General features: G+C 41.5%; 4 protein-coding genes across 4 annotated transcripts; 1 reads left to right on the forward strand and 3 right to left on the reverse strand.

Moving 5' to 3' along the window:
* Positions 1–10,630: 10,630 nt before the first annotated feature.
* Positions 10,631–44,119, reverse strand: parvaa (parvin, alpha a). Its single transcript, XM_080737662.1, has 13 exons — positions 43,879–44,119; positions 37,970–38,059; positions 37,668–37,738; positions 37,199–37,301; positions 34,586–34,726; positions 32,572–32,687; positions 32,307–32,365; positions 27,950–27,969; positions 27,765–27,826; positions 27,349–27,417; positions 25,967–26,068; positions 21,298–21,370; positions 10,631–11,901 (listed from the first exon to the last, which is right to left on the reverse strand). Exons 1-13 carry the CDS (start codon positions 44,015–44,017, stop codon positions 11,825–11,827), a joined length of 1,122 nt encoding a protein of 373 aa, XP_080593788.1. The 5' UTR covers positions 44,018–44,119; the 3' UTR covers positions 10,631–11,824.
* Positions 44,120–46,462: 2,343 nt separating this feature from the next.
* On the reverse strand, positions 46,463–107,809 carry mical2b (microtubule associated monooxygenase, calponin and LIM domain containing 2b; the record flags this gene model as incomplete). Its single annotated transcript, XM_080737242.1, has 38 exons — positions 46,463–46,689; positions 47,831–47,904; positions 48,012–48,120; positions 48,838–48,931; positions 50,848–50,940; positions 51,170–51,246; positions 51,691–52,070; positions 52,837–52,991; positions 53,867–54,058; positions 54,776–54,879; positions 55,929–55,979; positions 57,450–57,608; positions 60,956–61,007; positions 63,409–63,536; positions 63,681–63,765; positions 68,074–68,147; positions 68,434–68,620; positions 69,861–69,953; positions 70,580–70,681; positions 71,392–71,595; positions 72,846–72,995; positions 75,567–75,857; positions 76,505–76,672; positions 77,524–77,658; positions 77,991–78,071; positions 78,792–78,871; positions 80,516–80,721; positions 82,122–82,269; positions 84,239–84,329; positions 85,303–85,425; positions 86,497–86,616; positions 87,248–87,505; positions 90,196–90,296; positions 91,363–91,518; positions 94,278–94,379; positions 95,754–95,870; positions 98,997–99,204; positions 107,546–107,809. 38 exons carry the CDS (start codon positions 107,807–107,809, stop codon positions 46,463–46,465), a joined length of 5,439 nt encoding a protein of 1,812 aa, XP_080593368.1.
* A 22,129-nt stretch (positions 107,810–129,938) lies between these two features.
* cyb5r2 (cytochrome b5 reductase 2) lies at positions 129,939–138,948 on the reverse strand. The gene is made up of 9 exons (XM_080736453.1): positions 138,820–138,948; positions 136,435–136,575; positions 135,483–135,555; positions 134,740–134,846; positions 133,430–133,559; positions 133,183–133,266; positions 131,816–131,901; positions 131,376–131,475; positions 129,939–130,339 (listed from the first exon to the last, which is right to left on the reverse strand). The coding sequence occupies exons 1-9, from the start codon at positions 138,832–138,834 to the stop codon at positions 130,167–130,169; spliced, it is 909 nt and encodes a 302-aa protein (XP_080592579.1). The 5' UTR covers positions 138,835–138,948; the 3' UTR covers positions 129,939–130,166.
* A 3,447-nt stretch (positions 138,949–142,395) lies between these two features.
* LOC308294509 (E3 ubiquitin-protein ligase RNF115-like) lies at positions 142,396–143,394 on the forward strand (the record flags this gene model as incomplete). Its single annotated transcript, XM_080737243.1, has 1 exon — positions 142,396–143,394. The coding sequence occupies one exon, from the start codon at positions 142,396–142,398 to the stop codon at positions 143,392–143,394; it is 999 nt and encodes a 332-aa protein (XP_080593369.1).
* Positions 143,395–144,179: the final 785 nt, after the last annotated feature.

Raw genomic sequence — 144,179 nt, forward strand, 5'->3', positions numbered from 1 at the left:
CACGAGCCTAGACAGCTAAATTGTCACTGTTAATGTAACAGCTGACAGTGTGTGTAAATAGAAATATGTGTAAATAGAAATAGAATAGAACTAATGGACCCGTAAGGTTTTTTTTTTTTTTTGTATTTTCTCTCCGCCAGGCGACCGCGTATTTCCCGGTGAACCTGTGCGTAAAGGTGGGGGCCGATGGGCAAGGAGGGTTGCGAGCTTATGAGAAACAACTAAAATAAGACCTTAAAACTAGGGATGGTCCGATCAGGTTTTTTGGAACCGATCACCGAGCACCGATCACAAAAGTTTGATCACCCGATACCGATCAATCACCGATCCGATCAAGTTATTATTTATATATTATTTATATTTTCTAATGTTAATGTTTTAACTTTCATTAATTAATTCACTCATGAATTCATTTATATATTTGCCTTATAGTTATTTACCAGCATTACTATGTATTTATTATCATAGCAGTAACTAATTATTCCTTCAGCACTGTGGAAATCAATACCCCAAAATGGCCTCAAGTGGGCATACTGAACGGCTGGTTGATCGGATTGCACCGATCGGATCGGATCGGTGAATTTACCTTTTGATCTAAACCACCGATTATCGCCGATCACGCTTTGATCGGCCCGATCCGATCCATTGCGATTGATCGGTAACATCTCTACTTAAAACCTGGCGAAAACAGTTGCGTGCAATAGCGGAAGATGGCGATAAAGGAAATCATTAAATGGAAAACATTAAATGAACTTCTGAAAAGCCTACACAGCCTTAAAACATGGCAAAAACAGTTGCGTGCATTAGCGCAAGATTAGATGAGGATAAAGGAAATCATTAAATGGAAAACATTAAATTAACTTCTGAAAAGGCTTCTAAGCCTACACTATAGCCCACTAAAAACTAGTGAACCGTTGCCACACGTAAATAATTGTGGTTGTAAACAATAACACAGACAATATAAATCCTTAGAGTCTAGTTGTGGGAAGAAAAGGATATCATCATGGCCCCAAATAACTTTAAAATATCTTGCAATTGGCGACGAGTCTCTTACTAAATCGGCAAGAGTGCCTCTCATTCTCAATACATAAAGGCTAAGCTATAACCTCTCCATCATCAGCAATAGTCAGTGGTGCGTGTTCCCCACACTCCCAAGCCCCCACCGTTGCGCTTAGGTTCACCGGGAAATACTCGTCGCCTCCGCCAGGGCTGGACAGCCGAAGGCCGGAGATTATGTTTTCACCCATGTCCGTCTGTCCGTCATCTCCGGCACAGCCTGATCGGCGTGAAACTTTGCACAGTACACACACACACACACTCAGTGGCTCATGGCAGAACCTCTGTCGATCACTTTTTTTAAATGCGCCTCATGGTGGCGCTATAACAGGCCACTACACATTTTGGCCAATAACTCCGGAACAGTAGGTCGTACAGACAAGACAAGAAATAGGTCAATAATGTCAAGATTGCTCGCAATTTGCTTCTAAGGTTTTGAAGCCATGGAATAGCCAACCCGGCCTGGCGAAGAGCTGTGCTTCAAGGAAGCACAACTTTTGGATTTAATTTATACACCCTACATGATGGACCTGTACATAAAAAGGTGGATACAATTAGTCTTGTGTAATAAGAGTGTACTAACCGTCGTAAGGGTTCTTTTGTAACTCAAATTTTGCTTCCGGGGGGGTCCCTGGAACTAAATATATTGAGATGAGGGTCTGTGGCCAAATACCAAAATCATTCTGGGGTCCTTCACATGAAAAAGGTTTGAGCACCACTGACATAGAAACATAGGGTTTTTCAAAAAACCTTAGAAGGATTCCACAAATTTGCAAGATTTTTCAACAATAGCAGATTTACAAGCTCGCAGCGCGGCACAGAGCTTGTATATCTGCTATTTTTTCAATAGTTAAAGCACAAAATAACGCATAATAATACATTCCCAGTCTAAATGGGTTAAACATTCATGGGGGGCCCGCAGTGAATCCTTGTACCCATGCAGTGCCCAGAATTTGGTGTGACACCCCTGCTAGAGAAGATGCTTGTACCAACCTTGAGCTCAGTGTGTCTGTTTCTTCTCTGGAGGAGGGTCAACTGCTCAGACCGCCACAGGGGAAGTTATCTTCAAATAGTGTGTCATTTCTGTTTCTTCTCCTGGGACATGGTACAAATAACAGTATATCATTATATGCGACAAATTTACTTAAAGACAAATTAACATTAATAGTATCCTTTGGTGATCACAACTGCATGCTTGGGAATCATTTACAAATATTTCTAATTTACATTGAAAAGCACAATATTGGATCCATAGAAGTTGCTCAAAACAACACCCCTCTATTCACATATTTATTTTTCTAGATGAGCCATTTTGGCATCATATTTTCAATTTAGTTCAAGACACATAGGCTAACTGTATATTGTGCATTATGGAAATGCCCAGTGTGAACTCCTATATATACACACAACTGAGGAGTATGCTTAAACATTATGCTCTCAACATAATTTCAGTGTTCAAATAAGGGGTTGATAAAGTAACTTAAAGCTTAAAACCTTACCTCATTTCGATGTTCAAATAAAGGTTTGATATTTTGACAATTAAAGCTCTGTGACTGTTAGGCTATTACATTTCATTATAAGTTGTGATAAATGTTCCCTTTTTGCATAATCATTCAGTTAGTAAAATACTTTTAGATTTAGCTTTTTGCCTACACTGACATGTGTCTATGTCATTACCAACTTTATTTGGTTAATACATAGTACTGTCTGTAGGCATATTTTGGTCTATAGCCTACAACTTTCCCTAATCCCATTTATTATGATTTGCCCTAACCACAGATTTTGAATGTGTTTAGCAATTATGCCAACTGTGTAATTATTGTAGCAGGCCATCAGTGACAAGTCATGTAGACCCCATTACCACTGGTGTAAAGTAACTAAGTACATTTACTTAAGTACACGTTTGGGGTATTTATACTTTACTGTAGTATTTCCAATAGGCTACTTTAGCTTCTACTCCACTACATCTCGGATCAAAATATTTTCCTACTTTTACTCCACTACAATTATTTGAAAACTTTAGTTACTAGTTATTTTGCAGAATTATAATAGGGTCTATTACAAAATACACACTAACCACTTTAGCCTTATATTATGCCTATAGGCTACTTGAAAATAGCCAATCATGACGCGTTGTGGGCTTGTAGATCTGCTATTTTCAAACATTTTTGTACTTTTACTTTTGGTGCTTTCAGTACATTTTAATACCAATACTTTGGTACTTTTACTCAAATACATTTCTACATTGCAGTATTGATACTTTTACTCAATTACAAAAAAATATATATAATAATAGTAGCCTACTTTTTCCACCACTAATCATTACTAGGCTATAAGGTGTGGATGCTCTGTATAAGGTCTACCGGGCCTACTAGTCCTACACAACACACACTCACAGCCACACACACACACACACACACACACACACAGAATGAAACCCCGCCGATGCAACAAGTCCCCCGATCACTCCCAGCTTTGTTCGGCTCAGATCTGCCTTCTACCACAGGAGGAAAGGAACACGTTTGGGTTTGTTTTAACAAAACGGTGTGTAATTTACGATCACATCACTGACAATTTAATTATATTCGTATTACAAAAAGCGCCCCGGGTAACGCTTATTACAGTTACAAAAACAGGTTGATTTTTTTTTTGGGGGGGGGGTTTAGTGGGGAGGGGGATCGGGATAGTGAAAGCAACATGGTTGGTTCGCTGTTCGCCGGTCAATAACAAGCCTGTTAGAACTGACCAACACATGTGTGTTTTCATTTCTGTCATACAAACATACATAATTTTCATTCAGATATTTAATTTCCCCTTTCAACAACCACTTTTTGTTTAAGATTATAAAATGAAATGCCCGGGGCGCAGCCAGCACAGATCAGACCAGGCTGGCAAAAAAAAACTCCTCGGGAACTTACCTTGAATCCGAGCTCCCTCTTTTTATGAAATAATTCCCCCAGATTCTCCTCAGATCGTATCTATTATGATATGTTGGAAGCTCTCCATCAACTCCTGGGAGGGTTTTTTGTTTTGAACGGATGATCAGACGGGGCCGGGCAGCGTCAGTTCGCCCTCGTAATCTACAGGGATGCGAAATATGCGCGGAATGAGAACAGGAATGGGAGCAGGAATGAAATGAACGCAAAGATTGAGTTAGCGGGGCGGGGTGAGAGAGTGGCGTCACTCTGTGGAATGGGAGGATGGGTGGAAGCGAAAGAAACAGAGAGAGGGGGGAAGGGATGGGGGACAACTGTAATATGGGCTGCGTTTCAACAAAAGAACTGTAGTGTTGTGTGTGTGTGTGTGTGTGTGTGTGTGTGTGTGTGTGTGTGTGTGTGTGTGTGTGTGTGTGTGTGTGTGTGTGTGTGTGTGTGTGCGCCCAAAAGTCCATTCAAAGAAAGAACAGACAGGGAGGGAAGACATTGATGAACTAGCCTACTACAGTCTTGGAAAAAGTAGGCTACTAGACTACTAGTCTTGGAAAAAGTAGGCTACTACTCACATTTCTTACTTAGGTAAAAAGTATCAATACTGCTATATAGGCCTAGAAATACTCTCTTACAAGTAAGTGTCCGAAATTCTAAATGTACTTTTGTACTTAAGTAAAAGTACAAAAAGTACAAAAGTTTTGGTATCAAAATGTAGACCTACTACCAAAAGCTACTCATTATGCTGAGTGACCCATCTATAAATGTATACAAATCATTTATAGCAGATCTACAAGCTCACAATGCGACCCATCAAAATATAATGTTACATGTTTAATAATGATCAAAATCTAAGTAACTAAAAGTTCCAAATAATTGTAGTGGAGTAAAAGTACAATATCTCTGAGATGTAGTGGAGTAGAAGTAAAAGTAGGCCATTGAAGATTGGAAATACTCCAGTAAACTAAAAGTAAATTGTAGGCCTACTTAAGTACAGTAGGCCTACTTGAGTACATGTATTGACTTTACACCATACTATTACTACTTGGCTTTGCCTTTTATTTCACATTAAGAAAAGTTGCTCGCCAAAACAGAAAGTGTGCACACAGGTGAGAATTTAAAATTGCACACAATCTCCTTGAATATAGTACCACTTTATGACATTTTACATACAAAAAACAAAACATAATGTTATTCCTATGAACATGACTTAGAACATATGGGAGGCCACAAAAACAAAGCCCTAGATTGGAGATCTTGTAAACGCCATTGTCTGCCTCTAAAGTCTGCCTCAATAAAGGAGTTGTTGTTTACTAAGCTCTGCCGGCTCATCTCAGGTTTCACCCTCTCTGGTATTGCTGGACTGTCATCTCCCCAGAGGGAGTTGCCGTGACATAAAACAAACAGATATGCCAGGGTCACAACCTGAACCACCTACTGCAACCTGACACCTCAACAAGACCATCCACCAGACTGGCATTCCACACTCTGACTCTGTGTGTGTGCGTGTGTGTGTGTGTGTGTGTGTGTGTGTGTGTGTGTGTGTGTGTGTGTGTGTGTGTGTGTGTGCGTGCGTGCGTGCGTGCGTGCGTGCGTGAGTCTGTGTCTGTCTGTCTGTCTGTCTGCCTGCCTGACAGCACATAGCATACAGAGGTGTATACAGCAAGTGTTTTTATCCAACACATCCTAGAAAGTATTTTGCTGTGAATATTCAGAATCATTCTGAATGATTCGCTATACTGAAATCTCCAGGTACTGTCTGTATAACGTAATAGGTCCAGTAGCCTAAATGCAGATCTGTTGGACCACAGGTACAACTGTAAGCATTATCATAACCATAATGAGTAAGCTTTACTCCTCACATATATAGCTAAATGCAGATGAGAGACACAGATAAATTGCAGCCATTCTTTAAACTGAACTTTCTGACAAAAACCTTTCACCTTTAATATAACCTCTGTCACTGCAACATATTGTTAAACATGTATTTGTAGGTTTGTTAATGAGGATATATCACATGACCATGACAGCAAAGAGCCCTCTTGTGGTCATTAGAGAGCTATTTGAACACAAGGGTGTGGACTGCTGCCAGCTAGGCCTACATACATGTTTAGAAGAAAAGAGAAAAGATGATATTACAACATACATGTTTAGAAGAAAACATGTTTAGAAGAAAAGAGAAAAGATGACATTACAACATACATGTTTAGAAGAAAAGAGAAAAGATGACATTACGTGCATGTGTAGAAGAAAAGATGACATGACATTTCAACAAAGGGGGAACGGGGAACATTTGGAGTCTCAGCACAGCGTGTTACTTTAACCTGTGACTGAAAGTACAATTCAACAATTCAAGCCTCGCATTAAGGAAACTCATTACAACTGCCTTTATTCCCTCATTCTTCACTGGAACCTCTACTAGCGTGTTAACCAATTGTGTGTGTGTGTGTGTGTGTGTGTGTGTGTGTGTGTGTGTGTGTGTGTGTGTGTGTGTGTGTGTGTGTGTGTGTGTGTGCGCGCGTAGAAATGAGATTTGTCTAGAAAACATAATGAAAATATGTTTTATTTTATTTTAAGTAAACACATTTCCCTTCAGTAGGCTACTAGGCACAGCACTCTGAAACTGTATCTGAACTGATTCTAAAATCTGAAATGATTCTATTCTGGGAAAACCTAAGCGGAAACTAGGATGTCTGTATCGAGGTGCCAACTTGGGCCTTGTTTACTTATATCACGTCGCACTTGTTGGTGCGATTAGTGACAATTAGTGCAATTAGTTACGATTGGTTACAATTGAAGCTATTCAACCTGCCAATGTCTGTCCAAAAATAACACATACTGATAATGTTTGTTAAGATGGGTAGCCTACTGTGCATTGGCCCCGGCACCTGCCACGAGGCTGGGCCCAGTTTTAATTGTAGCTGTTTTCGGGGTGCCTTGGTGACACTCTTCCACTCCTCCCCTACGATAGCTCTCTGTTTGTGTGTAAACACACAAATCCTCGCAATGGAGTCTCAATACCATGCACTGCAATGACAAGGCTAGGCTAAAGAGGACTCTGCCTGTTGAGCATGAAGCTTCAGCCATGCATGGCTTCCTCCTCTCCTTTTGTGTGTGTTCTTTAAATGCTCCCTTTTAAGGACAGGAGAGCTGACCAGACTCCTTTTGTACTTTTGACATTTATTCGACACATGGGGGGAGAGAGAGCGAGACAGAGAGAGACACAGAAAGAGAGCGAGAGATAGAGACTAGAGAGGGGTTGAAAAGAGAGAGACACACAGACATGGAAGATGGCACAGGTTAGGAGGTATTGATCAGGCCTCTCAGAGAGAGAATGAATGAGCTGGTCAAAGGATGGTTACACACACAGGTCTGCCTCTCAGCAGAGAAGGACTTGTGATCAAATAATTTGCCTTTCAGGCCAGTAGCCTACTTATAAATGTGAAAGGTACGCACGCAGGGATGGTCACAGTAAATCCCAATTTAGCCACAGGACGGTGTCAAATCATGATCAATCACAGAGAATAATTGATTTTCAAGCTAAAACCAGTTATTGTATGGCGATCACCTCCACCATCATGCAGTGACGTATGAATTAGGGTTAAGAAGTTTAAAAGGAACTCTTGGCTGTTTGATAGTTTCAAAGTGCCACAAGGTAACTCTGGATGAACACAGGCCTTGATATAGTAATTATTTATCCAAGTACGGTAGTATCCTCCCCAGTGGATGTACAAATGTACTGTATGTACAAATATGTAAAATATTTAACTGTCATGTGGTTGAATAGGTTATTTTGTTCAAATGGACAACCCTCATTGTATCGGATGTTCCGTTTATTTATTATTATTATCAATATGTTTCATATATATATATATATATATATATATATATACATATATATATATATATATATATATGCATGTCACATCTACATGTTATGCTAAGCTACGAGATCCCACTGCAGTGAGAATACTTCACACTAGCACACGTACACATGCATACACACAAATAGGCTACACACCACAAATGAACTGAATTTACTCTATTATTCATCCGACATTACCATGTCAACATCCTGTCACTCTCCTGGGAATGGACCATTAAATAATGCCACCACAACGTTGCTAATGTGAAACAAAGGTTTGACATTCATCCTGAAGATTAGAGGCGAAAGTCTCTTGATAGAACGAAAGAATACATTTAGACACCTTTTGGCCAACAAAACCCATGAAACAATAACAATACACTTTGGCACTCTGCTCTCCTTTATAACATTATATCTATACTATAATTTTGCGAATGTCTGAGTGAGTGTCTGTCACAGCGTTTCTCCTCAGTGGCTGGAGCAATTGATCTGAAATCGCATCACCATAAGCATATGAACACACCTGACATAACTGTGAAGCCCGTTTAGTTTCTCCTCAGTGGCTGGAGCAATTGATCTGAAATCGCATCACCATAAGCATATGAACACACCTGACATAACTGTGAAGCCCGTTTGTCACTTTCACAAATCGTATGCTGTATATTAGCATTTTTATGGTGTATCTACTATCTATTCTGCATCTAGCATGAGGCACATCTATTCTGCATCTAGCTTGAGGCAGGCAGGCAGGCGGGTGTGTGTGCAGGCAGGCGGGTGTGTGTGTGTGCAGGCGGGTGGGCGGGCGGGCTGGGGGGGGGGGTGGGGAACAGTATCTCTGTAGCCATTAAACGAAACGGGTTTCTTACATTGATGCTCCTACATCATGCAAGCACCAGTTAAAGTTACTTTCCATCCCTCATATACTGTGTGCACAGTGCACATCCCATAACCCACACACTGCACATCATTTCAGAGCTCATATCTTTGAACGGGTAAGGGCTAGTTTGATAAATTCAAGAAAAACACTGAACTGACCGTTTCAAAAAGACACTTTTGCACTTCTGTGTCCATGTCAAATAAATTACTTGTACAAATAACCTCAGTAGGAACAGACTGTTCATGAATTTGAAGCTAAATTGTTGAAAACCAGAGTGATTGTTGGATAATTCATGAACACAATTCAAAACTAAACCCAGCTTCATGCATGCATGAGTCCTGGGATGTATTTTACCAAAAGTGTTTGCATTATAGCCTCTTGATTTTGGTTAGATTAACTTTGTGAGACAATAGTAGGCTAAGTTGTTATGTATGTGCACAATGTCTGTGAGGTACTATGTGCAATGTGATGTAGATATAGGTTCAAGTAACAGATAGTTATACTTAAAAGAACATGATGAGACAATAACCCACACCATTACAACGGTGATTGAGTAACCATTCCAAACAGAAAGTAAACACCATTCTCAGGAGAAATGAATTAATAAGTAGCAAACAAATTGCATTCCCTGAGTTCAGAAAAGATCTATGGTGCATTTGGCTCGAGCTTGAAAGGTATCCTGGTCTGATTAGCTTTACGGTTATCCTGTAGCTTCTTGATCCAGATTGTAGTTAAGTTAGGCCTAGGATTATTGAATGCTTTAACCAGTGAAAAATAGCAGATATACAAGCTCGCAGCGCGGCACCGAGTGCCGCGCTGCGAGCTTGTAGATCTGCTATTTTTGGAAAAAGTCATGAAAATGTGTGCAAATCTTTGAATATATGTATTTTTAAAGCAAACATTTGTAACTCAAATTTTGCTCCTGGGGGGTCCCTGGAACTAAATATTTTGAGATGGGGGTCCATGGCCAAATAAATATCATTTTGGGGGTCCTTCACATGAAAAGGTTTGAGAACCACTGACATAGTAGTCTCTCAAGAACCCATCCAACTGAGCTCCATTTAAGTGAAAAGGACCTTTTCTTTGACGATGGCTGGCCAGATTGCTGACTCGGTGCCGCGCTGTGAGCTTGTATCTGCTATTTTTCAATAGTTAAAGCATAAAATAACGATACACAATAATGTGTACCCGTTCTAAATGGGTTAAGAGTTATGATAATAGATAAAAAAATAAAAATAAAATGCCTTCCCATCCATGGATGAGACACAGAGACATCAAGTGTTCCATTACTGTGGCGTATGCTATTCAATCAGAGGAATGCGCAGTAGCACTGTCTCCTCACATGACCCCCATGCAGAATGACAATGTAACAATAATGCGATAACAATAATATAACGAGGTAAGAAGTAGAGCAGCTGAATCGTTCCCCGGGCGACCGAATGGAGGGGAAATGATCCTAATGCGATTGGCAGATCCCTGAGGATGTGTTGCCACTGACATGAGATCTGAGTGGTCAAGCCTCACCAGATGCTGTTACTCACACGGAATGGATTTGAGAATGTCTACTTTTCATGCATTTAGACCAGGGGTTCTCAAACCTTTTTAGGCCGGGACCCCCAAAATAATCATATTTGAACCCCCACCCTGACAAGCACTTGGAATTGTAGATATTACGTTTAGCGTTACTCGGTTCCATAGATAAATATTGTGAAAATAGCTGAACTACAAGCTCACAACGCCTCGCCATTTTGTTTGGGTCACTTCCACATAATAACACCTTTCTATACCTATCTATATCTCTCAATTGCCATTAGAAAATGTTTTGAAATTTAAATTGTGCCAGTGTGAATGCATTTCTATTACTTTTCCCATCCTTTGAGAAAGGAAAAAAAAAAGTCACCATCGTTGATTTAACATTTTATTGAAGACATATAGAATGGTTGCAGCAAACCTTTAAAAAGATACATGGTTGTGAAAGCTCAAACAACACATTTTCAGCCAAGTACAAAATGCAACAATATTCAAATCTCAAAAGCACAGAGTATAATATTCAGCTGTATTACATTTGTCTTCTAGATAGGTAAGAATTAAGTACTACAGTATGCTATTCACACAATACCAGAGAATGTACTCTGTATGTACAGTATGTATTATATCAATGCATTTGAGGGTATTACAATTACATAATAATTACTTTTGTCGAATGTGGAAAGCTTTTTTCTTTAACAGGCTTTAATTTTGCACGTCACTGGAGATTGTGTAAAAAACATCTACAAGTTCAGACAAAACTTTTACGTTAAGTTACATGCTATAAATCAGTGGTTCTCAAAGTGGGGCCCGAGGACCCCCAGGGCTCCTTGAAGGGGTTCCAGGGGGTCCCCAGCTAAAGTTGTTAAAATACTTCCAAGTCGGCCAGACGCTCTGGTGTCTAATATAGCATCAAAATCTGTTTAACCCATCAAGTTGATGGGTGCTTAGTTAGTACAGTATGTAGACAGTATGCACATTGAAATAAAGGCACTTGTTGTGAATGACCGGAAACAGAGAGAGAAATTTAAATAATTTACCGTAGGAAACGAGTGAACAAGCATAATAAATGTACAATAAATACAAATATATAATTTTATTGGATAAAAAGATGCAAGGTTAGTCTATCCTCACAACATTAACACAAGGTAAAAAAGAAAAGAAAGAAAAGAAGAACATGATGACTACCAATTAACCAAAAGAATCCTAATTAACGACTTTGGTAACAAAAACTTTAATTGACATAATTGATCATTTAGAGATTATAAATTATGTTTCTGTATACATGATTTCTGCCAAGCAGCATGGAAATGTTTACGGTACAGTGCAATGAGAGCACAACAAACGTAGTAAATACAGTACGGTTCAAATGTACGACACATAAAAAACGGCTTGGCAGTCAAAATAACGAACATTCTGGGATGGATAATAACCCAACAGAATAAGGGTCCTTTTGATGCAAGTAATTAGGTAAAAAACAATGTTAATTTCTTTATATAAAACTGAAGGATACATTTTGTGATTGAAAAGCTTTAGAATTTGGTCCATGGTAACCGTGGCAACATGTGGTGTTTACTCCACGTTCCTGTACCTGGTGAAGAGGTTGTAGAGGACGCGAAGCGTTGACTTTAGGTCACAGTTCACAATATCTGAAAAGGAAAGGACAACAGACTTAAGCCTCATTTATATTTCACCGTATGACGACGTTGCTCGCCAAAATAGGCGTCACCATTTTACTTGAAGCCATGGTGGGCAACAGAGTCTTAAGCCCCGTTTTCACTGAGCAAAACTTCTGGGAGTTTTTAAAAAAATGACAGCAATTTTGAAATTCACGCCATGTGAAAACGGCCACTTATTTTGTGTCCCGGCAGTTTTGGGGGCCGAAATTTGACGGGAAAATACCTAGTAATTTTTGCTTAAAGTACCGTGACAATACAAATTTTCCTCCAGTGAAAACGCATGCCGTGAATTTGCCGTTTTTTTGACAACCAGGTGCATGAAAGGAGCCAGTTAACAGTTTAAAACATTGTATCTGGGATTGAAAACGACCTGAATGTAAAGGAATATATAGAAATAAAGTAGGTCTACAGCTTCACCTTGAATAGGGGATTAATTATTTAGGCTAGAATCGCATTGACAAACACAGCAGAAGTCTATTTCTTTCGTTCTCTGGTCATCCATCGTTTATGGTTGCGTGAAGAAGAAAAAAAAACACAGCTAATAATCTACAAGCCCACAAGTGCAACACGTTGCATCATGCCCACCTTCGCTCTCTAAGGCGGGCTGCATCCTCAACCATCCCTGACACAAAACTCCAGATGGCACTATTAAATATACGCTCCCTAACTAATAAAACAACCTGGCTTAAAGACCTTATAATTTTACGTGATTTGGATTTCATGTTCCTCACAGAAACTTGGACCCATCCTGGAGACTGCTACATCTTTTCTGAACTCCTCCCACCCGAATATAACTTTTTCAGCTCCCCCCGGTCCATTAGGGGGGGGGGCGGTGTAGCAACTGTTTTTAAATCCACTATTCCATGTCGGCTGATCCCACCAGAGGCCACTTATTCGAGTTTTGAATTGCAGCTCATTGAAATTAATTTGTCTACTCCCTTGCTTTGTGCTCTTATTTATCGCCCGCCCAAGAGCAAGGACTTCATTTGTGACTTTGGTGACTTCTTATCAGTTATTATGGTCAAGTATGAAAATGTAATGCTCTGTGGAGATCTAAATATTCATGTCTGCTGTAAATCACGCCCAATGGTGAAGGATTTCCTAAGTCTTCTTGAATCCTTCAACCTCTCTCTTTCCACTACGGGCCCAACCCATGAAAAGGGTCACATACTTGACCTCGTTATGACCTCTGTTGCAACTGTATCTGTGCTCGATGTCTTTGCTATTCCTGCTATTTCTGATCACTTCCCAATTATTTTTAATACCATAACACCCGGTGCTTTGACACAGGCCGCCCCGCCAACCCGCCTCTCCCGTGCCATAACCCCATTAACCGCTTCTCAGTTCTCCATGTTATTTAGTGCCTCACTGGCTAGTGAACCAGCACTGAGTGAAACCAGTGTTGAGGTACTCCTGTCCACATTTAGCACAACATGTAGCGAGATCCTAAACACTGTTGCACCTCTTAGACCTAAACTTACCAAGCCACAAAATGAGCCATGGCTCAATAACTCAACCCGCGCCCTCCGATGCACATGCAGACGTGCCGAACGAAAATGGCGAAAGGACAAACTACATATCTCCTTAGACATACTACGTACGTGCCTCAAAAATTATCAAAGAGCAGTCAAAGTGGCCAAAACTGATTTTCTTTCTAATTTGGTCGCAACAAATAGCAATAAACCTCAAGTCCTTTTTAATATTTTTAACTCTCTGACAAATCCTCGTGACACATCTCCCATAGTCGCATCACCTTTATTATGCACAAATTTCCAGAAATTTTTTATTGACCGTATCGCTGACCTACGGTCAATGCATCCCACTTCAACCCTGGACCCTCCCCCTTTTCCTCGCCCTGATATTCCCACTCTTAGACAATTTGAACCGGTATCCCTATCCACACTCACTGACCTGGTCATGCATCTGAGGCCCACAAATTGCCTAACTGACCCCATACCATCCCGACTCTTTAAGGAAGTTTTTGCTGCCGTTGGCCCAAGTGTGCTATTAATAATCAACGCCTCTCTCCTCTCTGGCTATGTCCCTGTCCCCCTGAAACATGCCGTGGTGAATCCCATTCTTAAAAAGAAAAACCTTGATCCCTCTACTCTGTCTAATTTCAGGCCTATCTCACATCTGCCATTTCTCTCCAAGGTCTTGGAAAAAGTCATTTATATTCAACTTCAATCTTTTTTAATTACTAATGGCATACACGAGAAGTTTCAATCTGGCTTTAAGCCTGGCCACAGTACTGAGTCTGCCCTACTGAGAGTTTTTAATGATTTGCTTTTAACTGCTGATAATGGCTGCTCTTCTGTCCTGGTTCTTTTGGACCTCTCCTCTGCATTTGACACCGTCGACCACAATATTTTAATCTCGCGCCTAGAGCACCATGTAGGCATATCTGGCACTGCCTTGGCCTGGTTCCGGTCGTACCTAACAAGTAGAAGTTTTTCGGTCCAACTAGGTAACTTCTCATCTCCCTCTGCCCCCCTTACCTCTGGGGTCCCCCAAGGCTCTATCCTTGGCCCCATCCTATTTCTCCTATATATGCTACCGCTAGGGTCAATTTTTACGAAACATAATATCGCTTTCCACTGCTATGCTGATGATGTGCAAATCTATCTACCCATCAATATCAACTCCCATAATTCACTTAAACGCCTACATGACTGCCTAGATGACATAAAATCCTGGATGGACACAAACTTTTTAAACTTAAATCAAAATAAGACAGAAGTCATATTCTTCGGTACTGCTCCATCCATCAATACTAATCTGGGTTCCCTTAGCACTAACATCTGTCCCTCCGTCAAAAATCTGGGTGTCACCTTTGACAGTAATTTCACATTTACCAAACACATTAGTTCTATAGTCAAAAGCAGCTTCTTTCAACTACGCCTAATAGCCAAAGTCAAACCATACCTCCCACCAAAACAACTGGAAATGGCAATACATGCATTCATATCCTCTAGATTGGACTATTGTAACTCTCTCCTCTCAGGCATTGATCAGTCTTCACTCCGGCGTCTACAACTAGTACAGAACGCGGCTGCACGCCTTCTTACTGGCACAAGAAAGCATGAGCATATAACTCCAGTTTTAGCAGCACTGCACTGGCTCCCTGTCAATTTTAGAATTGATTTTAAAATTCTTTTATTTACTTATAAATCCCTGAACGGCCTGGCCCCCCTATACCTGTCTGAACTGGTGGATCTATACGTCCCAAATAGAGCACTAAGGTCAGCCAACCAGCTGCTCTTAGAAGTTCCATTTAGGCCCAACGGACTGAGAAGTAGGGGCGACCGCGCCTTTGCCTCAGCCGCCCCGAGGCTCTGGAACAGCCTGCCCATCTCTATTAGAAGTGCAAACTCCATTGAGTCTTTTAAATCCCGGCTTAAAACACACTTTTATTCTCTAGCTTTTATTCACAGTTAAACTCATGTTGGAGTTGCTTATTGTTTCTGATATGTACATTTTGTCTCTATTGTTTTTAATGATTGTTTTTGTTTACAGTTTGATTGATTGTTTTTGTTTACACTATTGTTTTTAAGATTGTTCTTACAGTAATGTTGGTGATGGTTTTGTGTTCTGTTGTACAGCACTTTGGTCAATTTCGATTGTGTAAATGTGCTTTATAAATAAAGGTTGATTTGATTTGATCTGAACCTTCTGAGCTTGCTCATGGTTCAAACTTATTTGTATTCTATAGCCTATTTTTAATTAAACTGTGTGGGTTTTGATACAAGTCCGGTCTGGAGAACGTGATAGGGGATGCGATGTGCTCGTAATGTTGTGATGAAAGCTGGAATCTTTACCAACTCAAAGAGCTGCATCATTAGTTAATAGTTTCTCCTCGTTGCATGATTAAAAGTGTTTTACAGAGCAGCGAGCATCGAGTCTGCATATGGTCATCCATCGTTTACAGTGACGCGTGAAAGAAAAGCTAAATCTACAAGCCCACAAGCCACAAGTGCATGGGGGGAGCGTTTCGCTGATAAGAGCGAGATTTCCCCCAACAGGTTGCATAACGCATGAGCGATCCTTTCTGAACCTTGTGTTGTTGCATGAAGAATATTTTGTTAAATCCATTTGTAACGTTCAGGGTGAGAGAGAGAAGAGACGCACCAAACCGAATTGGGGAGACTGTTTTTTGCAGGTCTTTCAGCCCGCGTGTGTTTTTTGCAGGTCTTTCAGTCCGTGTGTTGCCATGTCTGCTAATTATAAGCGACTCTGGGCTTGATTTCCGTAAAGTTGCTTGTATGTATTGATAGTGGCTGGTTGCGGTTTATTTGTTGTGAGCTTGTAGATTGGCAATTTTCAAGTAGCTGATGCGGCGATGCGTATAGTTTTAAAGTGCTCGTGTGGCTAGATAATATCACTTTTTGGGGCTTATTTTTGTACACCTGGTTGCTTATTTCTCTCGCAAAATCTGGCAACACTGGTTTTCATGCCGTCACAATCGCTTGGTGAAAACGAGCGATACCAGTATTTTTGCTGCCGATGAGGGCATGTGAAAACACCCAAAAAACTAAACTCCCGGCAAGTTATGCTAATTATAATTATTTATTTTGCCGGGAAAATTCCGGAACTGCAATGAAAACATGCCTTTAAGCACACCTGATTAGAGCTTAGCCATGGGTGCGTAGGCAGGGGTCAATTTTAAACATGCACATAATGTAAATAGGAACCGCACACCATCTTCAACGTTTCGGTCAAAGATCTTCTTCAGGCATCTGCTCACCCACTCGAAGCCATGGTGAAATCAGTATTTGCTCCCTGGACAGATCATTTTAGCTTGGTCCCTCAAAGCCTTTTTCCCCCTTTTTTTAAGAGTTTTTGGGGCTGCCTTTATTGATAGTTCACAGTGGAGATATAGACAGGAAACGGGGTGAGAGAGACGGGAAGTGACACGCAGCAAAGGTCGTGTCGGGATCGGGACTCGAACCCGCGGCACGCTGTCAGGCACCAGAGCCTATGTGGCATGCACCTGGACCACTAGGCCAGCGGGCGCCCCTCCTCCAAGCCTTTTATTAGAAATGTTCATGACACCATGTAAGTTACTAGAACGCTACTCGGGGTCCACTCAAGTACCCAACGATGTAAGAACGAGAACAATGCAAGTTGGGGATGCATGCCCCACCCGGTTATGCATACCCGTTCTACCCGTTGTCAGATTACTTGCTGTACCTGTTGGAGTACCCAGTGTGGTATCTATCACCACAGTACTAATAAAGTTACATTACATTACAATCAATGGCTGATTTATAAAAGACTACCTTTTGGAAAAGACTCTGGAACAGTGAAAGCCAAGAACGATGCAAGTTGCTCAACCGTTTATGCAATACCGACTGTACTTGTAGGCCCCTGTCTGAACCAGCCACACACATATGGGCTGTTTTCCTCCATATATAGGCATTCCCATATGACGTCCTGTTAGATATGGGCTTTATATTGATGACATCAGGGATCTCCATATATGGGCATAAAAGGAGTTCTGTTAGAGCGGTTCCCATGACATCACAACATACAGTACATACATGGAGATCCCTGTCTGAACCAGCCACACCACTGAGATGTCACCTGTTTTTGCCCATATGTGGAGATCCCTGCTCTGAGTATCTGACATCACTGTGATGTCACCTGTGATGTCACAGTGATGTGTCAGGGGAACCACAGTGTCAGGCGTTACCCGTCCGGGCAGACGGATACGGTCAAGATGTGACGGTTCTGACAGTAAACTGTTTTTGTTTTTCTGTGCATGCTATATTGGGCTGCTCTTTATTATGACTTATATTTTCCCAAATATGGATATGACTGACATCTGACATCATAGATGTCTTATGTTATAGACCACATGAGACTCACACAATATATGTCCATATATGGGCATTCCAAGCTATGGGCTTAATATTGATGACATCAGGAATCTCCATATATGGGCATACAAGGGACGAGGACAGAATGTGATGTCACAATGCGATGTCACAACAATGTGATGTCGTTGTCATAGGTTAGCTATAGACACATGGGAGATCAGGGATCTCCATATATGGGCATACAAGGGACAAGGACGGAATGTGATGTCACAATGTGATTTCACAACGAGATGTCACAACAGGTCAGCAGCTATAGACATTGAGGCGTTACTCACTCATGGACAGACAAGATGTGACAGTTTTCATAGTTAACTGCGACCTATGGTCGCAATTAAAATTACATTAGAAAGAAAATAATCAACGTTACCACTTACATTCATGTTAATGGACAAATCACCACAGTGGCGAGAGGCAAGGCAATATAGCGAAAATAATCAGCTAAAAAAGTAGTCCAACATGGTTAATATGAATTAAAGATTAGTAGCCTATTGTTTACATGTTGCAAGTTCGTTAGGAAAATCTATAATTCTCATGTTAATCTTTTTGGACAAGAAATGTCAGCCTTGTTTTCCTCCTGGTTGCCATGGAGATGTCTTAGTTGCCCCGTATATTTGCCTGTTTCAAATTGCATTTTATAAAATTGGTATTTTTTATTCTGGCGCACGAATTGAATACAGACACATTCATTACAGTACTTGAATTACTTGAACTACAAGAATTGTATATGGTACTGTGAAATGCACAAAAAGTCTGTATGTCCTTGGGGCTACAAGTGAGTTATACCCAGGACAGTCACATGTACACACAGATACAGACACAGGTTTCGTGCATTCATATAGTGACAATATTTTGTATTGCACTGTGTTTAGAAGGGGCCTTCAGTTTGGAATGCAAGGTACCAGTAGTGTCCTTCATCCACACTTTACATGTTCTACAGAAGACAGAGGGAACCTGAGGACACAGACAGTGCTGTGGTTGCTGTGTTTACAATACTGTGACATTTTAGGAAATGCCAAATATCCCTCATCCAATTCCAAGCCAAGGTGCTGCACTAATGTGAGAATTAAAGGAGTAGTTCACCCCCAAAATGACTTTTTTTCTATTGATTACTGAGACTTGAGTTCAATAATATTTATTGGTTTTTGTCGCATTCCTAAGACGAAAAATGGATTATATCCATCCCCATCCAGTGCCGCATTTGGGTCCCCATTCAGGGCCATGCATTTGGGTCCCCATCCGGAATCAATGGGGGTAAATTGACTATAATCACATTGTTGTCTTAGGAATGCGACAAATACAAAATAATATATTATTAAACTAAAGTCTCCATGGCGTGAGTAATCAATAGAAAAAAGGTCATTTTGGGGGTGAACTACTCCTTTAAGTTAAACTGTATGCTAAATGGTGTACTGGCGGATTTGTCTGTTTCCAGGTTAAGTACAATTAACCAACCACATAAACCCCATCGTTCCTATTCTGGGCATGTCAAAATAGACAAGCAGGTGAACATTTGGCAAAAATTGCTGATCTACAAGCTCACAAAGCCTTGTGAGCTTGTAGAGCGGCTATTTTCAGCCCAGAGATCTGGTGTAGGGAAACAAGTAGGGTGCCAAGTACAGACCCCTGGGGGACCCCGGTCAGCAACATACAAAGTGGTTAAGTTACGCCAGTAATACACTAGTAACAGTGCATGTTTTGCCCAATATAGGCTAAGTGTTGCTGTCTGATTATTCTCTGGCTAACTATACAGATTTTCAGTTACTTCTGTTTTTAACAGTTCTACTGCCAGATCTATTATTTATTTATTGGGGCTGGTGCCAGCAAGCTTACCTTTGCGATGTTATAGAAAAAGATCTATTCATTATTTTCAAACGATTTTTTAAAAATTTGTATTTATTATATGTGTACTTTAGCCAAGCTGGCGGCAGAGGGCAGCCTTATGCAAATAATAGATGTGAATTGGGCCACAGAGAACAGCCAGGAAGTGAATTGGACATCATTGATGTTTACGTGTGGTGGAGATTTGAAAGCAGCATTACGGGAGATGTTTTTACTGTACACACCCACGCGACCCCTCATCAGCTTACAGTCATCAGACAAGGTAAAAGAACGAGCATTCGTATTGGCAACGAGCTGGGTTCAAAATTGGGGCGAACGGGAACGTCCGAAGCGGTAAACGAGTTAAGTGTTCACCATGGATTGACGCTTTACTTTTGGGTTGGGACCTTTTTTTTTTACCCCCTTTTTACTTTGTTTTTGAATAAAATCTAATCCTGATCCTTATCTCAAGTTACACCACACCCGCTTCCACATCAACAACCTGTCATACAGGTAGGACTACGAGGTACCCAGACAATACTAGTTAGTAGATACAAGTAGTATTAGCAGTTTTAGCTAGAGCCTACATGAGGAGTTGGTTTTGGCTTACATTGTTCCTATTATTACTACTTCAAGTCTGAAAAATACCCTTAACCACTTTCAACCTGGCATCCCGATTTTGGTCATGCCATTATAGACAGACAAACCACCATCTTACCATCAAGTACAACATAGAGTTGTTAAATAAACATATTTTTGAAGAAAAGCTGATATGTGCCAAGTGTGCTAATTGTTGTGGGCTCGCCTGAAAGGCGAGAACAGAATGTTATCTCCGTTATTTATTTACCAAGTTCCGCCACGACAGTACAAAGGCAGGGCCCTTAGCCAATGAGGTGCAATTGAGGGGCAGAACATTTGGGAGTGGTGTTAGCTGGAGTATTGGTTGAGCTGCACATGACAGTTAGCACGCTGCAGAATATAGTCACGAGCGAGCCCACACTGTTTCATAGGAACAGTATTTCTAGTTTGAAACATCCTAATCGTTAAGAATCTATGTGTAGCCTAGAAACACTAAACAGATGATAAACTGAAGAAACACGTGCATCCGAGGCATGCTAAGGCAATATGATAATATTATCTGGCTCATGACCTTGGTTGAATGCCAATTTATCTCTTACATACTATTACATAATATATACACACTAAACTAAAAGCTAAATATACTAAAGGGAGAAATGGTACACAAAAAAAAAAAGCAAATCAAACCTTGGTTCGAAGTGAAGCGGTGAACTTTTATTCTATGTGTTCTAGATCTATACATTCTTCCAATTCTGAATGAATGAATGATTTTATCTGGAGGGCCGAATTGTCATGTGAAGCTTGACCAATCCTCAAAGTATGGTCTCATTGGACATTTTTAATCATCCAATCATCAGACCGGGACGGACGATACACACATATTCTGGATGTACGGGACGGATAAAACCTGTTCATTCTGGACTGGAATGTCCATATGTGGACATGTACGGGACAGATACAACCTGTTAATTCTGGACTGGAATGACCATAGTATATGGACATGAATGGGACACACAAAGCCACTCCTTGGAAGCGGCTTTCACCGCTTCAAAAATAAAAAAGAGAAAAGTAAAAGAATATCAATTCTTACCTTCGGGTCTGGGTTTGGGTTTCTCCAGACCACCGTCCTGCATCAACTCAAAAGAGAAGGACACATTGTGGACCTGCAGACAGACAAGGCTGTTAGGCACAATGAATAAGCAGGCAAGCTAATGCATTTAAAATGTTTGCACACAAAAGTACATGAACACACACAGACACACACACACACTTGTGTGTATACACAGATACACACCAACAGGTTCAGGTGAACGTGTACAATCATATGGGTACACAGACAATTCCACCGCGATAAGAGAATGTGGGAACGGGTCGATAAAAACCACAATACGCTCAGGGTCAATTCAATCCATCTACCGCCGCTTCCTATGTGGGCAAACATAGCACCGGTCCGTACTGTAAGGCCATAAGCCTTCAGCAGCTGCACAAACACTCTGGCCCCTCGTTTATCAAAAGCTTTGTTGCACTTTGTACGTATCACTTAAATAAGACCTTACGTCTGAGATTTCTAACCAATGTTTCTGTGTTGACATACAAACAAACACAATGCAAACGAGACATACAGATGGTCACTCGTCTCTGTAAAAGTTTGTAGCTACGCTCCCAAGATAAACCTTTCCTGAAACATTTTGTATTTAATTTTTGGGGTTTTTGTGATTTTATTTTGACATGACAAACGAACACAAAGGATAACAAACTATTTCTACCACTTTTTCGAGTCACGTGTTCAAATACTGGATTCTGATTGGCTAAATTCCGGAGGTTATGAGAGGACAACTGCCGCAAAGTTGTGTGTCCGAGATCAATGCGCCTCAGTGTACATCCGGGGACTTCAGGAGGTAGTCCCCCAACCAACAAATGAAGGTCGCAGCGGTCCTATGTTTACTAACGTGCGTACTATCGTCGCCGATTTATTTGGATCCAATGCAATCCGCCAACTTTAAAGCCCCTTTTTTCTGAACCTATGCCTTTCTGGAAGCGAACAGGCTCTATTTACGGCCGGAACGGTGCTTTTAACTGACGTTAGCTTAGCTGTAAGCTAGACGCATGGATTAGTATGGAGTTGGCGCCATCTGTTGGTGAGTAGAAGATGTTGTTGGTGGAACTATCTGCTGTCTCGCGGAAGTTTTATAGGCAATAATGATTGTAACTTAAGATCCTTGCAAGTTACAACTATGTGTTTTCTTTCATGTATACAGGAAAAAGTGGTAGAAAAGCTATTTACCACTCGGGGTCGGACATTATGCTCTCATAATGTCCTGAGTGAGTGTGTTATCGGACTCGGCTGCGCCTCGTCCGATAACACCCTCACTGCGGACATTATGAGAGCATAATGTCCTCTCACTCGGGGTAAATTGCTTACACAATACACACATTGTACACCAACAGACACATACTGTAGACACGTGAAAATAGGGAGAAAACATGTAAAATAAAAGTAAAAAGACTAATTACAATTACAAAGAGAGATGGCATCTTTGCCATAATAATACAGTTCTTTGTTATACGATAATGTTATAGATGTATAGAAGTTGAAATGTTAATTGAGTACTTAACCCATTTAGAACGGGTACACATTTTGTGTATCATTATTTTATGCTTTAACTATTGAAAAATAGCAGATATACAAGCTCACAGCGCGGCACCGAGTGCCGCGCTGCGAGCTCGTAGATCTGCTATTTTTGAAAAGTCGTGAACATTAGAATTTTGACCCGATTCTATAAGTGTCTTTTGAATCCTTCTAATTCTAGGCCTAAATGGGTTAAAAATTTACTGCCCGTGCAAAAGAAACTAAACAATGCTATGATAACCACATGTGTCAGAAGTCCTCTGTGCACTCCTGTCCCACCACCATGCACTCAGACAATCCGTGCATGAATACCTACTTCTTCTCCATTTTCTTTTACGTAGAACCAGGGCACTGGAAGCCTCAGCATTAGCGCATACCATTGAGAGTATGGTGTTCACACTTTGCATTTGTGGAATGGAACCGACGGCATTTGATCACCCATCATGCTGGCCTTATCTTTTGAACAAGCACAATGCTCACACTATATTGTGAATGCTATATTTTACCTAATGAGCATCTGTGTCAATGCAAATGGAAAATGTACATACAGTAACTATTTGTTTTGCCTGGGATGTCGACATGGAATGAGAATTGCATCTACATTATGACAACTGCGTTAAGTGTTTTGCATCATGTTAGAAAACGATGAGAAGTGAAATAGTGTATTGCCTTAATGGTGAGTTGTTTTGAGGCACTGATACTGATACTACAAAAGTGATTTAGTGACAGAGAGCCAAGACAGAGCGTTAAAGATAAATATGGTAGAAATACCTTGTATTATCTGAACATTATGTCATTATGTGCATGCCATGTGTGCAAGTATTGTTGTGAAGTACTGGAGTGTCGATTGAGAGGCTTTACTACTGTATGTCTAATACAGTACAAATAGAAGAGTGTCACTGAACTAAACATATTCAACCAAGATATCAAACCAGTGGACGAGTGCTGTTTTGCTGCCTTCGTTGTGCCCCCCTACCCCCACCCTATCATCAATAGCCCCCCTAGGCCCTTGTACGCTACTCTCACACACAGAGTAATAGAGTTAAACCCCCTAGCCACTCCAACAGTTCCCTGTGCAATAGGAGATTACAGATGCTGTGAGGCTAGTGCCTGTTCTATCTGGCCAAGTCTGTCTGTGTGTGTGTTTGGGCACACACACACACACACACACACACAGACGCGCGCACGCATTGTGTGCACTGTAGCACTGATGCCCATTCTGCTCTCGCAAGTTGGCAAAGCCCACTGGACAGGACCCAAACACAAGGTTTCTGTGGCGTCCCTGCAGACTGCCTGCTCAGAATACCATAGTACTACAGAGGCCGATGGAGAGAAAGGGATGGCTGTGCACAGAATTGACTCTGGGGACAATGGATGGCATTTATCAGTCCACTCATTGTAGGAGTACTGGCTCTGGAGTGCTTAAGGCTTCTTCCAAGATGGAGTATTGATTTAAGATAGTGTTTCTTACAACTACAAGTACAGAAAACACAGATGGACCAATGTCCCGTTTCTGGTGTGTCCCTACAGGAGAACCATTGTAATGTTATTTAATGAGCCACGGCCCAGTGCAAGAGGACCATTTCTTCATGTGTTCCTTTCTGACCAGTTCAACAACCCACGTTCATCACCACGAAAGCGTGGGGTGGCTCGAAGTAGCTGACAGAGTACAGCATCTTGCAATGGGCCTGGTGTACAAGATACACTACACCTCCAAGATACCCATGTACCTGACAAACTACTTCCTAAAGGTCAAGGATGTTCACAATCACAACACCAGAGGCAGCTCCACTAATCATGTTTTTTCTCCCCATCTTTCTGCTTTTGTAATTGATGTAATTAATCCTATGTAAAGTACTATGTTCTATCCGTCTGTCTTTCAATGTTATATGAGATACATAAAGTGGTTCCTGTGTAAATAAGCCGTAAAGCTTACTAGGACCTCCTTTTAGTTGACCTTGTGCCAGTGATTTGTGATTTGTGTCATGAAACTGTACTTTTTGCTGCTAAAAAAACTCTTCAATCAATCAATCAATCAATCAATCAAAGAATTATGACAGCTGGTCAGGTGCACCTAAAAGCACCTCAACTCAGCTCTCCTGTTCCAAGTTGGGTTTTTAACAGTTATCCAATAATTATAATTATGCAAGGAACTGTATTTACAAAGCATATCAAAGATCAATGTGTTTAGACTTAACCCATTTAGGCCTAGGATTATTGACTGCTTTAACTATTGAAAAATAGCAGATATACAAGCTCACAGCGCGGCACCGAGTGCCGCGCTGCGAGCTTGTAGATCTGCTATTTTTTTTTAAATCATGATTTTTTTTGCAAGTCTTTGAATATATCTACTTAAAAGCGAACATTTGTAACTCAAATATTTGCTTCTGGGTGGTCCCTGGGACAACATATTTTGAGATGGGGGTCCGTGGCCAAATACCTGTAATTTTGGGGGTCCTTGACATGAAAAGGTTTGAGAACAGCATGATTTAGAGGAAGGATTTAGTCGGGTCAAAGATCGGGTCAAAGATATTCTAAGACTTGCACTCATTTTCACGATTTTTCAAAAATAGCAGATCTACAAGCTCGCAGCGCGGCACTCGGTGCCGCGCTGTGAGCTTGTATATCTGCTATTTTTCTTAAGTTAAAGCATACAATAATGGTTAAAGTGGTTAAAATCTAACGCGACTCGGGCGCGTTCCAGGTATTTGAGAGTTAACAGGACAGTGGAGAAATGAAGAGTTCCCCCATATTTATGGGGAAATTGAGCGGGATGAATTATACACCTTTCCCCATTACCCACTCAAGGAAAGTCATGAGAGAGAGAGCGAGAGAGAGAGAGAGAGAGAGAGAGAGAGAGAGAGAATGTAAAACTGACATAGGCTAGTGTTGATGATCTATGCAGGCAAAAAAACTATTTTGACGGTGGGAAATGTTAAATGGGAAACGATAAAAGGTCGAGAGTGGGGAGACTGAAGGAGAGAGAATAAAACGGCAATAGCCATGCAGCTCCTCTTCCCATGATGCCAACACGGAACATTGCCAATTGATTGATGGCGTTACATGTCAGTGGGAAAGGGGCTTTGTATGGAAAAAAAAAGGAAAAAAAACAAAAACAATAAAGTACTACCTTTTGGTCAAAGTTTTCTGGCGTGAGGAAGAAGTTGTAAAGAGGGACGAAGTATCCCTCCAGCAGACCCATCAGTAAGACCAGGTACACTCCATCTGCAAACTTAAAGTGCATCGCAACCAGTCAACTACGCCACTGTTTCCCAAACACTCAGGACCCATTTGTGGTTTGAGTCCCTTCATTTTACGTTTCCTACATTTAGTTTTTAATGTACACCAATTGCGTAGGCTCGTCATAATGTTAACTTCAATGAAAGCTCATTAATATCACCAGTTACATCAAGCAATTAACCCATTTAGGCCTGAACACATTATGACGCAATATTTTATGCTTTAAATATAAAAAAATAGCAGATATACAAGCTCAGATCTGCTTGTAGATCTGCTATTTTAGAAAAATCGTGAAAATCAGAATTTTTACCTGATTCTATACGTGTCTTTTGAATCCTTCTAAGATTTTGGGAAAAAACCTATGTTTCTATGTCAGCAATCTGGCCAGCCATCGTCAAAGAAAAGGTCCTTTTCACTTAAATGGAGCTCAGTTCGTCTGTTCTTGAGACACTATTATGTCAGTGGTTCTCAAACCTTTTCATGTGAAGGACCCCCAAAATGATATTTATTTGGCCACGGACCCCCATTTCAAAATATCTAGTTCCAGGGACCACCCAGAAGCAAAATTTGAGTTACAAACGTTCGCTTTGAAAATACATATATTCAAAGATTTTCACACATTTTCACGACTTTTTCAAAAATAGCAGATCTACAAGCTCGCAGCGCGGCACTCGGTGCCGCGCTGTGAGCTTGTATATCTGCTATTTTTCACTGGTTAAAGCATTCAATAATTCTAGGCCTAAATGGGTCAAGTACTGAAAATCTATATCAGTAGCAAGGTGTTTCTGTACAACATAAGATATGTTCAGGCAGGACCTACTTGGAAAAACGTCGATATTCGATAACGTTGTTGAATACCTAGATATCGATATTAATCACGTTATTAGTCAAAACAATTGCGTTACATAGTTTTTAATGTTTACTGCTTTAGGTCCACTGCCTGCCTAACCCAGATAATGAATAGCATATCCATGCATGCACACTGCACAGTACACATAGACGGGTTAGGTAGGTTTTTATTGAAATAACCACACCTGGTATACAGATGGACTGCTTTTTTGCATGTGCTACGTGCATGCATAGTATGTCTGTTAATTAATTTGACACATACAACAATACCTCATTTCAAGCCGTCTTCGTCGATATGTATACCTTGCACGTTGATACCTCGATATCGATAATTTTTCGATAATAATAGCCTGACTATAAACTTGAATTTATTTGGTTATAAACATGAAATGTGTGTTTGTGTGCATACAGTGTGTCCCCTACCTGTGTGTCCAGTTCAGACACCTCCAGGTTGAGCTTGTTCAGGTGTTTGTTCACAAATGTGATCAGTGTCTGAGGAAACATGAAGGACCGTTCTGTCACAGACAGGCTAGCAAAACACTCACTCAGATGTGCACAGTGACCTGTACACACAATACAATATGTATTAACATTACACAATTACATAGCGCTTACATAAAGAGATATACCACACTCACGCATGCGCGCACACACCCACACACAAACACACACACCCCCCCCCCCCCCCCACACACACACACGTTTGAAATACTATTCTTGTGAAGACATTGAAAATAAAAAATATTTTTTTCCAATTTGATTTACAATTTACAATTTAATTGTTTATTCTACTAGTCTCTAGTAATAATACAGTACAATTACACACACAAACACACTACCTTTTTGACGACGTTCAGCTTGTCTGGTGCATGGTCAAACAAAGTGTCAAAAGCGTCGCGTTCTAGAAAAGGATCACAAAAACAGAACAAACATAAATGGTTTGAAAAACAAAAACGTCACAAAAAACGGAACAAACATAAATGGTTTGAAAAACTAAAATGTCAAAGAAATTCACACAACATACCATGCCTCCCAGAGAATGCCCTAAGAGATGGAGAAGAGATTGGGGAGGGGGAAGAAAGAGAAATAAGAACGGGAGATACAAATACAAAATAAACTCAGCACAAAAAGAAAGGAAACTTGACTTCAGTCCATTTTATCTCCCCTTTAATAATACCAATTTGTATTGTGTTTTATATCATTTTATCGTTGATTCGTCACCTTTACAAGGAGGTACAGTGTGTAAGCATCGGGCATTCGAGGAATGAGCACCACAGGCAAACGTGTGGGTAGCGCCGACCCAAAATGTGTCAACATTCGGTCCATTATATCTCCCCTTTAATTATGCCAAATGGTATTGTGTTTGATATCATTGTTATCGTTGATTTGTCACCTTTACAGATTGTAAGGTTCTGGCATTCGTGGAATGAGCAACACAGCCAAACGTGTGGGTAGCGCCCCTCCAAAAATGGTCAAAATGGCCTGGCAGGCCTGCAATACTGTTCTTTGGGTGTTCACCTTTTTTGCTTGGTTCATTGAATGATTGCACTCTCCCACAGTAATAAGGAAAAGAAAAGACAACATATATTGGCAATTTTTACACTTTGTTCATTTTAAGCTCAGTGTCAGGGAAGCCCAAAACGAGAGTAAATGCCAGCAGAACAATATTGCAATGGAAAGCTTGTCTCAGCAGAATGAGCACCAACAAACAAACATACCTTAACATTAACAATAGACAATACTGTACAGCACACAGCCAAATCCACAGTGTTCATTCATCCATTTGTGACTCTGAAAGAGTTAAATGACCACGGAGGATTGAACTGTGTACGTGTGCCTTGGGCATTCCCATTACACAGACAACAGCCCTACCATGGGTATGATTGTTGTTATTATAGCCGCACACGATGCCACATTACTCTGATATCAACGACAGAAAAGAACACTATTGGGTATTGATACAATGGATGACGATGTGCTGCCACTGACTGTCCACACAGGGTTTCTACTGCATTCTACCGCTGTTACAATGCTGCCACGTAGAAGAACATTATTGTTTAAGGGGTCACTCGGTGTAGAACACAAGGATTACTGCAGTGTCAAAACTCCCCCAGGACCAGATATCACAATGGACAGGCCAGCAAGACATGGGCTTACACACACACACACGCCACACACATCCACACATGCTTGTGCATGTGAAAGCGTGCACACACACTCACACACAGACACACACTAATCTGTGATGGCAGTGGTAGGCAGGTCTGGGCAATGGTCCTGGTGTTATGGTAATAACCACATTTCCACTGTGACCAAGTGTGAGTGTGTGTGTGTGTGTGTGTGTGTGTGTGTGTGTGTGTGTGTGTGTGTGTGTGTGTGTGTGTGTGTTATTAACAGAATATTCTACCATGACAAAATGTGTGTTTGTGTATGTGTATGTTGGCCTGTCGTTATCACCCCAGCTGCTGCTGTCAGCCTGCAGGACTGCCTGGGAGTGGGAAAGGTGCTGCGTGTGTGTGTGTGTGTGCGTGCGTGCGTGCGTGCGTGCGTGCGTGCGTGCGTGCGTGCGTGCGTGCGTGCGTGCGTGCGTGCGTGCGCGTGCGTGCGTGCGTTAAAAAGATGAATGCCTCAGCTAACAGTGATATCATATCTCTTCTATAATTACAATTGCACGTCTATGCAACCAACCATTAAAGAAATAATAATAGTATTTTAGGGTGAGGGTCTGGTATATACCATTTGAGATTAAGCAAAGACAAGAAAAAAGAAGACACTTGCTTGCCATTGCCAATTCTCACATAAAAATCGAACCTCTGTTCGAAGTGGAGCTGTGTGTGTGTGTGTGTGTGTGTGTGTGTGTGTGTGTGTGTGTATTGCAGTTGAAAACAGCGCCCCTCCCTTAACATGTGTGGTCATAAAAGGTACTACCACATTCTTGAGGCTACATACGGACCCACATACATACCCACATACATAGACGGACGGATACACACACGGCCATGTATAGGGAGCTCCACACAGCTCCAAAAAGTAACATTACTTGCACTGTAGTTACAAGATGATTAGCTACATGTTTTTTTGTTTGTTTTGTTTTTTACGTTATAAGTTGTTATGAACTTCTTACTGAATAGGTGCTTGTCTACCTGTTTTCTTAGATTTGCCTGCTATTTCTTTCCATTAGATGTATTGATGTTGATGTATTGATGTATTCCTCGCTGTTGTAAAACGCACTGGATTAAGAGCGTCTGCTAAATGCTTAAATTGTAAATTGTACACCACTGGGCTGCTGGGCATGACCTTTGCAGGGGTTAAAGTCAAAATAAAATTTATTTTCAGACCATGACCCTGATCTTCCTCTGATCTGCCTTCACTGAATGTGTGTGTGTGCCAGCCAATCCATGCTTCATTTTATAGAAGTATCTTCTGAAGTTCTAACTTTGTCATTCACGCCATGGACTGATCCATAGCCCCTATGGAATCCTCAAGACTGAAATCAGTCCCCAGGACTGAGAACTTTAACCCCTGCCTTTGGCATTCACAGGATGCTTGGATGACAATATTGTCTTTGCAACAGACAGTAATTATTAAAAACAATAACAATTTTAAAAAATAATATTAGATTTATATTTGTTTTATTATTCGAATATTTGATCTAACCAGACCACAAATTACAACTAGAAATACTGTTCCTTCGAAACAGTGTGGGCTCGATTCCAACCCAACAAATAGGATACTTTAAGGTACTGTAAGGTACAGTACCTTACAGTATTGTACTGTACCTTACTATACTGTACTGCACCTTACTGTACTGTACTGTACTGTACTGTAACTTACTGTACTTTACTGTACTCTACTGTACTGTACTTTACTGTATTCTACTGTAACTTACTGTACTTTACTGTACTCTACTGTACCTTACTGTACTGTACTCTACTGTACCTTACTGTACTGTACTGTATCTTACTGTACTATACTATACTGTACTCTACTGTACCGTACTGTACCTTACTGTACTGTACTCTACTGTACCTTACTATACTGTACTTTACTGTACTCTACTGTACTTTACTGTACTCCACTGTACCTTACTGTACTTTATTCTACTTTACTGTACTTTATTGTACTTTACTGTACTCTACTGTACCTTACTGTACTGTATTGTACTTTACTGTACCTTACTGTACTGTACTCTACTGTACCTTTCTGTACTGTACCTTTCTGTACCTTACTGTACTTTACTGTACTCTACTGAACCTTACTGTACTTTTACTGTACTCTACTGAACCTTACTGTACTGTACATATTCTATGTGTTCTAGATCTACATTTTTGATTCTGTGTTTGGGAACCAGCAACTGTCAAATGGACTCCAACTGTAGTGGAGTATATTGAGTGCATATACTGTAGGCTAACAATCCCAGATCACATCTGTCCTCCACTATGTCTATAACCAAGGCGTTCTTCTATGTGGCCACTCCAGACTGAGGAGTGGAGCATGGCTTTTATTGTGTTTGTGGATCTGACTTGGAAATGCATTGGTTTTGATATCTCCCTGACAACCAACAACAACCACTAATATGGCTGACTGTCCCTGCGGGCTCTAGGATATATGGCTATGGGATTTACATCCCATCGCCCGGACTTGATTCTTGATCACAGCTGTGTAATCAGTAGAGTGGAGAGGGACATTTATTTATAGTTTTAACTATAACTATAGTTTTATACATCACACAGCTTAGACATTTGGATCAAATCAGAGAGCAGACCTGTGTGAACGCAATGATATAGATAGCATATCTGAAGTGTGAACACTGCAGCCACAGCGCCTTAACATAAACATGGGTCTATTATCCTTCTCTCCACTCTACTAAACCCATTGGAAATGCATTGGGTGCTTAAAGTTAAACATTTTTATTTTTTTATATTTATACTACAAAACATTTCAAAACCAAAAGTACAAGCACACGTGTCCTCAGTAAGCTGAACACATAAAAATTTGAATGGTGTTGAAAGGTGTAAGCGTTTAAGAGATGAAGCGCGCCAAAGTTTTGAGGATACTGACTAGTATAGTATAGAAATAAATAATGAAGATAACATACGTGTGCTCGCCTTCCAGGCGAGCCCACAATTAATTGTAGCTATTTCATGAAGGGTTTTACATGATTATTATGACTACATAATTTGTTTGCTTGAGAACTGGTCATTTTAGGTTGTTTTTTAATGTCCGCGGAATCAAGAATTGTTCTTCGCAGAATACCGCAGAATCAAGACCGTTCTCCACGGTATCAGAACCTTTTCTCCGCGGATTCCTGGGGGGACTAATTATCACTCGTACACATGATTCTGTTTTGTATCAATTATTGACTCTCATCCATTACTTACTCTGTGTTGCCTGTGATTTCCTCTTGAATCTGTCTAGACTGAAGGATCCCCTCTCTTTTCTGGAAGCCAGTGAGGAGGATTAATGTACAACAGTATTCTTATTTCATTGTGCTGAATGCTTGAAACAGGACACTAACAAATGAACAGCATGTCTATAACAGAGCACAGAAATTCAAAGCTGAATTAGCAGCAAAGGGGAACAATCACACACACACACACACACACACACACGAACACGCACACGCACACACAGAGTAACACCCACCTGGACCACCACAACTTGAATGGACACATGATCTGGCAATCTGATTGGCGCTCTGAAGTGTTGCGACAGCGCCACCAGCAGGTGAAGGATGGCAACTATACTCTTAGCGTGGACAGCTAGCAAGGGGAAGACAGACAGGAATAGAGAAACAAAATAAACAATGAATATAAAATAAACATTTCAAGCTAGCTATGAATAGATACCTTCCAATTTCTAACAGAGATGATGAATTACTGTACATAGGGCTGTCACGATTATGACATTTTACATGACGATTAATTGTCACTCAAATAATTGCGATTAACGATTTAATTGTGTTTTTGTCGTTGACAATTACATTCCTGTTTGGCTTTTAGGCTTTGCAATCATGACACATAACTTAAATATACAAAGAAATTACTGACATATTAAATTGACAATTTTATACTTAAAAACATTGATAGTGGAAATAGCCGATCTACAAGCTCACAACGCGTTGCATTGTAACGCGTTGTGAGCTTGTAGATCTGCTATTTCCACGTTTTTTTTTAAAGTGTTTGTAACTATATTAACATTTCTCAACATGGAAACGATTATGACGATTATGCAAAATAATTGCGATTAACCACGAGTCCACTGAGCTGGTTAGTGGAGAACACAAAATGTCAGTTCACTTATAAAATGGATGTGTATTATATAAAGCCAGATATACCACTGTCTAATCGAACACACTGAAGGACATGTCTTTTGTTTGCAAACAATTTAGCCTCAAATGGAAGGATAAAATTAAGTGGCAAAGCAGGCCTTTGATTGTGCGCCGTATCAGAAGTACGTTCCAGAAAGCAAGCTAAAAGCCTTCTAAAATACTTTCAGATGTTCACTGGATCATGGGACGCATTTAGGTCGCATCAGATGAAGTGGTTTTTATAAGGTTTTTTAACAGAGGATGATAACAGGCATAAACAAAGGGGAAAGCTATTTGCTATTTTCAATGTGTTTTACGCTGCTTTAGACAGGAACAAAATAAGCTTTTTACTTGAGGGAACATACATATTTCAAAATATCTTTACTTTTGCTGCATCCAGGGTATCTGTACATAGATATGGACAAATATAAGACTTTTTAATGATCCACTGGAACCTTGGCTGCATCTGTCCTTATAATAGTACAACATTTCTAGTGGTCGCCCCTTGAGGGAAGACCATTTGGTTGTAGCTCTGCAGTATTTTCCTTCTTTCTCTCTTTTTCTTACTTTTTTTCCGTCTTTTTCTTCTCTTACTGTACTTACTGTACTCTGTACTCTGTTCTTGTTTTTTCTTTTTATCTTTTTCATACTTCTCTGTAACTTTGTAAATAACCTTAATACCTTATACTGCTGTGCTGCCTCTGGGCAACAAATTTTCCCCCTTGGGATAATAAAGGTATCTATCTATCTATCTAACATGCTATGAGCTGCAGAATTGTCTTCCAAATGCCAGAGCGTTGATGATTCAGATTAAAAAAAGAATCGTATTTCACACGACAGCTGACCAGCAACAGCTGGTTCACTCAACACATGCAGTAAAAAGTGGATCCATATTGTGAGTTTTTGGGCTCTTATTTGTTTTTTGCGACCGAAGGTCGCAGTTTAGTTTGAGAAACGGCATCATGTCCATCCGTGTATGCTTTTTTACGGTCTATGGGTTTGCCGCTCTGACATCACGTTCTGACATCACTGTGATGTCACTAACAGAATCCCACATGGGCCACATACCACACTAACAGAATCCATATATGGGCGTCCTGTGATGGGGGGAACCAAATCCCTTTTATGCCCATATATGGAGATCGCTCATATCTTTGCCACATCACTGTGACTCTGTGCCACATCACTGTAACTCTGTGTCATACTGTAATTATGGAGATCCCTGTGATGCCAGGCCAGGGGAAGGAAAATTCCTTTTATGCCCATATATGGAGACCCCTCAAGACATGGTGCGAGGTCGCTTGTCGCCCTGAGGCGTCTTACTAGTCAGTATTGTAACTGGTGTCTTACAGTCAACATTCCAGCGGATGCTCCTGGTGGAGAGCTTGAGTGAGTCGTTGATGCGTTCCAGGACAGTCTGGAGCTTCTGCTTCTGGGCGATCTCTGATTGGGTAACCTCTGCCACGTTGAGCTTATCTCCTTCCAGCTTTTCTGCAACACACACACATGCACACCGAACTGTCAATTTCTAGACCAAACTGAAACTAAAGGGAAGAAAGCTTAACCCATTTAGGCCTAGAATTATCGAATGCTTTAACTATTGAAAAATAGCAGATATACAAGCTCACAGTGCGACACCGAGTGCCGCGCTGCGAGCTTGTAGATCTGCTATTTTTTGAAAAAGTTGTGAAAATGTGTGCAAATCTTTGAATATATGTATTTTTAAAGCAAACGTTTGTAACTCAAATCTTTCTTCTGGGGGTGGTCCCTGGAACTAGATATTTTGAGATGGGGGTCCGTGGCCAAATAAATATCAGTTTGGGGGTCCTTCACATGAAAACGTTTGAGAGCCACTGACATAGTTGTCTCTCAAGAACAGACTAACCGAGCTCCAGTTACAGGTAAGTGAAAAGGACCTTTTCTTTGACGATGGCTGGCCAGATTGCTGACATAGAAACATAGGTTTTTCAAAAAACCTTAGAAGGATTCAAAAGACACTTATAGAATCGGGTCAAAATTCAAATTTTCACAATTTTTCAAAAATAGCAGATATACAAGCTCACAGCGCGGCACTCGGTGCCGTGCTGTGAGCTTATATATCTGCTATTTTTCAATAGCTAAAGCATAAAATAATGAAACACAATAATGTGTACCCGTTCTAAATGGGTAAGTAGGGTTGAGGGTAAAGAGAGCAACACACAAACATACACATACACAAGTAAGTATCCAAGTACATTTACACAGTAGTACTGTACAATTCTGAGGTTATTTCTTACATTACTTGAGTAGTTCCAATTTTCAATACTTCTTCTACTTCTACTACATCTCAGAGGCAAATATTACTACTTTGACTTCATTACAATTATTTGAAAACTTTAGTTACTTTGTAGATTTTGATTTAAAAACATACATTAACCACTTCAGCCCTATATCAATTTTGTCTGTTTAAAAAATAGCTGATCTACAATTGATCTTGTAGATCTGCTATTTTATTTGTTTACATTTCATACATTTGAAAACTTGTGAAATGGCAATGGGACATTCTGCATAATGAGTATTTTCAACTTTTTACAACAAGGGTTCATATTTTAGATTGTAACGAGAGAAAAGAAATGAGTGTTAAAATGTTTTCATTTACTTCTTTCTATTTACTGCACACAAGTGGCTAAATATGTCTTTTTACAAACAATAAGCTGTTGATTTCTTTATTACTATTTACAGTAACACTACTAGCCCCCATAAGTCACACCAGCCCAATAAAGGTTGTGGTGCAACTTGGGAATGGGCTTATTCTGTCTAAAAAGACATATTTAGCCACACGCATGCCCCCATCCACTGAAATCAAAATCCTTAAAATCGCTAAAACGATTTCCCTAATTACAATCTAAAATATGAACCCTTGTTGTCCTTTAAGTACATGTTGACACCTAAACGTTTATACTTTTACTCAAGTCAATTTTGAATTCCGGAATTTTACTTAGAACAGAGTATTTCCACATTGCAGTATTGATACTTTTAGTAGTAAAACATATGAGTATTTTCCACCACTGGCGCGCACACGCACACACGCACAAGCGCGCGCGCACACACACACACACACACACACACACACACACACACACACACACACACACACACACACACACACACACACACACACACACACACACACACACACACACACACACACACACACACACACACACACACACACACACACACACACACACGCACACACACACAGTATAGATCGCACAACTGCTAAGACAGGAAACTGTGGGCAGAGAAAGAACACAGGTCTCCAGCTGTGATTATGTGGTGGACAGACAGACAGACTATCCAGTCAGCTACGCGACCGCGGTTTTCCTGGTGACCCTGAGCGCAACAGTGTGGGCCGATGGGGCCGATGGGCAAGGAGGGCAAGGATATGAGAAACAACTAAAATAAGACCTTAAAACCTGGCGAAAACAGTTTAAGTAACTTCTGAAAGGGCTACTAGGCCTTAAAACGTGGCGAAAACAGTCGTGTGCATGCATTATAGCGCAAGATTAGATGACGATAAAGGAAATCATTAAATGGAAAACATTAAATTAACTTCTGAAAAGGATTCTAAGCCTACACTAGCCTACTAGTAAAACTAGTGGAACCGCGATCTTGCCACATGTGAATAATTGCGGTTGTAAACAATAACACTAGGGGGGCTAGGGGGAAGAAGGGGTTATCATCAGGGCCCCAAATAACTTTTAAATGTCTTGCAATTGGCGACAAGTCTCTTCGGCTCAGTCTCGATACATAAAGCTATATTTATAACCTCTCCATCATCGGCAATAGTCAGCGGTGTGTTCCCCACACTCCCGCGCCCCCACCGTTGCGCTCAGGGTCACCGGGAAAACCGCGGTCGCGTCGGCTACTGTTGAGCCCCATGCTGTATAACTTCCTGAAGTCTACTTCAGCTCAGCTCACCAAAGAGCTTCTGCAGGACCTGTCCATCAAACAGGTCCTCAGCCAGGTCCTTCACAATGATCCTCTCCCCCACCAGCACATCGTTGATCCAGTCGATCAACACCTGGATGGGCACAACAAGAAAGCAGACTTTTAAAGGCCAGTCCATCCATACTCTCTCCTAGGGGTGGGTGATATGGAAAAATACAATATTGCGATATTTTTTCCCAGCTGTATCACGATTCTTTCTCATGTTGGTTTTTATGGTTATTTAGGGACACAGCTAGGGACACTAGTTACGCACAGAACTTCTCACACAGTTCTGTTGGTGTCTGTTACTGTGTTCGATATACAGGTTTTGAAGTGTGTGGGTACACGCACGCACGGACGCACGCACGCACACACACACTTCAGGATCCTGTTAGTATGTATGAGAGATGTTCATAATGACATATTATAATATTAGATGAACAGCCAAACAAGACATTACTTTCATAAGCTCTTGTAGTTTGCGATCATTCTTGGAGTTAGGGTCCACCATGGTGCGCACTTCATTCTCCTCTGGCGGGGACAGCAAAAAACAAAACATCAGTGTTGTAACATTTTGTTGAAGCTAATAAATAGTAAGAGAGGAGCAGTGGCTAATTATTTCAGTATCATTGGGGATCTTTATTACGCAAATGTATAGATTACATTTGACGAACCATTAAACCTGTAACCTGTACACAGGTCATAGTCGAGACCTCACATAGACAGTCATGTTCAACAGGTGCTGTTAGTAATAACACTTACCAAGCATGGTGTCTTCAGGGTCCAGCTCATAGTGGGAGGGACTGAGAGGAAGATTGATGGCATTCATGCCTTCCTCCTGAAGCTCAGATACTAAGAGAGGGAGGGAATGCACACGTTACATTAGATAAGCTCTGTAGCAGCATGCACACACAACAAACATGTATGGACTCAGGTAGAGTTCTCTCAACGTGCCTGAAAATTAATGCCCGGCCCTAACTCGGCCCTACTAGTAAGCATACATTTTAGGCCATACCCTGCCCGAAAACATTGGGTCGGGTATGGAGATTTGAGAACTCTATCACAGGGTAAAAGTAATAAAATAATTTTAAAAACATTCATTTCATTTCATTGAGCCCGAGGCCCTACCCGGCCCGATTAATTAGCATACATATTAGGCCCTACTCTACCCTAATGTCGGGTTTAGGTATGGTCGGTTCGGGCAGAATTTGAGAACTCTAGACTCAGGTAAAGCACATAAAAAGAATGGATGGATGGACACAGGTAAAGCAGTCAGTGATGTGACTGTTAGCGGCGTGAAGGGTTAGGGTTAGGTGAACAGTCAATCTCACACTTTTGCATTTACAATCCAGTTTCATGAACAGGCCAAGGCGTAGACCGGACATTGAGAACAAGGCTGCCGAATCTGGCTTTTTATAATGCCACTTATAACTTAATAGGCCAATCATCTTGAGACCTGGTGCCTTCATGTGCACACAGTTAATGGAACACAACAAGAAAGCTTGCTAGAAAGCTTGCTGGAAACCATTTTCCAGAGTAGTAGTTTGGATGCCTCTCTATCCTTAAAACACATTTATCCAAGCTTCTATTGGGCTGTCTTTATGTCAGCCCAGAAAAGACTACTGTTGCTTCCTGCCTGCCATCAAGCTTTGTAGAGTCCCAGCATGACATTCCTCTCTGTGAGTCAGATACCTGAGGAGATGTGATCATTAGAAATCTGTGTGTGTGTGTGTGTGTGTGTGTGTGTGTGTGTGTGTGTGTGTGTGTGTGTGTGTGTGTGTGTGTGTGTGTGTGTGTGTGTGTGTGTGTGTGTGTGTGTGTGTGTGAGTCTATGTTGGGAGCACACACACAGCACATTTCTCTGCCCTCCCAGGGTAACATCCCCTTAATCAACACCATCCACACACTAGGGATGGGACGATACGTGATATTATCGTTTATCGTGACAAAAAACACTCACGATAATCGTATTGTGGAGATTTAATTTATGTCGTCCTCCTTCATGCGCTGGAAACAATTCACCTTTTATTTGCAGAGCTGCATATCCGGTACCACTTTCTTAAACCCTCTATAATTGGTAAAAGGTACTTAAAATATACTTTTTCACTCTCTATCAAATGTCTTTGCCCAAAAATAGCCGATCTACAAGCTCACACCTCGCGACGCGATGCGATCTGATATTTTTTGGCTAATGTTCCGCCCCAGGAAAATGGATTTTGATTATCGTGATAATATTGTAAATCACGATTTCATTGGTCACAATAATCGTGATATGAAATTTTCATATCATTCCATCCCTACCACACACACACGGTTACAACACCCCCATCACTTCAAGGTTCCATACTAAGTTATTACTGGTAACTAAGTTTGACTTTTAACCAATTAACAAATAAATAAATCATTTAAGAAATAACCGATCTACAAGCTCACAAACTCAAATGAAAACAACAAGTGACATCTTCCCTACAGATAAGTGAGCACATCCAAAATGGAACGGTTTATACTTTTTAAGCCCCTGTGGGGGTATGCATGCTGAAAAGAATCGTGACACCGCGTCGCGGGTTCAAATCCCGATCCTGACAATCTTTGCTGAGAGTTACTCCCCGTCTCTCTCTCTCCCTATTTTCCGTCTGTGTATTATCAATAAAGGCAGAAACATCCACAAATGAATCTATAAAGTAAATGAAATAAAAAAGACTTCTGATTAACCACTTAACACTATTTTATACTTTGTTGTACAATGGTGGAATCATGACTAAAAGTTGTGAAAATAGCCTATATACAGATCTGTAGATCTGCTATTTCGACTACGTAAAAAGATAATAACTGTTCATTAATTGTAATTGTGGCTTAAAAAGTTTAATAATCATGATATTGATTTGCACTCATATCGCACAGCCCTAGCTGTTAGCATTCAAACATTTTGGTAGATGGATTTAAGACAAGGCTATCTCTAATAACTGTCTGTCAGTTACATAATATAATAGTTTTCTGGACATTCTTGCCAGTAAATATAAGCTCATTAACGAGGAAAGAGAAGACAACTTAGTTAGTGCCTCTTCTAAGGGACTCTGACTCTTGCATAACTACGCTCACACTCCTCCTGCCTTGCAAACTTCTTTTGCAAGGCAGAAAGAAGAGACCCCAAGATAAATTGTTTATCCTGGAGCAAGCTTTTAAATCAGTATACCACGAGAGAACCAACACACTGTGGCCGTACAGGCAGTGTTGATATCGTCGACTTAAACTATGACGAAAAATGTTTGTCGACTGAATTCTTTTCACTGACGAAAACTAAATAAAAACTAAATAAAAACTAGCTAAAAACGAAATATATTGACAATTTCGTCAACAAAATAAAAACTAGACTAAAACGTTAGGGAAGGACAAGTGGAGAAGAGAGTCATTTTATGTTTGGTTGCTCTCAGGTGTTGCGTGCTGAAAATAGCAGATCTACAAGCTCACAACACGTCGCAGACACAACCAAGTCAGTCATTACGATGCCATCAAGGCCTGCCAAAATACATTTCAGTTGACTAAATCACCTGTTGATTCAATCGCCTAAAATCCAATGATATTTAGTCTACTAAAATTAGACTAAAACGAATACTTTTCAGGTGACTAAATTATGACTAAAACTAAATTACATTTTATTCAAAAGACTATGACTATAACAAAATCAAAATTTGCTGTCAAAAACAACACTGCGTACAGGCTTGTGCTGTGTCCTACCTGGAGGGCAGAGTGATCCACAGCCCATCTCTGTCTCTCTTCATCCCCCAGCCTCCAGCCTGGTCCCCTGGCTAACTGCACCAGCCTTCTGTCCTACCACTCATCCTCACAAGAGCATAGAACGCAACTGAACTAGCCTGTCACAAATATGGCCTTCCACAACAAATGACACGCAACAACAAAGGTTTCTTCTACCACAGATAACAAAATAATGTGATATCTGTGTTTATGCATGATCTGTCCTGAGTATATTCACAGCTAATCGAGTCCTGTTACAACTATTGCTACATCCGCACGCAGTGGCTGGTGTTGTGAACATTGTGATGCACTAGTCTTTATTAGCCAAATGGCTTCGGCTACTGAGCTCATATTCTTTCATTCCCTCCTTTTCTTCCCCTTCAGATGACCTTCTCCCTCTCTCCCCTACCATCTTTATTTCACTGTTCCAATCTCTCTCTCTCTCTCTCTCTCTCTATTTCACTGTTCCAATCTCTCTCTCTCTCTCTCTCTCTCTCTCTCTCTCTCTCTCTCTCTCTCTCTCTCTCTCTCTCTCTCTCTCTCTCTCTCTCTCTCTCTCTCTCTCTCTCTCTCTCTCTCTCTCTCTCTCTCTCTCTCTCTCTCTCTCTCTCTCTCTTCCAATCTCTCTCTCTCTCTCTCTCTCTCTTTATTTCACTGTTCCAATCTCTCTCTCTCTTTATTTCACTGTTCCAATCTCTCTCTCTCTCTCTTTATTTCACTGCTGCTCTCTCTCTCTCTCTCTCTTTATTTCACTGCTGCTCTCTCTCTCTCTCTCTTTATTTCACTGCTCCTCTCTCTCTCTCTCTCTTGTAACCGTTAGTCTTGTTCCAAGGTCATTGGCCTCACTCTCTCTCCTCTCCTGTACAGGACAGGGGTGTCTCACCAAATTCTGGGCCCTGGGTACAAGGATTCACTGCGGGCCCGCCCAAGAATGTTCTTCATAGGGGGGAGCTGGTTTAACCCATTTAGACTGGGAATGCATTATTTTGTGCTTTAACTATTGAAAAATAGCAGATATACAAGCTCGCAAGCTTGTAGATCTGCTATTTTTGAAAAATCGTTAAAGTCTTTGAATATGTCAGTGGTGCTCAAACCTTTTCATGTGAAGGACCCCCACAATGATATGTATTCGGCCACAGACCCCCATCTCAAAATACTTAGTTCCAGGGACCCCCCCCAGAAGCAAAATTTGAGTTACAAATGTCCGCTTAAAAAAGACATATATGCACACATTTTCACAACTTTTCAAAATCTAGCAGAAAGCAGATCTACAAGCTCGCAGTGCAGCACTCGGTGCCACACTGTGAGCTTGTAATTCTGCTATTTTTCAATAGCTAAAGTATAAAATAATGAAGCCTCCCTCCACCTTGGGCCCTGGTAACTCCGTCCCACTCCCCCCCCCCCCCCCCCCCTTGTGACGCCCCTGCCTCTACATTAGCAGCCATGGTCATAAACGTCACAGACTTAAATTTAATCAACGGTTGACACAAGAGAGAGCAGCATAGGACACAATGCAGGACATCCTACCCACATTAAAGTATCTCTGTAGCCATTAAACGAAACGGGTTTCTTACATTGATGCTCCTACATCATGCAAGCACCAGTTAAAGTTACTTTCCATCCCTCATATACTGTGTGCACAGTGCACATCCCATAACCCACACACTGCACATCATTTTGGAGCTCATATCTTTGAACGGGTAAGGGCTAGTGTCAATAAAAACAGCAAATAGACTAAGGCAGTGGTTCTCAAAGTGGATTCCATGGAATCAAAATTGACCCTTACAACTTGTAACTCTGACATTATACAAATGGGAACAAATGGATTTGGTTCCATTTGTATACTGTCAGAGTTAAGGGAATTTGAAAAAAAAAAAGTTTGCATAGGAAAAAGTACAGTTTCATGACAGTACAAATCACTGGTACACGGTCAACTAAAAAGAGATCCTGGTAATCTTGTCAGCTTATTTACAAAGGAACCACTTTATGCATCACAAACCTACCTAGCCCAGCCTTACCCTCCCCTGACCCTTCTTTGTATTTACCTAATGTATATATTTTTTGCACTGTATCTTTTTATTTTATCCTGACTATATCTACTCTGCATAGTACTGTGTCCTATCCGTCTGTCATTCAATGTTATATGAGATACTTCAATGGTTTCCTGTGTATATAAACCAAGTGCTTTTCTAGGATCTCCTTATAGTTGACCTTGTACCAGTGAACTGTACCGTCATGGAAGTTGATGAAACTGTACCTTTTTCTATGCAAACTTCTAATAAAGTCTTCATTCAATCTCTTAATGAATCAAGGTTTGTGTGGGTTTTTATGTTGTGTTGTCAAGGCTTGTGTCTGGAATGCAGGGCATGAGTTCAGCTGCTGGGCCCAGCCTACACTGCAGCCGCAGACACACTGTGTTTACCCTGGTCTCATTCCTCAGTTATTACATTTCCAGGGAGTCAATAATACCCTACATGGATATACTGTAGTCTAGCAGACATGGACCGTAGCCACAGTAGTCTCAAAGGAGTCCGCATCACACTCTGTATGTTGGTATTAATTTATATAATGGTGTCTAATCGTCACTTCGCCAATAAAGACTATTATCCAAACTTTTTCCACCTTAAATACCCGCCCCAATGCCCATGGAAAAAAACTAGCCATAACTCTTGTAGAGTGCTTTTATTTTGGGACGTTTTCTCTCTAGAAAACGTCCCAAAATAAAAGCACTAACTCTCTACAAGAATTGTGATTTATGGCTAGGAAAAAAACAATGTATAATGTCTCTCGGTAAGATCATTTTAAACTTGAAACTTTAATCAGATTCTATGTCACAGTTTTAAGCCACGTTAATGAAAGTTCACAAAATTGTCTAGTTTTTTTTTGCCCATTATCTTAAAGATCTAACTCTGTCTTACCTTCTTTGGCTTTTTTCCTCCTTGCCAAAGTTCCACCAAGTTTTCCCAGAAACGAATCATCTTTCTTTCTGGAAGAAGGCGACTTCGGGGTGCTGGGAGACTTTGGAGAAGACGGTGATTTCTGCGGCGAGGAAGCCATTATTGGTCAGGTTTAATCCAAAAGGGGAATAAATGTCCAGAAAATACTTTGCGTCGATTCCCCCCCAAAAGAAATAAAGTTGTTTGACTGTGGCGAAATCTGTGTCCACAGTGTCCACTCCCTAAAAGCGGAAACGGAATTCCAGAGATTTTCTCTGACTCCGGAGCGCTGTGGTGTGCATTGCAGTGGCGTCAGTTCAGCAAAAGCTAAGGTAAGGCAACATGACTGATGTCCTATGTTGCCGTACCTTAGCAATTATTAGCAACAGGCATGAGGATTCGAGGAATTTACATTTTATTCTTTTCCTCCTGTAGCCAAGGTTTGGCAGCTGCCATACCCTGCCATATACCAATTGACGCCTCTGGTGCATTGTGTCATGGCCCCTCCCCTCTGGAGGAGGGAAAGGAGTGCATCAGATTTACTAGTGGTTCTCAAACTTTTTCATGTCAAGGACTGAGGAACCCTAAATTAATGTTTATTTGGCCGCGGACCCCCCCCCCCCCCCCCATCTAAAAAGTCAAGATGTTGAATGCATTATTACGCATTATTGACGAATAGCAGATCTACAAGCTCACTGCGCTGCAAGCTTGCTATTTTTGAAAAATTGTGAAAGTTTGTGCAAGTCTTTGAATATTTCAAATCCTTCTAAGGTTTTCTGAAAAACCTGATGTCAGTGGTGCTCACCTTTTTATGTGAAGGACACCCAAAATGATACATATTTGGCCACGGACAAATATGTAAAACTATTTAGTTGCAGGGATTTTGTACCAGGGACCACCATACCATTCAAGTGACACTCTTGAGTTTCAAATATAATTTATTGATTGAATACTTTATAAGCCGTTTGCATAGGAAAAGCACAGGACAGTACTACAGTTCAGATAAAAGGTCTACCAATAGGATTTAAACCCAAGAAAGCACTATGGTTCGTTTACTTTGGTGTCCTTTGTACTCAATTCATTGAGAAATAAAGTATAACTGTAGCGTAAGATGGAACTGATGTACAATATATAGGGTTAAGCCTCTCAAACACCCAGAGGGTCCCGAGAACCACTGCTCTACAGAATAGCTGCCTCATAGTGTCACTTACCAAAAATAACAAAGCAGATACAAGCATACTGAATGTTAAAGTGAATTTACAGGAGCCTGAGTTTATTCATTTGAATAGAAAGACCTGCTGGCTGTTAGAATTATTAAAAGAGGACTCAACCAAAGCCCAATACACAATCAGTTTTTAGTTCACAGTTTTTATTAAAGAAATCTCCATTTGCAACATTTTCAGCACAACCAAACATGCACAACTGTAAAACACATGCTGAACATATAATTTATTAGATATTAGATATTTTGCATTTATTACTAGTCCATTCTCACATTAATAAAAAATACTTAGTCTTAGAATAAAGTCTTAGTCTGGGACCTTTGATCCAAGATCTCCATGTTAAACTATTCACATTGGATACCCATCAATGTCACACTTGGGCCTCCCAGCCCATAGTTCAAGAACCTAGTAATTAGTAAATAAAAAACATGAAAACAATCAGTTTAAATTAAACAATATTAGTCACAGACTGAGGCGTTACAAGTAAACACTCATTCCGAAGACGTCTGTTTTAAAATTGAAGCGCTAAGAATAAAGCTTTGACCGAGACTCTGGGAGCCCTTTATGCCAGTGTGCAGACTTTGGGGCTCATCTTGCACACCTTACTTACCCCTTATGACTTAACATTTTAGCAATTTTTACCATTTTGAAAAAACATTTTAAAATGGTTCAAATAGCCAATCTAACAAGCTCACAATGTGCCACCATATAAAAAGGTTTTTCAAAATAGTAAAACATGCCTGAAAGGTTTAGGCATTTCTAAAGTGGTCCTAGTTATAAACAAACATACAAACACATGGAATTTGCCCAGCCCTAACCTCTAGTGATAGTGTGTGCCTTCAATAACCCTCATTTCAAGGGCTTTGTGCATTTTGTCCTGCAAGCGTGCCATTTTGTCCCGCAAGCGTGCCATTTTGTCCTGCAAGCGTGCCAACTTCATATGCGATGCTTTTTTCTTGCAGATCTTTAGCCTTTCCTTCTCCAAGGCCAAGAACTCAGCCAATCAGCAGATCGTCTATTTTCACAATTTTCAAATGTTTTTCAAAATAGTAAAACAAGCTTAAAAGGTTTAGGCATAAGGGGTAAGGCAAGATGGGTCCCAAGATTTGTCATTTTGCATTAAAAAGTTCCCCCTCCCCTGTTACCTGGGAGGGAGAATGTGACATTTTCACCATGTTGTCTTTTAAAATAGTGTGATTTTTATCAAACATTGCTTTCTCACTATTGCAAATTCAATCTTATCATTTTATAAAACATACAGAGTACATTTCAACAGAACAAAATGACAAAACACTTCCCCGCAGCCCCCTTCTTCAATGTGTCCACCAGTCAAATCAACTCTCTCAGATTCCAGTGTCGACCAGATCCCAGGAGCTGCCCCCCTCCTGGGCCCAGTGGAATTCATAGCCCTTGGAGAACACCAGGCTGTCCAGGTCCCTGTCCTCGGCTCTCTCCTTCAACCTCTGCTCGTCCAACTCGGAGACCAGCGTGTCTCTTTTCTCCACCGTCTTCATGAGCTTGGACAGGATCTCCTGCTCCTCTTGAAGCTCCGAGGCACTCTTCTTCGTGTCTGGAAGGAATAGGGATGAGAAGAGAAGAATGTAAGACACGGGGACAAGAAGAGTACAAATCTGTATATTAGCCCATTTAGGCCTAGACTTACTGACTGCTTTAACCAGTGAAAAATAGCAGATATACAAGCTCACAGCGCGGCACCGAGTGCCGCGCTGCGAGCTTGTAGATCTGCTATTTTTGAAAAAGTCGTGAAAATGTGTGCAAATCTTTGAATATATGTATTTTCAAAGCGAACGTTTGTAACTAAAATTTTGCTTCTGGGTGGTCCCTGGAACTAGATATTTTGAAATGGGGGTCCGTGGCCAAATAAATATCATTTTGGGGGTCCTTCACATGAAAAGGTTTGAGCACCACTGACATAGTAGTCTCTCAAGAACAGACTAACTGAGCTCCAGTTAAGTGAAAAGGACCTTTTCTTTGACGATGGCTGGCCAGATTGCTGACATAGAAACATAGGTTTTTTTCCAAAAATCTTAGAAAGATTCGACACTTATAGAATCGGGTCAAAATTCTAATTTTCACGATTTTTCAAAAATAGCAGATCTACAAGCTCGCAGCGCGGCACTCGGTGCCGCGCTGTGAGCTTGTATATCTGCTATTTTTTTATATTTAAAGCATAAAATATTGCATCATAATGTGTTCAGGCCTAAATGGGTTAAAGGAACTAAAGCTATGGGATGTAAATCAGCATACATGTGTGATCCTCATGTCTATATGGGAACAAAATCATATGTGAAAGACCCGACAGTGCCCAATTGATTTTGATTGATTGAAGACTTTATTAGAAGTTTGCATAGGAAAAGGTACAGTTTCATGCCGGTACAGTTCACTGGTACAAGGTCTACTAAAAGGAGATCCTAGAAAAGACTAAGCTTATTTCCACAGGAAACCATTTAAGTATCTCATATAACATTGAATGACAGACGAATAGAACACAGTACTATGCAGTAAATAGTCAGTAAAAAAAAAAAAAATGAAAGAACAAAATACAGTAACTATCAATGTGTTTTGTTGTATTGTTTTTAACGGTTCTATCCAGTCACAAATCTTTGGTTCTGAACGAGACACTAGGCAGTTGAATAAGGCAGCGTGTGTTTTATTGTGCGTGATTATTCAACTGTGTGTGTGTCTCCTACCTTCTACAGCCATCCTACGTCGTAGATCCTGCTGCAACTGGCATTGTGTGTCTTCCAGTTCCAGCTCTTGTGCACTAAAACGGGAGAAACGGCACAGAAATGCAAAACACTTCAGTTATAAGGGTTTGTTGATGATAATCATCATCATCACTGCCAAAAGAATATTTGCAATGTTACTTACAAAATCACGAGCTCAGATTCATAGCGGGCAAGTCTGTTCTTTTGGAGTACCAATTTAAACCAGGACTGGTAGAGCTGGGCCTCCTCAATGTCATCTGATTGGGACTCATCTGGGAGGCGGGCATGATGATGGGGGGGGGGGGGGGGGGGGGGGGAGAGAGAGAGAGAGAGAGAGAGAGAGAGAGAGAGAGAGAGAGAGAGAGAGAGAGAGAGAGAGAGAGAGACATCAGTGACAGAAGGAGAAAAGGAACGAGTTAGGCAGGGAAGAGTCAAATGAAGGAAGCAGTCACGGAAGGAGGGGAACAGTGGTTTTAAACCAGTGGTTCTCAACCCTTTCAGGCCGCGACCCCCAAAATAATCATATTTTAACTGGGGATGGGGATGGGCCCCCCCCCCCCCCCCAACCCTGATGAGCACTAAGAGCTGAGGCATTACATTGTGTATAACACGGTTCTATTGTGTGAAAATAGCAGATAATTATTTTGCAGGAAAAATTCCGGAACTGCAATAAAAACATGCCTTAATATTTGACAATTTGGCCAATATTTAAAGATCTAGTAAGGGACATGGAGTATGCTCTCTGTTTAAAGTAGTTCACCCCCCATCCCCCATGAAGCCTTGTATTCATGGAGTTGTTGTTGCATTCCTGAGCCAAGAATTTGATCAAATTATTGGCTTAGATATGTGAGAAAAGAAAATTTACAGAAAAGATTTGTTTGGGTGAACTACTCCTTTATCAATAGCGGTTAAACACGAAACCTTGCCTGTGTGTGTGTGTGTGTGTGTGTGTGTGTGTGTGTGTGTGTGTGTGTGTGTGTGTGTGGTACCAGTTTCTCCTCTGAGCATCTTTTCTATCACCACTCCTCTCTCCTCAAGGTCCCTCTGCTTCTCCCCTACCTCCTCCAGTTGTCTTTGGATCGTCTGGACAGTGAAAATCACAATATGAGACAGTATGGTTAGTATATACTTTATTTCCACCAGTATATCATCACTGTCGGGTGGAAACCTGGTACAGTATGTCCAAAACCTACTTTTTTAAGAAATGGAAAAAAGAACCTGTGTTCCAATGGATCCATTGTAGTCATTTAATCACAAGTTATTGTAAATACTTGTCATTGGTTCAATATTTATAAAACACACAGATAGGGTTGGTATTTGTAGCACACCCCTCCAGTCATTACCCTGACCCGGGACGCAGCCCGAAGAAAGAGAAAAGATTGAAGACAAAGACTAGAACAAGAACTCAGTCACAATATCAGTCAGTCACAACAGGAGGGTGTAGAAACTAAACAAACACTAACACACAAAACAACAAGAGAACCTAGGAATCCTCTATAGTGAAAAGGTGGGTCTTAAGCATGCTTTTAAAAGTCCCTAGTGGTGGGGGCAGATTTGATGCTCAAGGAGAGTTTGTTCCACAACTTTGGTGCCAACACAGCAAAGGTACGGTCACCTGTCCTTACTGTGTTGGACTGTGGTGCAAGACCGGTATAATGATAATGAATTTTATTTGTATAGCATTTTCCAAACAGAGTTACAAAGGTATGGGCTTTGAACACAAACAGAAGAATCTTAAATGTCACTCTATGCGTTACTGGGATCCAATGGAGAGAGACAAGACCGGCGAGATGTGCTCTCTTAGCTTGGTGCTTCACAAGTCACAAGTCTGGCAGCAGCGTTTTGGATCAGCTGCAGACGTTTGAGAGTCCCACCAGCGGTACAGGGGGTAACAGGAAAACTCGACCCAAACTCGTTTCCCAACGGGTCTGTGGCCTTAAGCTAGATGCAGAATAGACCAAAGTCAAATCTTTGCTTCTGGGGGTCCCTGGAACAAAATATTTTTCGATGGGGGTCTGTGGCCAAATACATATCATTCTGGGGGTCCTTCACATGACAAAGTTTGAGAAGCACTGATGGCAACATAAGTTTTTTTTTTTTTTTTTTTTTTTCCCAGAAAATTGTTATGATTTAGAAGACATTTTGTAGAATGTGCCTATCAGTGGTTAAGGTAATGTGTTTTTGGCCTTGGACCCCCCCCCCCCATCTCAAAATATTTTGTTCCACGGATGGACCCCTATCGCAAACTATTTTGTTCCAGGGACCCCCATAGGCAAAGATTGGAGTTTGGTCTATTCTGCAACTAGCTTAAGGCCACAGACCCGTTGGGAAACGAGTTTGGGTCGAGTTTGTTTTAGGTCGGGTTTTCCTGTATTCCCACCAGCGAGTCCAGCATAAAGGGTGTTGCAGTAGTCCAGCAATGAGAAGATTAACATGAGGACAACCCTTACACAGGTCACTGGAAGAGAGGAAGATTAACATGAGGACAACCCTTACACAGGTCACTGGAAGAGAGGAAGGGCTTGATCGTTGCAATGGTGCGCAATTGATTGAAGCAGGACTGTACCACTGATGTCACTTGGTCTGTCCAAACTTGAACTCTTGACATGGGGTTTGACCAGGGAGGCCAAATTGCCCATGTCACTGTATATTCAGCATAGCCTGGTAAAAACCAGACCACACAACACCACCCCCTGGTGGTGGTGGTAAACGAAAGTGTGTGAAAGAGTCTGGCCCCAGGCTAGATCCGGCAGACTATGTTGGTGGACCCACAAAGGACAATCTCACGTTTGCTATCATTCAGGTGGAAAAGTAGTTATCGAAATATTTATGTGCAGCATTGTCTGTAATCCTGTGAACCATACACATTTTAATTTGAGTGACTCTTTCCTCAACATTGAGCCAATTGTCAGTCTAACTAATTCAAGCGGGTGGATTCAGACTTATTACAAATTGAACAAACTCAATAAGGATCATTCAAAAGAAAACTACAATGATACCTGAGCTTTATGGAGCCTCTTGAGTTGTCCTCTTTTGGCCTCCTGGGCCACAGTCTTCTCCAGCTTCCTCTTCTGTCTCTGAGAAGATTGGACCTTGGACCACACACACACACACACACACACACACACACACACACACACACACACACACACACACACACACACACACACACACACACACACACACACACACACACACACACACACACACACACACACACACACACACACACACACACACACACACACTCTCTCTTTAATATTTAACCCCAAAATCCTCCCTGCATCTGTGCCTGCATGAATGTGGTCCACCTGTCCTAACCTTGTTGTTGTTCGGTGGATGCCCATCTTCCTCATCACTGGAGGACGACTGCAGATCCAGACTCCGCTGACTGGAGGCTAGATTGGTAAACAGTTCAGGTAGCCCAAATAAGGTACATACAAAGTGGAATCAGAAGTAGCAGATGGTGATGTTTGAAGTAGCACTTGAATGACTGAATGTACCAGCACATCGTGCAAAAGCTTTCTTCCCTGCAAAATCCATTACGGGTCAATTATCCCATTTAGAACGGGTACACATTTTGTGTATCATTATTTCATGCTTTAACTATTGAAAAATAGCAGATATACAAGCTCACAGCGCGGCACCGAGTGCCGCGCTGCGAGCTTGTAGATCTGCTATTTTTGAAAAGTCGTGAACATTCGAATTTTGACCCGATTCTATAAGTGTCTTTTGAATCCTTCTAATTCTAGGCCTAAATGGGTTATTTCCTCTGAACTAAACACTCAGGAATCCTCAATTAAAATTTCTTAAACTGGATCCTATGATACAAATGGTTTTACCTTTGTTTCTGAGATTGGTGAGGATGGTCCTGATTTCCTTCTGACCCTCCTTCTCTCCTTCTGTCTCCGACGCCTCCCTCTTCCTCAGCCGCAGGGACGAGAAGAAGTTGACCCTCCTGCGAGGCAGGAAGGCCTCGCTATTAGAGAACAGCCCCTCAGAGCCTCTGCGACCAGCCAGCGACACCTGCTGCAGTATAGAGGCCAGGTCCTGGCCAGACTCCCGGACATCTGAACCCACAGAGGCCAGCAGAGTGTTGTCACCCTGAGGCTCTTCCTCTATGGAGGGCTCCATAAGCCCTGCCGTGTCAAACCGGGAGCTGAAGCTGAACGCTCCCTCGGACATGGGCCTCTGTTTGTGCGGGCCATTAGGTCTGGTTCTCCTGGTCGATAGGGTAAGAGAACATCTCTCGTCAGAAATATTACAAAAGGTGAAGAGAAGCTTTAATATTAAACCTCTTTCTTTAATATTTACAAGTACATTAGTGTGCTGTGCACGTGTGTAAAATAAAGTGGACGACGGCTGAAGTGTGTGTGTGTGTGTGTGTGTGTGTGTGTGTGTGTGTGTGTGTGTGTGTGTGCACGTGCGTGTGTGTATAATTATTTTTTTTATTTCCTCTCTTTCTTTCACTGGGCCATGAAATGGTTGCCAATTGACCCAATATGGGCATTGCCATCAACAATAAACATGATGTGGCGATAACTATGTACTACTCACATGGTTACTTGTGAGCTGGTGAAGGGATTGTGATAACCAACCAGTGTTGGGAAAAGTTCACTTTCTACATGAACTAGTTAAAAGTTCAGTTCACAAATTTTAAAATGAACTAGTTCAGTTCATAATTCATAATTACATTTTTTGAACTAAAGTGGTTCCAAAAAACATTTTTTATTTTGTTTTTATATGTTACTTTACTTGGGAGACGCAACAAGGAGGCAATGCACACACATCACTTCAAAGTGAATGCAAAGAAAGACGAGACCCGGGCGCGGATACGAACGAGAGCCGTTCATGAACGCCAGAATAAACGCTCATCAAGCAGAAATAAAGAACGTTCCGTTTCCGTTAGCCCAAAATATGAACGAGTTGATGAACGATTGTTCATTGAACGTGTTCAGGCACAACACTGATGATATCTATGTACTCACATGGTTACTTGTGAGCTGGTGGAGGGATTGGCGGTGCCAAATGACCTCTTTAAGAAGCTGCTTATGAGCTGGAAGGTGGAGGTGGACGAGGGAGTTGGCTCCTGATCCTGGCTCAAGTTGGCCTGAGGTTTCTCTGAACCGGTCTCTGCTTGTACCTGATAAAACAGCACAGGACGGGAAAAACACTATCAAGATCATTAATTCCTCTTTGATTTTCATCTCATCTTCACACATCACTCTGGCCATGTGAGATATGGAACAATGACAGCAATTACAAAATGAAAAGTTGAGTTTTTAGATGTGTTGGTTTCAGATAATGTGTGAAAAGCATTTAGACTTTACGTATGGTAAATTAATCGTAAATTAATACAATAATCCGAAAGATAATCAACAACTTGATTGAGAATAAGTCCTTATATGCTGCGGCCCTCTGGGCGAATACTGAAGTTTAGACAAAAGGTTAGATAATGTGAAAGGACAGTTCTAGTAAGGGGTGTAAAACGTTATAACTATATTATTATCTACTAAACATCTGGGGAGCGGACTAAAAACTACATACATCTGATTTGGGTTGTTTTAGAACAGTGAGACAATGAAATGTGAGATTCTTTTCTCACAGCTAACTAGAGAAAAACAAACAAATCTGCAGGTCACAGGACATGTTATGACATGTAGGCTACCATCACATATCCCAAATGTCCGCTATTTCTGACATTTCTGCAGGAAGACAACTAGATTGGTAGGTTACACCCCGCCATTCCGAAACACCGCCATTCCGAACATTGACTTCTAACCCTAACCCTACCCCTAACCCTAACCCTAACCCTTACCCTAACCCTAACCCTAACTAACCCTAACCCTACCCCTAACCCTAACCCTAACCCTAGTCAATGTTCGGAATGGCGGTGTTTCGGAATGGCGGTCTGACACCCTTGTCTTACTGTACGTTTTTACTAATCCCACTCATCATGTGCATAATATTGCAATTTACACTGTTCAGTACAAGTCAGTAATGTCATCCATTCCCAACCTGGTCTTTGGGTTGTTTCGCCGTTTTGTTGTCAGTGTGCAATTGTGCTGGAGTCTCCTCCAGTGGTGTAATTGGCATATTCCAGTCCAGAAGCTTCTCTTTCTCAGTGATAGATATCGTCAGGCGTTTCTTTGGGATATCTGGAGTGACGCGTTTCTCACATTTCACATCCTTGGAAGTGCCATTGGAGTCCTGAAACAAAGACAATTCATGCAGCAACGGTAATATACGTATGTACCAATGATATCGTGTGACCAAATAAGAATTATACAAAGTTAAAAATCTCCAAACTTCTGACTCTTCTTGCCTTTAAAAAGACATTTATATTTATAATACTGTTTGTCCAATTATCAATAAGACATACTGTAATATACATGTTGTGTCTTGTGTGTAAACAATACATGCATGCTGTGTTCACACTGTCAGCTACAAAGATACATTCTACCATACATTTCCAATGGGGGAAAATCCCAGTTGGGCGGTGTCCCAGTTGGGCGAACAGACTGTAATTATTGTCCACGACATTGCAAGCGGCGCGAAGGCCAGCGGACCTTGGTCCTGATCTTCGCGCCCGAGCGCCGCAGGCTCTTGCGCGGCGTTACGAAGCCGTGGTGAATGCAATCGTTATATTTATGGGCAAGCGCACGATAAACGCATGAATGGGATGAAGATCGCTTGCTTTACAGTCTGTTCACCCAACTGGGAAAACGCCCAACTGGGACTAGCCCTTCCAATGGAAGCCAGCGACATGAAGATACAAATATACATCCTGCATTTACAAAAGCTACAAATAAGTTGAGCTGGCTTCGACTTCAGATACAAAGACAGATGCTGTGCGGCTTTTTAGCTTTGTATCTTTTGTATCTGCCAGTGTGAAGGCAGCATCAGAGTGGGCTCCATTCTACATACAGTTTGGATGTCTTCAAATTCACTGTCAACTTCAGGGATTGTCACCGTCTCGTCTTTGTCCGCTGTGCTTCTCTGGAAATGCTTCACAAAGAACAGCGGGAAGGCTGTACAACAGAGGACAGGAGACACTGTATGATAATGGTGTCATTTCTATATACAAAAATAAGATACACAACTAAGTTCAAAGTTCCTGACAAAGAATATCGCATAACATAATACACTGTGAAATATTTTGGGCATAATTGCTATTGCCAATCACACATACATTATCCTATCCACACATCTTGTAAAGTATAAATTGTCATTATTCTGTCAGTGAGCAGCTCCATAAAACACAAGGCAACATCCACATTAGGAGTGATATATTTATTAAAACATTACTGCCCTCTAGTGTTTTACACGAGGTTACACAGGCTACACACATTTGATACGCAGAACATTTAGAGCAGGGATGGGCAATAATTTTTTCCATGGGGCCACATGAACAACAAAAAATATTGTGGAGGGCCGGGCCAAAAGGCAGTGCTCCCCGTAAGATGTGCTGTGCTCCCGCAAACTAAACACACAACTTTCCCTTAAGTAAACAAATACTTCGGCATTCTATTTTTTAGCCACTTTAGCCATTTTTGATGGGTAAGGTAAGGCAGGTCGTCTTGAATTGTGACCAGTCTGACCACCTGCTTGTTATCGAGACAAAGATCCAACGATCACACACACGTGCTGATGTATGCATTGCGTCCATATGTACGTGAATAAAAAACGTCAAAATAAAAGAAATGCCGCTTTAGTCCATGCATGAGGTAAAATTTGAAAACGTGTTTATTTTGTAATTTGCCATTAACAGAGTGAACCATACGGCCCCCGGGCCACACAATTCCCAGGTCTGCTTTAGAGGATGAGGCCTGCAATCCACTGCAACCCACCTCCAAATCAAACTGAGCATGAATGATGCTAGGTTGTACAGCATACAGGGAAAAGATTAGACAGAGTTAGACAGAGAGAGGTTTCAGGTCAGGTCAGACCATTCTCTCGAGAAAAGAGTCATGATGGCTACGTCAAAGGAAGAGGTACAGACCGATTGGGACAGACAGACAGACAGACAGACAGACAGACAGACATGAAGAACAAGCAACACAGAGCAAGAGGTACTCACTCGCTTGGATTTTCCTCTTCCAGCGACTGTTCTTGTCCAACTTAACATGATCTGCAGGTAGCGATTATGGAGAACATGATAGAGGAAGGTTTAGCAATCATCTTTAGATTCATTATTCTTTTAGGATCTAAAACCCAACAGGAGGGGGCACTACACTGCCACTAATGTATATATATATATATAGTGTGTGTGTGTGTGTGTGTGTGTGTGCGTGCGTGCGTGCGTGCGTGCGTGCGTGCGTGCGTGCGTGCGCATGCATGTGTGCCCCCGCAGACAGAATGTTCAGCAGAGAGGAACATTTCTAGCCGACATGCCAAAACAAACATTGGGCTAAGTGTGGGAGAACAGCCATGTGTGCCGCACCCTGATCTCCCAGACCACAGTGGAGGAAGGGGAGTCACACACAGACAGCACACACACACAGGGGCGTCACAAAGGGGGGAAAAGTGGGACTGAGTTACTAGGGCCCAAGGTGGAGGGGCCTTAACACATTAAACGCCCACGTGGTGCCCACGCGCCAATCTCTTTGATGTTTATGTGTGCCCACGGCGCGTTCGACGCGTTGTACAGTAAACTATACTGTAGGCCTACTGTAGCTACTGTACTTGGCTACCGCGGTGATGAAACAAACTCCATTTCCCAAAATGCAGCGTGAAATGATGTCACCCGGACGTGCTGTCTGTCTCGTTGACTTCCTGTTTAGCGGCTGCACAAAAATGCTGTTTTCTCCGGATTCTTTTCCTTTTTTCTTTTTTTCTCAAAACGGCGGCCTCTTCTACCGGCCGTAACACAAACACTGTGGCTTAGAATTGATAAAAAACTGTCCTGACTGAAAGAAAAGATTTTCGCGAAATAAACAGGACATGCTTGGATTACATTTACTCGGATTACTTTTCTCGCCAGTACTTCAAAGGTAGGTAAAATGGCAGGTTGCCATGGGCACCAGCAAATTAAAAGTTGAATAATTCTGGGCACCCGCTGTGTTTTTTTTATTTTATAATATTTTAGCTATTGAAAAATAGCAGATATACAAGCTCACAGCGCAGCACTGAGTGCCGCGCTGCAAGCTTGTAGATCTGCTATTTTTGAAAAAGTCGTGAAAATTGTGTGAAAATCTTTGAATATATGTATTTTTTAAGCGAACATTTGTAACTCAAATTTTGCTTCTGGGGGGTCCCTGGAACTAAATATTTTGAGATGGGAGTCTGTGGCCAAATACAAATCATTTTGGGGGTCCTTCAAATGAAAAGGTGTGAGCACCACTGACATAGAAACACAGGTTTTTCAAAAGACCTTAAGGATTTGAAATATTCAAAGACTTGCACAAATCTTCACGATTTTTCAAAAATAGCAGATCTACAAGTTCGCAGAGCTTGTATATCTGCTATTTTTCAACAGTTTTTCAACAGCCCCTGCACAAAATAATTGTGCAGGGGCCCGCAGTGAATCCTTGTACCCAGGGCCCAGAATGTGGTGCGACACCCCAGCACGCATACACACACACACCGAGCAAGCACTGACCTTTGGCATGGCCATTGGCTCCTGTGTTGTCCTGTTGTGGCGTTGGTTCTGTCCCACAGGACGGGTCCAAAGCCTCCTCCGCTATCTGTGGTACCTGTAGAACCTTTTTCTGGGCTACCCCGACTTTCCCTGCCATAGCATGCGATCTGATCCCTCCACCTGTAAGCAGAGCTAGATTTAAGCCTGTATCATAAACGTGTCTACATCCGAATGAAATAAAACATTTCCAAAGCCTCAAACTAGAGATGCATACAGTAATTAACTTTAAAAATAAATGTGGTACCCTAAAAATATTCTGTACATGTACTCTGTTAATTAAAATACTCTCAGACATGACATATTATTCAAACAGATATCCTCGCTAGTCACTACTTATACTCAAATGTAAGGTAAAAATGGGTAAATGGCTTCAGCTACTGAAAAATAAAAACATGAAACTTGCCGTTTTTCTAAAGAAAGAAAGTGTCCAGTAGTATAGGCTATGCTATTCTCTTTACATAACAAGTGCACATTGATGGAAATAAATGGTGTTACGTTCAATATATATACAAATATACCTTATTAAAAACAAGCCCTGCATAAGATGACAAAAACATACTATTAGGTTCATGGTTCAATACTCACAGCACAACGTAGGCAATATTGTACAGAATCATTCCAAAGACAATTCCATTTGGTTCAAGTACACTTGCAAAGAATTGACAGGGAAGTATCTGAATGGGTGTCTGTAGACATGCAAAGGTCTTTGTGCTCATCAGGTTTTAAAGGACAAATTCGTTTTTTTTACAACAAGGGCTCATATTTTAGATAGTCATTAGAGAAAAGAAAAGATGTGTTAAAATGTTTTCATTTACTTCTTTCTATCGTTTTAGCGATTTTAATGACTTTGATTTCAGTGGTTGGGGGCATGTATGCAAGTGGCTAAATATGTCTTTTTAGACACAATAAGCCCATTTCCAAGATGCACCGCAATCTTCCATGGGCAGATGTGACTTATGGGAGCTGGTGTAAATAGTACTAGTAAGACACCTGAGGGTGGAATGCGACCTCATGGTGACATGCGCGCCAATTCTTGACCATCTGGCCAACCACAGCGTTTCTCTGACGATTCTAGTTGTTGTCATTCTGGGGGGAGTTTGTTCATGTTTTTGTGAGGGTATCAACCCTAGGAGACACGGGGAGAACATGCAAACTCCACACAGAAAGGCCCTATCGCTCACACCCTAGGTTGGGTTGGCGATAGGGCCTTTCTGTGTGGAGTTTGCCTAAACATGGAGATGTGGTACAGAAGGAATCATATATGGGCATAAAAAGTATGTCATGTGACATCACTTCCTGTACAGACAGTCAGACAGACAGCCATTGACTCCGACCTAACAATGGCTACTGTCTATGACGGTAGTTCCTGACATATTGGACTAGACTATCTCCATATATAGTGTTATCCACATCTCCATGTTAGGACTCATATATGGGCATAAAAAGTATGTCATGTGACATCACTTCCTGTACAGACAGTCAGCCATTGACTCCGGATTAACAATGGCTACTGTCTATGACGGTAGTCCCATATGACATATTGGACTAGACTATCTCCATATAGACACTCTATAGTGTTATCCACATCTCCATGTTTAAGCCAAACAGATTCGCTCCATTTCTCCATGTATAGGTCCAAATGCCCAACGAAACGTTCTTCACACAGCCGCCCCCATATTTACTTTAGAAAATATGTTAAATTCTAAGTACGTTTCGAGTACCGGTTTGATACATCGACTTAAAGTTGGATCCAGGCCTAATAACTTTATCTGGCCGCCCGTTGCCACCTCCTTGTTACATTTTCTTTTCTCCAGGTGGATGGACATTCTTTCATGGACATCCTTTCATAGGTGATCTAAGTCCAGCCGCCCGTATCAGATCGGAGGAGGATACCGCACATTGTACCTCATCCACCCATTCTTCTCTCTCCTTTTGGTATCTTTATCATCCTCCTTCTTTTTTTCTTTTTTATTCTTCTCTTTTTTTGTCTTTCTTAGTCTTGTGTATCCTTCTCTTTTTTTTTGGTCTTTCTTAGTCTTGTTTAGCCGCCCCGTACAGGAAGAGATGGGGACTTGAGGTCGCAAGTCAGGACTTGAACCTGTGACGCTGCAAAAGCTGGATTATCAGCCTAGATGTTTGGAACACTACCCTGTGTTCCAGATGGACTGGACTATCTCCATATATAGTGTTATCCACATTTTGTGTAGCCGCCCTGTACAGGAAGTGATGTCACAACTCGCTGACATCACACTGACATCACAGAGGATACGGAAGGACACTCAAGCGACACGGTTCTTCAGAGTATATGCGACCTTCGGTCGCAAAAAAAACAAAGAAATTGCCGGATTATTGTGTCTAGAAAGACATATTTAGCCACTTGTACGCATGCCCCCACCCACTGAAATCAAAATACAAAAATCGCTAAAACAATAGAAAGCAGTAAATGAAAACATTTTAACACTCTTCTTTTCTTTTCTCTAATTACTACCTAAAATATGAACCCTTGTTGTAAAAAAACAAAGTTGTCCTTTAAAGGGAGTGGATAGGTTCCTTCCACTTATGCCATATTATGTCCACAATTTAACTCAACTCAGGGCTAGCAAGGTGGGACACAAAATTGCGGCCTGTAAGTGGATGATGGGGGCACTCTAAAATCAAGTGAAAATACAGTAATAGATCAAGAGCAAGGATAGAAGAGACCCACAGACAGAGTGTCCAACAGATGACTGGCAAGAGAAACTGGTGCATGGTTCACTTCAAATCAGTTCAGTTTGCTTAAAAAGGTCACTGGATCATTTGGTCACTTTCATCTTTTCAGATACGATTCCTGTCAGTTTGGTTTGATGGAATACAATCTGATTCAAGTCGAGTTGAGATTTGGCTTTGGGAGGTCATGTTATGCCTTTTGGGGGGGGAGTTGAAGTGAGCAATATATATTTGGGACAATATTTTAAGCCATACTATTCCAAGGGATGCTAGATAACCCCAAAAGCTGTGTCCGAGTCCTCAAACCTTTACGGGGTGTCAGGGAGCGCACATGAATTGTTAGGTAAACAAAAGCTGTGGTTGTGAAAAACTATAGGTGTGGGCAATGTTAGTCCAACTTAGCACATGGGTGAAGAAGGGATTTGCCTTTTGGGAAGTGGGTTCTGTGAAGTGTTATTGATGAATGAGGTTAGGCTGTAATAAAGTTTCTGAACGACCACAAATGGAAACAGCTAACTATTCTGAACTAGGCAATAACTGGCAAATGCAGTTAATTTGTAACAAATGAGGAAGCAGGTAATTTATAGGCAAATTTAGAGTTTATTTCACTGTGGAAAACAAAACAATAAGGCAGGCGATTTAAAGACTTAATTTTAAATACAACTACAAAAATATACAGTCAAAACACAATACTCTGGCAGTGTGCAAAAAGCTACATTATAACGGAGGGAAAGACTGATGATCTCCTGAGAAAAGTCTACGAGGTGCATGAGAGGGATCTGGAAAGGGGCTCGGAGGGGGCAAGGCCTCCTTCTGAAAGAGACGAAAACCACAGACAGACCACAAACACGTGGATACATACGATACTGTCAGATGGGCCTGAGAATTATGGGAGGGCTGCCGATCAGAATAAAAATACATTGGCAAGCCCAATACAACGAAGGAGCAATCATCATATTTATATCTGCTTACGTGGAGGAGCACAGCATCCGTTAGTGGGGTTAGCGTGCATGTTGGGGACAACGCTGACAAACCAACCGCTGTGACGAAAATCTCACCAAATAAATTAAAAGTACTGCACATGACAATTAGTCAACATGCCAATTACAGGTCATGCCATCTCAATGACGGGTTAATGTGGAATTATAGGAGGAACCGTGCAGCCAATGCAACATGACAAGATCATTATGACCAAAGCAGGCCAATCGTCACCTCCCCCGCTGCCAGGAATCAGCCAATCAGAGGGAGCAGCATTGGAAACTTGAAACAGACTGAACGGAATGAAGTGAATGGGAGAAAAAATAGGGATGGAAAAAAGGAATAAATGGAAGAAATGCAAATGGAATGGAAAATATGGAAGTTGGAAGATGAATGGGAAGATAAAAAAAAAAAGAAAAGAAAAGTCATACTGGGCTCAGAGTCATAAAGGGGAAGAGATTGCAAGTAAATAAGAGTATGTACGCAACTGCATACTGTGAAACATGCAGACTGTACAATAGGTTGTACAAATAGCTTAACACTTTAGCCATATTATTTTCACTTGTTCATGAACATAATATTATTTGGCTGATTCTGCATATTCAAGCCAAGACATCATTCATCATGGTAAAACAAAAAGAAATAATAATAATAAAAAAAATAAACACATTGCCGAATAAAATCATAACCTTTAGTGTAACAACAAAGACAAAACTAAATTGTCCATCTTGTTAGAGAAAATATATCTCTTGTAATTACACTGGGAAAAATACTGTTTTGGCATTTCCACTCCAAATCCCTCTGGTGAATTGCATACAGGTAGCTGGGGTTTAGGTGCAGTTCATGCAATACACACGGTCAAGTGACTCCATGAGCAATGATCACTGTGTGGCCCATTTTTATAAAAAATAAAGCCAACAAGATCCATATGCCTTTCATGATTTAAGTCAATGGGCATGGCTCAGGGTAACCTTTATTGCCATCAAACACCATATATAAATGATATACTGTATAGCCAATCCAATTGGCTCACTTGTACCAGACAAGCTTGTAGATTACAGACGGGGATGTTCTTCATAACCGGTCTAACAGATGTTAGATGGTGTTTTGTTTTTATGACAAAGCCCAACTGTTGATAATCCTGACGTCAGACCCACGTTCCATGGGTCACAGTTTTTCCCATGAAAAATCCCAAAGACATCTTTTAACTCTGTGTTCCAAAAATAAATAAATAAATTAGACAGGCGATTCTGTCAGGGAGATGGATATGTGTCGACGTCGTTTATAATATTCTGTTATATAGTTTGATACCGTTGGGATTTCGAATAGAGAAAACACTCCCTGGTGGGGTCCTGGAAGTGACGTCAGACTTTAGTAACCTTAAAGTACAACTTAGTTTTTTTTTAAACAAATCTGGGGTGTTCACAAAATGTACACTTGCTGTTAAAAAAAAAGTTTTCTTTTAACTAAAATAGGTTCAAAGTTGCATTCAGCAGGGTACCACACTAAGAGCAAACAATGGATTTAAGCAGATGATAATGGTAATTATCTTGCTTTTTGACCATTATACCCAAGTGCAAAAAAGGACATCCCGCAGAGTGTCTGGAACTTGCGTAAACTTTATACAAAGACATCATTTTGGTCCTTAGACGTTAACAAAAAGAAAGAAAAAAAAACATGTCCATTAACACCCACCAAAAAGGTGGTATGTGTGGTAATAAAAATAAAAGAAACATTGTATAGATTCCCAAGACTTATCGGCTCCAGATAAGCCAGCTGACCCACACAGACTGACTTGGGGTCAGGGCTGTCACAATTATTACATAATCGCCATTATTTGACATAATCGCAATTATTTTGTCATAATCGTCATAATCATTTAATGTTGAAAAATTATCATATTTTCAAACATTAAAAAAAAAATTGTGGAAATAGCAGATATACAAGCTGCGTTGTGAGCTTGTAGATCGGCCATTTCGGCCATTTCCACTATCAAGGTTCTTTTTCAAGTATAAAGTTGTCAAATATGTCAGTAATTTCTTTGTATATTTAGGTTATGTGTCATATCTGCCATGTGCAACTTCAAAGCCTACAAGCCAAAGAGGAATGTAATTGTCAACGACAAAAACACAATTCAAATCGTTAATCGCAAATTATTTGAGTGACAATGAATCGTCATGTAAAATGTCATAATGGTGACAGCCCTACAGTACTTGGGGTTCTCTCTCTAGGTAACCCTGAGGCCAGAGGGCTGCTGCTGCTGGACCAGCTGGCTCTCATGGTAGATCTGCCCTGGGAGCTCATGCAACATGCCGAGCAGAGGAAGCCCCAGGCTCATCAGCACATACAGGAACTCGTAGTCCTCTGAGCGGCACCGCAGGTGGGCGCACGCCGCCGCCACAAACTCACACACACTCCCCAACAGCCGCCGTGGCCACACACACACAGCGCGGACAGCACGCCTCGGCCAGCTCAGGCCTCGCCTAAGCAATGAAACCAGCTGGGTACCTGGGGGCTGGATCTGCAGGCTGCCCGCCGGTAAGTAACCACCACCACCGTCCAGCGACGAGGATGAGAGGTCCCCTTGGTCACCCTGAAACAGAGAGATGCATGCATAGGAGGATATTGTCACTGTCTGGCCAAAACCTCTTAACTCCATTTTTGAGGTTTTTGGCATGAATCAGGGCTATTGAACACCTTTTACATCTGAGTGTTGGTTAAATAATATTGAACCAATGGAAAGTAGTAAAAAGTGACATCATCATTATACTAAGGGGGCGTTCACACCAGGGTTATTTGGTCCGCTTAAAAGGGACCATGGTCCTCTTTCTCCTTTGGTCCGCTGGTGTGAACGTGCAAAGGGACCATGGTCCCTTTGTTTGGTCCGGACCATGGTCCTCTTGAAAAGGCAGGACTCGGTCCCCTTCCAAACGGACCATGGTCCGGTCCTCTGCTGGTGTGAACGGAGCCGGACTTTATAGAGGACCAAACTTATGTCTGATCAGCCTACTACAATAACATTCTGCATTGTGTGTTGTTCATTGAAAAACAATATGGAAAAAATAATAAACGACTACTCGTGAAGCAATTGTAACTTCGGCTACAAGAGACTACACTCATCAATCTTTGTTAACTGCAGTTGTGAAGCTGGATTAATAATTAGTTCTAAAAGCATGAATTTCTTACGGGAATCATTATTGATATGACCCGACCGCTGATATGTCTTCATGACCTGCAGTAGGCTACACGTTAATAATTGTATCATCTCCTCTCCCTGTGAGCAAGCGCTGCGGTGTCTTGTTAGCTACATGGAAACTGCGAGGTTACATGGAAACTGGTGACCCATCGTGTGCGGTGACTCCAGGGGTCGCTCTCCGAACACGGTGATCATTGTTTGTTTTGACACAAATACAGTCACAAATAAAAGTAAGGTCACCATCTTGTGTATAACACAGGAGGAGGAGGCGGCGCGGCGGGCGCGCTGCGCACACAACCTCCATCCAAACGACCACAACACAAAATAAAGTCAAACTTGGCTTTTCTTTCGAGGCATTAGGATTTTCGCTCTCTTTTCGCTCTCTCGCTGTTCCCTGAGGACGGGCGTGCACGAGTCAAACTCTTCACGTTGTTGCTGGGACGGCAGTATGTCCATGTCATCGGGTGCGGTGCACAAAAATAACGGATTTAAAAGCTTACAACACTGTCCGAGTGTCTGATGCACGGCTGTTATGTTTCATGGCTAAATGAGGAGAGATGTGGGTTAGCATCCCGTTACATTAATATGTTCTTTTTAAGCATGCGCCACCGCATATAAAGTTATGGCTCATACGCATATAGATTCAACATTTGGGATTATACATTATTTTATTGTTTTTATTTAGGTTATTTATTAATTTAGCTTCACATTTCCAACCTTACCTGATAAGGATAGGAAATATCATTACGGACCCGTTGCTTCACTTGCTTGTAAAGAAAGAAAGAGACAGACAGAGAGAGATTTGATGTGGAAACGGGGATGCTTATATTATGTTCTCGCGTTCTTGCACTATTTATTGTTAAATGAATCAAGGAGAAGGCTTTATACAGGCTATGTTTTGAGAGAGAGAGAGAGAGAAATAGAGAGAGAAAGAGAGAGAGATTCCTCCACCCATCCATCGCTAATTACTGCCTGAAATGCGGGTTTCGCTTCTTTTAAAAAAAAGAGATATAGGAAGCGGCTGTGATTAATAACACAAAATTAATTGGAATAGGCAGTGAAGTCATTTTCCATAGGAATATCCTATTCTGTCAATAGATCAACAGCCGCCTGTATGACCACGTGTCAGTTGTTTACATATTTGGTTCTTTTAACAAAAGTCCCGTGTGAACGCTAACCGGACCAAATTCAAAATGCAACAATGTAAACATTTGGTCCCTGATCCGGACCTTTTAAGCGGACTTTGGGTGAGAACGTGCCCTAAAACTCCACCCAATTGTCCTTCTCTTTTGTTCATAAATATGTGCTATTGAACACCCTTTACGTCTGTGTGTTAGTTAAAATAATATTGAACCAATGAAAAATAGTAAAAAGCCCTTTGGTCAAAACCTCCTAACTCCACTTGAGCTCATTTTCCTGAAAATTTACATTTTGGAGTTCGGCCCGACAGCAGAGATATTCATTTAGCCACTATTTTAACACATAATGACAAGCCCAAAATAGGGATGCCAGGTTGAAAGTGGTTAAACCCCGCAGGGAAAGTAAAAACTAAGGCCATTTGAAAACTGATAATTCACAACCACATTTCTGAATCTTTTAACAGTACGGGTGGAAAACTTAGTGACATATTCATGGCCAACTATTTGGCATCTTATTATTTGGAGCATTACGTTTGGGCATAATTGTGCATGAAAAGTTTGTATTGGATGCCATGTAAAAATGTTAAAGGACTCATAGATACTCATACTGCCCTTCTAATGCGTGAAGGGGCGTGTTTTTTCAATAACCTTTTTCTTTTTTACCCATTTCATTTTTTTCATTTTCAAAAAAGATTATAAAAAATAAATGAAAGAATAAATTAAAAAAAACACAGCCTCCTCACGTATTAGGAGGGCAGCCACTGGGGTGGCAGTGGCTCAGGGGTAGAGTTGCTGTCTTAGAACATTGAGGGTTCCCGAAGGGTACCCAGTTCGATCCCGGGCTCCCCCAGAATTAGTGTCAAAGAGTCCTTGAGCAAGACTCTGAACCCCTAGTTGCTCCCGGTGAGCAGGTTGGTGCCTTGCATGGTCTCCTCCGGTGTATGAATGAATGTGTGTGTGAATGGGTGAATGTAAAGCACATCTCGGTCACCGGAACCAAGGACATGTGTTTTTGATGAATCCATCATGGTTAAAATAGAGTTATAATGGGTTTGTATAGGAAGGAGGCGTGTCTGATAACATGAATATCAAATACCGTAAATCCCCAATTAATCGCCCGGTGGCAAACTGCCGCCGGGTCCCATATATCCGCCCGGGGTATGACCCAATTTTGCGCAATAAACGCCTGTTTCAAATAAGCGCACGGTTCGTATAAGCGCCTGGGCCGTTATTTGCAATTAATATTATCCTTATTATGTTTTATGTAAGAGCCCGGGCTATTATTTGTTTGGTTGTTTGGTATTATTTGCTATTTATTCAACTTAACTGGTTATTTATGTTGCATGGCAGTGGTGCGCTGAAAACAGCAAATCTACAAGCTCACAGCAGTGCTGTGACAGCAAGTTGCAATGCACCGCACTCGCTGTGCGTTGCTACGGTCATATGTTGTATGACGGTAGTGCGCTGAAAACAGCAAATCTACAAGCTCACAGCCCTGTGGACAGACACTTCTAAGCCAAATGTATATGGTGCCCAGCCCAGCCCAGTGCTGCGCTACCATGACGCGCAGGACGCACTGTCTGTGCGTCGGGGAACAGATTGCCAAAGGACTCCAAAAAAAGAGAGAGGAAAAAAGGAGTCTGCTGCTCTCTGCGCACTGACCACCATTCATTACTGTCTAAAACATTGCTACAATGCAAAGTTTGCGTGAGTAGGCCTACTTTAATGGCAAAACGTTGTGATGGAGAAAGACTGGCCAATAAAGGCCAGCTGGATCAGAATAACTCATTGTCATTACCTACTGTTGCTGCCTCTTTTTATCCAGTCCGCATTTTGAAGAAGTAATCCATTATTTTGAGGTGCAAGGGGAATGCAGAAGGCTTAATCATAATGCAATACCACAATGGTTTAATGTCAGGATAGTGGAGCTGTTCAGTGGTCATGTCAGCGAGTAGTCAGAGCACCAGCTGCAGGACTTCTGCGCTAATTGGGTCGGACTCGTTGACTCGTTGACTACAGACCTAGATGCGTCTTTGCTGGCATGCGGTAATTGATTCTTTTGGAGAAAGATTCCCTTAGTATAAATAATAGTATCTATATATTTTTTTAAAGGCATTCATACACTCTTGATATTTTTTAAATGAGGTTTGGTCTAATAGATCACAATGTGCTATTTTCTGGGTGTTCATAACAATTAAAATAATAATAATAATAATTATAACATTTATTATAAAAACAAATATTATTATTACTATTATATAGTTTGAGAAAGAAAAATGTACCAAATAATGGCCCAGTGCTGGCCAGTGCCAAAATAAATAAAAGCCTGTTACCAATAGCCGCCTGGTCCCTTTTAAGCGCCCGGGGTCCGACCCCATTTTGCGAAATAAACGCCCGGGCTACTAATTGGGGATTTACGGGGTATCTAAATACTGAATCAAGTAACTTATGAACTGTCTGGGGCGTTCACAAAAGCCTGAGTTGATGATAAAATGACCAACATTTTTTTTTTAAAGTGAAATATTTGCTCTCATTGCTTGGTCGAAATGGCTGCACTGTAGCTTACCATTCTTCTCCTGAACTTGCCAAGTTGAGGGCTAGGTTTACGCTGAGCATAATGCACCTTGCAGTAGAACTTCCCTGTAAAAGAAAAACACATTCTGGTGAACATAAGGGAAAAGTTGATTTATATACAATATTTCTTACATGAACAGAAAATAGCACAGTTGCTAATTATAAAATGAACACAAATTAAGTTCAACAAGGTTCAAAATCTCTGTGAATGTGTGTATGCTATGGAAAGCTCAAATGTATGTTTGTGCATAAATAATAGGATGTGAAGAGGTCCTACGTACAAAACTGTCATTAAGATCATATAAACGCATTGGCTCTTCTTGATCCTGTCATGAAAACAAGCGGTAGGTACCATGATGTGAGTCGAAGGCGTGTCCCCCGAGACGCAGAGTGCATTTACAGACGTCACAGCGGAAGCACTCTCTGTGGAAGAAGTATCCGTCAGCGCTGAGTCTCTCCATCACGTACACACGCTTGGTGCAGAAGTGGCAGATGTCACTCCCACCCAGTCCAGCAGGGAGGTCTTTACGCACCACACACTGGAGAGAGGAGGAGGAGGACCGTCAGAAGACAGAAGCTAGAGATATGACGAGGACAGGTGGATTTGCAGTATTATAAAGAGTATTAGTGGAATGTACAGTATGTGGATTAAAGCAGAATGAAAATGGTAAAGTAATTATTGGTCAATTCCAAGTAGCATAAACTAATAAAGTAGTAAGGATTCTCCTGTGTGGGTACATGCATTATTTTATATTGGCTCCTCAAACATTGTAGCTGCAATAACTATAATGGAGGGTATGCACATGAATACAGTGAATGGAAAATCGAGTGGCAATGTGAGTTTAACGTTGTTAAATGCAATCAGATAGGACTTTTCTGTTTGGATGTATGGGCTATGTCAAGGCCAGAAAGTCATTTTTTGCCACTCAGTAGGTGTTCCCGCCTAACTTCCGGGTATAATGATGATGTCAAACGCATACCCTCTATAAACAAATATATAAAAGGAATAATCAAAGAATAGCAGTATTAAAAACACAGCTAATGCTTAAAGTGCTTGAAGGTGCTGTGTTCAAGGTTCTGAATCTTTCTCCTAAGTTATAAACTGTGCTGGTGTCCTTGGCAGGTCAGGGTGAAGTCAGGCTGTGTGGCTGACCAGCGGTTGCAACCAGAAAAGCAACAGAAGATTTAAAAATGTCCCATACAGTACATTTTCATTTCATTTTCAAGTTAATTGTATTTTGAGATGGAAAATATGTTTTTATATTTAATTTATACTTAAATATTGCATTCAATGGCTATGGAGTAATAATCAACTTGCAAATACATTTAAGCATTTCAGATGATGGACAGCTGTATGCTCCAGTATATCACGAGTAATTGGAGTAGGTGGTTTATTCCATGTGAAGAAGTATTATCAAGTCAAGAAAAAAAAGTTGTGAAAATGCCTATTGACCAAAGAAAGAAAATTATGTTCAAACAGTTGGTCTCCTTGTGTTAACGTGATGGCAACAAGCAAGAGTGACATGTATTGTGTATATACAAAATTCTGTTTAAACTTGGGACCCCTTCCTGCCCAGATAACCTGTAAAATTGATACAGTAATCTGAATGTCATACTTACAATTTCTGGGTTGTGAAAAGTGTGCGATATAAGAGATAAAAGTTCTTCCTTGTTTTCAGTTCAAAACCTATTAAAAAGAATGCTGCATTTTCTAATAATGTTGTCTCACAGAGGGGATGCTGGTCCGTTAGACCTCCTCAACATCCACATGCAGCTTACCGGTGTTGCATCTGGCCTGTGGTCTGTCTCATAAAGGATGGCCAATTTTTGAGCTCTAGCATCTACGAAAGATGACACCTTCCCAACTGTACGCTAATGATAACACCAGGGAAAGAGGCACCGAAGAGAGGAAGGAGGGAGAAAACAGATGAAGAAAAATCAGTTGGGAAAGAAGAAAGCAATTATGACTTAAATACTGTGTTCAGGCTTAATTTATGATGCTCTCTCGTACGATGGTGTCACACGCTGAAAATAGATCTAAAAGCTCAACACATCAGGCTCTATGCACAGCAGCCATTTTGGAGAGAAGTTGGATGGTTTTCTCACTTCCTTCAAAGGTGTTACCAATGATACTAATGAAGGCTCTGTTCCATTTCATGTAGCACAGTGGTTCTCAAACCTATTACGGCTGCATTTGGTTCCATATTTGAACACTCTCAAGAGTAACACCTTCTAAGTCATTTGAAACCCCCAAGGAACCATGAGGGTCCCTGGACCACACTTTGAGACCCACTGGTGTAGCAGAGTGTTTCTAGTGAGCCAACATGCACAATATTACAGCACCCTGATTCTGTTTGACCACAATGGAACAGAGCCTTCATTAGTATTATTGGTAACACCTCTGAAGGAAGTGAGAAGACCATCCAACTTCTCTCCAAAATGGCTGCTGTGCATATAGCGCAAAACACCGTCATGCGACTTATGGCATTGACTAGTACCTCTTTAGAGTAATTTGAAGCTCCAGTCGGACAACTGTCAGAGCGCTTAACAGACTTTAGAGTAATTCTCGTAGAGCTTTTTAGAACACTGCTCCCATTGCACTGAAAAGAGAGAGAATTGCCTTTGTGTAGCCATACCATGTTACACTGGATTGTACCGCAACGCTCCATACAACTGTAACATAAGGCTTATTTGTAGTCAATTCTGGGATTTCTACATCACATATTGTACTTCAATGAATCATAATTATATTGGATTATACTTTCTGCTAGCTGATTGTCCAAGTATAAGAAATTCACGAGCGGATCTTCACAACAGGTACATCAACATTTTGATGAAAAAGGAATTTGTCATTCAGATGGCAAGTTTTTACCTTCTGGTGGCTGTTTTCACTTTCAAGTGCATCATCATTGATTTGGTTTTGAGTCTTTTCGGGGGCTTTCTCCCGTTTCTTCTCAAGATTGACCTGAACCTCATCCCGTGTACAGTCATCTACCTTCTTTACTATCTTCTTTTGCAAGTTCTTGTATGTTGGGGGGGCAGACAGAGGCGCTAATTTCTTACAGTCATCTACCTTCTTTTGCAGGTTCTTGTATATCGGGGGGGCAGAAGGGAGAGGGGCTATTTCCTGACACTGTTCCTTTTTCGGCTGAGGAGCAGGGAGAGGAGAAACGTTTCCGTGTCCATTTTCACAGTCAGACGAGGGAGAAGAAATGTGCTTGCTCTCCTCAGAAATAGACAGAGGGAGCCGAGAGGAGGTTTTGTTGTTGCACAGGGGAGAAGGAAGGAGAAGAGTAGAGATTTGAAGTGCCTTCTCACAGTGAGAGTCAGAGGAGAGAGTAGAGGAGGATTTGTGGTCTTTGCGCTCAGGAGAGTCAGGGATGGAGGCAGAGAAACAGGCGTGGGTTGAGGGTTCTGGGACAGGGTGGATCACAGGACTCACCCTGGAGCTCTGAGATATGGATGGGGAGGGAGAGGTGGAGGAGGGGAAAGGGGGAGAAATGGATAGGTCTGCCTAGATAGGAAGAGAAATAGAAGGGCACAGTTAAGACATGGAAGAGATAAAGTAAAGGAATGAAATAGGAGAGGAATAAAACTTCTAAATGAAATGAGGCTGGGGGATTAGGTGTGTTAATTGGGGGTAATGGCAGACTTTAGTGCTTAAAGGACCACTTCACCTCTGGGACAACCAGATCTTATGTTATTGTTGTTTGGGACACGATCAACACAATCCTGAGTTATTTTTTGAGTTAAATCTGTGTTTTTAGATATTTTAGTATTTCAGCATGCTACAACTGGTCATATGATGCTTTGTAGCATGATATTGCATCATCTAATGCATCATATGATGCAAAATGCATCATATGATGCTTTGTAGCATGCTGAAATACTAAACAACAAAACAAAAAACAAAAAAAACACAAAAAAGGTCCCAGAGGTGATTAGATGTGGTCCTTTAAATGATTGGTCTACATGGTGTCAATGGCGCAACAAGACAATACTGTCAGTGTATTATAGAATGATTAATGCCATTTTATAATATGATACGTTGCCTTACTGCATCATGCGAATGGCTGGTTTTGTGAGATTCATTGTATGAAGCAAGAAATGATGATAAATGCTAACCGCAGCTTTCAAACACCCCATCACACTTTAGACTACATTACACAACCGGTCTGGTTTTGGAATAGAGCTGTGGTTCATAAACAAAATCATTATCACCAGCTGGTTCACATTGTTGTGCTACCAATCAAGTTGGTAGCACAACAATGGAAAAAACCTCCAACAACATTCCATCCACTGCCAAGTGCTCAGACTGGTAATTAATCACTAATGGTACATAAATGGATTAACACTGGGCTAATAGCCTCTGCACATGCCCCCGCACTTTAAACTAGGGATCGACCGATTATTGAAACAGGTGATAATCGAAGTCGATATTCATAACATTTATTAATATCGCAAAATATCGATATAAAAAAAAAAGTTGAAAAATGTTTCGATATATTATTTTATTATTTATTTATTTTTTGCATCTTGGTTACTGATTTTCACCGATTTCCTGCTGCGGAATAGTGCGACGGATCTGAAGGGACAAAGCCAGTTCGGTAGACGGTCACGTGGTGCGCGCGCCGCTGCGGGGGCCGGGACACTGGGTCTTTGATCACGACTTATCGATATCGAACATGAATATCCCATATCGGTCGACCCCTACTTTAAACCCCGAAAGCCAAAGCCATGGAAGGAAAAGCAGGTGAGATTTACCACCTGAGGTGTAGAGAGACAAGGAAGAGGAGAGAGTCGGTCAGAGACAGAAGGATTCTCAGAGTCAGGGAACATAGAGCAGAGGAGTACAGCTCTCTCTTTTATACTCCTCCTACCGAATTCTTTAGCTGACAAACTCCGGGATTTACCCTGGAGGGAAAGAGAGGAATGAAAGGAAGGAAAGTCAGAATGAAAAGCACTGGGGATGGACAGTTTTACAGAAATAGAATCTCATCTCTCGAATCAACAAAATCATTAAGAAAATGTATGAATGAATTGAAAGCAGTCTCCCCTCGCATGAGAACTACAGTTCATAATGAAAAGATAAATGTTGAGAAACGATAGCACCTTGGCATCTAGTTAGGAACATTCCTTGTTAGCAACTCATTTTGTCCAAAAGATTATATGAATTGAAACCTACATTGGTTGTGCTTGTTAGATTAATGGGACACTCACAAGCAGTCGTGTTTCCTAAAAATGCTTCCTACCTGGGAAGAATATTAGCAAATTCTAAAAAAAAAACATTTAGAACATAGAATAATATAATGATTTTGAACCATATGGCACTTTGAGAACTACTCAACACAGAAACTATTGTTTTGGAGTGTCTATGAAAGCAGCTTGGCTAAAGCAGAAATGGCACAGAAGGCTCGATAATGTATTACGCCATCTTAAAGCAAGCTTGAAATCAGTTTATCAAGAGGAATGTTTCTGCAGTCATACATAGCTAGTATGTTTTCACAATCGTATTCCTAGCGTGAACCATCCCAAGTGATGCTCCAATCACAAGTTACAAATGCCATTGATGTATCAGACCGTAGAATCAGCCCAATAGCTCCCTAGAACGATTTCATAGCAACCTTTTGGTAACAAAGAGTTTAGCAAAATAAGGAACATCTCTGCTTTGTTGTGAATGAAAATGTATGGGCATAAAAAAAGAGGACTATACTTTAATAACAAAAAGAGGACTATACTTTCACTCATTAGCTGCTTTTTAAAAATCTCTTTGAAGTTCCAAGATGCCCCCCAGTCTCCATAGACTTCCATGTAATTCATAGTGCACGGATCATGCACACCCATGCCTAGATCATGCACCACATGTGTGCACGCTGTTCACAGCTTTCAAACCAAAAAATCCGCTTGGAATTCCGTTCAGGCATTCATGAAATAGCAGCCATTATGTTTTCTTCATATTTAAACAAACATGGCTGCCATGTTTGAAAGATGGGGTTGGTATGGGGGTTAAACATGCAATTTCTCCATCGCGATCATGCCTAGTGGTTAGGAGGAGGTCCAAATTTCTTTTTCTACGAACATCGGGAACAACTCGGGCAACTCGGGGTGTGGCAGTAACTGATTTAATAACAAAAAGAGTACTACTTTAAAAGAACAAAACATTCTTAACTCATCCACTACATTGGACGAGTTTGACGAGCTATAGTTATGGGTCCACTCTGCTTATGACGAATATGACGAGCTATCAATTAGCTTTAATAACTATAAAACAAAAAAGTATGATCGCCGATTCGCCGTCCATAGCGCTCTGTGGACCCGCCCTATTCACAAAAAACGGATCTGGATGTTCCAGAACGGAAATGGGGGGGCGGGACAACGACGCCTGTATCCTGTCTGCCGAAATGTCATCCGGTTCAATGTTGTGCAACACCAGCGTGGCGCTCCGTCGGTTTCGCTTTGAGCGATGGAAGGCTGTAGTGCTTTGTTGCTTACCCTGCCTGGATCGTATTGTGAATGCAATCGGTGAACCATCGCGCAATGGATTCGCGCGCGCGCCCACGTTAAAGGTAGGCAAAATCCTGGCGGTGTGGACCCTCAGAAGGGTCTTAAAAATAGCGGTGGGTGAGTTAAAGTTGTGTTGCTTGCATGTTCTATAAGTCATTGCATGTTACTTATTAACACGTTGACGTCCGAAATAGAATGGTGGTTGGTAGATTAGCCGTGACATTTCTATTATTGTATTGTGATCTGAGACATAATATTATGTTTATAAACATGACCCCGCAGCCCCTCCATCTTGAACAGCGCCGCTGTTTTTTCTTTTTTTTTTCCCCCAGGCCAGTAACTCACCATGATTTTCTCGATTTCCGTTGGGATAGAATGGGGGTTTTGGCCGATCGTCGATGTCCCCGTGCGTTTCGCGTGCGCGATCCTTTCACGTAAATGTCCCCGCAAATAGTCCATGTGTGACTGAAGAACAGAACTGAAAAGTTTCGCTAGCATAGCCCCAAGCATGGCTGCAGGAGGAGCTCGAGTGTGTAGACAGTAAACGGATGGGTGGAAGGTGCCTTGGAGAAGGAGAGGCGCTGACGTCACCTCTGCTTCATGCACGGTCTGCATGAGCTATCAGTGCACGAGTGGTGACTAGGGAAGGTTAGACGATCGCCGATTTTCGGATCAAAAGCTTTTATTCCGGTTTTAAAGACAAAGTCCGGGAATGTACGACGTGGCTGAGAGTCCCTGGGGGGATGTGCGATATAGTACGGTTTTAACATTAAGGGGCTCCCCTTGGCTTAGAAGGTGTTAATATTAACGCCTCCAAAGTGGGGTCGAACCCCAGACAAAGTGGGGACAAATGCCAGACACAAGAGTAGATGGACGATCAGACAGACAGACAGACAGACAGACAGACAGACAGACAGACAGACAGACAGACAGACAGACAGACAGACAGACAGACAGACAGACAGACAGACACCAGTTCACCTGACTGATAGTGTCTTCCCCTTTCTCAGAGAGATGTTCATATCCTGATCCCGTCAGAGAAGAAGCAGACAAATTGTTGGTGGAGAGGCTACGAGAGGTGCATTCTGGGTGGTATTGTTCAGCAGCATTAGGGCTCGGAGAGCGGGATGAGTTTAAAAGGCTTTTAGAGTACCACGGTGAAGGGCAACTGCTGTAACCACTCTCTGAAGGAGGGGCCTTAGGGGAATACCCAGGGCTGTTTGACTGGGCCACAGCACTGGGATCTTCCAACAGGCGAAGATAGATAGAAGGCTGAAAATACAGAAACAGGAAAACAAGGAGGGGAAAGGAGGACAGAAGACATGAGAAGGATACAGCTCATTGAAGAAGTTGGAGAAAATGTCAAGGGCCTGCACTAGCAGAAATAGAGAACTTGAATGTAAAAGTGAAAGGTCTTCAACAGGGGGTCCGGGAGTTACTACAGGGGGGCCGCCAAATCTTTGTGTGATAGAATCATGTTTTTTACATTAACAACTTGAACCCTAGCATCCCTATTCTGAGTGGAACATTAGCCAAAAATAGCAGATCTACAAGCTTACACCGCCTCGCGCTGCGAGGCGTTGTGAGCTTGTAGATCTGCTATTTTTGGCAAAGAGGTTTGTAGAGGGATAAGAAGAGCAGACATAAGTATTTGACGGTTCAAGTGGTTCAATGTCTGAAAATACACATTACTCCAACATGATGACAGTGCTGTCAAACAAGTCTAAGCTGTCTAAGAAATCTATGAACATTTTTCATCTGCAACACAATTTTACACAATATATAGTGGGGGTCCCTGCTTCATCTCTCTCTCAGCTAAGGGGTCCTTGGCCTGGAAACGTTCAAGACCCCTGATCTATATGAATAATGTACAATAACCTGCCAAACTGGGATCACACCAAACTGAACTGGGATCATACCTGCCACTTGGGGCGAGAGGGAGTTGGAGGAGGGGGAGAGGGGAGGTCCTTGGGCTTAGCAAACCGAGGGTTTTCTGTCTCATCCTCCTCGGGGGTGGGAGAGGAAGGAGGGGTGGAAACAGGAGTCAGGGGAGGGGAGAGGGATGGATCTGATGGGCCCTCATCAGACTGGAGAGAGGAGGAAAGGAAATAAGAGGAGAGGAAGGACAGGACAGCACAGGCAAAAACAGGAAAGATTGATAATCGGAAGAACAAAAAAGATAACAGGAAAGGATAGAAAAGCATTGACACTGAAAGTGCAAATGATTAAACAAACGGTAGAAAGGAAATAAGGAACTATACAACTGAAATAATACCTCACAAGACAGAGAAACAATAAGAGTGAAGCTACAGAACCCCGTCCGGGAGCCCTAGGGGGTCCTCAGAGTTACTACTGGGGGTCCTTCAAATCTTTGAGTGATAGAAACTTTTTTTCTCCATTTTTTATATTAACCTCTTGAACCCTAGCGTCCACATTCTGAGAACCTTAGCCAAAAATCGCTTGTAGACCGGCTATTTTCGGCAAAGAGCTTTGGAGTAGAGGGGAAAAATAGCAGATTAAGTACAGAGTGAAAGGTCAAGTTTATTAAGTATTGACGGTTCAAGTGGTTAAATATCTGAAAACACAAATTGACATGAATCCAAAATACACTGACGATTGTGCTGTCAAACAATGAAACTATATGGAATCTATGATAAGGTTGTGGGGGTCCCTGCTTCATCTCTCTCTCTCAACTAAGGGGTCCTTGGCCTGAAAACATTGAAGACCCCTGTCTTAGAGGTGTGCTGCCTGTGTGAAATGGTTTTTTTTTCCTCAAGGTTTTAAAGAATGTTTTGTCAGTAACTTGAGGCCCACTTGCAATATCCTCACAGCCAGAGGTTGAGAATCGCTGGTCTATGTCACACTCCTCGTCCTTCTGATAGTGTACAGTAGCAGATGTCTGTGGAGGGAGGGCGAGTCCCAAATGTCTGTGTCTCACCTTGCTGCGCAGCCCTGCTGCTGTCGAGGAGTTCTCTTCAAACTTGGCCAGCAGCTGGGTTGCCATGGAGCGCACTTTGTTCTCCCGCAGGTCTCCATCTTCACCCACAGGGGGCGCACTCTGACATGACAATTGCTGTGAAAAAGACAAGAGTTGTACTAAGGCAGTGGTTCTCAAAGTGGATTCCAGGGACTCTGTGGGTTCCCTTAGGGGCGTCTAAATTGGCCCATGCAAGTCTGTGACTCTGGCAGAGTACAAATGGAACCAAATTAACCCGTCAGGGTTCATTTGTACACTGTCAGAGTTAAGGGGAGACCTTGAAATTGAAAGTTTGAGAAACACTGTACTAAGGTACGCATGATAATGGATAACAAAAATTGTCAAAGTATGGCAATATTATACAGTATTTTTATTGCAATGACATTGAAACAGTTTACAACATAATGTATTATTATGTTTTCATGCACTGTGTATCTAACCTCTGTGAGGTAATGGTTGGCTCTCCGTCGCCTCTTGTTTGAATCGTTATCTTCAAGTTGCTTGTCATCCTGTGCCTGCAAAGCCACAGCAAAAATGTTCACACATCTATTCATTTCACACTCAAATATAAACTCCTGCCTGTCAATAATTATATTATTATCCTCCTTGTAGTTGAACAATCAGCAGAATGTTAATGATTAGATAACATGGATATTACAAAAGAAGTCTTGATCTCTCTGTTAGCTTTACCCAATCATATAAGATTTGACAGTGAGTGAATAGTGTTGTATACTTTTGATAAAATAAATGCCTTGGTCATAAAAGGAAATAATATTAGCACAGTCAGTGCCATATGTAAAGTGGGACCTCTTATATTGCCAGTTTTGCCACCAAATGGTACAAAGAGTTAAAAAAGAAAATAGTGTGCACGCTGGTGCACAAATTCGTGCACAGATCATGCACTATGCATGTGCACGCTTTTCACAGCTTTCAAACAAAAAGATCCGCTTGGAAATCCGTTCAGGCATTCAGCCCTTATGTTTTCTTCAAATGTAAACAAACATGGCTGCCATGTTTGAAAGATGGGGTTGGTATGGGGGTTAAACATGCAATTTCCATTTTTGATTGATTTGAGGGAAGGCCATAGTTAAAAATACGATTTTATTATAGAAATCCTCTTTTTGGCATGGTATGAGTTAGGAATAAAGGGGAGTCGCTATCCAAAGAAAAGAAAAGCCAAGCATATTGATATGATGAGGTGAATTAAAATTGACGGACTTTCACTGTACCTTTGGTATCCTCTTTCTGGGCTGGTTGTGGTTCAATTTTGATGAATATTCCTCACTGTTCTCGTCAGCCTCCTTTGAACCTAGAAGCAAGTGAAGATAGGCATCAGATTTAATGTAATCCAACGTATTATTATCCCAACTGATACTGTAAAATCTGATATCTGATAATCACTTCAGACTAAAAAGTGCCATCTACCTGGACATTGAACCGTGGATTGTAATTATCTCATTTATTATAGTTGAGGATTGGCAGGAAGTAGAAAGTTATGTAACTCCATACACTTACAGTAACTGCTGAAAACCTCTTACACTTATGCAACCACACAGCCCTTTCTGCCAGGAGAGGAATTCCCAGTAAATCATTCCCTCAGCCATTCAAAGCAAAAAAAATTGCAATGAGTGACAGACACGTGGGTGCCACAGAGGTCCATGGTACGTTATTAAATTACTGTGGCCGTAACGCAGCTGAAAGCAGGGCTCACAGTGTTGTCTGGGACTGGATAGGACTTCTACAGACATAGCACACATTCCACTCCTGTCAGTGACCACTGAGAGGGGTTGCACAATATGTAACTCTATCCCACAGAATGGACAAAATAGTTCCTGCACCGCAGTCATTTAAAATACGAATGGTCTCGCACCCTAGGTATATAAAAAGCTTTCTTGGCTAACCAATCCTTCCTTCAAATCGTTTTCGTGATCGGTCATTCTTGGTCTTGTGTGACATAACCACTATGCATGTGGAGCCAGAGGATATTTTGTGGATATTTCAAATAAAAACACGATGACTTCTATGTCAAAACATCATTTGTGGAATCTGGACCAAAACTGAATAAGAAAATAAACCTTACTGCAGTCAGTGAACCGTATTCCCCTCTAAAGCCCACAGCTGCCAATGATTTATGATGCAAAGCCATTTTAAAGTGCTGCTCTGCCAGTAAGCAGCACCTGCTTCTGTTTGCTTCCTGAATCGGTCAAGAAGATATACGGCAGGGCACCTCTGGTAGTTTTGTCCAAGCCTAAAGTAAGTTCAAAGATCATGTAAGACAACAGGGGGTCCGGGACCCCGAGGGGGTCATCAGAGTTACTACTACTAAGGGTGTAGTGTAAACGCCGGAAGGACTATTGATGTCAGTTGACTTTAATATCTAATGTGTCATATAATCCCATATGGGATGGGCCAAATTGTGGCATGACACGGAAATAAAAATCTCTCATTCATACTACAGGGGGTCCTCCAAATCTTTGAGTGATAGAAACTTGTTTTTTCCCCCTTTTTTATATTAACCACTTGAACCCTAGCATCCATATTCTGAGAACTTTACCCAAAAATAGCAGATCTACAAGCTCACAACAGCGTTGTGAGCTTGTAGATGGGCTATTTTTGGCAAAGACCTTTGGAGGGGGAAAAGAGCAGACTAAGTACAGTGAAAAGTCAAGTTTATTAAGTATAGACGGTTCAAGTGGTTAAATATCTGAAAACCCACATTAACATGAATCCAAAACCGTGCTGTCAAACAATGAAACTATATGGAATCTATGAAAAGGTTGTGGGGGTCCCTGCTTCATCTCTCTCTCTCTCAACTAAGGGGTCCTTGGCCTGAGAACGCTGAGGACCCCTGATGTAAGAGCTACTGTGTTCAGCTCCCGTTTGATTCAAAATAGAGCTGCCCATGTGTCTATATTTAGATGGGAAATGTCAGAGAAGCAGCAGGGGGTCTAACCAGTGTTGTTGTTGTGACCCGGTGAGTTCCTGAAGACCTCGTAGAGCCTGGAGAGGTAGAGGACCATCAGGAGTTTGTCAGGGTCCTCCTCCACGGCCATCTCTTTGCCCGTGGTCACTGGCTGGACGCCAAACTCGCGCTCCGCCACGTCAAACGCAAGCTGGTTGTTCCCTGCCACATCTTCCTCGTTCAGGGAGTCGTAGTCACTGAGAGGGAGGGAAAGAAAGAAAGAGGGATGTGGAAGGAAGGAAGGAAGGAAGGCGAGAGCAGGAGAAGGCACAGTACAGTTTGTACAGCTTTCCATCAACTAGGACATTAACGACTTGTGATTTTTGCAAGTCGACTCGACTCGACTCAGTAAAAAGTTGAGTTGAAGTGGACTTCATCGTTTGATGACGTCATCACATCACACACGACCCCCCAATTATTTGGGGGTTAGGATTGTATACTTTTTAATACCTCTAAAATGACAAATTAAACATTGTCCAAATTGTCAAATATATAGAGGCAGAAATTGTGAAAATAGCCGATCTACAAGCTGAGCATGTAGATCGGCTATTTTCACAATAGAATCATCTTATACGAAATGTAATGTAGCACTGTAATATTGGATCATTCCGTTCTTTACAATAAGCAATCCTACTGTTTGAATGCTGTACAGACACACACATGGAGCAAAAATGATAGAAAAAAATGGATTTTTTTTTTTTCAACTTCGACTTTCCCTGGTGGGATTCATCTTGTGTAATGAAGTCGACTCAGTCGACTTGTCGACTTTTTCGTTAATGCCCTACCATCAACTGTTCAGTTGAAGCATTGTGGAATTGAGAAAGTAAATGGAGTTACAGAGATGAAACCATCAGCAACAGAAAAACAGTACAATGAACAATCACCGCTTTTCATTACAGTCTCTTGGCTTTTCTATTTTAAAGTGCCATGAAAACTTGTGACACAGCTCTAAGATGCATGCCCTAAGATGAAGATAAGCTAGGCCTGTGACATTTTGTAAAAGATTGCACGATATATACCTGTACATATAGCCGTGTGTGTGTGTGTGTGTGTGTGTGTGTGTGTGTGTGTGTGTGTGTTAGGGCATTAACGAAAAAGTCGACTCAGTCGACTTCATTACACAAGTCGACTCCCACCAGAGAAAGTAAAAAAATAATATATATATAATTTCTATTAGCAGATAGCAGATCTACATGCTCACAACGCCTCGCATCGTGAGCATGTAGATCGGCTATTTTCACTATTTCTGCCTCTATATATTTGACAATTTGGACAATGTTTCATTTGCCATTTTAGAGGTATTAAAAAGTCCTTAAGTTGGCACTTTAGAAATGTGAAGATACCCTCTATAGTCTATACAGTTAAACTTTATGTTGGTTTGTTTACAGTTGAGTGAGAAAACAATGTTTCACATTAAGTTAATCATCTGGGGACCCCCCCAAAATAATTGGGGGGTCGTGTGTGATGTGATGACGTCATCAAACGATAAAGTCGACTTCAACTCAACTTTTTACTGAGTCGAGTTGACTTGCAAAAGTCACAATTCGTGAATGCCCTAGTGTGCGTGCGTGTCTGTGCGTCTCTCTCTCTCTCTTACATCAGCTCAGGTCTCTGGCGGTGTATGATAGCACAGAAGGCCAGTCCATTCTTCCAGGAGGACGTGAGGTTGTAGATCTGCACTCCTCTGTAACCTTGTGTCTGTTTCTGACACCAGACCAACAACCGGCCTGGACGCACCTCTGACTCTGCAAAGAGGCACACGAAGAAAAGGTCAATGACTCTTATCTTTTATATCGACGAGATATGATGGTTTATTTATCTGTACGTGTTCCGTTTGATCACCATTACCAACTGTGAATGTGTTATCTTACTGTATACGCATGTGCAGGCTGGGCACAAAGAGTGCCTGATAAGAAATTAATCAAAAAGATATTAATCGTGTATGGTTACTAGGGTTGGGGATCCTTATATTTTAAGAGAAACCTTGGGTTACTTTAGGTACCCAGGCTTTACATGAACCCTAGCATCACTGTTATGGGCCTTTCAGAGAAAATAGCAAGTTTACAAGCTCGCTACGCGACATATTGAGAGCTACAAGCTCTCAATATGTCATGATTGGTGGATCGTAGAGGGAGGTGGGCTAGCCTGTGGAGAAAAAAAATAAAAATAAAAGCTAGAGCCCTTGGGGACTCAAATAAGTCAAAGTAAGTGTACTGCAGGGTTTAAGTCCGGGTTCCTTGTAGATGTGTTCTTTTTGTCACGTACATTTAGGCTGCAATCACGCCCGTTCGGCAAAAACCTACTTATGTTACATATTTTGTGCAAAGTTACACGTTTTAGAAAATGTTTTTTTATTAACTAAATCAATAGCCAAAACCAAAGCATAGCCAAATATTTTCCCAGGACCTTCGATCAATTCCAAACATTTTCCAGTACTGGGAAAATAAATTGTCTAATTTCAAAATATTTCCAGGAATTTCATGACTGTGGGAACTCTATTGAGTGGTTAAGGTACACATTTTATGCTGTTGCAATGTACAGTATATAGCAACATAATCATGTAGTAATTTTTGAAAAAAAATATTTTTAAGTTTAAAACTTTAGATTTAGAATTGGCCTCACTGGGTCTAAATGGGTAAAAAAAAAAAAAAAAAAAAAAAAGGAAAAAAAAAAGGAAAAATACTGAATAATGACAACCGGGAAAAGAATGTCCATCTCAAGGCTGAAAGTGAGCCGATGTAATGTGACCGTAGGCACAGGCACACACACAGTGATCTCTGTTGTACGAGCACAAAGGATAACGCCTGGGTCCTAACCTATTCTGGGTCCTAAACCATCGTTCAAAAACAGCAACACAGATACAGATAAACAGTCCTCTAAAAGACAACACGGTACAGATCACACAGCAGGCCAGCACACGTCTTTGTCAAGCATCATCTTTGACCTTAATGTGGTGTAATGTGATCTGTGTGTATTGTCTGGACTGAGGTGTGTCAGCCTGTGGCTGTGATAGGGTTCATGTTTCAGTCGGGCCTGGTGGTGGGCTACAGTATTCGCTCATTCATTATGAGGGATGACATTGGACCACATTACAGTAGTTTACATAACAGACCTATCAAAATACAAGCACCAATTATTTATTTACAGTGTAGGTGTGATACGCTACTTTGGGTTTACAGTTTATTTTAACACAGCGCTCAACATATTACTCATAAAAGCATCTAAGAACAAGTTGATCCTATCCTATAGGATTCATAGACTGATGAGATTACTACTTTAAGTGTAAAATACCTTCACAGACAACAGGGCTGACAGACCTTACCTCTGTCACTGTCTACTGTATGTGCCTGAATCTGTATTTTATGTTTAGAGCGTTAAAAGTAACACTACTAGAAATAAGCCGTGTGCTTGTGCGTGTGTATGCATGCATGTGTGCGTGTACTGCCTCATATTTGTTTTTGGGACTGGACCAAACATGAAACATCATCAGGATTTGAGCCCATGATACAGTCATGACTGAATGGCTTCTGCTAATCCTTTTATGACACCGCTCTTTCTAATCTACTAGTCTGAGCCTATCAGTCTGTCTAATTCATATAGCCATCAGACACTTACTTAGTCACCCACTACCTTTATATTTAGGCCCCAACTGAGATTACTGCAACATATCAAAGAGTATAAAATAATCATTTATGGATCAAGTAAGAATCTCACCTTTCCTGGACAGGTTGACTGATCTATGGGTGGGGCCTCCACTTACAGAAAGACATGGGTTCTGGTGTCCATCTATGAAGAGATGTCGCACCTGAGAGAGAGGAAGAAGAAGTGGCAGTGTGTGAGAGATGAGGAGAGAGAGTGTTTGTGTGATAGGCAGCACATCTGACCCGGAAAACGCATACAAAGGAACACATACGGTTTCTGGTTCAAATCCGCTGTCGAGTCCACAGATATAAAAAGCTAGAAACCTCTTCCACCCCTACAGTTCATTGGAGCGACCCCTCAAACAGGATAGGCAGAAGTGCGGAAGTGCCAAAAGCACACTGCCACTCAAAGTGACTACTGGCATGTTTTCCGGGACTTCAATTCAACCGAACGTCCCCTTCTGTGACACACACGGAAGCGTCCACGCCTGCAGCCATACAGCCTTGGAAAACTTGCCTATCCTCCAAGACGGACGCCCCACAGCCGAAGGAGGCGTCTACCTTTTTATTTTGTCTATGGCCAGTCAACAGGGGCGTCACAAGGGGTGGAAAGTGGGACTGAGTTACTAGGGCCCAAGGTGGAGGGGCCTTAATTATTTTAGCTATTGAAAAATAGCAGATATACAAGCTTGTAGATCTGCTATTTTTGAAAAGTGTGCAAATCTTTGAATATACATATTTTTTAAGTGAACATTTGTAACTCAAATATTGCTTCTGAGGGGGGGTCCCTGTAACTAAATATTTTGAGATATTTTGAACAGGCTGTCCAGATTTGCTGCCGTCGCTGACGTCATCGACGGCCGGTTTTTGAAGATTTTTTTTTTTTTTTTTTTTTTCAAAACTTTTTGTTGTGGGGGGGTGGCGCAGTTCAGGCTAAAGGTGGTACTGCAGCTGAGAGCCATTCAAAAATGAGAGAGGCTCTCTATTCAGGAGTGGTAATTTAGCCTCAAACCTTTTGAAAAACGTTTTTTGGGACATAAACAATATGACATAAATACTTTTTAAATGCATGGTGTATCACCTTTAACTCTGTGTATGTAAGTGTATGCAGTGGAATGAAGATCCTGGCAGACTGACCTGATGTGGGCGCACACAGCTAGAGTTGAGGTTGGGGTAGCGAGTAGCAGGATCAATGGTGTACTGCTCAAAGTTCTTACTGATGTTCTCTGGGGTGGTCTGAGGCAGCAGGCGGTACAGACTCTCCCTTGGGAAGGACAAAACACAAACACAGATATTTCCAAAATAATAATAGGCCATTTTACTTCCCAGCATTCCTGGGAATGCTCATCTAGTGTCCTTAATCATTACCGTCAGCCCTCAAGTCCTCTGCACAACCCTGTCCTTTTTCCATTTCCTCCATCCCTAATTACCCATTCCATATTCCATTCCTCCTCCGTCCTTAAATCCATTCCTCATAGCTTTCTCCAGCAGGCTCTCTGCCCACTGGGCAAGATCTCATGACTGTCTCTCTCACCGTCACGTTGGGTTTCACTTCACACCACCAAAGGTTTATATGAATAAATAGGAGCTGACAATCTTAAACATTATTTGTCCTTGGGATCTGCTGTCAGGTCATGTGGCGTGGTTTGGGCCTAGCTCACGGTGTTGATGTTTGCAAATGAGCAGAGTTACTTCTATTTAAAGTTAGTAGTAGTTCACCCCCCAAATGACTTTTTTTCTATTGATTACTCATGCCATGGAGACTTGTGTTCAGTAATAATTTTTTGTATTTGTCGCAGTCCTAAGAAAATGCGTTGGAGTAAATTTACCCCCATTGATTCCGGATGGGTACCCAAATGCATTTACTGTAATCAAAATATTGTCCTATGTGACAAATACAAAAAAATATTGTTGAACTCAAGTCTCCATGGCATGAGTAATCAATAGAAAAAAAGTCATTTGGGGGGTGAACTACTCCTTTAATTTGAACTCCATGTGGGACAAAGGATGAGATAATATAACCTGGATCTGCTTTTTTTCCAGTCTTTCAAATCAGAAGAGCAATTTGTTCATTTGTAACCCATTATGTAACCCATTAATCAGTACCACCTAAGCCTTATATACTTCATCATACAGACACATTGTGATGTGGTTAATGTGGTTAAGCCTTCCCAGAGCTACCATTTGCAATTTAATATTTCTGACTACCCAATATAAATACCCACATTACAAAGTTAAACATCCTAACTTATTTTCTCCTCAAACTATAGCTTTCTCCAGTCCTACATTCATTATTTCTCCTCTCCTCTCTTCCTACCCAAGCACACACACTAACCTCTCAGCCAGTATCTCCAAGGGGGTCCTGCCCTGTGCCCAGCCCCTCACCATCCACGCTGTGTCAAAGGCTGCCAAGAAACCCCGGGCACAACCAGTTCCCATAGGCCAGAAAGGCTGCAAGTAGAGTACACACAATATACACTGTGAAAATAGGCTAGATGAGCTCTTTCCTAGATAAACCCACACAGTGCAGTGTTGATTTTTTTCGACTAAAATTATGACAAAAAAAAAAGTTTGTCGACTGCATTTTTTTCACTGACAAAAACGAAATTAAAACAAAAATAAAAACTAAGCTGTGATGACTAAAACTAAGACTAAATATATTGACAATTTCGTCCAACAAAATAAAAACTAGACTAAAACGTTAGGGAGGGACTAGTGGAGAAGAGTCATTTTATGTTTGGTTGCTCTCAGGTGTTGCGTGCTAAATATAGCCGATCTACAAGCTCACAACCCGTCATGCTGCGAAGCGTTGCGAGCTTGTAGATCTGCTATTTTCAGCACACAACCAAGTGTAAATTCAGTCATTACGATGCCATCAAGGCCTGCCAAAATACATCTCAGTTGACTAAATCAACTGTAGATTTAGTCACCTAAAATCTTATATTTAGTCGACTAAAATTAGACTAAAACTAAACCTTTTCAGGTGACTAAATTATGACTAAAACTAAATGACATTTTATTCAAAAGACTAAAACTAAATCAAAATTTACTGTCAAAAACAACACTGACACAGTGTAAGTACCTCCAGCAAACTATCTCCGACCAGCGTGACCAGTAACTGATGTCCATTTTTCTCCCTGATCAGAGCAGCGTTCTCTGAAGCGTACATGCACGTGAAGTCAAACATGGCCACATCTGGTTGCCCGTAGTGGTTGATGGCGAAGTCTAGGGAAGGCAGCTGGTAGTTGGTGCCAAAGTCAGCCGCCTCGCGTGCATAGGACAGCAACGCTTCCTGGTTGACATTGTCGTTGCTTAGCAGCCGCTCCGTTTCAATGTAGTCCTGTATGACAACACAGGAAATTGACATGACAGGAACATGACGATTAATTTTCACTCAAATAATTGCGATTAACATTTCTGTTTGGCTTATATGCTCTGAAGTTGCACATGGCAGATATGACACATAACTTAAATATACAAAGAAATGACTGACATATTTGACAACTTTATACTTAAAAAAGAACATAGTGGAAATAGCCAATCTACAAGCTCACAACATCAGCTATTTCCACTATTTTTTACTTAAAATAATATATATGAACATTTCTCAACATGGAAACGATTATGACGATTATGTCAAATTATCGCGATTATGTTAAATAATTGTGATTAGACGATTAAGTAATAATTGTGACAGCCCTAGGAAAGAGCAGGGATAAAGCATGATTGGTGCTGTTGTGCTCCAGTGTTGCCACTGAAAATAGCTCCATCCACAAGCCGTGAGCTTGTAGATCAACTACTTTACAGTCATAAAGCGATTTACAGATTGTCTAATCAATGTAAAGAGATCAGTTCTCACAAAGGACTTTCACTGCAAAAGGAACAGAATGGCTAGCAACTATAGCAAGTGAGCTATTATGAGAGATGGCTTGGCCTTTGAGGTCAATTGGCCACATGTACAATCGGTGCTCAACACAAACAGAGACACACGCACACAGCTGAGGCAACGGGATATCACTCTTCACTAACAGGGAATGTGAGATGAGAATGAGGCCACTGAGGACTTGCCAACACATCGGCTTAACTGTAACGCTGTGTGTGTGCATGTGCGTGTGCGTGTGAGAGAGAGAGAGAGAGAGAGAGAGAGAGAGAGAGAGAGAGAGAGAGAGAGAGAGAGAGAGAGAGAGAGAGAGAGAGAGAGAGAGAGAGTGCATGCCTATGTGACTGTATGAGCACACATGTGAGTGAATGACGGAGAGAACCAGAGTTAGTTGAACGAGATTGTATAGGGGTGTGTGTGTGTGTGTGTGTGTGTGTGTGTCTCTAGACAGACGATTAGGCTGGCAGGGGCAAGGTGTGAGGTTTAACAACAAACCTCATAATATGACGGCAGCAGTGCGCCGACGGTGACATAATAACCTCATTCATTTGATATAATCTCAGCAGAGACCATGGACACCCACCTAGAGACCATCCTAATAACCTCATTCATCTGCAGCAATCTCAGTAGAGGACATGGACACTCACCCAGAGACAGCCTCTGACTCGCAGAGTATGTGTAACAGTTTGACTGTCAACATGGATTGAGTGTGGCAAAGAGACAGAGAGAGAGAACTGTATGTTTTATAGCAAGAGAGAGAGAAAAAGAGTGTGAGAAGCAATTGCGACTTTATTTCATTAACACCCCCGATCCAGGTCCATCACTCACTGACAAAACAGCAGACTACCAACTACCCTGCCGACCGTGCACACACACAAGCAAAGACTTTACACAGATGTGTGCACACTTACACGCTTGCAGAAATTCCTGCCTGCCCAGCAACACTTCTGTTCCTAATGCTAATCCCATAGTTCTTGAGAGCTTTTATTCTCAGTTCTGTGCTAGGAGCTGTGATCTGCCACTTGAGGCAGATTCTACAAACCCCTTCTACTTTTTCTTTTTTAGCTATACATCGTCTCTGTTGGGCAACGTTTCTAGCTTGTGGATATGCTGTTAAGTTTTTGAGCGGTGGTCACAACGCTCCTATACGTGGCCGTGTGTGTGGGTCTGTCTGTCTGTCTGCGTGTCTGTCTGTCTGTCTGTCTGTCTGTAGCCTGCAGTAACCTTTTCTGACCACACATGTTAAGGGAGGGGCGCTGTTGTTCAGGCCAGGCCAGACCAGGCACACACACACACACACACACACACACACACAGGGGGGAAGGGGGGGGGGGGGGGGACCACCGCTCAGTTCACACGGGTGTGATTTTTTATTATACCGACCTGTTGCACATACTGTAGAACACACTGTGAAGTTGTTTACAAAAAGCACAGTAGCTACTACGGGAAAATAATGTCATTGGTATATACAATATACCAAACTTTATGCACATATACAGCTCAGGATGATTTTTTTTCCATTCTCTTTGCTCTTTTGCACTCTCTTTCCTAAGTCATTATTACTTATTTTAACGTATTATTTTATCTTTAGATGTGTTGTGTTTTTGTTGTTCTGCTATTTTATATATACCACTGCATTGTCTGAAAGGAAGCAGAATAAAAATAAGTTTTACTCTTATGTACCTTATGTACAAAAGACGTAACAATAAAGTACAACCTTGATATGCAACTTTTGATACGTTTGTGTGACGCTGTATGTATAATCAAGTAGGGCATTAAAAACACAAAAAGTTAGAAGGATGGAGGTTCCTGTCTGATAACAGTGATATACTGTATAGAAACAACTAAATGACACAGAAGCGTTCCCAGCTTGAAAGGTACAACAACGTAACGTAGGTGTAACAATGGGTTAATGGTGTGCGTGTGTGTGTGTGTGTGTGTGTGTGTGTGTGTGTGTGTGTGTGTGTGCTCGCGCGCGCGTGCGTGCGCGAGAGAGAACAGTGTACAGGTGAATAGGCGTGTATGGATACAGATTGTGTATTACTGGGTTATGCATGCATGTGTCTCTGTATGATATTGTATATGATAATTATACACAGAAAATTAGAAGTGATCATAAAAAACAAAAGAACGGAAGCAAAGCTACTCACACGTATGATGACCCCTTTGTCCAGCAGACTCTGCTTCTTAGCAGTCATGACAAAATAGTGGGTGTGGTCTTTGTAGTAAACTATATTCTCCAGGTCAATCCCTGGAACATAGGCACAGAACAGGAGTTTACTTATATCACGCTGAAAGGGAAAACTAGGAGTTCACTTATACCATGCTGAATGGAGAACTAGGAGTTCACTTATACCATGCTGAATGGGAAAACTAGGGTAGGACACAGTGTACGGTGTGTAATCCTGTCTGGGGTGTGATACTTATTCAAAAAGGAAGTTGTATATAATCTGAGACATAAAGCAGCAGGTTTTACATTTTTATTGATTATTATTCATCTATACATTTAATTTAAAGCTGAAATCAGTGACTTATGTCCCGATCAGTGAGATCATACAGTAGTTGCGGTTTGCTTTTGTTTGGGCTTGTTTTCCGAAGTGTAGTTGCTTATTTGGGCTTGCTTTCAAGATGTAATAGGTTCAAGTGGTGAAACTGGTCGCTTCTTTTGGGCTCGTTTTCATAGACCTGGTCGCTGTTTCACTCACAGAATATGGCAAATGTGGCAACACTCTCTCAGCAGGGCAAAAAGAGCCCATTTTAGCGCAAGTTTTGCATTGAAGTTGATCTATTGGTATAGGAATGAGAGTTGAGATTGAGAATATGGTATTTAGTTAAAATGTGCAACGGGAAAATGTCTCTGGCTTATTTAGGCTTGCTTATGCAACAGTAGCAGACTAGAGGTCCACAATACAGTGGAATATTTACCCCCTCATCACCACTGACAGCTAGCCAGGACGGCAAACGACTGAACATGTTCAGTTCTTCATCGACGGGTTCTGACAGCGCTATCGACGCCAAGTGTCTCTTGCTGACACGCTCCCGACGGCAACTTGTTGGCAGCATACGCTTTCCAATTTATCGGCCCGCTGCGTCGGGCCGATAATCGGTGGAGTGGAGAACTGCCTTTAAAGATTGGTTTTAATCACGAAAATAAGTTCCGGATTGCAGCTTTAATTTGTCTCTTCACCTAATAAATGTCATGATATTCTTCCCCTGCTGCAATTATATACCATTTATGCATGACAATCTACATCGTTTCCCTTTTATTTATTTGAGTGGTTAGTTTTTGTCAATTTCTTCATAGAATTTCAACTCACCCGTGTCTTCTTTGAGCTCAAGGAAGAACTTCTGGTTGAAGATGAAGGCGACACCACTGATCTCCTCCACACTGGCTTCTGCTGTTGTGTTCCTGTTGACAAAGTTAGCCGTAATAGCGATGGCCAACTTCCCTCGGAACTCTTTGCGTTTGAACCCTGCACAGATATTTACAAAATTAATATACCATTACCAAATGCATGCACCATTTGTATAATAAACTATTAATCGTAGCCTCCAGAGAAAAAGACTCACAAAAGACCAAATTGTGTTAAAGCTTTCTCCCATTACTTAGAACAGTGTCATACACATTTACATCTCTTGCTAGGGCAAAAGAAAAAGGTGCATTGTCCAAGAAACGTTGCAAAAGAAGAAAACACAATTCAGAGTCTATAAACCCAACACAGTTGTTTCAGCTTTACAGACTTCAAGAGAAGCAGCTGGTTTTGGAAGCAGATGACCAGCAGAAGAAACGTTCAAGGAAGCTTTCGACATACTTTAGACCGATTCAAGCCACTAAAGCCTCTGAAGCTGGTAGTTTGCCAGTTCTAATGAATTGCTCTATGTCTGCAAACAACCGCAAACACACACATACCACATCAAGCAGTAGTCGACCCTTCTGGCTAAGACTTGACGTTGACAAACAGTTAACACTCCCCCACAGTTCAAATGATTACTGGCTTGCAGTTTGATATGTACACACATTCGTGCGCACACACTCTTAAGGGGGTCATTACATGAGGTCGATTTTTTTGTAGACGATAGTTTTTACTATTGATTCGGCCATTTTGACACACGGAGACGCGGTTTCATGACCCTAACCGATACTTTTCCGAATTCGGCTCTGAAAGTGCATTTCTGCGGTTTCGCATCAGTTTCGCAACGGTGTAATATCGGAATTCGGCCGTGAGGGAGAGTGCGATGATGTCATAGCACCCCCTCCTCTGCTCCCCTTCCCCTGCTGCATATAAGTGTCAGTCTGTCAGACTAACCGAAAATGTATTATTATTATTTGTGTTGTTGTAGGCCTAATTAAAACCCAGAAAATAGCCCAGTGATCTATTAGCACAAACCTCATTTGAAAAATGTCAGGAGTAGTCTATATGAAAGCCTTTTAAAAATGTCTAATTACGCACAAGTCGTCGCACCTGGGCTGGTACCCTAGCTGGCCTGTCGGAGTTGCAACAGCTCTCCTCTCCGCAAAGTTAAATTAAACCATTAGGCTATGGTATTCCATTCTAAGCAAAGCTATGATTAATGACTATTTTGCGTCCCCCTTTTTCAACTTCTCACCAAAAAATACTGGATTAATTCTTCATGCACCGCGCCACATCACAGACGCAGCGGACTTCAGGTAATGAGTGAGTTATTGTAATATGCTGAGTCTTGCTGACAGACAGACAGACAGACAGACACAGACAGACAGACAGACAGACAGACAGACAGACAGACAGACAGACAGACAGACAGAATAAACATAACTGTCCAGTCAGTCAGAGACCATCACAAAAACTTCCTCCATATCCTCGCTCCCTCTCCTCCAGTCAAAGAAATCATGTCGCTTTTTCTCTCCAGTGCGTCTAGCCTCCTCTTAAGGCACGCATGTTGCTTCCAAACTAGGCAATTTACTTAAAGCCATAACGGAAGGCTATGATTGTGACTTCCAGTGAAATAACAGACTGCCAGTGGCGTATGGCGTCAGTTCATTAATTTATTCCGTTAGTTTATTTTGCAACGGCGACGGCACATCATCCTCCATTGCGCCGCATCCCAGTGCAGTGCGTCAGTTCAGTAAGAGCTAAGGTATGGCAACATGACTGTTGTCTGGTCTTGCACGTGCAAGGCACGCATGCAAGACAGTCATGTTGCCAATACTTAGCAACAGGCATGATGAATTTATTTTAAGAAGTACATTTTATTATTTTCCCTTGTAATCAAGGTATGGTAGACTACCATACCCATATGTGCCTCTGTAGGCTAGCCTACTCCGTTAGTTGCCTCGCATGGTGCGTTATACTTCTGTGTTGCAGCTAGAAGACAGAACTCACTTAATATAGCCCATCCCCGTAGATAATGTCCAGAAATATGCTCCATAGGCTATAAATGTTCCGACCTTCATCTTCCAGGTGACTTTTGTTGGTGTTTCACTTCACCTCGCTAAAAACCTCCTTTTGCGGGACTCATTGAATATGCGAACAGATGATAATAATATGGATTTGGGAGCATAGCCTAATTACAAAGCATGTCTCATTAAAAACAATATAGGCCTATATTTTATAGTTGAAGGGTAAATACACAGTATAGGCCTATGTAGGCTGGGAACATGACACATTTTGCTTGAATTCATGCGTTGTCAACTTGTAGTATAAACACAGAAAAACGAACCAACAACAAGGTGTAAACGCGACGTTTTTTGGGTAATAAATCCAAAACGAGACCGGCAGCGTTTCCAATCGTCCTGGTATAAAGACCCCCTTAGACACAAACTTGACCCCCACATACTCTATTGAGCACCATCTATAACTATGTCAACAGGAAATGCTTTATCCACCAGCTCAAAGCAACAGTGTAACCTGGTGCTTCCAGCAAATATAATGAGCAGGGCTTCAACCATGGACTAGTCTCTGAATGTAAGCCATTCACAAAGATATACAGTCTGTTAAAGCTATATGCCATCAAAAAAGGGATTACACGCAATAAAACAAGGATTACACACAATAAAAAAAGGATTATACATGATGAACTGTTATGTTTGCGGAAAAATACTCCCAGTATACAATAGAAGTCTGCAATGTCAATATCCTTTGAAAAATGTTCAGCATTGCACATTCCCCCACCACCGAATCCGATGCTCAAGTTTAGGTGAAGATTTCACAAATGCACTTTGTTAGTATGTTTATCTTGTCTTCCCGCTCACCGTCCAGTGTGTTTCTGCGTCCATCGGCACCAATCACAACGTCAAAGTCGAACGCGGATACAGGATGGTCAGAAGGTCGGATCTCCGCTCGCCATCCTGGACCTAAAGATATGCACCAAAGTATTGGACATTTGCACACGTGGCCAAGTATACTGTACTGCTCAAAGAAATGAAGGGAACAAAATGTTCCCTTAATTTATTTGAATTTATTTGATTATTGCATACTGTAGTACTGCTCAAAGAAAGCACAAAGAATTAAGGGAACATTTTGTTCCCTTCATTTCTTAGAGCAGTGTATATCCCACGTACCTGTCCTATATTACACTCTATATGGATATGATTATACAATTTTAATATCATTACACGTCTGCCTTCATTAATCAGAGTGGTGACTTGTGTGCAACAAAGATCGTTGGCTGTAATGTAGGTCACAAGCCCAACATACCACTGGAATTTCACAGTTCTACAGATCTTTGGTAGGATACAGCACATATGTCCTGAACACCTGGAGCCATGTGCAGATATTATTTTGATCACTTGAACCCTAGAGTCCCTATTCTGGGGCAAACATACTGTTAAAATTGCCAATCTAAAAGCTCACAAGTCACAAGTACAACACATATTACATGTTACTGTATAGAGAAGAAATAGGGAGACTCCGGTCAACCAAGTTCCAGGGTTTAAGTAATTAAAAGTAATTTAGGAGTGCTGGGCTGATTTGAGCAGGGCTATTCTTGTCAAAATGATTATATCATTCTTGCCAGTTTTCGACAGCTCTTCCATAAGAAACCATGTCTACATGTAAGACACACTGACTAACTATCATAACATTGTAGCTAGTGTACAGAAAGTGTCTGTAAAGGCCCTATCGGAGTACAGTCTGCGATGATAAGTCATCACCGCGGTGTAGTTTTCTAGCCATCACCTAAAAATGTATTACAAAGTCTAGGTTATAGCTAGAAAACTACACCGCGGTGATGACTTATCACCGCAGACTGTACTCCGATAGGGCCTTAAGACGGTGCTTCACTAGGAGCGATAATGTGCAACAGTTACCACCTAGTATATTTAGGACCTCTATGATCTATTTAGGACATCCATGTCGTCTTGAGGGTCTTGAAGAGTTTGCTGATAGTTACTTTCCAGTTCTATTTTACTGCTGGTCTATCAATAGATTTGCATAGCATTTCAGACGCTATGATTTCTATACCCACTAAGGCCTGGTTACTTCTGCAGGAAAACTTTGGCTCAGTAAAATATACGTTGTCTGCAGCGACTTGGTCTATATATAGCTTTGTTGTGCAAGACACGCATACTCTGTGTGTGTGTGTGTGTGTGTGTGTGTGTGTGTGTGTGTGTGTGTGTGTGTGTGTGTGTGTGTGTGTGTGTGTGTACTGCCCAGCACTCAGTGGACCGACTCAGTGGACAGTGTGACTATGTGTCACTGTCACTCACACAGACTCAGTTCACACTTACCGTCACCATGCTGTTCTTCTGGCGGCTCCACAACTTTGACAAACTCCACGTTGACGTGAATCTCGACCCCTAAGATCAAACACACCTTCAGCAGCATCAGCTGGAGCTGGCGAATACCTAGAGTCAAAGGAAATGCATGCACAGAAAATTACACACACACCCAAATAGGGATGGGACGATATGAACATTTCATATCACTATTAATGTGACAAAAGAAATCGCGGTTTACGATATTATCACGATAATCAAAATCCATTATCCTGGGGCGGAACTTTTGCCAAAAAAAATAGCAGATCTACAAGCTCACAACGCGTCGAAGCGCGACGCGTTTTGAGCTTGTAGATCGGCTATTTTTTGGGCAAAGACATTTGATAGCTGGAGCTATCAAGTACGTATATTATAAGTACCTTTTACCAATTATAGAGGGTATATGTGGTACCGGATGTGCAGCTCGGCAAATAAAAGGTGAATTGATCCCAGTGCTTGACGGACGAAGATATCACGATATATAAAATCTCCACGATAAGATTATCGTGAGTGTTTTTTATCGCGATAAACGATAATATCGCTTATCGTCCCATCCCTACACCCAAAAAAGTGCACATGCACAACCACAAAACAAGAAAAGCTTACGGTACAGATCAAATCACCAAATGAGTATTCATTTAAGACTGTATATTTCAATACTCAGTGGAGGTTGCTGCTGCTATTTTGTAAGCACTATTTTCACATTCCTAATTATAGCCCTATCCAGACATCTGGAAGGGTGTTAAAACGTTATTCTGCCAGTAGTGGCTTAAGATGGTATAAAAATAACATGTTTGTTCTACTGGAACATAGCTGGCGAGCTGTGAAATTGCATGGTGTAGGACACGTTCTGGCAGGTAGACCTCTAACCAGATTCTGGGCCCTGGGTACAAGGATTCACTGCGGGCCGGGCCCCCCATGAATGTTCTTCATAGGGGGAGGGGGTTTAACACATTTAGACTGGGACTATTGACAAATCATGAAGTCTTCGAATATTTCAAATCCTTTTAAGATTCTTTTTGAAAAACCTATGTTTCTGTCAGTGGTGCTCAAACTTTTTCATGTGAAGGACCCCCAAAATGATATGTATTTGGCCATGGACCCCATCTCAAAATATTTAGTTCCAGGACCAGGGACCCCCCAGAAGCAAAATTTGAGTTACAAATGTTTGCTTAAAAAATACGTATATTCAAAGATTTGGACACATTTTCACGACTTTAAAAAAAATAGCAGATCTGAGCTGAAAGCTCTTCGGAGCTGGCCAGGTGTATGGAGAACCGGAAAGATTGGAGACTCCGATGGAAGCTCGTCTGAGGACGACTGAGGGAGAGATCTACAAGCTCACAGCACGGCACTGTGAGCTTGCGTATCTGCTATTTTTCAATAGCTAAAGCATAAAATAATTAAGGCCCCAGCACCTTGGGCCCTAGTAACTCAGTCCCCCCCCCCCCCCCTGTGACACCCCTGCCTCTAACCCTACACTACAAAATTCAGAGTGCTAATTTAGTGCAATGGAGCCTTAAAGGTTGATTCGTGACAGGATATACAGTATGATGCGATTCAGTTTCCTTGCACTCCCTTCAAAAATAAATAAAACTACAAGTAGGGTGTATCTACTTTATAGTTCTTGAACCATACAGTAGCTCAACTTATGCTCCAATAAACTAAAGCAGTGGTTCCCAAACCTTTTAGCTCAGGACCCAAAAGAGAAATTAGACATTTGCCCGGCCGGGATCCAAACTAGTCAAAACATCAGATCTACAAGCACACAAGGCATCACTTCACGCCGTGTTGGGAGCTTGTAAAAATGCTTTTTATTTTTTTTATGTATTTATGGAAATCGTTATTTATGAATTACTTAAAAAATAAATGTTGGAATACATTTTTAATTGATGAATAGTTCAGATTTTTTTGTTTAAACTTGAACAAATCTTTTGAAATATATTTTTTCATTGTTAAGTAGGAAACGGGGGAAAAAATCGTTGCACCCATACAAATTGGTGACCCAAAGATCGGTCCTGACCCACTGTTTGGGAAACAGTGCACTAAAGAGCGTTCAATCATGAGGAGAAAGAGGAGTGCATCACATAACTCTACTGGTATAGTATGGTCAGCTGGTATCTTTGGTAGCTTAGCTTTCTGGGCATCTGACAGGAACACATGAGAAGACATTTAGCTGATATAACGCGTTAGCGATAAGAGAACCATGACAGGAGGAGATATTAATGTGAGACACAGTTGCTAATGCTGGACAGGAAGAGGTGCGGCATGGAAACATCCCACCAGGGAGATGCATAGTCTAGGGTCAACAAATACTGTCAGAACCAGTAAGAGTCCCTAATCGGGAGACCGTCAGGTCACATACACAAACTTTAGAAGGCAATGGTAGGCAATCAGGAGGGAATATGGGAAATGGGACAGATCCATGTTGATGACATGATTTTAGAGATATGATGTACCGCTTTGCGTGATTTTAGGGCAAAATCTGTAGGAGCGTGTCCAAAAATGTGTTTTGCAAAAATCGGCCTGATGGTGGCACTAGATGGGACAGATGCATGTTGATGACATGAGTGTAGAGATACTGTGTACCGCTTTGTGTGATTTTAGGGCAAAATATGTAGGAGCAGTGTCCAATTTTTTTTTTGTTGCAAGAATCGGCTCTCGGGCCATGTGAGAAATGAGGGGGACGTGACGGATGGACTGACTGACTGACTGACTGACTGACAGCCAGCCGGTGGGGGTTTTGATATTGATTTCATTTTATTCAAATAATAATTAAATTGGTCCATGTTCTGATTTTGGTCCATATTTGGACTTCAGCCTTTTCTCCTGTGAGGAGAAAAAAGCAGTTTCACTGTGTGGTGACATGTTTTCCTCCAATCAGCAATAGCATAGAGTGGGGCCTTCCTCCAATCATAGTCGAGTGGGGGCGGGCCTTACGCTCATAAAGGTCTGCCCTCATTCGATCATGATTGGAGGAAGGCCCCTGCCTGTCTCCTACATGAAAACAAACTGAAACCTAAGTGAAATCACTTACTCTAGCTTTAAATTACTGACCAAATGAAAGACACAAAGAAGATTTAAATGTGCACAAATAAATAACTTTGTTCATGTACTGTGCCAGTTTTAAGTAAATTATCCTTTGAAAAATAAATAAAATACCTCCATTATAGTTCAGCTGCACTGGAAAAAGGAAATCAGGAAATGAATACTCACTAATATGGTCGATGGCTCCAGCACAGAACTTGCCATAGAACTTTTTGGCCCCAAGGCCCCTGAGGTCATGGATGGTGTAAGGCCACAGGTGCAGCACATTGTTCCTTGAGAAAGTGTCTCTTTTTTCTATCACCACCACCTTACATCCGCCCAGGGCCAGCTCAATGGCTGTACGTAAACCACATGGACCCCCGCCGATGATGAGACACTGTATGGGGGGGAGAGAAAGATGGACAAGAGATTTAGTGGGGGGGAGAGAAGGATGTACAAGAGATTTAGAAGTGACCAGCAAGACTCCCTAATCGGGAGATAAGCGACCGTCAGGTCGCATGTATACACAAATTAAGCAACCTCATGGTGGCGCTAGAAGAGGGGCATGTGGTTGTGGCGGAGGTTGTGGTTTGCCAGCAAAGGAGTGTGTGTGCATGGATAGGGACAACGGTGCCGGGTGACGGACAGACTGACTGACTGACTGACAGCCGGTGGAGGTTGATAGTAATTGCGACCTGACGGTTGCAAAAAAGGAGAAGGGGAGGCAAAAAACCAAGGCAGACAGGCAGAACAAACTGACTAAATATTGTGACTTTCATTATGTCCATCATGCGTGAGAAGTGAACAAGTCAGGCTTTATGCATAATCAGGATTTCTTTAAAGCGCCAAACACTTTAACCAAATAAACCATAGCAGCCCTATTCTGAGCTGAACATTTGGCGAGAATAGCGGAGCTACATGCTCATGATAAATGGTAAATGGTGCATTGCTCATGATAAATGGTAAATGGTGCATTTATATAGCGCTTTTATCCAAAGCGCTTTACAGAGATTGTGCATTACATTCACCCATTCACACACACATTCATACACCGATGGCGGAGGAAACCATGCAAAGGCACCAAACTGTTCACCGGGAGCAATGTGGGGTTCAGAGTCTTGCCCAAGGACCCTTCGACATTAACTCAGGGGGAGCCCGGATTCGAACTGGGAACCCTTCGGGAACCCTTCGTGCTCTAATGTCGGTTTCTCTACCCCTGAGCTATGCCGCCCCACATGATAGGTTGCATTGCCATGCCAGGGACCCCAGTCAACTAAGGGCTGATGCATACTCCACTTTTAGAGCCAAATTTAACCCTAACCCTACCATCATTAATTCCGCTGTTTGGTGCTGCCAAGATTTTGTGACCGCCCCGAACCAGCTCTAAGAGTGGAGTACTGTATGCTTTGGCCCTAAGTGGTTAAACCCTTAACCGCTTAACCCCTCAAGTATATAGGGTTTAAGTTGTTAAATTAGCATCACAGCATTAACATACACACGGCCTACACAGCTTCGTTTAATGCTCGACTCTGATTGGCAAATCATGGAATTTTGCAGGCTAATGTTTCTCAACAACAGAATGCTGCTGAGTGCTAAGATTAACAGACCATCCGCAACCAGCGTTTTACTCAATTGTGCGTCTGTGACACGGCTGTTAGTAACTGTCTGGCTGTCTGTCTGTGAGAATGATCTCCCTGCTCGCTCGACAAAGTTACGTCGCAATCCGTAATTGTCTCCACCAGCCGAAGGCTGAGGGGAGAGTATGTTTTCCCCTCCGTCCGTCCGTCCGTCCGTGCGTCCGTCCGTCCGTCCGTCCGTGTGTCCGTCCGTGTGTCCGTCCGTGTGTCCTCGCAGTTTGTGTGCAGCTAATCTCAGTCGCCGTTGGCCCGGTCGCTGCCAAAGTGAGCACACACATTCCCTGGATGCCAATCTAGAACCTCTGCCCTAAATTTTTCAAATGGGCCTTTTCTAGCGCCCGATGTTTGCTAAACACATTTCTGTGCACTACTCTTACAGATTTTGTCCAAAAATCCTACAAATCGGTAGGCAATATCTCAACAGTCATGTGATCGACACGGATCTGTCCGATTTTGCATATTCCATCCTGATTGGCTAAGATTGGCTTCCAAAGTTTGTGGGATTGAGCCGTTTTGAACAAAATGCCTCAAATCACAAACGCAAAGTGCAATTATCATGAAATCGCGCACACACGTTCCCACTAGGCAGAGGAAGAAATGCCACTTATTTATTTTTTTATCAGCCTCATGGTGGCGCTATAACAGCCCGATTTGTGGTTTTACCTATAACTCCACCGATCAGTTTCAAACTTTGTAAGCACACTCCCTAGAGGCTAAGGATAAACCTTTGCCCTGCATTTTTCACATCAGCCTTTTATAGCGCCACCTTTGGGCCGACTTATGTAAAACACATTTTTGGATATTACTCCTTGAGATTTTATCCAAAAATCATGCAAATCGGTACACAGTATCTCTATAGTCATGTGATCAAGTCCGATCCGTCTGATATTTCACATTCCATCCTGATTGGCTAATATTAGCTTCCAAAGTTTGCAGGATTGCTCCGTTTTTGAACAAAATGCCTCAAATCATCAACGCAGCTTGCGATTACCGTGACATTTGCCACACATATTCCCACTAGGTCAAGGAACAAATGCTACCTTTTTGTATTCTATGCAACATGTATTAGTACCTTCTTGCTCTCATAGTAATTCCTAAGTTAATCTTTTTTGAACAGGTAAATCGGTTTTGTGTGTTTATTGTGTTCTGCTTCTCCTTCGGTGTTGGAGGCGGAATGTATAGTCGTCAAGTTGCTGTCCTCTTCATGTTGGTCGCTTTAACTCTATGGTTGGTGGCAACGACATCACTTATTTTTTATTTATTTATTTGTATTTAATTTTTTTACAGTTTCTTGATGAAAACATTTTTCTTCATTTTTTTGGTTGCCAATAAGCAAACCCCACCCCCGCCTTCCCCGCGACTCCACTTTGGGTCGCGGCCCATAGTTTGAGAACCGCTGGTGTAGCAGCTGGCTGCTAGTTGCAGCTGTTGCACTCGACGCAAGCTGTTAAAGAAAATACAAAAAAACACTTGAATGTTGTTTTAATCCCTCCTTTAACTTTACCACATGGAAACTACAGGCGCATCAGTAGGATCCTTGGGCTACCTTTACATTTCTTGATACAATGTTCAAAAATAGGTCAATGCATGCACGTCTGAGGATAAAGAACAGATAGACAAGCTAACATGCAAGGAAGCGTATGGGTTCTTTGCAAGGAAGCGTATGGGTTCTTTGCAAGGAAGCGTATGGGTTCTTTGCAAGGAAGCGTATGGGTTCTTTGCAGTGTTGTTTTTGACAGCAACTTTTGATTTAGTTTGAGTTATAGTCTGAATAAAATGTCATTTAGTTAGTGCGACGCGTTCTGAGCTTGTAGATCGCTATTTTCAGCACGCAACACCTGAGAGCAACCAAACATAAAATTACTCTCTTCTCCACTAGTCCCTCCCTAACGTTTTAGTCTAGTTTTTATTTTGTTGACATTGTCAATATATTTAGTCTTAGTTTTAGTCACCACAGCTTAGTTTTGTTTAATTTTTATTTAGTTTTCGTCAGTGAAAAAAAACAGTCAACAACATTTTTCGCCATAGTTTTAGTCGACGAAATCAACACTGGTTCCCCGCGTTCTATGTTCCCTGCTTACAACCCACTTACAATAACCCTAACCCTAATGTAAGCAGGGAACCTATAGAACCCTGGGAACATAGGGATGACCCCAAATGCAGCACTCTGGTGGTTAGCTTTTAGATCCGTTCTTTTTTGTGACCTTTTGTACATCAAAGCATACATTAAGCATGACATTGTGTGAGAGCAAAGTCGAGGGCTGTTTAGGGCTGCATACTGCACATACATCAAGAGGGAGGGGCTGACTGACGGAGTGAGAGATCTCAGCTCTGCTTTGCTGAAGCAATGGCGCACACACAACTGGAGATCTTTTGTCATAAACAGGAAGTATTCGCATATTTTTCAGCTCATCATGAAACTGTGGCGGGACAAATCTGACAGTGGCAGGTCATAGGGAGATGCTATGCTATATGCATTATTGTGTTTGGCTTCCAACATAACAAAATGGTACTTAAATAAGCAAAAATATGAATGTTGAACGGTGCTACACAGTTCACTGTAGTCAGTATCACACTGAGAATACTGCCAATACCAAATAACCATTAGTTACACCCCGGTGACTTTTCACTTGTGTTTCTGTCTGACGAACAGAAGTGCAAAAAAGCTGAAAACCAGCCAATCAGATCAAAAGTTCGAAACTTGGAACTCCGTCAAAACTCTTGTGAGCAGGAATGTTCTACTTCTGTTGCACTCCGACACTTCACCTGAGAAACAATGTTCTACTTCTGTTGCACTCTGACACTTCACCTGAGAAACAAGACATAATCTACTGCCTGGTCTAAACAGACACTTCACCTGAGAAACAACACATCATCTACTGCCTGGTCTAAACAGCCATGAAGCACAGGGAATCACTGTTCACCTGAGAAACAAGACATAATCTACTGCCTGGTCTAAACAGCCATGGAGCTCAGGGAATCACTGTTTCCCAAAGCACAGATAGTCATTAAAATATTTACATTAAAAACAAATAAAAGGAGACATATCATATCATATGTTGCTCCCACAAAACAGTAGGCCTAATAGCCTACACTACAATATATGTTGCTGTCACAATTGTCTAATCGCAATTATTTGACATAATCGCGATTATTTTTCATAATTGTCATAATCGTTTCCATGTTGAAAAATGTTCATATATTTTAAAAAAAAATAGTGGAAATAGCAGATCTACAAGCTCACAACGCATCGCATCGCGACACGTGAGCTTGTAGATCGGCTATTTCCACTATCAATGTTCTTTTTTTAAGTATAAAGTTGTCAAATATGTGAGTAATGTCTTTGTATATTTAGGTTATTATGTGTCATATCTACTATGTGCAAATGCAAAGCCTAAAAGCCAAACAGAAATGTAATTGACAACGACAATTAAATCGTTATTATTTGAGTGACAATTAATCGTCATGTAAAATGTCATAATCGTGACCAGCTCAACGGCCTCGTGGTTAGAGTGAACTCCAGGAGATTGGGAGGTGAGGGTTCAATCCCTGGCTGAGTCATGCCAAAGACTATGAAATGGTACCCGATGCTTCCCTGCTTGGCAGTCAGCATCAAGGGTTGGATTAGGGGTAAATCCCTGCAACATACCGTCATCGGATTATTGATTGCTTTAACTATTGAAAAATAGCAGATATACAAGCTCACAGCGCGGCACCGAGTGCCGCGCTGTGAGCTTGTATATCTGCTATTTTTGAGCGGTGGTCACACCGTCTCCATAGCGTGGCCGTGTGTGTAGGTATGTTTGTTTGTTTGTGGGTTTGTATGTGGGTCTGTATGTAGCCTCAAGCCTGTGGTGTAGTACCTTTTCTGACCACACATGTTAAGGGAGGGGCGCTGTTGTTCAGGCCACACACACACACACACACACACACACACACACACACACACACACACACACACACACACACACACACACACACACACACACACACACACACACACACACACACACACACACACACACACACACACACACACACACGGGGGGGAGACCACCGCTCAGTTCACACGGGTGTGATTTTTTAATAGTTAAAGTATAAAATAATAATACACAATATAGTGTTCTGAATGGGTTAAACAGGAGATAGGCTCCCGACCTATGGGTCCCATGGTTACCATATTGTTCCCAAATATACAGTGTATTTTACTCAACTAGCCCTTACCCGTTCAAAGATATGAGCTCCAAAATGATGTGCAGTGTGTGGGTTATGGGATGTGCACTGTGCATACAGTATATGAGGGATGGAAATTAACTTTAACTGGTGCTTGCATGATAATATGTAGGAGCATCAATGTAAGAAATACCCGTTTCGTTTAATGGCTACCCCCCCCCCCCCCCGCCCGCCCGCCCGCCCGCCCGCCTGCCTGCACACACACACACACTCCCCCCCCCCCCCCCCCTCCCCCCCCCCCCCGTGTGTGTGTGTGTGTGTGTGTGTGTGGGTTTGTGTGTGATTGTGCATGGCCTGAACAACAGCGCCCCTCCCTTAACATGTGTGGTCACAAAAGGTACTGTAGGCTAAATAGATATAGATACACCATAAAAATGCTATTATACAGCATACGATTTGTGAAAGTGACAAACGGGCTTCACAGTTATGTCAGGTGTGTTCATATGCTGATGGTGATGCGATTTCAGATCAATTGCTCCAGCCACCGAGGAGAAACGTTGTTTCATACAGACACTCACTCAGACAGACATTCGCAAAATTATAGTATAGATTAATTTGCTGGAAAATGTGCAGTATGTGACTAACTGCACTGCAGCACTGTACTGTACTGGCAATGGAATATGGTTATGTAACATGTTATTTATTTTTACATTGATAATCCTACGCATCACCTTACAAACTCAGTCTAAGCTTTCATAAGAGAAAATATCCATTTTACTACAGCAAGCTGATACTTCAACATCTGAAGTTGGAAGTGAGAGAAAGCAACGAAGTAAGTAAGAAAAGAGAGATAAATGGGATGCCTTTGCCATCAGTATGGAATGAGGAAAGCTCAAGGGTTTGTGTGGAATGTCTCTTTAGCAGACCCACCCTGATTATAGACCATGTCCCAGTTCCATATCAGCACTTTGCTTGCTATTTCTCTCAATTTTAAGGAACATTTACTTGCAAAACAATTACCCCAGGCATGTGGCATAAGTACAGTCTTACTTGCATAATCCATCAGTCAGGCAAAATAACAAAAATAGACACACAAAGACAACCCTATATAACAGGCAACTTTTCCCTTTTTCCATTTGCTGAATGTTTAGAATAACCATTAATGGTTGTTTTGGGGAAAGAGCTCCTCAGCTCATCAAGCCCTTCTGTCATTTCATCTCTGGTGTAGCCTATAAGTCACTGGCCTCCTTCCCCTCAGGAAGCCTTATCTTTTCCTTTAGGAGATATGAGTTCATACCAACACTATGCTAAGCACGTTGGCCACCATACTTCGACATACATGGTCTGCCAATAGAACTTCTCAGCACAACCAGTCACAGTACATCAAGAATACCAACTATTGCATTAAGTTCAGAAGTAAACGTGTGCCGTAAAAAAAAAGAATTTCTTTTGAATATATCAGATAATGAGAAGAACATGCTGGTTTTCTGACATGAATAAGAAAAATTGAAAAGACAATCTGTTGCAGTCTGTGTAATGATGGTTTGTCAAGCCTGACAACTCTTCCACAATCTTCAAATACTACCGTCTGTAACCCTGCTTCTCAAAAGTTCTACACAGGAAGCCGTTATACGTTTGTCCTTTCTGTTCATGAAAATATATTTTAGAATATCTTTAAAATACCGATTTGAATTTCTAAGCTAGACTAATACAACTACAAAAGTGAACAAGAAGTGTGTGTGTGTGTGTGTGTGTGTGTGTGTGTGTGTGTGTGTGTGTGTGTGTGTGTGTGTGTGTGTGTGTGTGTGTGTGTGTGTGTGCGTGCATACTGTTGCGTCTCAACAGTATCACTATGTTTAACTACTTTGACTAACATGGCACAAAGTTTCAGCGGACAGGAGTTCAATTAATTACTTAATCTAGTTTGTACTGCATCCTATAAGCTTAACATTGCACTGTTACTTACAACTAACTACTTGTTGTATTGGGCATGGAATTAATTACTGCAATAATCCAATATATTCTCCCAAAATAAATCCACAATGAAGTGCTGCCAAGGTCAGATATTTGAACAAATAAACCATGAGCCCCGTCTGAACAGCTCCATCCACAAAGGTAAACAAATTAGCAGCATTCATTCAGCAGGCAGGAGCTTATTATCCATGTGAGCAGGGTGCAGATTTAATTCAAACTGACTGACATAAAAACGCCCCAGACATTCCATTCCGTTTTTTTCCCCACTACATTTCTGAATGTCAGTATTATTACAGGTTGATTCTGCCTTATTAAATTAGCAGAAAAGAAATCAAGAGAAAGAGATAAAATGAGAGAAAAGAGGAAGGCATGTGACAAAGAGAGTCCAGAGCTGCATGGGTAGAGCCCGCCTGGGAAGCAGAAGGTCTTAAGTTCGATTCCGGACCCCGGCAATAGCCAGAGGCCTTAGGGTTTTTTCGGGCTAATCAGTCTAAAAGCGCCAAATTTTGCACAGATCTAGCCCAGGGCATGCTCTAATGATTTAGCTAGGGCACCCGAGTCGACGACCTTCGGGGTCGCCAAATCAAGTTGGGCTCCCATCGACTTTCTATACAGGAGGAAAATTCTGGGTATTTAAGTAGGATGTGAGGGGTCTAACTAGGGGTTTGTCATGATGCTGAATCCATTGCAAGCATTTGTTTTGCACAAAAAAACATTCCTTGGGCTACAAATGGCCCCAGAAAACGCCCACAAAACTGTGAAAAGTGATGACTCATCACTTTTCATCACTAAACCATAAGGCCCCCAACTACAATGCATTGAGGTGGCCCAGAGCAAGACACTCAACACTCAAACCCAACCTCCCCCCCCCCCCCCCCAGGTATGCTCTCATGATAAGCAAAATACAGACAATTAAAAATGTATACAGCATTTCATTCACAGTGTCTCACTCACCCTGGTTCCCTGGCAAACTCTAGCGTGGTCGTACTCTTTATGCGAGGCCCTCTTATCTAGTTTGGTCCACAGAGCCTTGACCTTCCAGGAACTGACGGCAGCCTTCAGGGAAGTGTAGAAGTCGCTGTAGTTCAGAGGGTCCAGGTCCAGGTGTCTGCAGAGGATACCGAAGGCCTGGAGTGACCCTTTGCAAGTGGACGCCTTGACAAAGTTCTCAAACAGCTGGCTGGCCTGTGCCGTGCGCTCATCCTCCGTCTCGCCCATGGTCACCGAGGTCAGGTTGTGTTTCCTAGCGCGTCCTCTTCACTCCTTCCCCACGGTCAAGTGAGCTTTGTCTAAGGTCTGCTGTGTGCTGCCATGCCCATCTGAAAGAAATGACAGCAAATACAAATATTTAGGAATAACAGACTAGATAGTAGGAGCATCATTTGACGTATGAGGGTATGGCAATTTGCCACCCCCAAGCGTTCACATTTCCCGAGTTATTACAGTAATCCCAGGATAAAACTGCCCTTTCAAAAATGCCTAAAATGTATTAGGCATGATCGCAATCGCGAAATTGCATGTTTAGCCCCATAACAAACACATCTTTCAAAATGGCAGCCATCTTTGTTTACATTTGAAGACTTTGAAGGCTTCCATCTCATGAATGCCTGAACGGATATCCAAGCGGATTTTTTTGTTTGAAAGCTGTGAAAAAGTACTACACATATGGTGCATGATCTAGGTATGGGCGTGCACGATCCGTGCACTACAAATGTATCTGTGCACTAGAAATTTAGGAACGTGACACCCTGGTACTTGGCAGCCATTTTGAAAAGGCAGCGAATGAGTTAACATTTTTGGTAGATTAATCAGATTTTAGATTGGCGCTCAGTGCATCTCAACCCATGATGCCCGTCATGTGACACACACCTCAGAGACACGTGTCTTCTTGTCTGTAACCATACATTCATTAGCCACTTTGACCCTGGTGTCCCTATTTTGGGCATAGGTAAATCTTTTCTTTTTTGGAGCGGTGATAGCCGCTTCCTACTCTTGACTTAGTGTGTCCCATGTCTGTGCTGATGCAGCACGAACAGCTGCAATGCCGCTGGGTGACCAGTGGCAGGCCTGGGTGACCAAGTGGCGCTGTTGAGCAGCCTAGACACAGACACACGCTCGCTGTTCAAATGCACTGCTCCACTTCGAAATGATGGGTTTGATTTTTTCCTTTCCTTCCAAAAATAGCAAATCTCAGACCACTACATGTTCTGTTCTACTGCACAATTAGCAAACAAGCAACAGCAGGGAACCCCAAATATTACGATGATATTCAAGATATTAAAACTCGAGAGATGGGACGATATGAAAATGTCATATCAATCACGATTATTATTACCAAAGAAGATGATTAAAGATATCATCGCGATGACCAAAATATCCACATCCATTATCCTGGGGGCGGAACATTTGGCAAAGACATTTGATAGAGAGTGAAAAAAAGTATGTATATTAGAGTACCTTTTACCAATTATAGAAGGCATGGCAGTTGCGTTGGAGAACATTGTACCCCTAAATAGCAGCATGGACTATCAATGGACTATCAATGTGTTCTTCTTAAGCATTTTTGTCTGTGGTGTATCTTGGTGTATGTATGTATTATGTTTGTGAGTGTCTTGTAAGCCTGGGCATCATTTGGTGCAGGACACATAAATAAAAATCTCTATCTATCTATAGAGGGTTTAAGTGGTACCGGATATGCAGCTCGGCAAATAAAAGATGAAATGATCCCAGTGCATGACGGAGGACGATATCACGATAAATTAAATCTCCACGATACGATTGTTGTGAATGTTTTTTATCACGATAAGCGATAATATTGCTTATCGTCCCTTCCCTAGTGGGTGGTACAAATAGTTAAGTCACACCACGCACTGTGCCACTTTAACATACTTATGCAATGTTGTGGAAAAGTTTGAAATCATATCAAGCGAGAGATCACATTCCAAATGTAAGGAATGCCTGTAGGCTGAACTAGAAATAAACCTGAGGTCAACCTGTTGCCCTACATAGCCAGTAACATGTTCAACATTCTATAGGTGGTACTTGAGGACAAGTGTGCTCACACTCACCCATTAGCTAGACTAGACCAGTGGTTCTCAAACACATTTTCATATCAAGGACCTCCAAATTATGTATTTGGTCACGGATGCCATTTGAAACGATTTTGTGCCATGGACCCCCATGACAGCAGTTTTATCCAAATGTTTTGAATGTTGTTAGCTCATTAGATCAGCCATTTTTGAATAGCATATATAGGCTAAAAAGGTGCTGTAAGTGTTATTTAACTATAGCTGTAAGTGAAGTGTTAAGTAGCACTCTCTCTGTCTCTCCAGCTCTTTAGTAAATACAAAATACATTTACAAGTCGGGATTCAAATTCCATCCATATCCAATCAGCAGAGAACTCGTGCGATACAAGTGATGAAACAAAACAAAACAAAAAATTGCTGACACATTTGTAACTGGGAAAGTTCTCACTTCTGATCGGAATCAGATTAAATTGGTGCTGCATTCAGAACATTTATTTTCTGTTTATTATGAGATGGGGAGACCCACATAACCTGTTTATTATGAGATGGGGAGACCCACATAACCTGTTTATTATGAGATGGGGAGACCCACATAACCTGTTTATTATGAGATGGGGAGACCCACATAACCTGTTTATTATGAGATGGGGAGACCCACATAACCCGTTTATTATGAGATGGGGAGACCCACATAACCCGTTTATTATGAGATGGGGAGACCCACATAACCCGTTTATTATGAGATGGGGAGACCCACATAACCCGTTTATTATGAGACGGGGAGACCCACATAACCCGTTTATTATGAGATGGGGAGACCCACATAACCCGTTTATTATGAGATGGGGAGACCCACATAACCCGTTTATTATGAGACGGGGAGACCCACATAACCCGTTTATTATGAGACGGGGAGACCCACATAACCTGTTTATTATGAGATGGGGAGACCCACATAACCTGTTTATTATGAGATGGGGAGACCCACATAACCTGTTTATTATGAGATGGGGAGACCCACATAACCTGTTTATTATGAGATGGGGAGACCCACATAACCCGTTTATTATGAGACGGGGAGACCCACATAACCCGTTTATTATGAGACGGGGAGACCCACATAACCTGTTTATTATGAGATGGGGAGACCCACATAACCTGTTTATTATGAGATGGGGAGACCCACATAACCTGTTTATTATGAGATGGGGAGACCCACATAACCTGTTTATTATGAGATGGGAGACCCACATAACCACAGATATAAAAAGCTAGATACCTCTTCCACTGCTGCAGTTCATTGGAGCGACCCGTCAAACAGGATAGGCAGAAGTGCGGAAGTGCCAAAAGCACGCTGCCACTCAAAGTGACTACTGGCCAATCAAAGCGCATGTTTTCCGGGAATTCAATTCAATTAAAAGGAACTTTATTGGCATGAGGAAACAAACGTTCACATTTCCAAAGCAAGTGCCTCTGGGAAAGAGGGAGACCTGCCTCTGATTGGCCTACCAAATGTTCCCTTCTGTGACACACGCGGAAGTGTGCTTAAGAATTCAGGAAGCTTGCCTTAAAAATTGCCTATCCTCCAAGACGGACGTCCCAGAGCCGAAGGTTTGCCACTTGTATCTATATCTAATGCGGCCCGCAGGTTGATATTGGAGTACTGATAAATTATTGATGTCAGCTGTTACAATTCCAAACATGGAAAAATGACCCGCTTTAATTACGCTTTAATGACGTGTTTTGAGCTTGTAGATCGGCTATTTTTGCTATGTATATGCATTGTGGCCCTCTGGAGTGAGTGTGAACATGTAGTGGCCCTCTCCATCAGCAAAGTTTTGCGGGCAACTATAAGAAATAACGAAAACACTGTACTCAATGATTAATGATTACTATCAGAATAGAGCTTTTAACAAAGATATTTTGGTTTTAACAAAAAAAACACATCACTTGCACCACTTAAAAGTATTTAACAAACTGTTCCTCGTTTAGCTGGGGACCCAATTGTGCTGTTCAAGGACCCCTGGGGGTCCCTGAACCTCACTTTGAGGACCACTGTGCTAGACTGTGCATACCATACTGTACCCAGCTCCATTGATCCACTGATAGGATTATGAGAACGTATGCACATGCAGGGGTTCAGCTGAGTGGTCACGGGGCGAGAATTTCATGCATATGCTTTAAAACACACACAATAACGAGTTAAACTCACACTGTAACCAACCACACTAACTCAGTCTCCCTCTTACCCATTGTTTGTACATTATAGGCCATTGGTTATGAGGAAACCAGAACTGAAAAACATTGTTGTCTGTGCTGTACAGATTGCATGCAAGCTCATAGGGACACAAACATTATTTAATCTACCATCTCACTCTGTTAAGTTTCCTTATTCCTTGTTCCTTCTCTCAACTTACGACTTTTTACTACTAAAAGTTCTATACTGTGAAAGTTAAATATACTGTATGAAAGTTAAATATATAGGTTGCAAAATGGATATCCTGGCATTTGAATATCATGTTGCCTATACCAAGTGCACAGTAGAGCATTCACAAATAGTGATTTTTTTGTATTCAAATTATTCGACCTCAAAGTATTCGAATAGTCGAATATTCGACAGGACTGGCCAAACTGTCAAATATTAAGTAAGCAAGAGGCGAACATTGTGAAAATAGCCAATCTATATGCTCACATGTAGATGATGTAGATCTACTATTTTCACAATATTTATCTGAGGAACCGAGACACATTAAATGTAATACCTACAATTCCAAGTGCTTGTGGGTTATGACTTCCTATCTAGCCAAGCTTTATAAACTATATATTTTTTAAAGAGAAAACAATAAAAAAATAAAAATATGCGAATATTCGACTTCGGTGAACAACGTCGAATAGTGACTTTGTTATTCGAATATTTGGTGAATGCCCTAGTGCACAGTACATGTGAGCACCAGCCTTACATTCTTCACAAGACAATTTCCATCTTAGCTACAGAGTGTTCCACACAGGGCCGTTTGGGAGAAATGCGGGGCCCTGAGCGAAGTCCAACCCCCCCCCCCCCCAGCGAAGTCCCCCCCCCCCCCCCCCCCCCGCCGAGCGCGGCCACGATTTTTTTTTACTTGTACGTGTGTGCACGCGCACGTGTGTGCACGTGCACGTGTGCGCAAACGATTTTTTGTGGCTGTGCATCTATAAATGCTATGGAATTATGCTGCAACTCTACCTCTAAAACGGTAAGAAAAGCATGTTTATTCTGCTGCTTTTAATTGTACACGGCCACAAAGCAGTCAAGCAGACTCCTGCTGAATGAATGCAATAGCTGAATGGGACCATGTATTTACTTCACTATAGTCTATCGATCAGACACAAGATTGTCATGTTGTCAGAGAATGGGATTCCTCATAACTTTGTAGAACATTACCCTGGCCTTACCTCGCGCAGATATGATGCTCTCTCTCTCTCAACTCTCTCATAAGTAAGTAACGGAAGGGAAGGGAACGCTGAATCAAGTTGTAGGATCCCGTCTGCGTCTCAAGACTAGATACAGTATTAAATCCCATAGCCCGAAGGGACAGTCAGCCGTTTCACTGGTTGTTGGTGGTTGTCAGGGAGATATCACAGCCAATCGGTTGACAGGGTCTGTCTCCGTCCTGCAGATTGTGGTGTTTGTGTGAAGATTTAATATGAAATCAAAACTAAATCAATTAACCAAGCCTAGCGCGGGGCCCTTGCAGGTGCGGGGCCCTGAGCGACCGCACCGTTCGCTCTACCCTAGAATCGGCCCTGGTTCCACAGCTAGGGTGTTTCAGCTCTATGCTACCGCACACACACACACACACACACACACACACACACACACACACACACACACACACACACACACACACACACACACACACACACACACACACACACACACACACACACACACACACACACACACACACACACACACACACACACACACACACACACACACACACACACACACAATTAGAAAGACCATCACTGCGTCCTAGAATAGAGAATCGAGCCTTTTGAACCCAGTCCATATTCTTGAAGCCTTGAGAACTATTAGGCTAAACAAATTATAGTGAAGTGGATCTGACCTAATTTGCTTGCGAGCAATCCTACTCTGTTTGCATGTGGATTTTGCTGACCGCCCCATACTAGACCAAATGACCGGTCAAGGGGAAAATAAACTATCTGCATGACTTGACCAGAGGCTCTTGAAATCACACACTGTCAGGCTGGAATACTCAAGGGTTTTAGTTGTAAAATGTGTGTGTGCACATAGAGAGCTGGAACGTTATGGGAAAGTTCACAGCCTTTTTTTTGGGGCTAAATATAACCTCATTCAGGAGGGTGTATTGTGGGAGCTACGGTCCAGGAAGTGGTTGACATGGCATCTCTCTATAATGCGTGCGTGCGTGCGTGCGTGCGTGCGTGCGCATACGCGCGCGCATGCGTGCGCGTTTGTGTGTCCAAAAGAGAAAGATTGAGAGATATGCTGCTGCCAGCCTGCCATGGTAGGTACTGGGTAGTCTTTGGCTATCTCATTTCACATCTGTCTGGTTTTCCAAGCCAAGCTCTCAGCTGAGCAGGAAGCAAATGCTAGGCATGAAACCAATTTGAAACGTCCGCCAGGCCGGAACGGCGGCCGGGAGGCAGAGATAATGTTTTCATCTGTGTGCATGTCTGTGAGCAGCCAATCTGAGGCCCCACTGAGGCCCCACTGAACCGATAGGTGTGAAATCGTTGCACACATGCACACGGAGAACCTACAACTAGGGGTGTCTTCAAAGATTTGACGAATCGACGCGTCGTTTTAAGCCCCCGGAATCGACGCCAATTGTTTGAGTCGAGCCGTCAAAAATATATTATTTTTTATCACACCGGTGCTGTATGAGAGCGCTGGACTGTCATGTTCTTCCTATTTAGTCCATACTTCCTACTGCTTGCAACTAGACTTAAAAATAAAACCAGTTCACGTGACTTGAAAGTTGCCTTGATCATATAACAAGGTGCTCTTATTTTGAAACTAACCACTTTGAAAGGAAATGCGTCGACTTGTTGTTATTCTACTTGTTAAAGCTGACCAAGAAGCAGCAGCGCGATGCGCTTTCACTTTCACTCACTGCCGCTGACTCGCTGAGTGTGGCTCTGTGGTGGTGGTCTAAGGCAGAGGACTGCGGTGGAGTAGAGGACTTCTTAAAAAGTTTTAGATTATGACAATTTGCTTGCATTGTGATGCAGCCGTGTGTCGCTCTGCATCGACGCAGTGATGTTACATTATTGTTACCTTTAGCCTACTTTGGTGTTGTTTTTCCTCCTGAAGGAACAGGGCTAAATCGTTAGCATGCTAGCGCTTTAGCCCTGTTCCTTTAGCCTTGGAGAGGCATACAATCATTACAACCAGGCAGTTTTCAAAGCAGAGAATCCACCAATCATAGTGGTTTACAACAGCTGTTGTACCGGTACTCTATCAATGCGTCGCGGTCGCGCCTCCTCTCCAGTCATTAAAGCACTTTTTTTTTTTTTTTTTTTTTTTTTTTTTTTACACAAACGATTCGTCGACGCGTCGGATTAACCCCCGCGACTCGAATCGACTTGATAAATCCTGAGTCGAAGACAGCCCTACCTACAACCCAACCCAACATGTTGGCCTCATGGTGACGCTAGAACAGTCAGCTTCACATTTTGGCCTATGACCTTTTAACCATACTTTGTACAATCAAAATGCATTTTCTTAGTGAATTATGTGTATCATGACGCAACTCTCCCACTGCATACATATTTAACGCAACATCCAATCTTGCCCAAATTGGAATTGCATGTTGCGTATAAAGTTGCAATGTCTGTCATGCAAACTTTACTCCTAGCCGGTTCCTCATGTCCTGACATCTGCACCCCACCAACTGACCTGCAACCCGGCCTGGCAGAGATCTGCGCTCAGAGGAGCGCACGTTTGTAGTTAATACTGTACAGAACTGTATGTTGTCAAAATGTATGTTCTCAGAAAGAACTACGTATATATCATATCTTTGGGGAGCTAGGTTTAGAAGGTTTAAGAAAGATGAGCCCTTCGTTAACAGAATATCAAGTAACCCCATTCGTCAAACTTCAACTCATCTGCCCTGCTAGTGCCACTAGAATAAAATGTTCTTGTGGAACACAAAATTTCAACTTTTCAAAATAAAAATGTCAATGTTTTATTGTTGCAGTTTGGAACCAAGTAATGACTCGTCTCCTAGAGACTTTATGGTACAGTATTCTGTACATGGCTGTCTGTCATTGTCAATCAAGTCTGTAATGTCAGGAATTCATACAGTAGACTGTATATCTATTCATGGACACTGAATGACTGACTAATGAAACAAGCCATTTCCTGTTCGGTATCAGTAAGTGTGGTGATGTAACATGTAACAAGACCTTGAACATCAATTAAAGCCTTAGTGCCAACTTATTTATGTAGCAGCCTATAATGATGAAAACAAGGTTGACTCATTCATAAGCTTAACCACATCAATCCTGATGTCCCCATTTTAAATAAAAACAAATAGCTAAAATAAAAGCTTAGAAGTTCTGGGCTAATTATAGATCAGCTATTTTCACCATTTTACCAAGTTAAAAGGGTTTATGCCTGATGGCAATTTCCAATCTTAAACCTGCATGCTACATTGCATTACCTTCTAGACCCATCCAGAAAAACGCGGACAAAAATCCTTGATTATGCGGGCAAAAATCCTTGATTTTGCGATGAAATATGCGGGACTTATGTGATTTTATGCAGTTAAATTGCAAAAAGTTGCAAAATATGTGACATGCTAAATATGCAGAAAGTTGCAAAATATGCAGAAAGTTGCGAAATATGCAAAAAAGTTGTCAATTACACAAAATATGCGAAAAGATGCAAAGTATGTGGGGGTTTATGTGATTTTATGCGGTGAAATATGCGGGTAGTTCCGAAAAATATGCCGGCGGAAATATGCGATTATGCAGACTTTTTGAAGATATGTGACCCCCGCATAATCTGCGGCATTTGGCTGATTATATGAGAAATTATGCGATCGCATAATCACATTTTTCTGGAGTGTCTAATTACCTTTTCCCTTATGACTGTAACGTTTAAGTTGACAGTAGACCATTAAGCATTTTCATCCTCCATATTTTCACAATTTAAAAATAAATATAAATAATGATTATCAGAGAGTATAATCGCAGCATCTATCTGCACCGTCTGGTGTCTGTCAGTGAGAGAAGTCAGTATCATCGTTCCCAAAAGCAAGCCACATCAGCTGTGGTCAGAGGAACAGAATCATGCCAACATTCCAGAACCAAAAAGACCTCCAAAACCTAGAATTAAGAGATCTGAATTCTACATTTTACAGAATGCTAGGCCCTCCAAATGTGTCCTTTGCAAAGGCATAACCAAGCGACTCTACCATACAGATTTCAGAAGCTCATGTAATGTACATGATGAGGCTCTTTTTGCAACGGCAGGCCAAATTAAATAAGTCCAACCCAAGTCAAGTTAGAAGGACTTTTAGTGATAGATAGTGATATACTATATGTATGCAATGAGGTTAGCAGTAGCCTAAAGGTGTGGGAATGACAAACTGTATTATGCAGGTGACAGGTAAAACAGGAGTTAAGTGTCACTGGGTCAAGACACTGAAAGGTCTTGTTTACGCTCGCCTCAAATCTACCTTCAGTTTCTTATCACCATATTTCTTACAAGTCTACACACATATTTTTGGGTTAAAACATTGTATTTATATTTTTGTTAAAAAGGTTAAAGTTATACAATTTGTGATAGTAATGCTATTGAGTGTTTGTTCCCTGTCTCTCCAGCTCTCAATAAAACAGAAAACAGAACCTTTTCAGATGGAAGAAAAGTCATTTTGGGGGTGAACTATCCCTTTAAGTCATGAACGATGCAAGTTTGAAATGTATATATGGAGATCCATGCTTCTGTCCGTCTATGTTTCTGTCTGTCTTTCTGTATCCCTTTTATGCTCACATATACTGTATATGGAGATTCCTGAATGTCATCAATATATATCTATATATGGGCATGCCCTTGGGGTAGCCCTAACAACTAATTACATCAATTAGTGTTTAAATTCTCTCTTAAGAGTCTCAAGACTTGAAAGTTTTACTTCAGGGGGGTCCAAAGTCCGGCCCGGGGGCCAAATGCGCCCCGATGGGCCCAAATTTTATACAGCCCATGGCTTCATTCCTAAATTGTACTATAAACGGCTCATCATGATATTAATGATGATAGTTAAATACAATAGAATTATGATGCATATGTACAGTATGTGACTTTGTTATGGTCCGACCGAAAGTACATTTTGTCAGGAGATAGTCGGTCCTTGGGTGTTATAATATTTTCTAATGTGGCCCCCTTTGAAAAAAGTTTGGACACCCCTGTTTTACTTGGTCAAGTTCAAGCCAGATTTTTCCAAAACAAATTGCACTGAACTTAAGATGCACTGTAATATGTTGACACATGTACCCAGAAAAGCAATTCCCACATCCTACCATGACTCATTTATAACGTCCTCTGTGTTTACTCAACAGTCTAATACATCAGCCTTTGATGACTACTACCACAACAAAAGTAGGTCATCCCGTGTCTCTCATTCTTATCTTAAGGGGGAGGTTATATACTTCTTGTTTTCACACTTGTGACTGAGTGACCCATTTTGGATCCAAACCTAAATAAGCTCATCCTCAGCTAATTAAGTGTGGTGAGCTTTAACTGCTGTCACATTTTGGCCTATGGCTTTTGAACCGTACTTTTTACAATCAAAATGTCATCGTGAATACATAAAAGAAATTAAACATTTTCAAAATGCAATGCGAGCTTGTAGATCAGCCACTTTATCCATGATGAAGTATATAAGGCTTAGTGGTTAATACCTCTATTTTCTGTTTTATTTGTCATTTTGAAGATGTGCCACATGTTAGAATTATTTTCTACGTGAGCCTTACTTACCTAATGAAAAGCATGTCTCTTCTACATTTTGCCTCGGTTTTTCAGCCAATTGATTGATTACTTTATTATTTGCATAGGAAATTCGGAATAGTACAGGACAGTTCAGATGGAAGGTCTATTAAAACGATTTAGACCACAAGAAAGCACAATGGCTTGTTTGCATTGAATTAAGTCTGATGATTTGATTTCTGTGTCATTCATTGGTGTCAAATCATTGTGGTGGACTCACAATACTCTGCTGTAGAATTTTACATACATTGTGTTGGTTTTCATGAATAAGATAACTATCATAAATTATTTTGAAATGAAAAGGCTGATGCAATATTATTGATGCACAATGTGGTTGCACTGCGAAATACCCACCATGCGGTCATATGGCAAAATATAAATTAGGCTTTACCCACTATAATCCAACTCCAATGCTTAACCATGCCAGTGTCGTTTGTGTAATTAGGTTGCATTTTTAAAAAATGCCTCCAGAATTGCTCCAAAACATCATCACACAAGAGAGCCAGCCTGATACTAATTGCTAACTGCTTTTCCGGAGGCTTATCTAGTGAGACAATATCTATGCTCTGAATCAGACCAGCACAAGGCTGAGGGCGCACACACCCTCACAACCACACTTACTGAGCACTGAGCAGATAAAGGCCTAGAGGATGGACAAAGCCACTCATCAGGAAAAGAAAATTGTTATTCCCTTGGAGTGAGACCACCGTGTAGTAAAATACGTGAGGAGCTGAACGCAACATGTTGCATTGTTAGCTTGAATAGCAGTTATTTTTGACAGGGGACACTGTGGTGCAATGAAGTATACATTTAGGTTCACGGTTGATTTTTACTGTGTTTTTTTAATTAATCTGCATTTTGCCCAGCAAAATGAGTAAGTGTTGGCCTGCACAGGACGACTTGTACAGTACCTGAAGTACAGTACCTGAAGGTCACAGAGGTATTCAATATGAGTGACATATTTTAGCAAAGCAAGTGAAACTAGAGGTGTGCATTGCTTATAGCATATAGGCAGGGCACTTCCCATGTCGGAAAGGCTTTCCGAACAATAGTTTGGAGAGTCAGGATATCTGGAGGTGCACAGGTTCTGAGGAAAAGCTCTGAGATCGCCTTTCCTAAGCTTAGAATGCCGTCAATTTGTAGTTATATCACCTCCCTTTCCAAAGAAAAGTTTGGACGTTTGGATGTTTTGCGCCGCTCTACTGTAGAGATCTACTGCAGTGAGTGAGTGTGTTACACATCGGCACTCCGAAACATTGCTATTCCGACCACCTAAGCCTAACCTTAAAGGAGCTATAGTCAACTTTTTCTTGAAAAACGGACGCTAAAATAAAAATAATGTTTCGAAAATATTTTATAAAAAAAGATGAAGCTTCATATGTGTGTTTCTATTCAAAAATGACCACAAAAAATTTAAAATAATGATAAATTAATCATTTTGGCCATTGTCAGGCTGACTTTGTTTACATCCCTTATCAATCTATATAAAAGAATAGAAGAGGGATATAAACAAAGTCAGCCTGACAATGGCCAAAATGATTATTTATTTATCATTATTTTACGCTTTTTGTGGTCATTTTTGAATAGAAACATATTATATGAAACTTAATCTTTTTTATAAAATATTTTCGACATTTTTATTTTAGCGTCCGTTTTTCAAGAAAAAGTTGACTAATATCTCCTTTAACCTCAGTAAAACTAACGCTGGTGAATGCTAACCTGGTGAAATGATAACCTGCCGACGCTGGTGAATGTTAACCTGGTGAAATGCTAACCTACCAACGCTGGTGAATGCCAACCTGGTTTCGGAATGGGGATGTTTCGAAACCCGCCACCTGAGTGAGTGAGATAATATTGCATACCAAGAGCAAAGTTCAGATCCTCATTCTAGCCTTAGGTCCCTGAGGGATTACATGACACAGAAATACAACAATGGTAGGGAAACTCACCATGTAGTCATAGTTATCTATGATGTAACTTCTGTCTACCGCTATACAGGTGTATTAGATAACCCTGTTATGAGGCAGAGGTTAAGTTGCAAAGCAATTAATAGACACATGGATTATCAGAACTAGGTCACACCAACACCTCTGATCTCACCTCCAACACATACCGTACCCACACATCACACAAACAGAAGGCTTTGCTTTTACTGTTGAGCTATAATGGAGAGCATGTTTAGGAACGCGAGTTCTTTCCATTTGAGTTTCATGCAATGGCACTTTTGTCGACCAGTGGTGGTCCTCCTACCAGACCAGTGAGACCTCATTATCTAAATGTCTCAACAGAAGAGAAAGGAGGTATTGAAAATAGCTGATCAACAAGCTCCCAACACGCTGCGAATGCTGCACATTGTGAGCTTGTAGATCTGCCGTTTTCAGCATGCGAAAGCGCTCTGTCGTACATGCTATGTACGACAGACAATAAATTAGGTAATAGGTATACGATGTGTAACAACAAAGAAGTTGGAAGAAGGAAACAAAGATTTGCATCTCCACCCCACAGTGGTTCCACACATGTAAATATCAGGGCACCGCAGTCCAGTGCTCAGATCAGGCAAGATGCAAATCCACGGAAAACAGCCCGGTTTCAATCACAGAAGCAAAAACCAAACAAAAACAATCAGAGCTACATCAACATAAAACATAACATCGTAAAACTAAAAACATTTCTCAACTAGTCCACACCACAAATTCACATAATCATAACAGCCAATCCAAAAGAACCATGGTGATGAATTTGTGTGTTACACGATCAACACATCAAGTAAACCTCAACGACCTCAATAATAAAACATAAAAGATCAGGCCATGCACTGCGGGTACATAAGCCACACATGTGATATTCAGGAGGACAGTGTGAACAGTACTTCATATTCACAACCATAACCACAGGCAGTGACAAAAAGTAAGAGAGATCCATTCTTTTGAGAACTACAGCAACAGTATATTACAACGACGGTCCAAATGACCCATGGCCGAAAGGAGGAACAAACCGTTACTGTCTGCCATTATAACTGCATTAACCCAAAGCATATACTGTACTGTAGTAACACATTTTTAGAAGATTAAAAGTAAAATATGAGGTGAGATCTAACAGTTGTCTGCCCATTTCCCAACACTTCCATCTTCACTCCTCACACAAACTGCTGGTATTGAAACAGCACATCTCTGATACAAGACATTTAGGCTTTCAGAACACATATAGAGAAGGGATGGCAGGAATAAACAGGAGAACAATATTAAAATCACAGATTAGAAATGTGTGCACGCCGCCAGCGAAAATCAGGTAAAAACAATAGTCAAGATACATGGCAGTTAATCTACATTAGTTATGACAAAACTAGCAGCCCAAGTGAAACACATTTTCAGGTAGGGATACCACTGTTATCCAATCAGGAGAGAGGACTCATACAGGATAAGCCTGTGAAATTGGAAGTGATAAAACTAAAAAGCAGACAACATGAACTGAAAAAACACCTGTAATTTTAAACAAACTGATTGATTACTATCGAAATATGGATGGAGCTTTACATTTTTAACAAAACACTTTGTTTACTAAGGGGTATATCAAAGAGTGGGTGGATCCTGCAATCCTTAGGTACAAAGTTCACCCTCGCCTGAAGAAATGCGCATACTTCCCTTAACCACCAAGCAATTCAAGTGAGAATGGAAAGTTCACTCCAAGTTTATCTCTGTACAGTAAACCGTGTTTGAATCAATGATGTTACAAAACACTTATGATAATAAACCATATAAACTTGGATTTGGAGGTGACACAAGTGGTTCTCCCCATTGGAGTGCACTGGTCAAAAGGTGGTAAAAGTGGGCTCCAGTAATCAGGCTCTCTAATCTATAGACGCTGCTGTGTAGATGCAGTGTCGGTGGTGCACAGCCGCACACACATAGGTGTGTGCCGCTTGACACCGCAGTTATGGTTGCCGCTCTTGAGAAATCAGTTTATAAGCTCCTCTGAGCGATAGGTTAGAGTTATAGACTTGAGTACAGTAGTTTAGATTGCACCGTGCAATGAGTGCATGTCATGTTTTCTTGCATTTAGAATTAGATCAGTGGTTGGTTCTCAAACTTGGGGTCCCCAGATGATTAGCTTAATGTACAAAAATAATGTCTCACTCAACGGTAAACAAACCTAAAAGTGTATACAGGGTATCTGCACATTTATAAAGTCACAATTTAAGGACTTTCAAGACCATTTTAATACCAAACTGGCCAAACTGTCAAACATTAAGTAAGCAAGAGGCGAACATTGTGAAAATAGCTGATCTACAGGCTCACAACGCACTGCGAGGCGTTGTGAGCATGTAGATCTGCTATTTTCACAATATTTATCTGTGGAACCGAGTCACATTCAATGTAATACCTAACAATTCCAAGTGCTTGTCAGGGTGGGGGTCCCCAGTTCATATATGTTCATTTTGGGGGTCACAGCCTAAAAAGTTTGAGAACCCCTGAATTAGATGATTGGAAGATGGGGCATATGGGGGGAGCATCATGGGCATGGAAGGAGTGTGGGTGTCAGGGGTATCGGGGGCAGGGGCTTTCAGGTACTGTAGGACGAACCAAATACCCAAAGGTTGCTCTTTTCTGTTATCTAATCGGTGGTGCATTTGGGCCCTGCTGAAATCAAACCACTAATCCTCACAGAATTAACACCACTAAATACATTGAGGTTGGATTTCTTACCCTGACACTCAACACTGGTACAGTTAAAGTTAAACTATTTTAAGTTGCATACTACTATAATAGTAGTAGGCAGGCAGGAGTTAAGTGACAATTAGCCTCGGTACCCATTTGCGTTCGGAAGTGACACTTAATATTGGAGCAGTAAACATTAATAAGTAAGCATTAGTAATGTACATGGCTATAACACCAGAGAAAGCGTACCATGATATAGGTGTCTGGAGTATTGTTTTACTATTCAGCCAAGATAGTAACCAAACTTGATGAGGTTTTGAAAACATGGCTTGCCTTGAAGGCAAAATTTTAAGTAATTTGGGCAGCCATTAATCTACACACATTTGCAGGTCCCAATCTTACAGAACCACAACTACATTTCACTGCTGAGTGTCAAATAAAGCCCTAAAGATCACTTTAGTAAAATACACTAATGAAAGCAGGCTAGTAGAGGCTACCGGTGTATAAGTTGGCCTTTCTCATTTGACAGCAGTCCATCTGGTTGTTCCATGACTGTGACACTCATCTCCCTGGTGTATTTTTGTCATCCTCCTTCCCTCTCTCCAGGGTGATATGCTGGGCCAACCCCTTATAAGTCATTCACTTATTCCAGGAACTCACGGCTTGTGTAATGGCATTTATTTTGCCCCATGGGCAACATGGGATAGATTATGAAAAGCCAACATGAAACGGTAGGGCATTAATATCATGGGTTGGCTGTTAACAAATAAATGGGCCTTAAAAGGGAAATACACAAAGATAATTCCCATGTTCTAGTTATGATGTTCAGTTGAGTTCAAAACAAAGGTAACTGTCAAAGCTACAATAAGCCCTTTTGCAAATCCCGCCCCATTCTGCCCTGTTACTATGATAGGACATTTGACCCTGGGCAGATTGTTTTTATAATGGCAGTGAATGGGATTTTTTTTTCCCTTCATAGCCTCATTACAGCTATATAAAGTACCAAAGGAAAAACATCTAGGTGATATTAATAAAAAGGGAAGACAAAGGTACAGTAGTTACATTGCAAAACAGGGGGTTTACCCGAAAATATATGTTTTAATTTGTTTAATCCCAGTGGGACAGAATCCTCTTTGCAGATTATTTTATAGTGGTAGTGGATGGGATTTTTTTTCCCTTCATAGCCTCATTACAGCTATATAAAGTACCACAAAAAACACATCTACGTGATATTAATAAAAAGGGAAGAAAAAGGTACAGTAATTACATAGCAAAACAGTAGTTTTCCCCCCGAAAATAAATGTTTTAATTAGTTTAATCCTCTGGATCAGAAAGAGAATAGACCAAGCATTGCATCCTGGGTAGGAAGAGGACAGAACTATAATCCTAACCTCACATAATAGGCTGGCTTTTCGTAATTCTGCCCATTTAAAATATATGTACCCAATCGTGACTCTTAGACCATTGATATGGTCCATGTGAACTAGTTTGTTGAAGCTTATTCATTATGATGAGCGAGATCACGGCCGAGATCGCGGCCGTACCGGGCGATCGCCGTGTCGCGCACTGCGGACAGTTTTGAAAGCCACATTTAACATTCTCCAGAATCTCCACTGCACAAACTCCACCCCCGATAGCAAAAAGTGAATGTTTTTTTCTGGTTGGCCAGTCAGGGAGTCTCAGGGACCAATCAGAAGGCTGACAAACGGTCTATTGAGAAAGGCTATTATGTCCCATGGCCATTACCAGTGAATGCAACTTGATGACAAGAGTGACACTATACTAGGAAATAGAAATACAATGAGATACAGATTAACATGACAAGGTGTAGATAGATGTATGGTACAACCATAAATACTCAATACTATCCCATTTATTCAGACAATCGTTCTGCAGTTTGTTTCTATTTATCAGTGTCAGTTTCCGCTATCTGAATAAATTATAATATAACCTAAGAGCTCATCTAATTTAGATCCAAAAAAATAAGTAAAGAAGAATTGTAATATTTTGTTAAATAAATGAGTCATAAATCCATTCAGTAGGCCTAGGCTACTAGTAGCCTGCAAGGGGTAGGTCAATGCATTTTGTAGGCCAATCAAACAAGTTATACTGGTTAAACTCACTATTTTACATGGATTTGCATACAGGCAAAAATCTTCAATGCAGGTAGTGAACAACTTATGCTGACTGAGCTACACACTCAAACCTCAGTCTATTGGCATGAATGAAAGTGCTCGTATAATTTCCATAAGTATACAGTAGGCTTGCTGCATTATGACAATAACAGTCAATGGCAGGCTGACAGCTGAGAAAAACACAGAAGCTGCCACAGTCTGACAGCCGACAGACTGAGTTAGAAGAATGGGGGAGAGAGAGTTGTAGGCCACCTGTCTAATTACGTTCAGTTTGGACACAAGTCAAACAACAGATTAGCCTGCGATATAATTAATAATGAACCATTATGTTGCTCAATTGCGTAGGCTGAGTGAAAGTGTATCCTTTGTCTGAAACACAAGTCCACTCAAACAGTGTTTACAACATGAGAAGAGCCTTCTCGCCTGACTGGATTTCACTTCTGAGGGGCAAGACCCTTCCTCACTTGCAGTCCTAGAAAAAAAATGTTGTGCAAGTGATATAAGCCAAAAACGTTCTGAGCATCAGTAGAAAACATACCAACAGTGAAATACTCTTGTATTATTAATTAGCCTACAGTATAACTAAGTATAAATTTCAAGGTCTCCCCTTAACTCTGACAGTGTACAAATGGAACCAAATGGACCCGTTATTTGTACACTGTCAGAGTTACATACTTGTGTGGGTCAATTTAGACCACCCTAAAGGAACCCAGAGAGTCCCTGGCCTGGAATCAACTTTTTGAGAAACACTGGTATAACCCACAATTCAGGTCAGGACGATTTACAAGAAATTAGAATACACCTTCTTCCTTGTATTCCCAGTGTATTATTAATGACTTGAGCGTACAGCACCTGGGCCAACCTACCAGTTAGATTACATCACAAGATTTTTACAATTCTTCTCAAACCAACTGAACTTCCTTCAGTAACTGCCTGCCATGTGGCAGCTGCAGCCAACACGACCCGACCATCATCAGAACATAGCTGGGAACCAAACACCGCGCTGAACTGCAGCCCGACGCGGTATCAATAACATTACGCACGAACAAATAATTCAGTAGCACTTCTTCATGCAGTACAGTCAGTGTTGTCTAAAAAAATAGCATGATTCCCAGATAATAAGCGTTCAATCGTGTACTCACGTTTAGATGATGAGGAAGACAACAGCGGCTTGTCAGCCACTTGGACCTTTAAGTGCCAATTAAAAAACTCACATGACAGCTGTGTGTGGCACCAAAAAGTTGTCTGATCCAAGCTGAACTTTCCTCTGAGCAGCCAGCTGTTATTATGTCCACAATATTGTAACTAACTGGTCAGGTACCTACCGACAATCCAATCCACGCTGTAATATTGTTTTAATTGTCTCGTTCTTCTCACATTAGATTCAGTGCAGCCTGCTCTGCTCCGTGGTGTGCAGTGAGACTCAACTCAGTCAGCAGCAGCAAACACAGGAGAGACTAAACCGTCTAGAGGCGGGACGTTCGCGAACGAATACAGTCTTTTGAACGGCTCTTTGAAATGAACGATGGGATCCGGTTCGCAGTAGGGAGCCGTTCCTTTCTAAATGAACAGTGGTGGGAATCGGGAAAGTACTCAATTTTCTTTATTTTCTTTAAAAATATCAATAGGCCTACTACAATCAATGTGGAAATACTCTGCCACAAGTAGGCTAGAAGTTTGGAATTAAAATTGAGTAAAACTACAAAAGTATGTAATGTATCGGTATCAAAATGCACTTGAACTTAAAGTTGTACCATGTAACTTTTTTTATAAAACAAATCTTAAAATTGTCCTAACTGTTAAATTGCTAAAGTTTTAGAACACCCACTCCGTTATTTTCAGCTTCTGAAGCCTTCTCTTTATATGTTTTCTATGATCCTGGCCGTGGACCGGATTTCGCGCCAAAATGACGTAATCTGCATCATCTGTATACGTTGTGTATACGTTGCCCAATCACATCGCCGATCATGCACACATGGTACACTACCGGCCAATCACAGCTTATCTGCTCTGGTCTCCAGGAAGCGCCTCCGCTTGGCTACAGTGTTTACCATGGTGAAGGATTTTAACCTCTTAATCCACAAATCCTGGCCAGAAAATTACGTTCTACCATGCGTTCTACCCCTCCACGGATTACTATCGGTCGCGGTGGTTTGCGGCGCCGCTCCGGTGGTCCGCGGCGGTGGTCCGCGACGACTCCGGCCGAAAAACGGCCGAAAAAAGCAATACCGCTACTGACCACTAGTTGAACTTACACAGTATAGCTTTAAAGTAGGCTCTACCAGTAGTAGAAAGTACTCATTATGCAAAATGTCCGATTTCACAAGTTTTCCAATGAATAAAATGTAGATAATCTACATTTTATTCATTGGAAAACTTGTTCTTTTCCTTTTTGAAATAGCAGATCTACAATTAAGCTCACAATGCGTTGCATTGTAGATTCGCTATTTTCAAATGGCCTAAATGTATATGGCCAAAATGTAGGTCTATATAGGGTTGAACTTGAAGTGATTTGCAATTATGATCAAAATCTACAAAGTGACAAGTAACTAAAATGAGTCTTTTGAACGGCTCTTTGAAAGGAACGGATCTCAGAGATCCGGCTCACTTCAACGAGCCATAAATCCCATCTCTAGACTAAACGGAGCACCGTGCGAAAGGCGGTGCCTTCTGAGCGCCCCTGTAATGACGTCCAATGGGAACCCGAGCGATAAGAGTGTAAATTTATAGCGTGACGAATATGGATGCGCTGTCAGCAGTTCATGTCTACAGCTCCACTCGACCACTCCACTAGTCTCCGACCCACAAGAAGGACCCGATTCAGACTTTCAGAGTCATGTCCAGCGGTGGGAGTCTGGGAGAGGTGATTAATTACTCAAGCTTTAAAGTAAAAGTAGCAATAGTCCACTTCATTTTGCAGCAAAGCATTAATAATAATCTTTATTAATAGTAATAATCTTTGGCTTTGACTTATTATGAAGAATTGCACATTTAATTGTCTACTGATTGTAATTAAGAATTAATGTGTAGCCTATATTCCTTTAATGATGCTGGTAGAGGTTTCACCTATAATTTATATACATTTAATGAAAAAATAAATAAACACATTTGGCTCTGAGATAGTGTATAATGTAGTGCAGATGTAGCTAGTGTAGGTATAAAAAATTGAAATACTAAATTAAAAGTAGGCCTAGGCTACTTCAAAATTGTAGCATACATAGCCTACGTTTCACCACTTGTCATTGATTGATTGATTGATTGTTTGATTGAAGAATTGGTTGCATAGGAAAAAGGTACAGTTTCAAATCTGGGTTCTGTGGAGCTACCTCTGGATTGGAGCTGCCTCTGGATTTTGTCAGGTACATGGATGGCGGTATCTTGGTGATGTAGTGTATCTTGTACCAGGCCCGTTGCAAGATGCTGTACTCTGTCAGCTACCGTGTGCCACCCCACGCTTATATCTAGTGATAAGCGGTAAGGTGGGCCCAAGAAGGAAGGCCAAGCAGGACCCTAATCAGTTTGTTTTGGGCTGTTTGGAGCTTTGACTTAAGGCAACTGGGATACCATACGAGGACTCCATAGTCAAGGAGGGGCAGAATGAGTGCACCTTCTAATCTAGAGTCTTGATTACCTTGGTAGTCATTTTTTCACTAGAAAGGTTTGCCTCTAAGATGCAACCCAGATAGGAGATTTTTCTTGTTATCACAGTATCACCTTGATTGTGAAGTTATCGACTTTGCTATTTAGTTCACAGCTGAGGGCCTTTTCTACGTGATATTTGTCACTGCCTGAGAGTAGGAGAGCTGAGTCATCCGCGAACAGGAACAGATTGCAGTCACAAGCAGAGATGACATGTCGTTTACATATATTAGGAACAACAGAGGCTCTAGTATGCTTCCTTGAGGAACTCTGCAGTTTACTGGGAGGGTGGGGGGCAGGGTTCCAGGCAGAGTTCCGTTGACCCCACCAAGTAAGATTGCATCCATCTCACTGCTGTGCTGTTGAGACCGATAGCTTTTAATTTGTCAATCAGAATGGAGTGATCTACGTGTCAAATGCATGCTGGAGGTCCAGCATGACCATGCCGCAATATTTGCCCAAGTCTAGAGGAGGCATGTGTCTGTGGAATGGACACATGCCAGATTGGAACTCATAAATCAAATTATTCTCTTCTAGATATCTAGCAACCTGTTCATGCCCAAGAGACAAGTTGTTGTAGCCAAGTGTGGCATGTCTAGTATTCTAGATTTGAATATGTGTGGCTAAAGAAATGTGATGCCCTACATCCCATAGCCTGAAAGCGTGACGGGTCGGGAACGATGCAAATTAGGGGAAATAGCTCTCCTCGTTGGCTATAGTGAGAGAACGATGCAAATGAGGGAAGGTGGGTTTGAAGGAGATGTTGAACAGGCTACAACCTGATAAAAACTAAACTCATGACCAAGAAAACATCATTTGCATGAAATTATGTGAGTAGTAGAGCATAGGAAAGAGAATGAATGACCCTATCAAAATGCAAGTTTAGAAATGTTTTAATAAAAAAAAGATTTCAGAATAATTACAATGACAAAGCATGAAATACAATATAAGATTTTATAAGCAGTACTGTAGCTAGAGTGTGGAGCATTCAAATCCTGGTAGTGGGCACAACCTTTTAACCTGCGCCACCCGGATGCCCCGAAATATTTGGACATTTTCTCGGAATTGGAAATAATGAAAGGAGAACCTTTCCGTGTTTTGTATGCTAGTATGCAAAGATATTATCTGACTTGAATCCCAGCTTGTCCAGATTTGGCAGACAGGCGTATTGGATCATGGGTGGAGGACCACATAGGACGACCAGGACATCACTGGACGCAGGAGGGAGGTGGTCTTTGATCATGTCAGCGTTCACAAACCCTGAACTGTAGCTCCAATCTAATGGTCAAGAGAACAGAAAACAGGCGAGATAGAGAGAAAGAAGTTCATTGTTGCGACCGTCAGGTTGCAGTTACTATCAAAACCTCCACCGGCTGTCTGTCAGTCACGTCACGTCACACTTTTGCCCTACTCTCTGCCACCGTTGCCCCTATCCATGCCATACTTTGCACACACACTCCTTGCCTGCCAAACCACAACCTTCACCCCACATTTCTCACATGGCCCTCTTCTAGCGCCACCATCAGGCAGATTCTTGCAAAACACATTTTTGTACACTGCACCAACAGATTCTGCCCTAAATCACACAAAGCGGTACACAGTATCTCTAAAGTCATGTCATCAACATGGATCTGTCCCATTTCTCATATTCCCTCCCGATTGGCTACCATTGCCTTCTAAAGTTTGTGTATGCGACCTGGCGGTCGCTTATTTCCCGATTAGGGAGTCTTACTGGTATTATTTATATGATAACAGACTCTAATACTATTTATACACAGGCTAGGTGAATATCTGAGTGAAAGAATAGAATATGATTCAGTGCTTATTTTCTGGAACACATCTTCTGGGACTGAGGTGTCCTTTGTTCTGCTGTCTTTCTACATAGCATGGCTTATAAACATTTCTGACTAATTATTGATGCTATATCATATGACTAAATATGTTGTATATAATGTTTTAAACTTGGGATAGACTAGGCCTAGGGATTTACTTTTCCAGTTTGTATTATTCGTTCTTGAGAGTATAAGTGGATTCTGAACGAATGTACAGTGAGGAAATTCCAGGCTTTTTAGCATTTTTTCCTCCTTTTTTCTTTATAAAACCAGATAAAGATGCCTTTGGGAACACTTAGAGCTATATTAATTTAAAAAATAGTTAAACTTTATAAGTATTGTTTAACACTTGCTATGCATTCCATGTCTATAATGCATTCGAATGACTTTTAAGATCAAGTACAAATACGTCACAATATTCTTACAACACTGTGTCATTCCAGTTATAAGCACTCAAGTATGGTTATAAAGCAGTGAGTTACCCTGTGGAGGTTTGTCTAGTGTGAACCAGAGGTTGAGCTTATCAGGATGATTCCTCTTCACCTCCTCCAACTCTTCTCTCAACAGAATGTCTTTCTCAGTCTGAGAGGGGAAAAGAGGAATATTATTCAAGTCTGTAATCTTTCAGTCGTAAATCGTAATTATTTTGGTCAAGCATTATAGTTGTGTGACAAAGTACTGCATAAATTAGACTTTACTGTGGAATGTAAATACTTCTAACCACTCCTTATTTGACTGTTAGGGCTAAATACTATAGGCCTGCTCCTGTTTTCCCTCTACACGAAATAACTTTGGCTAAGAAATAGCCGATCCACAAGCTCACAATGCATTACGTTGTGAGTTTGTTCGCCAAATGTTAGCCCCAGAATGGTGATTGGTGATGATTCAAGGTTGGGATTACTAGATGTGAAGTGAGGCACACCTGATTGGCGAATATAAGAGAGCACATGGTGTGGTCAGAAGGGTCAGCTGTGATGGCACGAATCAACTGCAACATTGGAGTGATACCTGGAAAAGACAAAGGACAGGAGATGGTTTAAACTTGCCTGGTTAAAACCAGACTGCACTCAACACCACCCCCTGGTGGTAGTTAGCCCGCCCCCCAGAAAAAGAATCTCTCCCCGAAATTCCAGACTCTCTTCCCAAAACGAAGTGTGTGATAGAGTCTGGTTTATTAACCAGGCAAGGTTTAAACATACATTATATATCAGTGCTGTCGGGCAGAAACCTTGTATGTCCAAACCAGCTACTTTTCAGGAAATTGAAAAAAGAGCAGGTGTCCCAATAGATCCAATATGTACAGTTGTTATTTTGTCATAAGCTCTCGTTAATACTTTTCATTGGTTCAATATTTATAAATGCCACAGACAAAAGAAACCACTGTCAACCTGGTGTCCATATTTTGGGCGTGTCATTAGAGGTGAATATTAAAAAAGAATACGTTAAATATGTCATTTTACACAGAATAAGCCCATTCCCAAGATACAACGCAACCTTTCATGGTTGGATGTGACTTATGGCGGCTACTACTGTTACTGTATAGGAATAAAGAAACTGCTGGCTTACTGTGTCTAAAAATACATATTTAGCCACTTGTACGCATGCCCCCATGCGTACGCATGCCCCACATTTTAGCACGGCAAACGCGATAGAACAATAGAACGAAGCAAATGAAAACATTTTAACACTCACTTTTTCTTTTCTCTAATTACCATCTAAAATATCCCTTGTTGTAAAAAAAAAAAAAAAATTGTCCTTTAAAATAACAGATATACAAGCTCACATGCATGTCGTAACAATGTCTAAAATAGAACATTCATTTATTAACAAAAGAAACAATGATATAGGATATTATATGTCATTTGGTATATTATATGGACCTTGAGTATGAATTAAAGATTTAATTTAATATACTGTATTTGTAATACATTAATTAACAAGGACGTTATCTGTGCAAACAATGCAGTATGCCATGAAAGTCCCTCCCAGATCTACTAGTGGTGTGCCGTAGGTAGATGTAAAACTACTTAACATCATTGGATGTAATGATCCAAATTAAAGAGAGTGAAAATATTTGTCAAAATAATCAGCGGCTTTACTCATCTCTCACTCTCACAGACACAGATATACAGTCTATAAGTCCCATAATTTGAAACAAATTACGCAGTGGACATAAATTGTGAATAGATTTATCATCACTGCAAAGTGTAGAGATCGTTCCCTAAATTCACATGTTCATGCAAGCGTGCATTATTTATAGATTAGAATAGAACAGAAATGTAAATTAACCTGTTCCACCAGCGATCATGGCAATGTGTTTAAACTTCTTCGTCTTGGGCTCAGACTTCTTGTCAGGTCGGATGGAAAATTTACCTGAAAGAAATACACGACAATGTTATGCTACACTGCCATCTGTTGGCCATAAAAGGTTAATGACATTCAAAAGTAACAGCTCAATACAAGGCCAGTAGAGATGGTAGTCTTCCTCTCTCTCTCTCTAGTTCTCACTCACTCACTCTCTTTCTCACTCACTCACCATTCCCATTGTACACCAGCAGCCCATTGGGTCCTCTAAAGTCAATGGTATCTCCTATAGCCATGTCATTCAGGTACTGAGACATCTTTCCTCCCTCTGGAAAGGAAGGATGGCTGTTCTTGAAGTATACCTAACAAAAATAATTTTAATTTCAGTCTCATATTGAATTATACTGAAAGACCCCCCAAGTGAGCACAAGTCTGTTGACACTTCAGTTTATTACAAGTTTTTGTAGCACTTCTATCTGTCTCTGATACTGTTACCTTTGGCCTGAGAGCAATGTACTGTAGCAACCTGGTGAGAATTGGTCAATAGATTACATGGTTTGGCTACAAATTAAAAAACAAACATCACAAATCAATTTACAAATGTCAAACTTTATGTATGATGTGGATATGAAAAGCTGCTTATAGCTATACAAGATAAAAACCATGATGTTGATAGTGATACCTGTACAGTCTCTATGATCTATAATATAAGTGTTATGTTATCTCTAGTATTAACCATTTAAGACCTGTCTAATTTGTCGAAGGCCTAAAATAAAATCACACCCACTGATGTGAAGTGTGAAGTGAGCGGTGCCTTAAAAATCAAACCCAAGTTTGAAGTGAGCGGTGGTGTGTGTGTGTGTGTGTGTGTGTGTGTGTGTGTGTGTGTGTGTGTGTGTGTGTGTGTGTGTGTGCGCGCGTGTGCGTGTGTGTGTGTGTGTGTGTGTGTGTGTGTGTGTGTGTGTGTGACCCCCCCTCCCTGTGTGTGTGTGTGTGTGTGTGTGTGTGTGTGTGTGTGTGTGTGTGTGTGTGTTGCAGTTGATTTTCAGGCTAGACGCAACAGCACCCTCTTTGGTCAACCAATGGCACTCCAGGCTACAGACCCACAGACAGACATACATACATACATACATACATACACTGATACACACATGGCCGTGCGTGCGTGCGTGCGTGCGTGCGTGCGTGCGTGCGTGCGTGCGTGCGTGCGTGCGTGTGCGAGCGTGTTTGTTGCAATTGATGCTCAGGCTAGACTCCGCATCAGGCTACAGACACATACGCGGATACACACTCCTGCATACACCTCAGGCTACAGACATACACACACGGCCATTCTAAGGAGCGGCGTCACCACCGCTCAAAAAAAAGAAAAGTCCTGCGAAGCTTGACCAATGCCATGCTTTGCGGGACATACGGACGCCGGACATACGGACAGTTAGCAACACTCAAAAATACCTGATACCTCAAAAATACCTGAACTACAAACATTTAGATCAGCAGTTTTTTTGTATTTTTGCTAAAATAAAATACATTTAAAAATACCTTAACCACAAGATCAACGTATCCTTGGTCTTCATCGCTGGTTACTGGAGTATAGGCTCTGACCACCAGACTCCCATTCACCTTAGCTGACAGATACACATGTTGTCCTGCAGAGGAGAGGCACGACAAATGGGGGTCAGAAGATTTGGATCATATTCCAGTGGACAGAATATTTGAGGACATTTGCAGCAGATGAGAAAAGGAGACAATGGAATTAGACAGGCGTAATACTATTCTGCTGGGCAGACCAGTAGAATATAAAGTAGAGTGAGAATGTATGTGGAAGTAATAGGCAAGTTGCAGCCTCTCTAAATCTCTAAATCTGTCCTATGGTCACGGTGAGTCAGGGGTAAGGAGCAAAGTGCAGGACAGTGAAGCAGAGGCAGTGCAGTACGAATGGGGTTTATCTATCTATCTTCTATCTGTCTATAGATTCCAGAAATCCTGTCTGTCTGTCTGTCTGTCTGTCTGTCTGTCTGTCTGTCTGTCTGTCTGTCTGTGTTTACGCCAATGACAGGCCATGGGCAAAAGGTGACATCATATAATCAAGGCATAGGCTGCATACAGGTATTTATTCAGTTTATAAAAACACAGTAAAACACACATATCCGGAAACAAAATCTTAAAAATATAGTATCTATCTACAGTATGTCTGTGTTTCTGTCTAAACTAATTTGCAGAGAGCCATGAACGTTCCACATGAGGAGAGAGAGAGCAGAGTATTAATAACATTGGTACAGTACCTACTGGCAGTCCAAGGACATGGTCTGGAGAGTGAAGGCCAAAGCGAAACCTCTTGGTATCATGGCTAATGTCCTGGACAAGGAAAACAAGGGACAACAAACAACGCTTTTCATCATGATAATTGGTCTGATATGTTTGATATTCATGTTTGATAACTATATCGGAATTTAAAAAGTGTGTTAACCACACTGAACCTATTTTGGGAAAATGTGTGAGAATTTGTCAAAACCTTTAAAAATTAAAATCCAAGATTGCCAATCTACTGTATAAGCTCATAAACACGTCACATCGCACACAATTTGTTGTGAGCTTGTAGATCACTATTTTTGCTACTGTATTTGTCATACAAAGAAGCAGTGATGCTACTAGCCCTGCATCCTGTGTCCCTGACGCATATTTTTTTGAAAGGACGCATTAAGCTAAGCATCACTGCATCCCAGGGATGCATACAACTCTATCCTTTCTGCTATCAGTCATTTCACTGCACCAGCTGAGCTGCATGTGGTGGAGTCTCCACAGCTGTGCGTTCTGGCATTATTGATGAGATGATTGAGAACATCTTGTAAATCCATCCTTCCCACCCTTTAAACTACATACAAGTAGCTATTTGCCACCATTTCTTAAATCAAAGTCCTTTGTGATGTTGTCACCGTTGATACATATAGATAAATAGATAGATACCTTTATTATCGCAAGGGGGAAAATCAGTAAGAAGAAAAAATAAAAATAAAAGAAACAAGAACAGAGTACAGTAAAGAGCAAGGTACATCAAGAGAGTGAATGAATAATAATGTGTGTGTCGTTGCGGGACCCATAAAATTATTCTGGGACCCATTTGAATGACCACCTGTGGGACCCATTACATTGAAAACCTAGCAACATCACAGAAGAAGTATGTACAGTTGTTATGAAAATACCCCCCCAACTGATTGAAGCGTGTGTAGCAGTCACCTCTTTGTCTATAAGACGGAGTGGCACTTTGGCTGTTGCATCCTGCAGTGTGACAGGTAACTTCTTCTTCTTCCCTCCTCCAGATCCCCTCAGGAAGAGGTACAGCACTGACACTATTAGCACCGAAACAGCCACAAATACCTGTGTGACAAACGCACGCATGCGCACGCACGCACGCACGCACGCACGCACGCAAACACACACACACACAAACACACACACACACACACACACACACACACACAATACTATCAGCAACTATTTGTACACATTTTCAAAAATAGCCTTAAAGGGATATTTCACTTTGATTGATTGATTTTATTTGATAAATTCACATAGAATTATCTGGACAGCACAAAAAGTCCAAGGACTTAATTCCGTTGCGTATCCAAAAACAACAATTCATATAGTAACTGGCTAATATGTCATTCTAAAAATCCCTATACTAAAACATTTTCACACTTTCAAAAAAACCTTTTGTCATTTCATCGTCTAATCAGGCTTTTGGGAACACCCAGGACAGTTTTTGAATTTCTTCATTCAGTATTTAGATATTTGATATTAATTTCTACCCATTTCCCCCCTTCCAGGACCTTCCTATACAAACCCATTATAACTTCAAACTCCATTTTAACCATTACAGATTCAATTAAAACAACTGTCCTTTTTTCTGGTGACTCCGGCTAACACCCTCCGAATACGTGAGCAGGCCGTGTTTTTTTTCGTTGATTTCTATAAATCTTTGGGGGAAATGAAAATTATTAAATACAATAAAAGATTATAAAAAATAAATGAAAAAAGTTATCGAAAAAACACATCCTGGAAGGGGGCAAAATTGGGGAAATGAAGAAATTCAAAAACTGTCTTGGGTGTTTCCAAAAGCCCAATTAGACGATAGAATGACAAAAAGTTTTTTTGAGAGTGAAATATCCCTTTAACTGCAAGATCACAAAGCAAACTTGTAAGACTGTTTTGGGAAGTGTGAATAGGGCTTAAGTGGTTCAGCAAAATAGAAAATCAGTTGATGTGTATTTTATATAATTTTTTCTGTGTCACACCCCCCCTCCCCTGTCTTTTTGATACTTGGATGCATTGATTAGAGAGACGACAAACGAGCACAATACACGTTTGACACTTTTATGGCCCAATCAGTCAACTCAGTGCACAACCCCTTTGAAGTTCAAAGGGATCAACTAAGAGCGGGGCGAGCTAATTGGTGGCCGAACTCTCAAAAACTCTGGATCGCTTTTCCCAAAATCTTGCATCGGTCGGGCTCTAGATACATTATTATGGCATCAATGTCCCATGGCAAACATATTTGGATACAAGTGTTGTATTTCGTCACTTTTGGAGCACCGTTGCATATGACTTATGCAACGAATATGGACATTTACTCTAAGCATTCTGTTGCTTTTGTTTAGGCTGTTTTTAGTCTTGTATGTTCTGTGTGCATTGGTTTCCTTTTTACTGGCCTCTGCATCAACCAAGTGAACCAACTCACCCTAGGTAACCTTTTGACTGTGGAGTTGAGCAGGGACGTGCAGAGAATGTTAGAGAGGCAGGGGCTGAAATTTCTAAAAGGGCCTTTTGGTGAAAATATCGAAAATAGCAGACCTCCAAGCTCACAACAGCTTGGAGGTCGGCTATTTTCGGTGCTTGATACCAGACTGATCTAAGCATAATCAAGTCAATACTGGAAATGTGACGTACGGCATGCATTTCTAGAGAGGGCAATTCTTTCAACATAAGACATTTCAAGTTCAGGAAAGTTTGGACAAGGCGATTCTCTTGAATGCTGCCTTCAGGTATATGGCATGGAAAGATGGCATTTGCATTTCTTTCACCATAGTAAAAACTGCATTCATGGTCTGGAGAGGGCACTCTTTACAGACGGATAAAAGGGCAGGGGCTCAAGCCCCCTTTGATGTCTATGTGTGCACGTGCCTGGAGTTGAGGCAGAATTTGAATCCTTATTTTCTTCTCACAAAAGGTCAGTGGTTTATCAATTAGTTTATATAGTAACTTGTATAATCATGCAAATAGAGCTTTTTGTGCACAACACCAACAGCAATATTATCCAAGCATGTCTATTCAAGCAAATACATATTACATACTGTACTCTGTACATACTAACCCACATTAGCCATACTGAATGACATATGATCTAGATACAATATATGATCTAGATACAATACAACACACTGAATCTATAGATTCCTTTGTTTCCACAAAGGAATCTACTGTATAGACTCCTTTGTTTCCACAAATGAATTACAGTATAGACAGTGCACTGTCAAGGACTGCATGGTTGAAATAGTGATACAAGGCTAACATATAATAACCAATAACAAGATATTGATATTGAAATTATAAATTGAGTCTTACTAAAGGCTGGTCCATTGCTAATCCTCCTGTGCACTCTGTACAGTCCCTGATATCAGAGTAAAAAAGAAGTTGCTTCAAGAGAATCAAGACCTTTGGAACGTTGCTCTCTCTTTTTCTCTCTCTCTCTCTCTCTCTCTCTCTCTCTCTCTCTCTCTCTCTCTCTCTCTCTCTCTCTCACACACACACACACACACACACACACACACACACACACACACACACACTAGGGTGACCATACGTCCTCTTTTGCCCGGACATGTCCTCTTTTAGGGGGCTGTCCGGCCGGTCCGGGGGGGTTTTATAAATTCCTTCAAATGTCCGGGGTTTCGCGCATATCACGGTTTAAGCACGGACATTTACAATGCACGTTCAATGGTTCGTTTGGAAACACACTGTGAGAGGCGCTAACCCGGAACGTGTATTATTCATACTACTCTCTGCCTGCGCTGCGAGCGATACCTCCCTCCCTCAGCCTGTCTCGCTTTCAGATCAGAGGCAGAGCAGAGCTCTGCAGCAGATCGCGCAGCGCAGAGCCAAACGAACTGCAAACGCTATTAATGCTCACTCCTTCAGCAACTGTGGTGAAGGAATCTTGCCTGCTACTCCCTCAATCCTGGTCTAAAAATGACGGGAGACGGCTCTACGGATGCGTATCGGCGAGGCGAAGGTGCTCGCGACGACCGCGGCTTTCAATCACTGATGAAATGCACAAACAGTGCGAGTGACCAACATTGAGAAGCAGAGCGTTCTGTCAGCAAAGCTGGTAGTCTTCTGTGTCCATTTAGGCATTTACAAATAAAAGTTCTGCTTCAAGCCCATAACACTGCAAAGTAGCTTACAAGACAGTCTGTGCGAGGTGAGAGCTCTTCTGCTAACTAAATTGACAGAATCTTTTCTACAACCTTGTAAAGCAGAAGATACGGTGGTTTGAATAGTGGGCTACCTCTCTTTTATTTAATTACAAAGCTGAACGTTCATACAGGAGCCAAAAGGCATACTTTATCAGTGGATCTTTAGCCTATTAATAGATTTGTAAAGGGTCCAATTGGAACCCCCTCAAAATTGAATACATAATAGGCTATTAGTGGTATAGGGCATAATTGAGCGGTAAACTAGAAATAGAAAAAAAATTGGGGGAAAAACTATATATATATACGGTATATATATATATATATATATATATTATATATATATTATATATATATATATATGCCGGGTAGAGTGTCCTCTTTTTGGATTTTCAGAATATGGTCACCCTAACACACACACACACACACACACACACACACACACAGGCCTCACAGGGGGCGTGGCCTCTAGCTGGGGCAAAGGCAAGCAGAGCCAATGGCTCTGGGGTAAAGGTAACATAAGGTCCAAGCCACCAATAGAAAGAGAGCTCTCACCATGACTTCACATGGTATAGATGTGTACAGGCGGTGTTGAATAGAGCCATACAGTCACACCACTGTGAGAGAGGAGGAGAGTATTCTCAGTTCTCACCCAGTCTCAACCTGCAAGCATGATTGTTTACTATCATGATAGATATTTAACACTTATTTTAACAAGTAAATATCATTTACACTGGGATATTTCCTTGTTGAAATAAGGGTTAGCTCTTATGATAGTGGGCCCATAGTATTTACAGTATAAAGAAGGTGAAGTCACATACCATTGAATGTAATAACGACAAAACCACTCAAGATGGCGCCACCTGTCAATGGATGGGCCTACCATGTTGTGTTCTGCTGCTGCACTTTCTGTGCAGCTTGATTCTTGTGTATTTTGAGGACCATGTATTGTCTTGGTGTGTTAATGTAGGCTACTTTGTTTTGTGCTATGTGCTCTGACATCATGCTCTGGCTTAGCCCCATATAGAACCTCACCCGTCGCTGCATACTGTTGTGCTCCAAGATGAGCACAACAGTATGCAGCGGAGGGTGAGGTTCTATATGGGGCTAGCTCTGGCTTGATGTCCCTTTTATGCCCATATATGGAGATTGCTGATGTCATCACGAGTCACACTTTAATTAATTACGTCCTTGTCCGTTTTATGCCCATATATGGAGATCCCTGTCCCGATGTCATCAATATTAAGCGCATATCTGGGAATGCCCATATTTGGTAATGCCCATATATGGGCATGTTCTGACATCACATTGTTGACTATCATGCAGTGGTCTCCATATATGGGTAACTGGTCCGATATACATCACTGGCCATTTGGTCAAGAATTGGCGTGACTCAGTGGAGTTATAGGTAAAAACACAAATCTGCCTGTTATAGTGCCACCATGAGGCTGATTTGAAAATAAATTATAAGTGGCATTTCTTCCTCAGCATGTGCCTGTGCGTGCACAATTTCACCAAAATTGCATGCTGTGATCATGTTTTGGGGGCATTTCGTTCAAAATGGACCAATCCTGCAAACATTGTTTTGCAAAACACCGCACTAGGACAGGCCACCCTGTAGACAATATGCCTTCCGGTGTGTTCCAAGATTTCTAGCGGAAGTCTGCGTTTAACGGACGAGCGAAAAAACTAAAATAGATTGTAGCTCTTAACTCATCACTCTTAATAGGTGTAACATTGCTTGAATCAATGTTTTTGTTTGTATATTGTTTATTGCGAGCGCAACCGACGGCAGGAGACGTAGACCAGAGTTAATTTCGTGCAGGGAATACGTTTGCAGGAACACCGCACCGTGAAAAAAATACAGCTTCCGGTGAAATTCCTACGGCGGAAGTTGAACGCTTTCTGCCTTCTATTGTCACCAGGCTTTTCTCTTCGGAGATGAGTAAGCCTGGCTACGCGAGGCTAAGGACAGGCCCATGTGGGGCAGATGTTCTGAATTGGCATCCAGGGAGTGTGTGTGCAGAGCGCACCATGATGTGCCACACCACTGGGCATCACCAAAAAAAGAAAAGATATTTATGATATATGCCAATGCCAATGACATCACCACTGGCATCACCAGGAATACTGGTCCCTCGTTGCCTGTTAATGATGTTGTTGCCAGAGATGCTGGTCCCTGATTGGGCTACGGTCTTAAACAAGAGAGGACACCGACATACATAACCGTACATACATACCGTTGTTCCCTATTGAGCTTGGCACATTTTCTGGGGCAAACATGTCAGCAGACAAAGTGACGTGAGTGAGATGAAGAAACCTGGGTGAAATGTGCCAATCTCAACAGGAAACAACGGTACATACCGAGCCGATCGCAGTACTCACGAAAAAGGTAATACGAAAAAATCACCCCCAGTGCTATTTATTTATGAGTTAATTTCATTAAGCAAAGCTTGACCAATGTGGGATATTGGTCAAGTCCATATTTGGGCAACACTTTTAACCCCCCTTTAAAAAGTGTTATGTCACTGTTACATCACACATTGACTATATAAGTACCATCATCATCTCAATGAGATTTGTTCTTCCTAGGTGCATATTTGTTTGGAGGAATACATTTTGAGAGGACCCTTTTTGCTTTGTCGAGAAAGCAACAGTTTGTTCATACCAGCATCACTCTGAACATTGACATTTGCCCTGAGCGATTGCCGAGCCCGCAGCTGTTCCCATGCATCACTACTTCTGTCACTGCTGTAACGGAGAAGTGAACCCCAAGCTCCCGGAATATACATGTCCTAGATGTGATTCAGGCTTCATAGAGGAAGTAACAGAAAACTCCAATCTCTTGGAAGATGCCTCCACCAGGGTAGATGAAACACCTACTCCACAGGTTGCAGATGTGGTGGGGATGTTTCAAGAGATCATTGCCGGCCTCGGTCACCCAGTTCCCAACCTGCCCGTCGGCGGCAGGCGGCCAGGGGGTGGAGATCCCTCTGTAGAGAACCGCCCACGATCTGTGGAGGGGAGCGTACGACAGATTGTGTTTCCCAACCCTGCTTCTCTGACCCCCCTCAGCAGCAGACCACCAGGGGGCCGCGCCGGAGAGGCCTCTGCAGAAAACCGTCCCCAGGCCATCCAGGTGGATGGTACTAGGAGCATACAAAATTTTCTACCTGTTCTGTTTGCCCACTCCACCAGAGTCTTTGGCCCTTCACCTCTGGGCAGCAGCAGCAGCAGCAGCAGACTGCCAGGGGGCAGCAGAGAACCATCCGCAGAGAACCACCCAGGATCCGTGGAGATGGACTGGCAACAGTTAATCTCTACTGTGCTTAATGTCTTTGCCCAGCGAAGTTCTCAGTCCATCATGTTGACGCCGATGTTGCACTCTGACGTAGGGGACTATGTGTTTGGACAGGGAGGTTTAGACGCTATCCTGACAACGATGTTAGATTGGTTTGAGAACACCGGCCCTCCTCCAGCAGACAAGGAAAAGATATCCTCTCTCCCCACAATCAACATATCTCAGGAACAAGTAGACGCCAAAATGGAGTGTCCGGTCTGCAAAGAAGACTTCATAATGGGCGAGCCAGTCAGAAATATGCCTTGTAATCACTTCTTCCACTCGGACTGTATAGTGCCCTGGCTGGAAGTGCATGACACATGTCCTGTGTGTAGGAAGGGTATAAATGGAGAAGGCAATGATAGTGGACAGAAACCAAATCCATAAACAGCAATAGTCTGTGCTGGATGTTAACCAATATCAGCACCATATAACATATTCCACAGACACGTGGCATCCCACTTGTTATTGGTACTGACATCATGACCATGATCATCAATAACCTTAAGAAGTGTTTCACCTTTGAATTGAAAATGTTAGATCATAAAAATGTCCATTGTCGCTTTTGGGAAAGCAACTACCAGAGCATATGAATCGGTGAAGCTGCACCATGCCCATGAGGCTGGACGAAGGCCGGAACCAGATGTAGTTCAACCTAACAGAAATTACCTTGAGAGGCTACGAAGCTATCTACATTGAAGCGCTAAGCGTCCATGCTAACTGTCGCGTAAGGGAGGTGTATCATAAGGGAAAACCTGGCTTTCCTGAAGAGGGTTGGAATCCGGCAAGCCCCCAACCCCCTCAGAGTAGCTTGAAACTACAGGCACACCAATAAAAACAGTCCTCCGGGTAAGGGTCCATGAGTTGTCCACTGATTCTCAATGTTCAAGTCATAGAGTTCCCTGGCCAACTTTGAGGTCAGAGCTATATTGTATTGCTCCCAATTGACTTGAATTATTTATTGTCTTTGTTGGTTCATGTGGGATAGAATGGTTCTGTCTATTTGGTGCTTCTTCCTAAAGGTAAATACGTCTGGAAGGTAGCAAAGCTTGAATATGTTTTTATACATAAACTACTGGAAATTGATCGGCATTTATTATTTTTGTCAGTTTTCTTTACGAGTTTACTCAATTTATCTTTGCACAGTCTCTGATTAATGTGTTGTGCACAAG

This window comes from Nannobrachium achirus (genome assembly GCF_963921795.1).
Source record: "Nannobrachium achirus genome assembly, chromosome: 11".
NCBI classification, from domain to species: Eukaryota; Metazoa; Chordata; class Actinopteri; order Myctophiformes; family Myctophidae; genus Nannobrachium; species Nannobrachium achirus.

Bases quoted from the DNA above. Each gene is read 5' to 3' on its own strand.
- parvaa (XM_080737662.1), bottom strand. From the start codon at position 44,017: ATGGCTTCCTCGCCGCAGAAATCACCGTCTTCTCCAAAGTCTCCCAGC. The intron at 37,302-37,667 runs GTAATGTCTTGT...GTGCCCATCCAG, and splicing joins AACTACAAGAGCTTATGAAA to GTGTTGATCGACTGGATCAA. The intron at 34,727-37,198 runs GTGAGCTGAGCT...TGTGTGTTGCAG, and splicing joins GGTCCTGCAGAAGCTCTTTG to AAAAGCTGGAAGGAGATAAG.
- cyb5r2 (XM_080736453.1), bottom strand. The intron at 133,267-133,429 runs GTGAGTGAGTGA...TATTTCTTTCAG, and splicing joins GCTGGTGTACAATGGGAATG to GTAAATTTTCCATCCGACCT. The intron at 130,340-131,375 runs GTAACTCACTGC...CTTGACCATTAG, and splicing joins ACTAGACAAACCTCCACAGG to ATTGGAGCTACAGTTCAGGG.